The sequence below is a fragment of the Bufo gargarizans genome, chromosome 5 (genome assembly GCF_014858855.1).
Source record: "Bufo gargarizans isolate SCDJY-AF-19 chromosome 5, ASM1485885v1, whole genome shotgun sequence".
Lineage (NCBI taxonomy): Eukaryota > Metazoa > Chordata > Amphibia > Anura > Bufonidae > Bufo > Bufo gargarizans.
Genome location: NC_058084.1, coordinates 336,328,865 through 336,473,043, shown reverse-complemented (window position 1 = coordinate 336,473,043; position 144,179 = coordinate 336,328,865). Strand labels below are relative to the sequence as shown.

At 45.9% G+C, this 144,179-nt stretch overlaps 3 protein-coding genes across 11 annotated transcripts; 2 read left to right on the top strand and 1 right to left on the bottom strand.

Annotated features, from left to right (window-relative positions):
* Positions 1-42,934: 42,934 nt before the first annotated feature.
* Positions 42,935-106,898, bottom strand: KDM1B (lysine demethylase 1B). 5 transcript variants are annotated; one of them, XM_044293033.1, is made up of 21 exons: positions 106,847-106,898; positions 97,266-97,382; positions 95,636-95,760; positions 92,088-92,177; positions 91,901-92,012; positions 89,530-89,646; positions 88,973-89,011; positions 84,662-84,857; positions 84,387-84,565; positions 82,223-82,399; positions 82,068-82,142; positions 81,700-81,837; positions 80,595-80,766; positions 80,329-80,456; positions 78,937-79,068; positions 63,620-63,694; positions 62,143-62,259; positions 61,299-61,424; positions 59,837-59,959; positions 54,786-54,938; positions 42,935-43,859 (listed from the first exon to the last, which is right to left on the bottom strand). In XM_044293033.1, exons 2-21 carry the CDS (start codon positions 97,356-97,358, stop codon positions 43,776-43,778), a joined length of 2,451 nt encoding a protein of 816 aa, XP_044148968.1. In that variant the 5' UTR covers positions 97,359-97,382; positions 106,847-106,898; the 3' UTR covers positions 42,935-43,775. The 5 variants fall into 5 exon arrangements, with proteins under 5 accessions (XP_044148968.1, XP_044148966.1, XP_044148967.1 ...); XM_044293031.1 differs by lacking the exon at positions 106,847-106,898 and adding an exon at positions 102,192-102,247; XM_044293032.1 differs by lacking the exon at positions 106,847-106,898 and adding an exon at positions 101,971-102,062.
* TPMT (thiopurine S-methyltransferase) lies at positions 101,821-135,602 on the top strand. 5 transcript variants are annotated; one of them, XM_044293040.1, is made up of 9 exons: positions 101,821-101,877; positions 109,661-109,785; positions 111,090-111,182; positions 111,266-111,398; positions 127,493-127,545; positions 128,061-128,135; positions 128,350-128,435; positions 133,502-133,546; positions 135,292-135,602. In XM_044293040.1, exons 2-9 carry the CDS (start codon positions 109,670-109,672, stop codon positions 135,411-135,413), a joined length of 723 nt encoding a protein of 240 aa, XP_044148975.1. In that variant the 5' UTR covers positions 101,821-101,877; positions 109,661-109,669; the 3' UTR covers positions 135,414-135,602. The 5 variants fall into 5 exon arrangements, with proteins under 5 accessions (XP_044148975.1, XP_044148971.1, XP_044148972.1 ...); XM_044293036.1 differs by lacking the exon at positions 101,821-101,877 and adding an exon at positions 102,195-102,322; XM_044293037.1 differs by lacking the exon at positions 101,821-101,877 and adding an exon at positions 102,573-102,887.
* Positions 135,603-140,716: 5,114 nt separating this feature from the next.
* Positions 140,717-142,234, top strand: NHLRC1 (NHL repeat containing E3 ubiquitin protein ligase 1). Its single transcript, XM_044295719.1, has one exon. It carries the CDS (start codon positions 140,717-140,719, stop codon positions 141,914-141,916), a length of 1,200 nt encoding a protein of 399 aa, XP_044151654.1. The 3' UTR covers positions 141,917-142,234.
* Positions 142,235-144,179: the final 1,945 nt, after the last annotated feature.

The following is a 144,179-nucleotide window of genomic DNA, read 5'->3' as shown; positions in this document are numbered from 1 at the left end:
TAGCAATGTATTACTTTACTTCATTACAAGGTCATTAAGGAAGTCATGCCTTGTGGGAAACATTTGGTGTGTGAATGTCCCATTCATGTATTCATAATTATAAGCTATATATTTCTGTGTGGTACATTTAGATTTACAACATATCTTAACCAATGATTTATATAATCTGTTATTTATGTGTAACATTGTGTCGAGAGAGAGATATATATAATATATATTTCTCGCCCATTCCATTGGGGGACACAGACCATGGGGTATAGCTTAGGCTACCACTAGGAGGAGACACTATGCAAATAAGAAAAAACAGCTCCTCCTCCACTAGCTATACCCCCATGCTCCAACAGGAGGACCTCAGTTTTAGCTTAGTGTCGGATAAGGAGGTGACACTCCTGCTTCTGCAGGGTTGTCCCTGTAGTTTTTTCTTCTCCTGTTTGTTGTTTTTCTAATCAGAGGACGCAGGGTCACATGGTGCGGCCCTGGTCTCTCAGCGAAGCGAGCGCCGGGGTCGAATGACCGTCCCAGGCTACCTCCCTTTCCCCCCAGAAGATAAGTGGAACCGGGCTCGACCTGCAGCTCCGGTGGCCTACCAGATCCGGGGTCACTTATTCCTGCCCTCTTTCCAGTGCACTGCCACTCCTTGTGCTAGATGACTGAAGAGGTGAACCCCTGCTGGTCCGGAACAGAGGGTGAAGACTGCAGGACTCAGATAAGTACAGCGGTTCTCCTGCAAACTCCTCCCCCTGTGCTCACACTGTGACACAGCTCTTTAGGGCTTACCTGTGGATCTGGGTGGGCCTGCTGGGTGGGAGGGAGGAGGTTTCTTCTTGGGGCAGTGGCTATTTTCAGCGCCCCCTGCACGGCAGGCACCATTTTCAGAGTCGGGGTCTACCTTTTGTCATGTTTTCCCGCGTGTGAATTTTTGCGCGCGCTCTGTGATGTGGGTGGGTGGAGCCTATCGCGTCAGCTCCGGCGCTTCCGCTTTGCCTCAGCGCTTCATCCATGCTTGGCTTCTCCCCCTCACCTGGAGGTGTGTTCAGCCTCTCCCCCTCGCAGGGACTACAGGTCTGAAGGGGAAAGGTCCGGCTTAGACGAGGACACGGAACCGGAACCCTCACCTAAGCTCTCCACCATGGTGGCAGACTTGGTCACGGTGGTCCGTGATACCTTTGACATCCAGGGGAAACCTCCTTCTGCTAGTAGCCAGGAATTCCCCCTTTTCCACTCCAGAAGGGGTGGCGCACCAGAGGCAGTCACATTCCCCATTCATGGCGAGTTCACCAAGGTCCTTTCAAAGGCTTCGGGCGCCCTAATCACTGTTTTTCTGCCACAAGGCGCATGGATACTCTGTATCCTTTCCCGGCAGATAATGTGCAGCAGTGGTCTTCTCCTCCTAAGGTTGACCCGCCGGTGGCCAGATTGGCTAAGAATACGGCAATACCAGTCCTAGACGGGTCCTCCCTACAGGACTCCGTTGACAGGCATTTGGACTCTCTTTCCAAAGCCATCTTTACTCTGGCGGGCACAGGTCTGCAGCCTGCGTTTGCCTCGGCCTGGGTAGCCAGGGCGCTTTCGGTGTGGTTGCAGCGCCATCATCAGGACCTCGCGGAGCAGGATGCCTCTGCGGACACCCTAAACTTCATCCTCCAGATGTCCCAAGCGACAACATTCCTCTGTGAGGCCTCATTGGACGTCAGCACTCTTTTTGCGCGGGTTTCGGCCCTCTGTCATTCAGCGCAGGGAGGTCTGGTTGAAGGTCTGGGACGCCGACGCTTCCTCCAAGCGCTCCCTCACTAACCTCCCCTTTGTGGGCTCCAGGCTCTTCGGTGCTAAGCTGGACGAGATTATCTCTGACGCTACGGGGGGGGGGCAAGAGCACACACCTGCCCCAATCTAGATCCAAGCGCGCCTTCAGAGCTCGCCCCTTTGGCTCGAGAAACCAGTCCTTTCGGCGCTCCTCCTCCAGGTCTGCGACAGCCCCCTCCTCTGGCGGCTCTCAGGACTCCCGCAAGAAGCCTTCCTTTAAGCCTCAACCTTCCTGGTGCCCGCAGGCACAATTTCAGGCGAGTTCTGCCCGTCTCGCGGCTCCCAAGCAGTCCTCCGCCTGAAGGCGCGCCCCCACCGCCTGCGGTGGGGGGCCGTCTGCTCTCCTTTTAGGGGTCTGGAGAGCTCACGTTCATGACGCCTGGGCCCTGGAAATTGTAACTTCCGGTTACAAGATAGAATTCGCTTCCAGACCTCCGGAACGTTTCTTCCCTTCGCGGGTTCCGGAGGATCCAGCCCGAGCCTCGGCCCTTTTACAAGCAGTCCCCTACCTTCTGGTCTGGGGAGTAGTTGCCCCAGTTCCTCTGGAGGAACAGGGTACAGGGTTCTACTCAAATCTCTTTGTAGTGCCAAAGAAGGAGGGATCAGTGCGTCCGGTCCTAGACCTGAAGCTCTTAAACAAGTCCCTGCGGGTGCGGAGGTTCTGGATGGAATCCCTCTGCTCAGTTATTGCTTCTCCTCTTCCGGGGGAGTTCCTCGCGTCAGTGGACATCCGGGACACCTATCTGCATGTCCCTATCAGAGAATCTCACCACAGATTCCTGCGCTTCGTCATTGGCGGCCGTCATTATCAGTTCGTCGCCCTTCCCTTTGGGCTGGCGACAGCCCCGCGGGTATTCACAAAGATCTTGGCGCCGCTCATGGCGCTTCTTCGCACCAGGGGCATATCTCTGTTGCCCTACCTGGACGAAATACTGATAAAGGCTCCCTCTCGTCCCCAGGCCAAAGACAGCGTCAGGATCACTGTTCAGACTCTGCAACTGTTCGGCTGGCTGATCAACTTCCCAAAGTACTCTCTCCAACCTTCCCAGAGGGTGACCTTCCTGGGGATGATTCTGGACACCACTGCAGCCCGGGTATTCCTTCCGGATTGCAAGTTCTCACGGATACGGGAGTCGGTGTCTCGCCTTCTGCATTCCCCGTGTATCTCCATCAGGGAGTGCATGCAGGTTCTGGGGCTTATGGTGGCCTCCTTCGAGGCTGTCCCTTTTGCTCAGTTTCACACTCGGCCTCTGCAACAGGCGATCCTGTCCTTCTGGGACAGGACATTGAGGGGTCTGGACTCTCAGATCCGCCTACCTACTCGGGTTCGCATGGAACTCCCGTGGTGGCTGTCCCCTCAGAATCTGGCTGGAGGGAGATCCTTCCTCCCACTCTCCTGGACAGTCGTCACCACCGATGCCAGTCTCCTGGGTTGGGGTGGCGTTCTCCGGGCTTGGACGGTTCAGGGGGTGTGGTCAGAGGTGGAAGCCCGCCTTCCGATCAACATACTGGAGTTAAGAGAAATTTTCCTCTGTCTCATTGGACCCCCCTTCTAGTGGGTCTCCCGGTAAGGGTCCAGTCGGACAATGCCACAGCTGTGGCCTACATTAATCATCAGGGCGGAACGCGCAGCCGGACAGTGATGCAAGAGGTGAAAAGGATCCTCCAGTGGGCGGAAACTCATGTTCCAATATTGTCTGCAGTGTACATCCCAGGGGTCGAAGACTGGACGGCAGACTTTCTCAGCCGCAACAGGGTGGATCCGGGAGAGTGTTCTCTGCATCCGGACGTATTCGAGGACGTCTGTCGCCGTTGGGGCCGCCCGGAAGTGGACCTGATGGCGTCCAGGCTCAACAACAAGGTTCCTGGCCCGAGCTCGGGATCCGGAGGTGTACGGGGTGGACGCTCTGGTGTCTCCGTGGCAAGACTTCGCGTTCCTCTGTCTTCCCACCACTGCCTCTACTCCCAAAGGTTCTTTGCAGGGTCGTGGCGGAAGGGATCCCGACCATACTCATCGCCCCCGATTTGGCCTCGCCTGGTTCTTGGAGATCACTCGGATGCTGGCAGACGTTCTGTGGCCTCTTCCTCTCAGGGAGGACCTGCTGTCTCAAGGACCGCTCTTCCACCAGAATTTACAGCCGCTTCGTTTAACGGCGTGGCTGTTGAGACCTCCATCTTGAGGAAGAGGGGCTTCTCAGACTCTGTCGTGAGGACCATGATAAGAGCCAGGAAACCAGCTTCCTCCCGGATATACTATCGTACCTGGAAGGCCTTTCTTGCCTTTTGCGAGAAGTTAGGTGTTTTTCCCCTTCGCTTCTCTGTTCTGGTGGTCCTCTCCTTTCTCCAGTCGGGTCTCGAGATGGGAATGTCCCTGAGCTCTCTGAAGGGTCAAGTCTCTGCTCTAGCCATTTTCATTCAGCGGTCTCTAGCTCTGCTCGGTCTGGTGAGGACCTTCCTACAGGGGGTTGCGCATTTGGTCCCGATGTATGTCCCTCCCCTGCCCCCCTGAGATCTGAACCTGGTTCTGTCTTCTCTCCAGACGGCTCCTTTTGAGCCCCTGAGGGACATTTCCCTGAGTCTTCTCATCTGGAAGGTGGTCTTTTTGGTGGCCATCACCTCTATCAGGAGGGTATCGGAGCGGGCCGCCCTTTCCTCCAAGGAACCCTTTTTGGTCTTCCACAAGGATAAGGTGGTACTGCGCCCAGTCCCTTATTTATTGCCCATGGTGGTCTCTGCCTTCCACGTTATTGAGGACATAATTCTGCCTTCTTTTTGCCCCGCTCCGGCGAACCCCAAGTAGCGCACTCTCCATTCTCTGGATGTTGTCTGTGCTTTGCGGGTGTACCTGTTGGTTACTGCCCCATTTTGCCGCTCGGACTCCCTTTTTGTGATTCCCGAGGGGCCTCGTAAGGGTCTGGCGGCCTCCAAGGTCACTGTGGCTCGGTGGATTCGGTCGACTATTGCCATGGCCTAGGTATTGCAGGCTGTGGTTCCTGTTTAACCGTTGGACGTTTCTCTCTGAAGGTGTTGGTCTCCCACCCCATGGACTGCTGTAGGACGTCCCATGGTCTGTGTCCCCCACTGGAATGGGCGAGAAAAAGAGATTTTTTTTGTGAAACTTGCCTGTAAAATCTTTTTCTCATCTTTTCCATTGGGGGACACAGCTCCCATCCATTCTTGTCTGTTACAGAAGGGGTTGGTTCTATCTATTGGGCCCTTATGGTTAACAGCCTGATGGCGGTGTTACTCGGTTCTGTTTTCTTTATTAATATTTGCTTTTGGTCTCCTTCTCCTACTGCTTTTGCACGCACTGAGGTCCTCCTGTTGGAGCATGGGGGTATAGCCAGTGGAGGAGGAGCTGTTTTTTCTTATTTGCATAGTGTCTCCTCCTAGTGGTAGCCTAAGCTATACCCCATGGTCTGTGTCCCCCAATGGAAAAGACGAGAAAATGATTTTACAGGTGAGTTTCACAAAAAATCTCCTTATACAGTCCTGATCAAAAGTGTAAGACCACTTAAAAAATTGCAAAAAATCATATTTAGAATGGCTTGATGTTATCAGGGTTCCAAGTAGAGCTTCAACATGCAACAAGAAGAAATGGGAGTGAGACAAAATATTTTTTGAGCATTCAATTAAATGAAAACAACGAATAAACTGAAATGGGCTGTTTTTCAGCTGATCAAAAGTTTAGGACCACACCTCAAAAAAAAAAATATCTAAACCCCCCCAAAACAGAAATCCAACTTCCAAACATGAACTCTGTAATGAGTAGCAACGCCGTTATTGTTTATCACTTCCAAAATTTGTTTTGGCATGCTTGATGCAAGCGTTTCCATGAGGTGAGTGGGAACATTTCTCCAAGTGGTAAAGACTGCCACACGAAGGCTATCTACTCTCTGGAACTGTTGTCCATTTTTGTAAACTTCCCTTGCCATCCATCCACAAAGCTGCTCAATTGGATTTAGATCAGGGGAACACGCAGGATGGGCCAAAAGAGTGATGTTATTCTCCTGGAAGAAGTCCTTTGTCCTGCGGGCATTGTGTACTGTAGCGTTGTCCTGTTGAGAAACCCAGTCGTTACCACATGAGGAATGCTCTCTGCAACATCTGGACATAGCCAGAGGCCGTTTGACGCCCCTGCACTTCCTGAAGCTCCAATGTTCCACTGAAGGAAAAAGCACCCCAGACCATTATGGCGCCCCCTCCACTGTGGCGCGTAGAAAACATCTCAGGTAGGATCTGCTTGTCATGCCAGTAACGTTGGAAATTATCAGGACCATCAAGGTTACATTTTTTCTAATCGGAGAAAAAAAACCTTTTTCACCTTTGAATGTCCCATGTTTGGTGCTCTCTTGCAAAGTCCAAACAAGCAGTTCTGTGGCGTTCAAGGAGACTGGGTCTTTGAAGACATTTTTTGTTTTTGAAGCCCTTCAGTCTCAGATGCCATCTGATGGTTATGGGGCTGCAGTCAGCACCAGTAAGAGCCTTAATTTGGGTCGAGGATCGTCCAGTGTCTTGACGGACAGCCAATTGGATCCTCCGGATCAGTGCTGATGACATTTTTTTGGGTCTTCCACTTGACTTTTTTGTTCCATAACCCTCAGGATCATTTAAGAAATTCCAAATGACTGTCTTACTGCGTCCCACCTCAGCAGCGATGGCGCGCTGTGAGAGACCCTGCTTATGCAGTTCAAAAACCCGACCACGTTCAAAAAGGGAGTTTTTATTGCCTTTGCCATCACAACGTGTGACTACCTGACAGAAAATGACCATGAATCCACATCTTTGCAAAGATTTGGCCTTTTAAAGGCATGTGGTCCTAAAATTTGGATCAGCTAAAAAACTGCCTGTTTCAGTTTAATTGTTATTTTCAATTAATTGAATCCTCAAAAAATGTTTTGTCTCACTCTAATTTCTTCTTATTGGATGTTGAAGCTCTACTTGGAACCTTGTTAAGATCAACAATGTAAAATATGATTTTTTGCCATTTGTGGTCTTAAACTTTTGATCAAGACTGTGTATGTATATATGTATGTATATATGTGTGTGTATATATATGTATATATATATATATATATATATATATACACACACTTACACTGACCTAAAGAATTATTAGGAACACCTGTTCTATTTCTCATTAATGCGATTATCTAGTCAACCAATCACATGGCAGTTGCTTCAATGCATGTAGGGTTGTGGTCCTGGTCAAGACAATCTACTGAAATCCAAACTGAATGTCAGAATGGGAAAGAAAGGTGATTTAAGCAATTTTGAGCGTGGCATGGTTGTTGGTGCCAGACAGGCCGGTCTGAGTATTTCACAATCTGCTCAGTTACTGGGATTTTCACGCACAACCATTTCTAGGGTTTACAAAGAATGGTGTGAAAAAGGAAAAACATCCAGTATGCGGCAGTCCTGTGGGCGAAAATGCCTTGTTGATGCTAGAGGTCAGAGGAGAATGGGCCGACTGATTCAAGCTGATAGAAGAGCAATGTTGACTGAAATAACCACTTGTTACAACCGAGGTATGCAGCAAAGCATTTGTGAAGCCACAACACGCACAACCTTGAGGCGGATGGGCTACAACAGCAGAAGACCCCACCGGGTATCACTCATCTCCACTACAAATAGGAAAAAGAGGCTACAATTTGCACGAGCTCACCAAAATTGGACTGTTGAAGACTGGAAAAATGTTTCCTGGTCTGATGAGTCTCGATTTCTGTTGAGACATTCAAATGGTAGAGTCCGAATTTGGCGTAAATAGAATGAGAACATGTATCCATCATGCCTTGTTACCACTGTGCAGGCTGGTGGTGGTGGTGTAATGGTGTGGGGGATGTTTTCTTGGCACACTTTAGGCCCCTTAGTGCCATTTGGCCATCGTTTAAATGCCAGGGGCTACCTGAGCATTGTTTCTGACCATGTCCATCCCTTCATGACCACCATGTACCCATCCTCTGATGGCTACTTGCAGCAGGATAATGCACCATGTCACAAAGCTCGAATCATTTCAAATTGGTTTCTTGAACATGACAATGAGTTCACTGTACTAAAATGACCCCCACAGTCACCAGATCTCAACCCAATAGAGCATCTTTGGGATGTGGTGGAACGGGAGCTTCATGCCCTTGATGTGCATCCCTCAAATCTCCATCAACTGCAAGATGCTATCCTATCAATATGGGCCAACATTTCTAAAGAATGCTATCAGCACCTTGTTGAATCAATGCCACGTAGAAAATAAGGCAGTTCTGAAGGCAAAAGGGGGTCCAACACCGTATTAGTATGGTGTTCCTAATAATTCTTTAGGTGAGTGTATATCGTACCATGTATGTATCATTTAGAATATATATTTTATGCCGTGTATGTATCATTTAGAATATATATTTTATGCCGTGTGTATCTCAATGATTGAATATAGTTCTTTTTAAGGTCTGGAAAGTATTGAGGTTGTTTTCCTACTAATTGGATTTCATGAGGAGAGCTGAATGTTATTAATCTGCCATGTGAACAAGTTAAATATATATATCCGGATGCAAAGTAAAAAGGCCCATTGTCCCGTTCATAATCATGAATTTAAAAAGACAGTAGAAGATAGTGACTCCAACATGTCTAGATTATGGGTAATTAAAATGTCAGGAAGAAACCCTTATTACTGATGCATATTGGAGAGGTTAAGAAGGGCATGTGAACGTATTAGGTATTTAGAATTCATGTTTGAAATTGTTATGTGGTACAACAGTGCCATCTAGAGGTAGATTGATAATAGTATGTCATTTTCACCAGTATTTTGAGGGTTAAAATGACATCATTATCATCTGCATACGAATACACCCACCTTGTCTGATTGGAGATCCCTAATCTAGAAGGGGATGAGTTCTTGGATAACATGGGGTATAAAGTATGCATGTAAGAGGTTAGACAGTACTCTTTCAACTGACAGAACTTCAACTAACAACTTACTTCAACAACTAAAATACAACTACAACACACAAATATCTTGCTACAAAGAGACATTTGTCATGAGTAAGGATCGCTATTGTCTCTGATCCGAAACGCATAGACTGGACTGTAACTGGCTCTTAATCGCACTGAAAAATAAAGGTAATATTTTTAAACCAAGCTGGACCTTTTTCTTCCTATTTACAAAGAAACATTGGCACAGAGAAAATTGCCCATAAGAAGGATTCATCACAAAGAAACTTGGATTCATTTTTGTCTACTGGAAAAGTCTTTGAGAACTGATCATGCCGAAACCCTGTTCATCCTTGACCCGGTGACGTATATTTATACTTGCTGATTGTGGTAATCATAACATATTCCTCTCAGCATATAGTCAAGAGTCCCCATACTGAAGAAACATATAGTGTTAAACACCTCCCTAATTCTAGTTGTCCTCTTAGCAAAGATGCATATTGCTAATGGGAGATTAGACATTATCTGAGTAGAGGAAAAACCCTTGGGAAATTATATTTCCATAGTATGATTGCCGAGTAGTGAGGTATAATATCGTAATAATATATATATATTTTTGATTGGTCATAAGGAGACAGTGGATCAGTTATGCTTCCAGTATTAATCCGTGTTTATCCTTTTTATATTCAATTTTGTATGATATATATTTCATTGGTCTTCGGACAATTTTATGCTGGTGAGAAAGCAATAGTGGGTTACACCACCATCTAGTGTTGGGTTGTTAGTACTGTGTCAATTTCTCTATCCATTTATCTTATGTCTGTTTTTGTATTGGATTTTACTCATTTATAAATAAATTATTACATATATTTTTACATAAATATCTGTCCCTTGTTTCACTGATTGCACAAAACAAATTAAGATTTCTTATCAAAGAACTTAGAGGTGATATGTCAGCCTAGAGCAGTGATGGCGAACCTTTTAGAGACCTAGTGCCCAAACTGCAACCCAAAACCCACGTATTTATCGCAAAGTGCCGACACTGCAAGTTAACCTGAATACTACAGTCCAATATAGTATTCTGCCATGTACTTTATCATTTAGCTATAATATCTGCCTACATTCAAGCGCTGCCTGTGCTGTTCGTAGTGCACCCTGCGCTGGTGAATGGCAGGAAAAGTCTAATGCATATTGGTACGCCTTACACTTTTTACAGGGCGTGAGTGCCCCCAGAGAGGGCTTTGAGTGTCGCCTCTGGCACCCGTGCCATAGGTTCGCCACCACTGGCCTAGAGGATCCGATCATTTTTATATTTTATTTTTCTGAGATCTTCTCTTTTATATGGAGATTAATTTTAGATAGAAGATAATTTGACAAGTGGAGGCACTGCTGAGATAAGAGAATTCTTTAATTGTTTTGTGCAAATAGTGAAAAATTCTACACTTCTTCTTAGCTTGCCAGATTGTTATTGTTATCTGTATTGATTATTGATCAGAATCATGAGTGCAACAGGCAGAAACCCAGGCTATAGCAGATTGTCCATCATACCCGGAAACAGATAGTCCATAAGACTATCGAATATATATATTCATGGGTTAAATTGGATAAGGAGATGACTGAATGGACTAATGAGCTGCAGGCAAGAGCCTATGATGAACGTCAGGATATATGGAAGTTAGGTGGCATGGTTGATAGATACCTGACATACATAGATTTAACACAAAATAATACCAAGAGGGACCAACACCTATTATGCGCTTTGCCACCTGTTTTGTATGCATTATTGGCGGTCAATACTCTTTCACAAAAGAGACAAGAGTCTGTAAAGGGAATGGAGCATTATATAGCAAAGCTAGAAGCAGATCTCAAAGCCACAGGGGCCATGATCAAGGACTTAAAATACAACCTTGATCACAGCCATGATGCATACCAAAAGGCAAAAAGTGATTTAGAGGATTTACATCTCCGACATTCCAAAATTAAGCAGACAGATGGATCAGCCCATAATCTAGTCAATGCTGAAAGGGATCTATCTAAAGCCTCATGCACATGTCCGTGAAACACGGTCCATGTGATACCGGCCTGGATTTCTTCTGAGTGCAGGAGCGCACGGCGTCATTGGTTTCTACGACGCTGTGCGCTTCCTGCTGCCGCCACAGTACAGTAATACACTGGTATAGATCATACCAGTGTATCACTGTACTGCGGCGGCAGCAGGAAGCGCATGGCGTCATAGCAACGAATGACGCCGTGCGCTCCTGCAGTCAGAAGAAATCCAGGCCGGTATCACATGGACCGTGTTTCACAGACGTGTGCATGAGGCTTAACACTGTGGGATCTCCTGACCCTCCATTTCTTACTCCCCAATATCCAGACATGTCATCACATGCTCTTAAAGCAGACCCCATCAAAGACACTCAGCAACCTGAAAGTGTTGGCGTGATTACACAGGAGGCATTAACCCAATTGAGTTAAGAGCTCCAAACTGTAACCGCCTTACTAGGTGCCAGTAACACGGAGGCCCCTAGAAGTGTATCTCCTCATATTCCCCTGTATAGAGATGTTACGGTTAGGGTTAAATCACCTGGGCAATATGTGTCTCATGAAAGTGGGGAAAGCGCATGTGAGTCTGATAGTGATGTGGGAAAGCGTGTACACCCTGCCACACAGGCAGGTGTTTGCCCACAAAGAGGATCAGGTCCTAGACGACCATCATATGCTGAGGTGGTCTCTAGGAAGAAAAATTACCAATATTCATAAGTTCCTCCAGCATAATTAAGATTTCAAATGCCACTGTGTCAAAGTTCTCTAAGAAAGGTTCTTCTCAGATTGCGAATCACTTAGAACTGTATGAATCCACTATGGATTCTTTAAAATTATACTCTGATGCTGACTGGATCAGATTCCTTCCATGGGCATTTGATGATAAGTATCGTCATTACTTTACCTCACTTAGGGAGAGAGGAATTCAAGATTGGCCAAGTGTCTTGCATAAAGTTAAACTGGAATTCGGACCATACCGAACCATTACTGCTGCAAAACGGGACATATATAAGCTTACATGTAGGCCCAATTAAAGTCCCCGTGAATTCCTTTCTGTCCTTAAAAATGCCTATAGGTTAGCATATAGGTCCCCAAACTGGGAATCTGAAGAGTTTAAGCAGTTGTTCTATGATGCTATGCCAACCCAAATCAAACTTAGCCTAGCCAGAGATCTGGATATTGAAGCTTCCTTGGATAGGTTGGTGACGGCTGCCACCACTCTGTATAATATCAGTGAATGCCATGCAGCAGGTGAGAGAAGATTTAAAAAGTCCCCAGAGCAAAATATAGCTGAAGCTAAGGTAAATCCTAGCTTGGGATTTGAAACACAGCCATGTAAGTTCCCTCAGTCTACAGGACCTGTCCGACAAACCCAGCAACAACAGGTAGGACCCAAGCAAACCAAACCCCAAAATCCCAACTGGTCAGAGGGGGATAATTCTGGTGCTGGGAGGTCTAACTACCATCCATATTACAATAAGGGTCCCCAGGGATATAGGCCCTATTACAATAGGGATTCCCAGGGTTATAGGCGCTGGAATAACAGGCCCAGACAACAGAGGGAAGATAGGCAGGAACCCTCAAATTCACCTAGGAGTAGGTCACCCACCAATAATCAGGGTGCCCCACAAAACCAAAATATACGCAAACCAAACAGGTTTGATCAGCTGCCAGAACAAGTGGCCCAGTTGAGTGGCACTGTGAGAAAGTTGTCCCAGGTATCCCCAGGAAAACAGCCTGAACCTTTTTTAGGGGCAACTCCAGGTCCCAGCTCAACATCATAAAGCAGATTGGGCCAGGTCAGAACCCAGGCCACTGCAAGGCTATTAAGATGGATGTGAAAGAATGTGATGTGATTACTAATACCATTTCTCCTTGCAGTACCCCTGACCCTGAGATTGGGGCCAGGGAGGAGGTGTCTAATATGTTATTTGTCTTGCAGTCTAATTATGTCGATCCATGCATCTGTTCCAGTGTATGATCCCATCATTCCAGCCTCTAGTCATGAACCAGCTGTAAACTGATATAATCCAGTTTTCCCCAAGGGTGGGGGCTGACACTGCTCCTCCAACTTCTCCTGTGTGACACAGGAATGCAGAGGTCACAAAGCTGCAGAGAGGTCAAACCCTCCAGAGGAATCATATGAGCAAACATTTCAATTTCTTGTGTGATTTATTTCAGGTTGATGGCCGATATTTTGTGGATTCATATCTCCAAAATGAACTTATCGGACCAATCAAAAGTTTACTCGACACCGGATTACAAGCCACCATCTTATCGTATAGTTATTCCCAACAGGTTCTGGATTTGACAACAAAGAAGCCGAGATTAAGATCATTTGATGGCTCTTTGATAAGTGTACGTGGAGACGCTTTACAGGTAAAAGGTACATCATGGTTGACATTTAGAATTGGCAAAAAGATCATTAGACACCCCACACTGATTGTGGATCTTCCATATAATCGGCTGATCATAGGAATTGACCTTATGAAAAGGTTGAGTACCATAATAGACTTAATTAATGAAGCAGTTTGGACTCAGGTGAAGACACCCATTGCCTATGAATTCTCTTGCAATGCACAAACACAATGCAGTTGTCACATGATTGAAGAGAGGCCTAACTCTATTGAAGTTCATTTCAGAAACAATCAAACACCGGATGTCACGATCCTGAAGAATGGTAAGCCCGAGGAAGCTGTCAACGGTGCCACTCATATCATTACCATCCAAAGGGACAGAATCGAAAAGGTAACCTTGGATGATGATGTATTGACTATTTCTCTTGAAGGAAGAAATCACAAAGTCGCGGACCTGACCAAACATACTCAATCCATGGTACAGATTGAAAAGGTCAATGACAATTTATTGATTCCCATACAGGTGAACAATATAGCCCTGGTGAAATATGCCAAATTGGATCTGAAATCCGAAGCCAGCTACATAAGCTTAGGACTTTTAAAACAGGTCACCGATCCTAAAATGATTAAAAGTTTCTCTCCACAGGAACAGTGGGTTCATGATCTGGATGTCATAATGTGGTTGCAAGAGGTTTTTTGTCTATTTCCATAGGAAATAAAACTACAGAACACGTTTTCATTGTGATAAATGAACCACGGTACCAAATATATATAGGTAAGGACCTTCTACACAGATTTGCCGTGCAGATTGATCTGGTGAATAAGACCTTATGCTCCAGATTACCAGGAAACCCAGAGGGATTCCAGGATGTAAAGCAGGCCTTGAGAGGGGGACAACAGATGCCCTATGCCGTAAGTATTGAGGTTGCTGAAGAGGTTGAAATTCCTGAAGAATGCAAACCATTTCTTCTCCCCATTAAAGTAAAGAAGGGACAGAAACTGAAGAATGCAGATGCCTTGATCTGTTTATCCAACCGGATGCAACAACTCGGCCTGAAGGTAAAGCCTACACCCATGATAAACATCCATCAGGATCCGTTACATATGGTAATCTATAGCATGGCTCCCCATAGCATATCCCTACAAAAGGACACCGTAATTGGTCTAGCTATGGATTCAGAATACTATACCTTTGGATTCCAGAATGATGTCATTGGACTTATTCCTGATGAATACCTAACAGAAGAACAGGTAGTAGAACAAAGTTTTTCATCAACACCTGAGGGGTTATTTAATATCCATTCTTTTTATCCTTTCAGCTCTGAAGAAGGTACATGTCACATCGAAGTGTCATCATTGGTTTTCAACCATGAAATCGATGAGGAGTACGAGTCCTGCCAACAAGGAAAGGATGAGGTACGCTATGCCCAAAACGATTTAATTAGTGAGCTTGAAGAAGCTTATGAGTTAAGTCAGCCTGAAATCTTTCCGGAATTTCAGAAGCAGGTGGAAGAACAAGTCTCTATAGCTGATGCATGCTCCGATGAGTCAGAGCGTCAACAGCTAAAAGAACTCTTCACAGAATTCCAGGACATGTTCGCCAAGGATTCTTATGACTGTGGAGAAACAGACCTACATGTTGCAAGAATCCAGACAGATCCCGATGCACCCCCTGTCTTTGTCAAACAATACCGACTTCCTCTGGCGGCTTACAAGTCAGTATCGGAAATAGTTAAGAACCTGGAGAGGAGGAGCATTATCCGTCCAATACATAGCTCGTTCAACCATCCTATACTTTAAGTCCTCAAACCTAATGGTCAATTTAGTCTCTGCTCGGACCTAAGACAATTAAACAAATGTGTTACATGTCCGGATGGCCCGTGCCATATATTGACCAATGTTTGGCACAAATTCAAGGATCAAAAAACTTCACCGCCCTTGACTGTGCACAAGGATATTGGACGATTAAAGACAAGGATATTGGACGATTAAAGTTGACGAGAGGGATCAATATAAACTGGCCTTCACATTTGGAAAGCAACAATATGCATGGACCCGACTGCCCTTCAGGTACATAAATGCGGGCCATGGATTTGCTGTGTTCATGCATAAGGCAATGCCTGATGCCACTGAACGAGGTACCTTGTCCTATGTGGATGACATTCTAATCAAAAGCACAACTTTTGAGGAACATATTGCAAAGTTGAGGTATGTACTAACCCAACTGAGAAAAGCTGGTGTGAAACTTTCTTTTCAGAAGGATCAATGGTGTCGTGCCAAAGTTAATTTCCTGGGTCACGAAATCACTGCTGATGGAATCAACCCACAGAAGAAGAAGGTGGAGGCAGTGACCAATACAAAATCTCCTACAAATCTCAAGGAGTTGAGATCATTCTTGGGTATGATGAACTATTCACGTAAGTTTATAGATATTTAAGCCGAAATTACAAAGCCTCTTTTGCAGTTACTAAAGAAAGGAGTAAAATGGGAATTGAGTGAGCATCACGAGGAAGCTGTGAATGAACTCAAAGCCAAACTTATCTCCGACTTTACAATCTAGCCGGACTGTTAAGACATTGCATTGATTGGATTTTTGACACCAGCTTCTACTCCAACTATAGGTTGGAATCTCAATTGGTCAGGCCCTGGTCTTTGGGAGCAATACTTCACACTAGGTTGGCTGACATTCCCCCATTGATCAAGAGCAGTCTCACAGTTCGGGATACCCTACTGCTTGGAAAGAGGTATGCAAAACCCTTAAACTGCCCTTCTTGCTCTCCAAGCTCATGCCTATTTGGGGGCATCCAGAGTTTGTGACTGGACTCGAATCCCAACATTTCGGGGACTGGAGCGCAAGAGGGGTAGAGAGAATGCGGGATATGTGGAATGGCCAGGAAGGACGTCTTTGCTCCTTCGTGGAAATCAAGGACAAATACCTACTTACACGCCCCCAGCATTTATTTGCATATTTGCTAATTAAAAGCTTTCTAATTCGCAGAATCTAGACTCCTGCGGCAATAATGATACCTAATGCCTTGGACAGGCTGTTAGGTCAATGCAAAGCTAAAAAATCCCTTTCAGACCTTTATAGGGAAATTAAACAAAAATCATTATCAGACACCGTATTCGCATGCTGGAAAAAAGACTTCCCTCTCATAATGTCTTTAGGATATTACACAAAGCCATATATGGCTTCAACTATGCCGGGAAAGCCCCGGACCAATCTAGAATTGTTGCATGCCCGAAGTGTCATCTTAAAGGGTCGGATATGCTTCATGGGCTCTGGTCCTGCCCAGAATCCACTGGATTTTGGAAGATGGTGAAACGCCATATCAGGTCACATCTGAAAATAACAATTCCAATTATACCAGAACTTATCATTTTTCATTCATCTTTGGATCACAAGCACATTACACCAGTAGTCCATATAGCAATTATGGCAGCCAAGCGCTGCCTCCTGAGAAATTGGCTACATTCTCAGGTTCCGACAGCCTCCGAGGTATTTTTACAAATAAAGAGGTGCTTTGATGTGGAGAGATTGGAAGTGAAACAAGCTAAAGGGTTATTGATCAAACCGTTCTTTAAAAAATGGGAGACATTCATGTCCACGGTGTATTCAGACCCGGAATTAAAAATACTCATGAAACCCTTCTTGGGTTCTGAATGGTACCTAAAGCGTAAGGTAGCAGACTCCTTGGTTAGGTTATTGGTAGATTCGTTTACGAGAAGATGGGCACCTTATTGTTTTTGGGAGGGTAGGGGGAGGGTTAAAAAGAATTGAGAAATTGTTGTAACGTCTGTGAAAATTGTTGTAACTGCTACAAAATTCATGTATATGACTCGCTAGAAGATGGGTCTTTATAACCTTATACGCAAATCTTATGTATTGTTTTTGTACATGTCTTATGCAATCCTGTATACGATTCATTGGATTTGATTGTCATTGATAAAAGCATTTTGTGTGTACACAACTTATATACTTAAACGTGTAATGTTGCACATAGAGTCTCAATAAAAATTTATATAAAAAAAAAAAGCCAAACTTATCCAGGCTCCATGCCTTGCAAACCCAGAGGGTGGAAAACCTTTTTTCGTTGAAACAGGTTTGACCGACAAAAGCGCAAGTGCAGTCCTTTTCCAAAAACAGGAAAACCGGAACAAAATCATTGCCTATGCCAGCAAGTCCTTGTCACCAGTAGAGGTAAAATTCAATAGCTGTGAGAAAGACTTACTGTCAACTGTGTGGGCTTTACAATATTTCAGGAGTTTTATCCAAGGCGAAAGGATCATTGTGGAGACTGCACACCAACCACTGCAATATTTGCAAAGTGATCGGATCAAGGATGGAAACCTGACAAAGTAATAAGAACCCAGTTGCTCAAGGATTAGCTGAACTGCATGATTGTACCAATGCGGAACATAAAAGTGAGTTACGGGAGAATGATTTCCTGGAGGAACAATCATCATCTCTATATAAATCTTACGAAGAGGAGTACTGTAAATCATTACCATGTGTGTATGTAGATGGTTGTTCTTCCCATACAGATATAGGAACTGAGCGTACGCTGGTTGCAGGTGTCGCAATCGTGTGAAATATAATGTTCCCAAAATTGGTCCCAAAAGTAGCCAAGTCGCAGAACTTACCGCTGTGTAGTGTTTCCATAGTCTAAGAGCCATTGTTTTTTCAGTTTTTGGGCGATTATCTTGAGTAGGGTCTCATTTTTTGTGGGATGAGATGACTGTTTGATTGGTACTATTTTGGTGTACATGCGACTTTTTTGATCACTTTTATTACCTTTTTTTGGGAAGTAAGGTGGGCAAAATTTCAATTTTCTCATAGTTTTTTATTTTTTATTTTTATGGCGTTCACCGTGCGGGGAAAGTAACATGACCGTTTTATAGATCAGGTCGTTATGGACACGGCGATACCTAATATGTGTAGTGTATTATATTTTTTTTTATTCAGTTGTAAGTTTTTTTTTATCTTAACTTTTTTCACTTTTTTTTTACCCAGACCCACTTGGTTCTTGAAGATCCAGTGGGTCTGATGTCTGTATAATACAGTACAGTACAATATATATTGTACTGTATTTTACTTACACTTTGAACAGATCTATGCCTTTAGCATAGATCTGTTTAGCACCATGGACAGCAGGACGCCTGAGAAGGCGTCCTGTTGCCATGGGAACCTTCCCCGTCTGCTCAGTTGTAGCCACAACTGCGCAGACGGGGAAGGGTAAGCACAGGGCTGAGGGAGGCTGTCGGGGGGCTCTCTCCCTCTCCATCGGGGGGCTGCAAAGGCACAGCAGCTCCCCGATGGAGAGGGAGGGAGCTCCCTGACCGATGACAGTTAACCTTTTCCATACCGCGGTCCGTACGGACTGCGGTATGAAAAGGGTTAAACGGCTGACATCTGCACAGATGTCAGCCGTATATACCAGGGTGTCAGCAATGTGCTGACACCCTAGTATACCCACTAGAAGCCAACGAATTTTCAAGGGGAGGCGGGTGGGGAATCGTGATCCCGCCTGCCGCACCGCCCGCCTCCCGCAACGCCCCCACCTCCTGCCGGCATCAAATCGTGCAGGGGTGCAGGGAGGGGGGGGTGAAAAATCTTTATTTTAGGCACTCAAAAGTTTCTGATCCCCGCGGTCAGGGAAACTGCAAAAAGTGCAGCAAACCGCAGGTCTGAATTGACATGACCCCCCCTGTCGTTGTGCCAGGATGCCGTACTGGTACACCCTGCGTCCTTAAGGGGTTAAGTTGCTGATGTACTTCTTCCTGGGTCAGACAGGACACTTTTAATGGGGAATTTATTTTTACATTCAGCATTTCATCTGACAGTTTATTTTCCTCAGTGAATACATTGGAGAAAAAAATATTTAACAGCTTTGCTTTCTCCTCGTCGCTCTCTGCGACTCTACCCTCATTACTCTTTAAAGGGCCGACACCTTCAGATTTATACTTATTAACATTTATATAATTGAAGAACATTTTAGGGTTGGTTTTACTATCTTTGGCAATTAATCTCTCGGTCTCTAGTTTGGCCGCTTTTATTTGTTTTTTACATGTTCTATTTTTTTCCTTATAGTTTTTCAGTGCTTCTGTGCTACCCTCCTGTTTTAGGCTAGTTTCACACTAGCGGCAGGACGGATCCGACAGGCTGTTCACCATGTCGGATCCGTCCTGCGGCTATTTCGCCGTGCCCGCGGACCGCCGCTCCGTCCCCATTGACTACAATGGGGACGGGGGCGGAGCTCCGGCGCAGCACGGCGCTGCACGGAGAAAGCCGCCGGACTAAAAAGCCTGACATGCAGTAATTTTAGTCCGGCGGCCTTTCTCCGTGCAGCGCCGTGCTGCGCCGGAGCTCCGCCCCCGTCCCCATTGTAGTCAATGGGGACGGAGCGGCGGTCCGCGGGCACGGCGAAATAGCCGCAGGACGGATCCGACATGGTGAACAGCCTGTCGGATCCGTCCTGCCGCAAGTGTGAAAGTAGCCTTAGTGTTTTATATGCTTTCTTTTTGTCATTTATTGCTTTCTTTACAGTTCTGTTTATTCGCATTGGTTTCTTTTTGTTCCTTAACCTTTTATTTCCATACGGTATGTACCTCTCACAATGAGATTTTAGGATGCTTTTAAAGATATCCCATATCCCATTTTGTGCCTGTATTTTTATTTTTGAGGACTTTGTCCCAGCTAGTTAGGCCTATGGCCTCTCTTAGTTGGCTAAATTTAGCTTTTTTGAAGTTTGGTATTTTTGTTCCTCCCTGTAGAAACACTCTTTTGAATGATAATTGGAAGGTTATTACTTTATGGTCACTATTTCCCAGGTGTCCCCCAACCTGCACGTCTGTTGTTCTGTCAGGCCTATTGGTTGATACTAAGTCCAGTATGGCCGTCCCTCTAGTCAGGTCCTGAACCAGTTGGTAGAGGTAATTGTCTTTGGTTATTGCCAAGAACCTGTTTCCTTTATGAGATATACAAGTTTCAGTTTCCCAGTCTATATCTGGGTAGTTGAAGTCCCCCATAATAACCAATTATGATTTGCCACCTGGTCTATCTCATTTAGTAGTAGATTTTCTCTGGACTCTGGTATATTAGGTGGTTTATAGTAAACTCCTATTAGTAATTTATTATTGTTTTTATTCCATGTATCTCTGTCACCACCAGACATCTGAGAAGCTCTGACAGATGTCTTTCAGAACCTCCTCCTTGAGCTTCCTTTTGTTTTGCTTTCATTTTCTCATCTCGTTAGCCTCTCTCAGCTGTCATGTAGTTGCACTGATTGCATCCCTTTAAATCCCTTCCCAGACTGCTTCACTTTGCGGTTTATATTCCTTCCCTTACCCATTCCTTCCCGTCCTTGGACACATCTGTCCATGGACTTCATTACGGACCTGCCTCGTTCCTCAGGGAAGACTGTGATTCTGGTGGTGGTGGACCGTTTTAGCAAAATGGTGCATTTCATCCCTTTTCCTGGCTTGCCCAATGCTAAGACGCTGGCGCAGGCATTTATTGATCACATTGTCAAATTGCATGGTATTCCTTCAGACAGTTTGTTTCCAGATTCTGGAAGGCTTTCTGTTCTCGCTTGGGGGTTCGGTTGTCATTCTCTTCTGCTTTCCACCCGCAGTCGAATGGCCAGACAGAGCGCGTCAATCAGAATCTGGAGACATATCTGCGCTGTTTTGTGGCGGAGAATCAGGAGGATTGGTGTTGTTTTTTGTCCCTTGCTGAGTTTGCTTTAAATAACCGTCGTCAGGAGTCCTCTGATAAGTCACCATTTTTTGGTGCATATGGGTTTCATCCGCAGTTTGGGACATTCTCTGGAGAGGGGTCTTCTGGTTTACCTGATGAGGACAGATTCTCCTCGTCTTTGTCATCTAGAGCATGAGTGAGAGATATAAGCGTGTGGCGGATAAGAGACGTGTGCCTGGTCCGGACCTGAATGTTGGTGATCTGGTGTGGTTGTCTACTAAGAATATTAAATTGAAGGTCCCCTCCTGGAAGTTGGGTCCTAAGTTTATTGGGCCTTACAAAATCTTGTCCGTCATCAATCCTGTTGCCTACCGTCTTGATCTTCGTCACACTTGGAAGATCCATAATGTTTTTCATAAGTCCTTATTAAAACCTTATGTCCAACCCATTGTACCCTCGTCTTTGCCTCCTCCTCCGATTGTGGTTGATGGTAATCTTGAATTTCAGGTCTCTAGGATTGTGGATTCTCGTGTTGTCCGCAGTTCTCTCCAGTACCTCGTTCATTGGGAGGGTTATGGTCCTGAGGAGAGGATGTGGGTCCCAGTGACGGACATTAAGGCCACTTGTCTCATCAGGGCTTTCCATAGGTCCCATCCTGAGAAGGTGGGCTCTGAGTGTCCGGAGTCCACTCGTAGAAGGAGGGGTACTGTCACCACCAGACATCTGAGAAGCTCTGACAGATGTCTTTCAGAACCTCCTCCTTGAGCTTCCTTTTGTTTTGCTTTCATTTTCTCATCTCGTTAGCCTCTCTCAGCTGTCATGTAGTTGCACTGATTGCATCCCTTTAAATCCCTTCCCAGACTGCTTCACTTTGCGGTTTCTATTCCTTCCTGGAGTGTGTGCATGCTGATCCTACTTCTGAGTCTTCTACAGATAAGTTTTGTTCATTCATTTGTGTTTTTCTGTTTGCTGGATCCCAGGTGACCCTGACTCCCTCCGTATCAAGTGTAGGGAGCCGGTGGCCGTGTCCCCTCACTATTATAGGGTGTTCAGGTGTTATACCGTCGAGGTACGAGGATATGCGATCATCTACCATTGGGATTTTCGCATAGGCTGAGCAGTCAGGGAGAGAGCCAGGTCTGATGCAGGGCTCTCCCTTTTGTTCCTTAGTTTTGGATCCAGTGAGTCGGATATTCATTTTGTGTCTTCTAGTTTCCTGTACACCTTCCGTGACATTCTCTACCCACAGTGACTCCACATGTTCATGTCCCTCACTTATATATTACCGGAGTGTGGGCTTTAGACAAGACTTTACATAAAGGCAAACCCCTCCCCCTCTCCGGTTTTGGCGATCCTTTCTAAACAGATTGTAACCTTGTACATTAACTGCCCAGTCATAGCTATCATCCAGCCATGTCTCAGTTATTCCCACTATGTCATAGTCCTCCTCCTCCTGTCTCTTAAAAATTATTGTGAGTGTATCTGTTAATAATATAATGGGTCCTAAGACATGTGTCTGTGAGAGATAACCATTTAAATAGCAATGTATTATTTTACTTCATTACAAGGTCATTAAGGAAGTCATGCCTTGTGGGAAACATTTCATAAAAGAGCATCCTCCAAGACTAATCTTAGGCCTCACGGGCGTCCTCTGTGTGCTGTCCACAGCCGTGTGGCCAAGCTGCAATTTATAGAACCTGTCCTAATCTTGTCTGTTTTGCGTACAAGAATAGGTTTTTTATTTTATTTACCATAGGCACCACAAAAATTGCAGGGAGCCTTAGAGTAAACCAGAGAAGCACTTGCTGTATATCCAATAAGGTGATGATAAGAACTTAAGGGCTTCTGTCACTCCACTAAACTCATTTTTTTTTTGGTCTCCTTAAAATCCTTATGCTGCGATTTCTCAATACATAGGGCTATTACTCAGTTTGGTTCAGTAGTTATATAAAAAAACTGACTTTTATAATCTGCAAATTACCTCTCTAGCAGCAGGTAGGGAGGCTACCTGCTGCTAGCAGCCGCATCCTCCATTCATAAAGACCCCCCTTCCTCATGTTGTTTGACAAGGCCAGCGGACGCGCTCGTTCTCCGACTGGCCCTGTCTGCGTTTTAAATCTCGCACCGGTCTTCAGTTGGCACAGCCGCACTCAGTGGAGGGCGCTCGCTTGGCCGCTCCATCCTCAGTGCGCCTGCGCCGGGTGTACATGTGACGTCATCGGCGCAGGCGCACTGAGGATGGAGCAGCCGAGCAAGCGTCCTCCACTAAGTGCGCCTGCGCCAACTGAAGACCAGCACGAGATTTAAAACGCAGACAGGGCCAGTCAGAGAACGGCGGATGCGGCTGCTAGCAGCAGGTAGCCGCCCTACCTGCTGCTAGAGAGGTAATTTGCATATTATAAAAGTCAGTTTTTTAATATAACTACTGAACCAAACGGAGTAATAGCCCTATATATTGAGAAATCGCAGCATAAGGATTTTAAGGAGACAAAAAAAAATGTGTAGTGGAGTGACAGAAGCCCTTTAAGAAGTATATTGTAGAAAATTAAAGGCAAGATGTCTTTGGTTGATAATGATAAGTACTATAGGAGCCTAAAGCTGGCCATACTCAGTAGATAGAAGTTGGTTGATGATTGAACACCAGTTGGACAATCATCTGGTGAACGTTAATTTTTCTCAAACCGAGCCATGCCCCTTAGTTCATATTGGCTGTTAGTTGTCCAAATTGCCCATACATATTCAATGAAAACGGGCGATGGACGAAAGCTCTTTCTGGAACCATTCAAAGAAATATCTCAAAGATCGGAGAAAATATGGATATTAAATGTAATGCGAAAGTGTGAGGGAATAGTTGCACAAATGAGTTTAGAAAGATGGGGTCAGATTGTGGGGGATATAAGGAGAACCACAAGAAACCCTTCCCATAGAACGATGCAGTTCTTCTTGATGCATCAGCTTATAATATTCCCCAAAAATGCTTATGAGGTTTTATAAGAACAAAGATTTTAGATGCCAGAAATGTGGGGAAAAGGGGGTAGACGATATACATCTATTATGGGAATGTACCTATATACAGGCATTTTGGAATATGGTTATTTTACAGGATAGAGCGAGAGTATCAGGTTAAAATCACTAGGAATATAGAAGTATGCATTTTGGGAGAAATAGGAAGTAAGGGTGATAGAGTATCTCAGGAGATTGGGACTAAATTATTATTTCAGGCAAGGTGATCCATAATTAAACACTGGGTAAAAAAAGATCCTCCCACTTTGAGAGAATGGGAGAATCAAGTAAAATGTGTAATCAACTGTGAATTATATAGTATTAAATCCCAGAGGAAAAAAGGGGTATTTGAGAGGCAATGGGGGAAATGGTTGATTTGAAGAGGGGAGGGGAGAGCGGAGAGGGGTGTGTTTTCCTTTTCTTTTTTTTTTTTTTTTGGTCCTTCCCTTGTGCTTTTCCACGGAGATGAGAGATATGTGGAGGGGGAGGGGGAAAATGTACCCTATGATGATTTAACTGTAATGTGTAATAAGTTCAAAAAGTTAACATGATGAGAGATATGATATGTTTTGGAAAACAAAGAGAATTTATATAATAAAAAATAAAAAAAGAAAGATCGTCCAACTTTCAGGACAATATATTAAATATATTAAACACAGCCGACTTCTCAGACAATAATGATGTCATCTGTCAGCTAAAACAATTATTATTGTTACGGTAAATTTCAACAAATGAACGTTCGTTTTAGTTGAAAGCGTCCATTTTGAACAACTTGAGACTACCGGTAATTTGTATAGCCGCATCAAGTCCTGTTGTATAAATACTATGTAGTGATAGAGACCATAGAACTAGAGCTCGGTACTCAGCCCTATGTCTCAGGGAGAATATTAAAATGTACCATGTCTCAGGGGCGTACACAGAAATCACAGGGCTCTGTATCATAACTTCTTCTCCTTCTGTACCAAGCCACTTTTCACCTTAAATCCTAGGCTAATTTTTGCAAATCTAACGTGTCATTTTATGTGGTAATAACTATAGAACAGGGGTAGGCAACCTCCAGCACGCCAGCTGTTGTGAAACTACAACTCCCAGCATGCATACTTGCTTTGTTCTTCTCAAAACTCCCATAAAAATGAATAGAGCATGCTGGGAATTGTAGTTTAACAACCACTGGAGTGCCGAAGGTTGCTGACCCCTGCTCTAGAATGCTTATACTTATCCAAGCCATTCTAAGATTGCTTTCTCATGAGACATTGTACTTCATGTTAGTGATAAATTTGAGCCAATGTTTTACCTTTAGTTATAAAATAAATACAAAATTTACAGAAAATGTGGAAAAATGTACAATGTTTTGGAATTTAAATTTCTCAGCTTTTAAGGAAGATAGTGATTAGAGATGAGCGAATTTCCGGTTATGAAATACATTGACGCTTCAGTTACTGGTAAAAGGTAAATTGTGTTATGGATTTCGTTACCACGGACCATAACGCAATTTTATAACGGAATGCCTTTGGACTGCAAAAACAGATCCGTCCCATTTCCGTTATGCAGGAGAGGACTCCCCTGCATAACGGAAACAGGACTGATCCGTTTTGCAGCCCATAGACTTCTATTATAATGGAATGCCTTTAAAGGCATTCCGTTATGAATTCCATCATAGAATTGCGTTATGGTCCGTGGTAACAGAATCCATAACGCAATTCACCTTTTACCAATAAACGAAGCGTGAACAAATTTCCAAATATGAAATTCGCTCATCTCTAATAGATACCTGCTAAAGTAGTTATTTTACATTTCCCATGTCTGTTTGCATGATGTAAATTAACTTTTTTTAGGATGTTAGAAGGCTTAGAATTTTAAAAGCAATTCTTAAAAGTGTTTTAAAAATTCCCAAAGCCTACTTTTTTAAAGGACCAGTTTAGTTATGAAATCACTTTGTGGGTTTTACATAGTAGACACCACCCATAAATGACACCATTTTATAAACTCCACAAGAATTAAAAGAAAATGGAGGTGAAAAATCAACATTTCACTTTTTTATTTTTTTTGCAGATTTTCATTTTTTCTGTACCACAGCAAGGGTTAACAGCCAAACAAAAATTGGACTTTTCTACTCGCCATCAAATCAGTTTCTCGTTCAATTCATTGGGGGACACAGCACTATGGGTACCATGGGTATATGCCCAGCTACCACTAGGAGGCGACACTAGATATCAAAAAGGTTGGCTCCGCCCAGATGGGCTATACCATCTCCACAGACACTATGCTAATCAGTTTGTACCAATAGCAGTAGGAGAGAGAAACGAAAGCAGAGAACCAACATGTCCTGGACCAGGGAAAAAAGAATAGCAGCAGCCCGGTGACAGAAACAGAATGAAAACAAAGGGTGGGATCTGTGTCCCCCAATGAATTGAACAAGAAACAGATTTTACGGTGAGTACAAAAATCCAATTTTCAATGTTAATGTCATTGGGGGACACAGCACCATGGGACGTCCCAAAGCAGTCCCCGAGGGTGGGAAGGAAATCTTATGCAAAAAGTTGGACGCACAAGTGCAGGAGAACCAAGTGACCCAACAGGACCATGAGAGGCCATAGCATGAAATGATAGATAGAAAACTAAGGAAGTGAGCCTCCAGGACCAGGAAGCGTCCAAAGAAAAAAAATTATGGGAGACCGCCAGGATCCCAAGGACAAGAGCATGGTAAAAAAAAGCAATATGCAAAAAGGGTAAAACACCCAGCTCCACCCAAGGTGGAAAAATAAAAAGCTAGAGAATAGGGAGCAGGGCTAGATGTCCTGCAGCAAGAATCAAGAGTTGAACAAGTGTGCACTAGAGAGCCCGAGAAAGGATCTGGAAAAGCCAGGGCTCCCCCTGAAGAAACAGGAGAGCAGCACAACCGGAAGGTGTCTGTTTGTAATGACCTAGCGCTCTGCTATAGAAGGATGCTCCAGGAGGAGGATCTATAAGAGGACAGACCCAACAAGAAAAATTAGACTATGAGGGGACCAGGCGGGAGAGAAAATGCCTGGGAAAAGGACAGGAGCAGTTCTGAACCAGAAAAACTGTCTGGAGACAAGCTAAAGGAAGACCCAGTGGACCATCCCTCGGTAAAAAAAAAAAAAAAGGCGATACCATAAGGCCTGGAAGCAAGAGAACCCTGACCAGTAAGAGGATCTGGCAAGGAAAAAACTGCTAAATTGTCTCAGACCATGGCCTGTCCGTGGCAAACACCATGTGAAGGCCAGGGAAAGCACTGGAGGCTGAATGATTGAGAGAAAGAATAGCAAAGACTCACCATGGGGAGCAAGCAAGCCTCCTTCCACTGCAAGGCAGGTGGAAAAAGAGAAACACCCTAGGAGAAGGTGGAAACCCCATCCTGCCAGAGAAAGCAGCCAACCTCTGGGGGAGGAGGGGGTCCTCGGTAATGGCCAGGAGAAGGGAACGTAAAGACATGCGTCCGGTACAAAGGAGGCGAGAATCGAGCCTCAGAAAACCTGGAAAAAAACATCACTGTAAAATGTGAGACCAGAGAATCCCTGGCCACATGAAGCCTCAGGAAAAAAAGGAAGCAGTCGCAGGCCCTGGTGATACAAGTGGAGACACACTCGTCTGAGAGATATTGGAGTAGAAGAGAGAGGACTCCAAACAGCCTAAAGAGGAACAGTTCTCAATCGAGGGAATGCTCCATCCCAGAAGTGGTCAAAACGAATGTTAATTGCAAACCGGAGCAACAACTCCAAGGTACCCGGACCTGAACCTGGGGAGACGGGAAGAGAGATTAGAATCTCAAGAGGGAAACAAGCCTATGGGGACCCAGGAGGGAAAAGAACCAAACCGGGCCTAAAGAAGCAGCTGTCATACAAAGCATGTGCTGGTCAGAGATGCCATGAGTAGCTTCCCCAAAGGAAACCGGCTAGTGAAGGCCAGGGTAGCTAAATGGTCTAAGAACCACAGAACTGGACCACATGAAGACAATAATAGCCAGATTATCGAAGGAAAAATGAAATGTAGCAACCATAAGGAAAAAAACATCAGCCCTGCTTAACCAACCATCCCAAGTGTAGTGACTAGCATACTGTATAACACTGCCCCTGGAAGGGGAACGTACAGCACCCTGGATTTTGTAAAAAATCGCCAGACAATCATATGTCAGAAAAGGATGCAGAATTCGCCAGGTGAAGCCGGGAGAGACTACACTGACAAGTAGAAACCAGATATCAGTAGAGCACAATGAAACCCCCAAAGAAGGGGGGGGAGAAACCTGACCGGTGCAGACAACAGCAAGACCCAAGCGAACGGCACTTCTGTCATGTAGCACACTAATCAGAGAACATAAGGGAGTACCAAGAATGCCCGGACCATGGAAGAACTACGGGACCATGTGCGATACCAGAGCGAGCAGCGGAAAATTCCACCCACCAAGTAGGTGTGTGGCGATCACTAGTCCTGTCACAGCCATATCAGAGAGGACATCCAGCAATGACCCAAAAACTGCAGTAGTGGCTGGTGCTCACAATGCTGCATATCCCTACAGGATAGAACATCCAGTTGTGATCCAGATACTCTGCCAGGACTGGACCATGTAACTCTGTGAAAACAAAGCAGAGACGCAGTAACAACAACGTGAGTACTCCATCCATGAAATGGGGTAATGCGGCAGCGCAGAATACAGTAGCACTTTATAGGGTTGACAAAGAACAAACCTAGCATGATAGCCAACAACCTGCCCATGGTGGAGAGAGTGTGGTCTGGTGCATAACAGGACTGAGAAGTCTAGTTAAATAGTGCGTCAAGCAATAAGTAAAAATCCTGCCTAGTACAGGGGCAATGAGAAGCCTTGGTGCACTCAGAGGGCCTGGTTCAGGAGGTACTGCAGCGGGTGTCAGATCTGAACAGGCCAGCCATATACTAGATCTAACAATTGCAACTCTACTAGGCCGAAGAAGGGGGAACATATGGTTACCAGTTACATACTACCACCAGGGATGGTTTGTCGGATACAGCACCTTGAGATAGTACAAGTACATCGGCGAGGACGACGGTAATGGGTGCCAGATGCATACTAAAACCAGAACAGAGTGATGAATACAGCATTTGGGGATGGTACCATCACTCCACATGAAGAGAGGCCACATGATTGCCTAGCACACATTAGAGCCAGGAAAGGGCAATGCAGGAGTCCGTATGGGCCACAGATTTTACTAATAGGGCACAGCACTTGGAGATACCTACAAATACTCTGCCTGAGAATAGGATTAATCTGGCTGCATGATGCACACTATAATGGGAGTGAAGACATGGCTACAGCATCTGGAACTGGTATAGGTACTCCACTTGATAAAGGAGTTATATAACTGCGTGATGCACACTAGAACCAGACAGGTGTAATGGCTACAGCATTTGGAGATGATACAGATACTCTACCTAATAAGGGAGTAATACGGCTGTGTAGTGCAGACTAAGGCCAGACAGGTGTAATGGCTACAGCATCTGGAGATGGTACAAGTACTCCACCTCTGCATGGTGCACACTAGAACCAGACAGGTGCAATGGCTACAGCATCTGAAGATGGCATCTGTACTTCGCCTGATAAGGGAGAAATGCGGTTGCAGGGTGCACACAGGGGAGGGCTGGCAGCCTTAGTCCTGGGGAGCAAATCCAGTCAAGTGGCCCATTTTAGCCCCGCCCATTATTAAAAGCCTCCTACTTACAGTGGGATGCGAAAGTTTGGGCAACCTTGTTAATAGTCATGATTTTCCTGTACAAATCGTTGGTTGTCAGAATGTCAGTTAAATATATCATATAGGAGACACAGTGATATTTGAGAAGTGAAATGAAGTTTATTGGATTTACAGAAAGTGTGATATAATTGTTTAAACAAAATTAGGCAGGTGCATAAATTTGGGCACTGTTGTCCTTTTATTGATTCCAAAACCTTTAGAACTAATTATTGGAACTCAAATTGGCTTGGTAAGCTCAGTGACCCCTGACCTACATACACAGGTGAATCCAATTATGAGAAAGAGTATTTAAGGTCAATTGTAAGTTTCCCTCCTCTTTTAATTTTCTCTGAAGAGTAGCAACATGGGGGTCTCAAAACAACTCTCAAATGACCTGAAGACAAAGATTGTTCACCATCATGATTTAGGGGAAGGATACAGAAAGCTGTCTCAGAGATTTCAGCTGTCTGTTTCCACAGTTAGGAACATATTGAGGAAATGGAAGACCACAGGCTCAGTTCAAGTTAAGGCTCGAAGTGGCAGACCAAGAAAAATCTCGGATAGACAGAAGCGACAAATGGCGAGAACAGTCAGAGTCAACCCACAGACCAGCACCAAAGACCTACAACATCATCTTGCTGCAGATGGAGTCACTGTGCATCGTTCAACCATTCGGCACACTTTACACAAGGAGATGCTGTATGCGAGAGTGATGCAGAGGAAGCCTTTTCTCCGCCCACAGCACAAAAAGTGCCGCTTGAAGTGGGCTAAAGCACATTTGGACAAGCCAGCTTCATTTTGGAATAAGGTGCTGTGGACTGATAAAACTAAAATTGAGTTATTTGGCCATAACAAGGGGTGTTATGCATGGAGGAAAAAGAACACAGCATTCCAAGAAAAACACCTGCTACCTACAGTAAAATATGGTGGTGGTTCCATCATGCTGTGGGGCTGTGTGGCCAGTGCAGGGACTGGAAATCTTGTCAAAGTTGAGGGACGCATGGATTCCACTCAGTATCAGCAGATTCTGGAGACCAATGTCCAGGAATCAGTGACAAAGCAGAAGCTGCGCCGGGGCTGGATCTTTCAACAAGACAACGACCCTAAACACTGCTCAAAATCCACTAAGGCATTTATGCAGAGGAACGAGTACAACGTTCTGGAATGGCCATCTCAGTCCCCAGACCTGAATATAATTGAAAATCTGTGGTGTGACTTAAAGAGAGCTGTCCATGCTTGGAAGCAGTGGCGTAGCTATAGGGGTCGCAGCGGTCGCAATTGCGACCGGGCCCCTGAGTCAGGGGGGCCCACAGGGCCCCCTCACGCCAGGAGAGCGCAGCCGCAGCTGAATAACTAAAATACGATTTACAGGGGGCGGAGCGGAGGCCGAGAGGAGAGGCCCTGCGTGACACGCACTGCAGGGCAGCTGAAGTGAGCAGGGGCCGGGGGAGCGGCTTCAGTTGAGGTGCGACGCAGGACTTAGTCATGTACCTCACTGTGACCTCCTGCGTCGGATCTCGCGAGATGACGCGGCGCGGGAAGGCACAGTGAGCGAGGCATTGGTGACCGCCTGTACCAGGATGCCACAAGCTGTGAAGGAGAGAGAGGTAAGTATTAATTTTTTATTTTTTTTATGTACCCTACGTTCTACCCTTAATGCAGAGGCACTGGGGGCACGAGAGGAGGACCACTGACAGTACTCAGTGGACATCATAGTATTAATAAGAGGGGGACATTATATTAACAACGAGGGGGACAATATATTATTAATAAAGAGGGGGCCATTACATTAATAATAAAGAGGGGGCCAATACATTAATAATAAAGAGGGGGCCAATACATTATTATTAATATAATGGCCCCCTCTTTATTATTAATATAATGGCCCCCTCTTTATTATTAATATAATGGCCCCCTCTTTGTTATTAATATAATGGCCGCCTCTTTGTTATTAATATAATGGCCCCCTCTTTGTTATTAAAGAGGGGCCATTATATTAATAATAAAGAGCGGGCCATTATATTAATAATAAAGAGCGGGCCATTATATTAATAATAAAGAGCGGGCCATTATATTAATAACAAAGAGGGGGCCATTATATTAATAACAAAGAGGGGGCCATTATATTAATAATAAAGAGGGGGCCATTATATTAATAATAAAGAGGGGGCAATTATATTATACAGGGGAAATAATATTATGAGGAATGGGGGACTATCTGTCTGGCTCTAGCACAATATTGGGGGGCAGCAGGATGAGTTGTTGAGACACCAGGAAGGAGAGGTTTATAGTAAAGTGAAGAACCTAAATTTTTTTCTGTGAAACTCTGCAGAGACGAGAAGCGGCAGAAAGAAGGTATCATGGTGGTCTTATCTCTGAATGAAGACGTCGAGGAGAGTCTACATCACAGGAGACGTCACTGGATGTAACAGGTATGGTGCGGCATTCTCCTGTAATAATATTATCCATGCACATATCTGTTTCTCGGTAGGGTAAGGGGTATATAGAATTTGACCCACACTGCCTCAGCCCGGCCCCAGACTTCAGGTAACACTGTGTGTGTTCTGAATTCTGGGGCCTCACACCCATCTACAACATTATCTGTACTCAGAGAGTTATCACTGTGTTACATAGGACTTCTAGTGATCTACTACAGTATTTGTTAAAAGGGGCGTGGTAGGGGGGGGGGCACCATTTTTGGCTTGCCCCAGGTGCAGGCAACCCACGCTACGCCACTGCTCTCCTATCCTGCGAGTGTGACTGCGACTGCGAGACACACTGACTGACCTGACTGACTTACTGAGGTGAGCGTCCGACCGACCGGGGTCCTGGTCCGGTCGGTCCAGTGAGTGAGTGACTGCGACTTTGTGTCTGTCCTGAGTGAATCCGGGCTCTGACCTGCCTGGTGGGAGCGCCGGTGAGATCGTGATAATAAGCCCAGACCAGACCAGTCAATACACCCTTTAGGAAATCTCAGTATTCTCATCATGCATCATGTGACTGCAGCAGGCAGCGATCGATCAGCCAGGATTAATGTGCACAGCCTGGGAGGCCCCCCTTAGGCAAGTGACAAACTGCCCCCCCTCAGTCTTGGGCAAGTGACAAACTGCCCCCCCCCCCCCCCCCCTCAGTCTTGGGCAAGTGACAAACTGCCCCCCCCCCCCTCAATCTTAGGCAAGTGACAAACTCATCTCTGCTACATCTACAATGCACAACTACAACAAATGTAATGCCAAACAGCAGTTCCTTGTGATGCCTTGGATAGCTTCCAATGGACCCACACAGCCTGTATTAACTGACCAATAACATGGAGATCCCAGTGCCAGCTGCCTTGCTGGTGGACGATTGGCATATACTTCTGCTGTGGGGTAGGGGGGGCCCAAATTGAACTCTTGCACCAGGGCCCATGAGCCTATAGCTACGCCCCTGCTTGGAAGCCATCAAACCTGAATGAACTAAAGATGTTTTGTAAAGAGGAATGGTCCAAAATATATTCAACCAGAATCCAGACTGTAATTGGAACCTACAGGAAGCGTTTAGAGGCTGTAATTTCTGCAAAAGGAGGATCTATTAAATATTGATTTAATTTCTTTTTTGTGGTGCCCAAATTTATGCACCTGCCTAATTTTGTTTAAACAATTATAGCACACTTTCTGTAAATCCAATAAACTTCATTTCACTTCTCAAATATCACTGTGTGTGTCTCCTATATGATATATTTAACTGACATTTTTTATTGTAACAACCAACGATTTATACAGGAAAATCATGATAAACAAGGTTGCCCAAACTTACGCATCCCACTGTATAATAGGCCACTCCCAACAAACACTGTACAGCTGACATTCTATAGTTGAGGCCTGTCTCTACACATCATACGGAGAGGGGAGGCCTGTCCTGGCTGCACTGCCTGCTTCACATTATACAATAGACAGCAGGCTACAGACAGGAAGCTCCTCCCTCCCCAGATCCTGCTCAAGGCTTGTGGTTCCTCCCACCATCTGCCACCCGCCCGTGGCCTGCTGCCCCCTTTGGCCATCCTCATCCAGCTCTGAATCCTCCTTCTGCAAATGGCAGGAGGAGGAGCCGGAGTTTTTCCTCTCCTACATAGTGTCACTCTCCCCTATAGTGCCTCCATAATGTGCCAGTAAAAAATGCCCTCTTAGTGCCACCAAATGCCATAGTGTCCCCCATAATGTGCCAATACAAAAGGCCCCTTTAGAGCCCCTACTTCTCCATAGTGCCCCCAAATAATGCCCCTTTAGTAACACCAGATGCCCCATAGTACCACTCTCCCCTATAGTGCCCCCCATAATGTGCCAATAATTAAAAAAAAGCCCCTTTAGAGCCCCCAGATACCCCCATAGTGCTCCTTTCCCCCATGGTGCCCTCCCATAATGTGCCAGTAAGAAATGCCCCCATAGTGGCAGCTCCTCCCATAGTGCCAGCCCCCCCATAGTGTCAGCCCCCTTATAGTGCCAGCTCCCCCTATAGTGCAAGCCCCCCCATAGCCATAGTGCCAGCTCCCCCAATAGCCATAGTGACAGCTCCCCCCGCAAAGAAAAAAAAACTAAACACTAATACTTACCTCCATAAGCAGCGATAAAGGCCTCTTCCGGCCTGTGTCCCTGCTGTGTGCTGCCTGGCTCAGGCGGCGCGATGATAATGACGTCATCGCGCTGCCTGAGCCAGCTTCTGATAGGCTGCAGGCATTAGTGCCTGCGGCCTATCAGAAGAACAGGGGAAAGACACGCCTCTCCCTTCCCTTCCCCACAGCACAGCCATCTGTATCGCTGTCTCCTACTGACCGCCCCAATTGCATCAAGGGCCGCGCCGCCTGTGGTGATCGACGGTGCGGCCCTGAGGAATTAAAAATAAATAAAAATTGTTAAAGGGTGGCCCAGCGGCCGTTTTTTTAGGGTAGCCTGGGGGGAAATTGCGTCCCTGCCCCTCCGACCCAGCCTGCCCCTGGTTGCACACTAGAACCAGAAAGGTGTAATGGCTACTGCCTCCGGAGATGGTACAAGTACCCCACCCAATAATGGAGTAATGTGGCTACATGGTGCACGCTAGTACCAGACAAGTGAAATGGCTATAGCATCTGAAGATGGTACAGGTACTCCACCCAATAATGGAGTAATATAGTGCATGGAGTGCATTAGAACCAGACAGGTGAAATGGCTATAGCATCTAAAGATGGTACAGGTACTCCGCTTAATAAGGGAGTAATATGGTTGCGTGGTGCACACTAGCAACAGGATGGTGTATTGGCTACAGCATCTGGAGAAGTAATACGGTGGCCTGGAACTCTCCGACTAGGAGGTTGTGTTGAATATAGCCCCTGGTAATAGTGAAATTACTGCAGCTGAAAAAGATACATTGGAACCAGAGAAGTCTGCCAGATACAACATTTGGCAGTGGTACCTGGGACACCACATATGTGGGGAGGGGTGCTAAACACGGTGGTGGGTAAAGCACCACCTACTGGAGAGGCGGCAAGCTGACTTACCTGTGTGAATAATTACCCGTGCAAACAGGGGAGTGCCATCTTAAAATCCACTAAAGGGGGCACCAACCCAATAGAGGAGAGGTTCCTCAGTGGACATTTGTCTTTGACCACCCAGAGAGATTCTGTATGGTGGAAGACCACCTGATGCTCTGTTCCGAGTCAGACTCGGTGCAGAGGAGTCCCCCGATGAGGCAGGAGGTGTTTCCCTCAGTGCTAGTCTCGTCCTGGGAGGAAACCAGGATGTAGGGGGTGAGTGGGGCCTATGAAGGGAGACCCTAGGCTGCTATTGGACTCTGCCCCCTGATATGAACCGAGACAGGAAGCAACAGACTTCCTGGGGGGGGGGGGGGGCGGCCTATGCTGCCGCATGAGGGCAGGGATTTTCTGTCCTGGAAGTGACCTGAGGACACAGAGGAGATGCAGGACCTAGTTAAGACAACCCGAGGTCGATTACAGGACCTGGTGTCTGAGCATAAGAGTCCCTGGGGGGACAGAGGCGGCCACATTTGGGCAGGCAAGCGGTCCAATGACTCCACCAGAGATTGGGAGGGTAGGGCTAAATTCCCTATGGCCTGGGACAGGGAAGTGACCCATTCATGAGGGGCCTACGCAGAAAAGGGGGGCAGGGAGACAAGGCACTGTGCACAAACAGGGTCAGGCTGACCGCATGTCGACTTTTTACAGCAACAGGCGCACGAAAAATACATGGCGACCCCAAAGGTGGGCTGGAAATGGGGGACTTCTCAGCATTGCCAGCCTGGAAGCCGGAAAAAAAGAAAAATAGTCAGCCGGAGGGTGTCCTACCGGACCCCAGGTGCTGTATCCTCGAAGGGGATGATCCTTGATGTTGGCAAGATGGAGGCTCTGAAGCCGGAGTTAAGTAAAAACTCCACCCACGGGGCTAAAGCCCGCACTTGAATAAGATGGGGGGAGGAGACCCCTCCCAAAAGCCGGGAGGAGCGGGGAGAGGCTAGGAAAAAAAGCCTGGAAAGCCAGAAGGGGGAGGGAGAGGATGCGGCCTAGTCAAGGTAAAGGCCGGGGCCTCGATTAATCAAGCAGCCGGAAAAAGTGAGTCGTCAGTGGGACGGAACCGCGGGAAGCCGGGGCCCTCCGGCGAGAAAAAAACAGGCGTGGAGGGCTCCTGAGCAGGAGTGGGCAAAACTCGGCAAAAGGCGCACCTGGGACCCGAGCACAGGCCAGAGAAGATGCTGCTTAGTCCCGGCAGAAGCCGGGAACTAAGGTAGAAGGGAAGGCCGGGGAGGGGCATGGGTGGCCAGGGGGGGAACTAACCTGAGACCCCATGGGACAGGGACGCAGAGGGTAATACTTACCTTAGTCTTCACCCCTTCGGCAAACTCGCACTTACTTGGGATTACCGGCATGCCATTGTAGATGCAGTAATGGGAGACTGGGTGACCGGCGAGGTACTCAAAGTATGCGCCCACAGGGGGTGCAATTAAAGTGGATATCCACGATGGAGCCCCATCCTGCAGCAGGCAGAGACCTGAAAACAAAAAGAAAAAGGAATAAAAGAATAAAAATAATAAAGCAGCAAGACCTGCAAAAAAACAGCAGGTCATGTCTGTCTCCTACGGACACTAGACTGATTAGCCTAGTGTCTGTGGAGAGGGTATAGCCCACCTGGGCGGAGCCAAACTTTTTGATATCTAGTGTGGCCTCCTAGTGGTAGCTGGGCATATACCCATGGTGCTGTGTCCCCAATGACATTAACGAGAAGCTCAATATTTATTACCATGATTCTTCAGTTTACAAAAACACCCCATATGTGGTCATAAATTGCTGTGTGGGCACAACGCAGGGATCAGAAGGGAAAGGGCACCATATGGTTTTTGGAGGGCAGATTTCATTGGGATACTTTTAAGTTGCCATGTCAGCTTTGAAGACCCCTTGATGCACCCCTACAGTAAAAACTCCCAAAAAGTGACCCCAGAAGGTTTTATTGGTACTATTTTGTGGTACATATGTTGCCGATGGAGACCAAACGCCCTGGACCGTCCGGATGGCGAAGACCCCACCCCAGCCGTGGATGCTGGCATCGGTTGTAATGACAGTCCATGTCACTGGGAGAAAGGATTTCCCTGAAGACAGGTGCGCAGTCACGATCCACCAACTGAGTGCTCCAGAGAGTCCAGGGATTTGTCCCAGGATGACAAAATGGCCTGCTGAAAGTACATGGTGTGGAATTGGGCAAAAGGGATTGCCTCGAAGGATGCCACCATCAGGCCCAGCACTCGCATACAATTGCGGATAGACGCACTGCGGCGCTGGAGTAGCAGACGCACCGACCTCTAAATGTCCAGTCTCTTGTCCAGTGGCAGGCGTACCACGGCTGCCCCTGAATCTAACGTCATGCCCAGGAACCTGACCTGAGTGGCGGGAGACAGAAAGGACTTCCGGAGATTGACTATCCACCCAAAGCAGGATAGAGTGCTCATAGTGATCTGAAGACTCTACTTGCATTGAGATGCCGTAGGAGCCTTTATCAAGATGTCATCCAGATACGGGAGAAGAGTAATGCCTCTGGATCGCAGAAGGCCCAGAAGGGGGGCAAGCACCTTTGTGAATACTCGCAGAGCGGTCGCCAGACCGAACGGTAGGGCGACAAATTGGTAATGGGCCGAATGAATGCCAAACCGAAGAGAACATTGGTGAACGGTTGCGATGGGGATGTGGAGGTAGGCATCCCAGATGTCTATGGATGCCATAAATTCCCCTTTTACCAATGAAGCAACCACGGAACGGAGGGACTCCATCCTGAATCTCTGAATATGGAGAAAGCGGTTTAATAACTTGAGGTCTAGCACTGGGCGCATATCGCCCTCCTTTTTGGGATCACAAACAGGTTGGAATAAAAACCCATAAACCTTTCCTCTAAGGGGAACCGGCGATATCACCCCCCCGTGAGAGAAGGGATTGAACTGAACGTGAAAGAATGCCGCCGCTCGAACAGGATCCCTGGGAGGCTGAGAGAGGAAAAAACGGTTGGGGGGATAGACTTGAACTCTATCTTGTAGCCCAAGGAAACGACCTTGAGTGTCCATGCGTCCAAAATATGGGTTCACCAAATCTCCTGAAAAAGGAGTCTGTTTTCCTGGGGCGGAACGAGGTTGCTGAGCCCACGGATGCCAGGCCTGCTGGGGCTTAAAGGACTGTCCTTTCCGTCGGTCTTGAGTGGACGGTCCCACTATTGAGGTGGGAGCTGGACAGGTGCCCGAGAACCGGCGAAAGGACTGGTAACGGGAGGAGGAAACTCTAGTCTAGAATGAAAGGGACGCTTCGCCTTAGGTTGGGGCAGGTGGGTGCTTTTCCCACCCGTTGCTTCCCAAAAGGTCACGACCCAGCAAAGGGAAGCCTTAAAAGCGAGCGCTTAGAGGATGAGTCTGCCTTCCAGACCTTGAGCCATAACTCTTGGCGGATAGATATCGCAAGAGCCGTCCAGAGCAGCTTCACAGAGATACTTCCCTGCCTGGGAAATTTGGAGTGCTAAAGACTAAAGGTCAGCGGGGGGAAGGTCGGACGCTAGGTATTGGTTCAAACGGAGAGCCTACTCCGAGACCGCCTTGGCTACCCATGCAGAGGCGAAGATCGGACGTAATGCAGAACCACTAGCTACAAAGATAGACTTGGAGAGTGACTCTATGCGACGGTCTACTGGGTCCTGGAGAGAAGAGTCGTCCGCCATCGAAATGGCAGTGTTCTTAGCCAGGCGAGCGACCGGTGGATCCACCTTCGGTGGAGAGGTCCATTTTTTCACGTGATTGCCTGGAAAGGGATAGAGTAGGTCCAGTCGCTTCGGAACAATGAAGCGTAGACCTGGCTGGTCCCAAGCTTTTGCGACAACCACAGAAAAGTCGTTGTGTAATGGGAAAGACTTAGGTGCCTGTCTTGAATGCAAAAATGACACCCCTTGGTGGCTAGTGGAGGGAAGATCCTCCTGAACCTGGAAGGTGTCACGTATAGCTGATATCAGGCTATCTACCATGGATGCAATCTGAGAAGAATGCTCCAGGTCCATTTCTGCATCCAAATCCCCAATCTCCCCCTCTGACAGTGCGTCACCTAAGAGGGAGGACACCTGTGATTGGGAGCCAGGAGGAGGAGGGGATGTTGAGCCATCAGAGGAGGAATGGCGACCTGTTCTGGGACGCTTACTAGGAAGTCTGCCTCTGGTCTGTACGCTGTGCAGCGGTGTGGATTGCACCGGTGGCGATTTCTCAACCAAACGACCAAGCAAGGAAAGGGTGGAATGGGAGATTTTAGAGAGGTCTTCCACTGCCCGGGATAGGGATCTTGCCCAGTCGGGTTCCCCATAGCCAGAATGGTGCTGCGCTTCTGTGGGATGCTGAGGAATAGCGGGATGGCTCTGTGCAGGCGCATGACATGAAGAGCATAGTGGTAGTGACTGGCCACAAGAAAATTTCACTGAGCTTGAGGTGCAGGCATAGTAAGTGGTCCTGCAAGGTGCCTGAGGAAGAGTATTGGCTGGGTCAGACATTGTGGCACTGTCTCTATGCTGGAGGGGGTAGCGATCTCCTACCAGAAAATATGGTGGTCCCCGGTCCTGTGTCTCACCCTGTAGCGCTGTGGGAAAGAGGAAGCTGTGCTGCAGCTGCAGAATAAGCCCCGCCCCCTCACTCTGAGAATGAAGGCAGAGTGGCCGATTTAAGGAAGCCATGCCCCCCGCTCCGGTGCTCTCGTCAGGCAGCGCAGGCGGCCACCATTAACCGTGGCCATGTAAAAGAATGTGGCCAAATCGATTTATCACCCCAGACAGTGGCCGCAGCGGCAAGAATGGTGCCGCATGCGGCGATTTGCTCCCTACTAAAAAAGGTGCCGATGCTGCGATGTGTGGGTGCAAATGCAGCGCTCCCAGAAAGGGTGTCTTGGGGGGGCATTGAGGGAGGAGACTCTCCCCCATCGCAGAATGCATGCGATGCCGCTGGTGGTGGACGCCAGGAGGGAGGAAACCCAGGTTGCTACCCCTATAGGTCAGGAAGGGAGACAGGGAGAGGGGAAAATACTCACCTGAATTCATCTGTGGTCTTCGCACTTTAAATCTGTACCAGCAGGGCCACCACACGACCACTGGCACCAGGCAGCAGAGGTCCGGGCAGAGAAGGGCTGGAAACTAGGTGACCCTCTTGCTGGCGGGAAGCAGGGGAGCGAGGCTGCCCTGGTCCGCTTTGTCTTCTTGGGGGAGGCAGGGCGGTGGAATCGGGGACACCGGCCAGCCTCCCAGGGAGACAGAAACGCCATGCGAATCTATGCCCCATTCAGTAAACCTATAAGAAAAAAATAAATCAAAAAGTGCCTCCTACGACACTAAGCTAAAAACTGATATGCTCTTTCCAGGCTGGAGGGGGTATAGCCTGCAGGGGAGGAGCTAACAGCTTTCAGCCTAGTGGCAGCAGCAAGCTATACCCACGGTCCGGTTCTGTGTTCCCCAATGATATAAGCGAGAAATTCGAATTTTTCGAGTTTCACCAGTATATGCATAATACCACTTCCCTCTACACAGTGCAATCTGCAGGCAGTATATAGAGCAGGAGGAGCTAAGAAGACTGAGATATAGTTTTGTGAGAAAATATTCAGTAAAGCTCACCATTTATTCATTTAACCCCTTAAGGACAGAGCCCCATTTTTCAAATTTGATGTGTCACTTTATGTGATGATCACTTTGGAGTGCTTTTACTTATCCAAGTGATTCTGAGATGTGAAATTCTCAGTGAAATGTAAAGGCAAAGCCTATGGTACCGATGACCAAAACAGCCTTCATTGAACTAGTGGCGCAAAGGGTGTACTAAAGGAATTACTTATTTCCATTATAGGGGCCTCCTTGAGGATTTGTAATTGTAAGTAGTTGATGGACTTTTTTCAATCGTATTAACTATGTAACTAAGTAATAAACATTATCTGATTCAAATAAGAAATTATAAGGATCCTGTGACCTTGGTTGCTTCTGAATCAGAATAGGTTTATTTAGAAGTTCAATCTATATATGGGAAAATGGCTTACAGAACCTTTCTACCAAAATTCAGACCAATACTGGACGTAAGCTAAGGTGCCACCAGCAATGCTGAACTATAGGTTCACACACACTCTGCGGCATTAGTATAGACACTTTCATCTTCTATCCTGGACATGCTGTAAATGTGACATGTTTTTCGGTCCTGTGCAGACTGTGGTACTGGTAGGCCTTGTTCTCTAGCTGTCATGAGCTCTGAGGTTCATTTAGGCTTCAATGTTAGGCCCCATGCACACGACCGTATCCGTTTTGCGGTATGCAAACTGTGGATTTGCAAAATACATATTTATATTATATATATATTTTTTTATTTTTTTGCAGACCCATTGACTTCAACGGGTTCGTGGTCCACATTTTGCAGAACAGTAATAAGGATTCAGAAAGCACACGCATAATCCATGAGCCTTCCTCATCCGTATGTCAGTTCCGCAAAAAGATAGAATATCTTTTGCGGATCCGCATTTGTGGACTGCAAAGTACATACGGTTGTGTGCATGGAGCCTTATGGCATACTGCCTGAAACAGGGCCACAAGACCAGCATGGCCTGATGCCACTGATAGTGATATACTTGGGCAATTTTCAGTCTGGAAATAGTCACCTGTCCTGTTGAATTTTATTAATATATACAGTATTTTTTTTCCTCATATATATATATATATATATATATATATATATATATACATATATACAGTGCTGCCCTTAATTATTCATAGACCTGGCAAATTTTGACTTAAAGTTACTTTTATTCAACCAACAAGTAATTTTTTGACGGGAAATGACATAGGCGTCTCCCAAAACATAATAAGACAATGTAGAAGAGGCATTATTGTGGAAAAAAAACATTTCTCAGCTTTTATTTACATTTGAGCAAAAAGTGTCCAGTCCAAAATTATTCATACCCTTCTCAATAATCAATGGAAAAGCCTTTATTGGCTATTAAAGCAATCAAACGCTTCCTATAATTGCAGACCAGCTTTTTGCATGTCTCCACAGGTATTTCTGCCCATCATCTTGAGCAATGAGCTCCAAATCTTTCAGGTTGGAGGGTCTTCTTGCCGTCACCCTGATCTTTAGCTCCCTCCACACATTCTCAATTGGATTCAAGTCTGGACTCTGGCTGGGCCACTCCAAAATGTTAATGTTGTTGTCTGCTAAGCATTTCTTCACCACTTTTGCTGTGTGTTTTGGGTCATTGTCATGCTGAAAGGTCCACTGGTGCCCAAGGCCAAGTTTCTCTGCAGACTGCCTGATGTTGTCGTTGAGAATCCTCATGTATTGCTCTTTTTTCATGGTGCCGTTTACTGTGATTAGGTTCCCTGGTCCATTGGCCGAAAAACACACCCAAAGCATTAGGTTCCCACCACCTGTTTGACACTGGGGATGGTGTTCTTTGGGTTGAAGGCTTCTCCTTTTTTACGCTAACTGGACACTTTTTGCTCAAATGTAAATAAAAGCTGAGAAATGTTTTTTTTCCACAATAATGCCTCTTGTACATCGTCTTATTATCCTTTGGGAGACACCTATGTCATTTCTCGTCAAAAAATTACTTGCTGGTTGAATAAAAGTAATTTTAAGTCAAATTTGGGGTATGAATAATTATGGCCAGCACTGTATATATATTATAGAGATGACCGTACACTTCACATGCTTCACAGTGATACATTTGTATTAAATATTCCTCATGAAAACATTTGATTGTTATTTGCTTTTGAGCCCCACTCATTGTATTAGTAATGTGTATTTATTTCCCACCCAAATAAGATAATTTGACTGCATTTATGGATAAATCAATCCATTTCGCCTTATAACAGACTCACCAACTCTTCACCTGGTAACATTTTGTTGCGTTTATTTTGCGATATTATCCAACTTAGCATAACATTCTTCACGCTTGACCTTCTCTAGTCCAAGTTATGATTTACAAATATGTGAAGTCGCTTCTCCTCACAGTAATCAAAAAATGTATAAAACTCAAATGGATGGAACTGGTATCAAAATTGTATTTACATTAATATACATTCCTGTATAACCAAAATCTTAAACTACACATGAAACCAGTCAGCTTAAATTATACAAAAGTACAATTATGTAAAAATAAATTACACAACATTAACGGGGTATGCTGCATCCAACCACTTCAACTCACAATTTCCAAGTTGTAAAATGTAGTCTTCTTCGGATATGGTTATACCTACTTTGGTAAGTATAATGATAAAGAAGTATTTCTGCAGGGCACCTTTATTGGAGGTGTCTAGAAGATCTGCACCCTTTTCCATTTAAATAGTTTATACCGGGGTGTCCAACCTGCAGCCCTCCAGCTGTTGCAAAACTACAACTCCCACAATGCCCAGACAGCCTATAGATATTGGGGCATGTTGGGAGTTGTTGTTTCGCAACAGCTGGAGGGCCGCAGGTTGGGCATCCCTGGTTTAAACAAATGTCAGGTTATTATTTTGCGCCATTAGGTACATGTTTGACCAGTATACACTGCTATAACATTCTTTCAACTGAATTGAAAAGTGTAGACTGCTAAACAGCCTTATAACCATTATAACCACGTATAGTAAAACAAACACATAATGCACAATTGTTCTGAAATACAAAGGCTTAAGTCAGCCTTTTTTTCCCTGAAAAACAACATAAAAACGAGACAAAGAAGAAGTGAGGCATGATTTAGAAGGCTGTAATTTTGCTTGCTTCTCGCACTCCACTTAAATAGGCTCCAGTCACAGTCTGTGGAAAATGTCGATTTGTGGCCTGTAAAAAAGAGATAAACATGATATCATCATCTACAGTTGCAGACACAGAAAAATCAGTTACGTACATCTTAATTTTTTGACTTTTATTTAATAAAACGTTTTTTGTGTATTTTTCATGAAGACAATCCCTTTCTGAACAGAAGCTGGCCCTCTAAAACAGCGGTCCCCAAACCCGGGCTGGGCCCTGGAAGATTGTTTGCCGGGCAACAGAGGAGAGAGGAGCAGAGACGCCAGGCGCATGCGCGCCTGACGCACGCATCAAAGTGGTCAGAGTCAGTGGAGAAGGAGGGAGGGAATCCCTCACATGACGCAGCCACCGCAGAGCCCAATAAAATGATTGGGCTCTGATGCTGCCCGCACCCCTGCCACCAATGAAAGTGTGGCTAATATTAAAGTAGGTGGAGGGACGGGGGAGAGTTTACCGCTGTGCCGTCTCAGCTAGTGTGCTCCGCAAACGGCAGCCTCCTCCTCCTGAGCCGTGCTCTCCTGTCCCCAGCCATTAGTGCTCTGAAAAGCGCAGGTACCCACACACTGTAAGATTATTAGCCTGCCCCAAAATAAAGGCAGGCAAAAAGCATGTATCAGGCAGCCAGCAAGATTTGGGGTTAATGTGACTCATTAACCGCAATGTTGCCAATAGCCATAATTTGAGAAGATGGGGTCACCTATTATTAATCTGAGGTAAATGGTGCTATTACATTAGTACCCCCATGTACCTCACATTAAAAGTAAGTGGCCCCAAGCACCTCATCAAATAATGGGCAACATTGGGTTAGCCATTAATGTGAGGTACACATGATGAGGTTAATTACTATTAGGGCTCTTTCACACTTACGTTCTTTTCTTCCGGCATAGAGTTCCGTCGTCGGGGCTCTATGCCGGAAGAATCCTGATCAGTTTTATCCTAATGCATTCTGAATGGAGAGAAATCCGTTCAGGATGCATCAGGATGTCTTCAGTTCCGGAGCTGAACGTTTTTTGGCCGGAGAAAATACCGCAGCATGCTGCTCTTTTTGCTTCGGCCAAAAATCCTGAACACTTGCCGCAAGGCCAGATCCGGAATTAATGCCCATTGAAAGGCATTGATCCGGATCCGGCCTTAAGCTAAACGTCGTATCGGCGCATTGCCGGATCCGACGTTTAGCTTTTTCTGAATGGTTACCATGGCTGCCGGGACGCTAAAGTCCTGGCAGCCATGGTAAAGTGTAGCGGGGAGCAGCATACTTACCGTCCGTGCGGCATGGATGAGGTGATCGCATGGCACGTCATCCATGCGCATGGGGCGCTCTGACGTCATTCTGGAGCGCCCCGGGAGCCGCACGGACTGTAAGTATACCGCTCCCCCGCTCCCCACTACTACTATGGCAACCAGGACTTTAATAGCGTCCTGGCTGCCATAGTAACACTGAACGCATCCGGCGTGTAATTTCGGCAAATGGAGTACACGCCGGATCCGGACAACGCAAGTGTGAAAGAGGCCTTAATGTGAGACACATGCAGGTCCAAATTGATAAAACAATGTGCCTCATATTAACAGCAAGTTACTCCAGAATGTACCTGATGCCATTAACCCCATCATTATATATTTTAATATGCACCTTGAGTTTTGTTATGCGCGTGAATCAGTCAGCGCCGACCAGCACCCCCTAAGCTCCGCCATAGCACCCCCCCCCCCCCCCCCCAACCCAGGGGCTTATGAATAGTGGTCATCTTTATGAGACAACTCCTGTAACCTAACTTTTTTATCCTACTTGGAGACTTTGCATTAACAGGCATTATTTCGGGACCTGGCTACTGAAGTACTGAGGCTGTCAATAGGACCACAAAGAGCCAGCCTACAGCCACTAGAAGATGCAGTAATGTGAAGTCTTTATACTGGGTCAGAAGATGCCTGCATAGGGTCATAAGATTTCAAAAATAATATTTTTTTGGGTCTACATTTCAGAAAACATCTGACACCTGGAACCTCCCTTTATTCAAGTTGGTACTATAAGCTTGGAGTTTCAATTAAACCTCTTCCCTAGGGTTTGTGGCATGTGAGGCCCACTCCATAGTCAACTGCGACCATGGAACCCAAGCAGTTGGGCAGAGGAAGGGGGCTCTCTCTGTCCACTAATCTCTCTCAGATTGTTTGTGATGGCAACCTGGGGCCCAGTGAAGACTGTCAAGCCAACTCATGGTACCCCCTCCGATCAGATGTTTGAAGGAGTAGCAGCACTCATGCAACATACAGTGGATATAAAAAGTCTACACACCCCTGTTAAAATGTCAGGTTTCTGTGATTAAAAAAAAAAAAAGGAGACAAAGGTAAATCATTTCAGAACTTTTTCCACCTTTAATGTGACCAATAAACTGTACCACTCAAAAAAAAACTAACTGAAATCTTTTAGGTGGAGGGAAGAAAACAGAAAAAAAATAAAATAATGTGGTTGCAGAAGTGTGCACACCCTCTTATAATTGGGGATGTAGCTGTGTTCAGAATTAAGGAATCACATTCCAAATCATGTTATATAGGAGTCAGCATACACCTGCCATCATTTAAAGTGCCTGTGATTAACCCCAAATAAAAGTTCTGCTGCTCTAGTTGGTCTTTCCTGAAATTTTCTTAGTCACATCCCACACAAAAGCCATGGTCCACTGAGAGCTTCCAAAGGATCAGAGGGATCTCATTGTTAAAAGGTATCAGTCAGGAGAAGGGTACTAAAGAATTTCCAAGGCATTAGATATACCATGGAACACAGTGAAGACAGTCATCATCAAGTGGAGAAAATATGGCACAACAGTCCCTCCAAAATTGATGAAAAGACAAGAAGAAAACTGGTCTGGGAGGTTACCAAGACACCTACAGCAACATTAAAGGAGCTGCAGGAATATCTGGCACGTACTGGCTGTGTGGTACATGTGACAACAATCTCCCGTATTCTTCATATGTCTGGGCTATGGAGTAGAGTGGTAAGACAAAAGCCTTTTCTTACGAAGAAAAACATCTAAGCCAGGCTACATTTTGCAAAAACACATCTGAAGTCTCCCAAAAGCATGTGGGAAAAGGTGTTATGGTCTGATGAAACCAAGGTAGAACTTTTTGGCCATAATTCCGAAAGATATATTTGGCCCAAAAACAACACTGCACATCACCAAAAGAACACCATACCTACAGTGAAGCATGGTGGTGGCAGCATCATGCTTTGGGGGCTGTTTTTTCAGCTGGAACTGGGGCCTTAGTTAAGCTAGAGGGAATTATGAACAGTTCCAAATACCAGTCAATATTGGCACAAAACATTCAGGCTTCTGCTAGAAAGCTGAACATGAAGAGGAACTTCATCTTTCAGCATGACAACAACCCAAAGCCTACATCCAAATCAACAAAGGAATGGCTTCACCAGAAGAAGACTCAAGTTTTGGAATGGCCCAGCCAGAGCCCAGACCTGAATCTGATTGAAAATCTGTGGGGTGATCTGAAGAGGGCTGTGCACAGGAGATGCCCTCGCAATCTGACAGATTTGGGGTGTTTTTGCAAAGAAGAGTGGTCAAATCTTGCCAAGTCAAAATGCGCCATGCTGATACACTCATACCCAAAAAGACTGAGTGCTGTAATAAAATCAAGAGGTGCTTCAACAAAGTATTAGTTGAAGGGTGTGCACACTTATGCAACAATATTATTTTATTTTTATATTTTTTCTTCCCTCTACCTAAAAGATTTCAGTTTGTTTTTCAATTGAGTGGTACAGTTTATAGGTCACATTAAAGGTGGAAAAAGTTCTGAAATGATTTATCTTTGTCTTATTTTTTTAGGGTACTTTCACACTTGCGTTTTTCTTTTCCGGCATAGAGTTCCGTCCTAGGGGCTCTATACTGGAAAAGAACTGATCAGTTTTATCCCCATGCATTCTGAATGGAGAGTAATCCGTTCAGTTTGCATCAGGATGTCTTCAGTTCAGTCGTTTTGACTGATCAGGCAAAAGAGAAAACCGCAGCATGCTACGGTTTTATCTCCGGCGAAAAAAACTGAAGACTTGCCTGAACATTTTTTCCCATAGGGATGTATTAGTGCCGGATCCGGCGTTCAGAATACCGGAATGCCGGATCAGTCATTCCGTTATGCGCATGCGCAGACTGAAAAAAAGGTGAAAAAAATAAATGCCGGATACGTTTTGCTGGATGACACCGGAACGACGGATCCGGCATTTCAATGCATTTTTTTGACTGATCAGGCATTTTTTAGACCAGATCAGGATCCTGATCAGTCTTACTAATGCCATCAGTTAGCATACATTTTGCCTGATCCGGCAGGCAGTTTCGGCGACGGAACTGCTTGCCGGATCTCTCTGCCGCAAGTGTGAAAGTAGCCTTACATCACAGAAACCTGACATTTTAACAGGGGTGTGTAGACTTTTTATATCCACTGTACTTCCGCTTCAAAATGACCTGTGCGTTGTCTCCTTTGTAAAGGCAGCGCAGTGCAATTACAACTGCTCCTTCCATTCAAGAGAATAATAGAGTAAGGTGTAATTACACTGCACCTCTGCTACAAAGGAGACAACGCACAGGTCATTTTGAAGAGGAAGTAGCGTTCACACGAGCGCCGCTATTCCTCAAATGGCTTATCGGCAGGAGTGCCTGGTATCGGACCCCTGCAGATCTGATATTTAAGACCTATTCTGAGGATAGGTCATCAATACTAACCCACTACATAACTCCTGTAAGAAAGCAGCCATTTTGGACCTTAAAAGTGTATTTCCATCTTAGACAATGGGGGCATATCACTAAGATATGCCCCCATTGTCTGATAGGGGCGGGTCCCACCTCTGGGGTCTGCCCCTGTCTCGTAAATGGAGCCTTATAAGTCACAGATGTTGCACTGCACATGCACAGCCGCCCTCCATTCATTTCTATGGGGCCACCGAAAATAGCTGAGCACTGGCTCGGCTATTTCCGTTGGCCCTATAGAAATGAATGGGAGTGGTGGCCACGCAAGCGTGGTGCACCCTCCGTGACTTTCAAGGCTCTATTTACGAGATAGGTGCAGGTCCCAGAGGTGGGACCCACACCTATCAGACAATGGGGGTTGTCTGAGATGACACAATCCTTTAAGTATGCACTGATTTTTTTAAATTTTATTTTTTTTGCACTGTTGCATTACAAAAGCCATATTAAGATTTTGTTGATGCTGCAGTCTGAGAGCTTTTTCTTTTTGGGGTACATAAAAACGAGATTTTTGTGAACTCACCTGTAAAATCTCTTTCTCGCGTAGTTCATTGGGGGACACAGACCGTGGGTATAGCTGCTTGCTGCCACTAGGAGGCGACACTAGGCTAAGAAGTGATAACTCCTCCCCCGCAGGCTATACCCCCTCCAGCCTGGAGAGAGCATATCAGTTTGTGCCCAAGCAATAGGAGTAGGAGAAAAAAAATCAATAAGGAAAATACAGTACACAACCCACAACTGACAAACATCAGTCGGAATGCACCAGAACTGAGGACCATACTGGCCCACCAACCGCCAATATGTGCGGCAAACAGAACACTGGGTGGGAGCTGTGTCCCCCAATGAACTACGCGAGAAAGAGATTTTACAGGTGAGTTCACAAAAATCTTGTTTTCTCGCTAGTATCATTGGGGGACACAGACCGTGGGACGTCCTAAAGCAGTCCACGGGGAGGGAAAAAAATCACACGCCCCTGGAGAAAAAACGCCCTCGAGGATGCGGCATCCGCTGCCGCCTGCAAGATCTTGCTGCCTGGAGCAGCAACAGATGATGGCTAGAAAAGACCCCCGAAAAACTCGGTGAACTTGCCGGAAGACCAAGACGCTGCCCTCTAGAAGCGATGTCTGGAGTAGATGAACCCGAGAAATGACGACCGCTGGACGGCCAGGCCATCACTCCGCTAGGAAGCAACCGACAGGCAGACATCCCAGGAAAAAAAGCATCCCGTTGGAAGACGCCAGCTATGACAAGGACCTCCAAGAAAATCAGGCAGAAAAACCATACAGCGGAACGCGCCAACGCGCCAGATATGGACCAGCAACTCTCCGAGGCCAAAATAGATGGCTGATGGAGTGCCCGCCCTTAAAATACGAGGGAAAAAGAAGAGAAAAACCATGTCCGAGAAGACCCGAAAAGCGGTGACCTTCCGCCAGAAAGAAAATTCTGGCGGAGCACTGCCTGATGCAAATGACAAAGGACAAATGGACGTACAAAAAGAAGAAGAAGAAGTCCCAGAGGGGGGGCTTGTTTGTTCCTGAAACGCCCCCAGCGATCTACCGATCGCCGGGGCGAAGCCGGTTGTAGACCACAACTGTGGGAGCGGAACCAAAATCCAGGTTCGCAGGATCCTCCCCTGGTTAAAAGAAACTGGTAATGGAAAAAACCCCATAATTGACATATATTGACTTCCGGGCAGAGACCGAGATAAGAGAACACTCTCCGTGGAAAAAAAAATTAAAAATAGATCCCGGATTCCATAGCTATACAACCCATTGCCACCGGTCGAGGAGACCGAAGGGAAAAGGTGGTCAGCAGTCCAGCTAGAGGAAGGACAGGAAAGAAAAATAGGGGTGTTCCGTTCAAGGAACGAAATCCCTACCAGTGGTGACAAGGTGTGACAGTCACCCGCTCAGCCCGGCTTGGGGGGACCGTAGTCCACCCCCGGAAGGAGCAGTGAAAGGAATGACCACCATCGCTTGATGTGACACAGAAGTAACCATAACTGAAGGAAGGAATCACTGTAGTGGTAGACGAGTGCCACAGGGACTAAGTAAACATATCTGACGGACAGTATCACCGTAGTGGTAGACGAGTGCCACAGGGACTAAGCTACCCAGTCGAGCGCGCCCAAGTAAGGTGCTGATAGCTATGGCACTGACGCCAATGCAAAACCCGAGTTGACGACACAAGAACAATAGTCGTCAGAGCAACGGACAGTTAACAGTAATGAAGACCATTGAGAGGTCAGGGCAAAGCCCATTGCCATCAGGGACTGGCACTGTACAGATCTCTTGGTAATGAAATACACCCTTGAGGAGGAGCCCATACAAAGGAAGCTGCCAGAGTAACGCAAAGGCCACACTCCAGCTGAGGAGGATGCCACACCGTACAGGATACCAATCCCAGAGTCGGAAGAAACCGCCGTCTGACGAAGGAACTGTGCAATAGGAATGTTCAGTAGGAACCCTAGCATGTAGTGGAGATGCAAATACCCTTTGTACAGTAATAGTCACCGCCTACTCCTCCCAGCGTAAAACTGAGGGAGAGGCCTAAGGACACCCAGAAGTAGCATGGAACCAAGCTAACTCAGTCAACCAGAGCCATTCTGAGGCATTCCATCTAAAAAGGGGGCAAAACCAGAGCAACCGCCGAAGCAGTGTCAGGGTAGAACCCCTATCAGAGGGGGCTGACCCACTGCCATGAGTTCGATCTCCGGCCCTCGTGAGAACTACCCTTGCTTTTTTTTTTTTTTTGTCAGAAGTGGGATCTGAACCCACGCCTCCATTTGGAGACCCGAACACCCATACACGGAAGAGATTAACTCTTGAGTCTGGCACATTAGACCACACGGCCATCCTGACTTAGAGAACACGCTGTAGTAGTCAATGCAGAATGCCAGCAAAACACCCTCACCTAATGAGGAAGAGTGGTGGCCCAGAATACAGAGTCAGTGCAACCTTGGGCTCGCTGGGTCGTAATCCCAACATTTGTATAATGGCGTGCACCCCCACGCTGTAGAGGACCAAGTTCTGACCGACCTGAACAGTGGAGGCCCATAGGGATGGGAATCTAGGGCACCTGAAGAGCTGCTGAGCGACTCCCTTAAGAGAACAAGGAACGACCTATCTGCGCCAACCACCAGTACCAGAAGAGACGGGAGGATACAGTATGGGAGCAGTCCCAGTATCCATATACCTCTAGATGAAGAGTACCAGGCACCAATGGCAACGACTGTTGCCGCGGCCCACCCATGAAGGAAGCCACGGCATCTAGTGCGGAGGCTTAGTTGAATTAAAGCATGCATAGATGCTCAGTGATTTCCCGTTAGATGTAGAAGGGGGTAATGCCACGACTGTTGAATAGTATTCAGTGGTAGCGCAACCCTCCGTCAAGGAAGGAAGGTAGGGAGATAAACAGAACCGCATCCAACGGTAGTGTAATAACCCCCTCCCTGGAGGGGGTAACGCGTACTGTAAGCACTACCCTCAATGGAAGTGCAACCACTCCACCTATGAAGGGGAGAAAAATATATAGGGAGTACTGTATCCTGAGGTTAGCGCTAGTACCTAACCTATGGCAGGGGGTAATGCACCCAGTAGGAATTGACCCCTATGGCAGAGAATTACACCCCTATCGAAGAGGATAATGCATACGAAAAGTCCCGTTCCCGGTGGGTAGAGAATTCCTCCACCTAAGCAAGGTGGTAATACTTACAGCAAACCTTGCCACCCGCGATAAAGCCATAACGCCTCCTATAAGAGAGGCTAATGCATAACGCCAGTACTGTACCCAGTGGAACAGCAATCAGTCAACAACCGAAAGGGGAGACGCAAATGGCTGGCACTGACCAGTGCAAGTGCCGTCAGTCCACCTGTGGAAGGAGGGAATACAAAGGGTAAGTACTGTATCCAGTAGCAAAGCAAATGCCGCCTAAGGAAGGGGCAATGCAGACAATCAGTACTGCCATGGATGCAGTCTGGAAGGTTCATATCAGAGTCCGCAGAACTGTTCCCTGTTCCCTCAGAACCAACCCCTGTCAGAAGGGAGGGTTCTGAATATCACCCTAATGAGGAAGGATGGAGGTGCGGAGGAGACCGAGGAGGAATGTCCTGCTCGTGCGCAGCTCTACCTCTTAGCATCCAGCCATGGCAGTTGCAGGCTGTGACAGCGGTGATATAACCATCAAAACACCCAGGAGGTGGAATCGGCATCCCTACCTGACCGCTCACAGGATTGTGTGGGCGGTACTCAATCGACCCACAATCCAGGAGGGTGGATTGGAAACTGCCAGAGGTCCTCCATTGGATTGCGCATGTGGATTAACAACCAAATGACCCAAGAGGGTGGATTGGGAATCCAGCAGCTGTGCTCCCCTGGCTTGTGCAGGTGGAGCATTGTCAACCAAACGGCCTCGTAGGGCGGATTGGGAATCCTGCATCTGTGATCCCCCGGATCCGTGCAGGTGGAGCATTATCAACCAAACGGCCCCGTAGGGCGGATTGGGAATCCTTCAGATGTGCTCCCCCGGATCCGTGCAGGTGGAGTATTATCAACCAACGGCCTCAGCGGGCGGATTGGGAATCCTCAGATGTGCTCCCCTGGATTTGTGCAGGTGGAGCATTAATCAACCAAACGGCCCCGTAGGGCAGATTGGGAATCCTTCAGATGCGCTCCCCTTTATTTTTGTAGGTGGAGTATTATCAACCAAACGGCCCCAGCGGGCGGATTGGGAATCCTCCAGATGTGCTCCCCTGTATGTGTGCAGGTGGAGTGATATCAACCAAACGGCCCAGCGGGCGGATTGGGAATCCTGCAGATGTGCTCCCCTGCATTTGTGCAGGTGGAGCATTATCAACCAAACGGCCTCAGCGGGCGGATTGGGAATCCTTCAGATGTGCTCCCCTGTATTTGTGCAGGTGGAGCATTATCAACCAAACGGCCGTATGGGCCTGAGGTAATGTGGGGCCCTCACCATGAATGGCCCGCCTGAGGAAAAAGGTCCTCCATCCTATGATTAGGTGACCGGGGGGGGGGGGGAAGGGAGAAGGGAAGGGCCGAGGTACTTACCCAATACGGACTACTCACCCCATCTTCATCCTCTTCTCTTCACCCTTTCTCAGAGTACCAGCAGGGTCACCTCTTCAGCCGCTGGCACACGAAGTGGCAGGAGACTGGAATGGCGGAGGGTCTCGCCGGATTCAGGTGACCCCTTGGCTGGCGGGAAGCAGGGGAGCTGGGCTGCCCTGGTCCACTTCCGTTTCTTGGGGAGGGCGAGCGGTGAGGGGATTCCGACACCGGCCTTGCTCCCGGGGTAGACAGAGTGGCTAGGCGACTCTGTTTCCCCAACCTAAAAGAGGAAAAAGATAAAATAATAAAAGTAAGCCGCCCTGCAAAAGCAGGGAGGTCTGCCTCCTACGACACTAAGCTAAAAACTGATATGCTCTCTCCAGGCTGGAGGGGGTATAGCCTGCGGGGGAGGAGTTATCACTTCTTAGCCTAGTGTCGCCTCCTAGTGGCAGCAAGCAGCTATACCCACGGTCTGTGTCCCCCAATGATACTAGCGAGAAATAAAGTTTGTAAGGTTAAAAAAGGGACATCTGTCCATCCAAGGGGGGGGGGGATCTCTGTACTGAGCCAAGCCTCCAATCTATCCAGATCCCTCTGTAGCAGTTTACGTTCCTCTTTAAGCTTTCTACAAGATCATTAATAAGTATATTAAAGAGAATAGGGCCCAATATTGACCCGTGAGATACCCCACCACTTAGATGCTATAGTTGCTATGGACCGTGGCATCTAAGAGATGAAACATCCGGGAACAGAGATCTGATCCCAGTCGTTGCAACAGGATAACAGCTTCATATTACAGCTCCTGCGCATGTGCCATCACTATGCTGCAAATGTACAGAAATTAGTGTTTCAGCCCCAGCCTATTATGTAAATGTACAGCCCGAGGTGAGAAAGAATTAAGCATGGCAGATTATGAACAATCAATACTGACAGCGATGAACAATATTTGGATCGGTCATGACTGATCTTTTTGCTTGTTCATGCAGGCTACGGTTGTACAAATGGTTGAAACTATTCAGACCTGATACATAATGGCTTTATGTGAACGGGTCCTGCTGCCGTCTGAGTTTTAGTTTTGACCAATTTCTACAAATTACTATCAACAGAAAAATTTCAGACTACATTCATTTACAAAATGTATTTGGTTCCTTACCTCTCCCGCAAAAAATATTTTTCCTTGAACATCTTCCGCTAGTATATCATAGGCTTCCCCACTGCCACCAGTCTTTACAAAACTATAAGCCATCTGTGCCCAAGGGTCTTTAGACCAGCGAGTAACAAAGTATTTCACTGGGGATGGGACCTCCTGCATCAGTAAAGAGGTTTGATCAGTTAAACATTAGCTGGAATTTTGCTGGTTAAATAATATCAGAAAAGTGAAATTCTCGCAACCCACCACCAAGTGTTCAGATGTGCAGACTATTCTCTGCTCTATTATTTAGGCTAGGGCCAGACGGGCCAGATATTTTCTGGAGCAGACAGCGTCGCTGACCCAAAACAAAATCTGCAAGTGCTAAAAGTGGATTTTGTTGTGCATTTCCCTGACTCTATACATTGCAAAGGGTTAAATCAGCAGTGAAAATGTTCACCAAATCAGCAGCAGGACTTACCTGCTGAGGTTTTTGACAATGCACAGCATGGCCACATAGTAACAAAGGAAACTCCAATATGTTGCAAAGTTACCTGGTATTTTTATTCCACAGATGCTGGAATGGGACTTGAGGTCGCTTAGACATGAGGCTCAATTTTCTAAGCAGGAAGAGACCTCAGATAAAGACATCTCAACAGACAAATGAGACTTGACCCCTTAGTGACCAGCCTGTTTTGGGCCTTACTGACAAGGCGTTTTTCTTCCTTTTTTCATCGTCGCGTTCCAAGAGCTATAACTTTTTTTATTTTTCCGTCTATATAGCTTTATGAGGGCTTGTTTTTTGCAGGACAAGTTGTCGTTTTTAATGGCACCATTTTGGGTTACACATAAATTTCTGACTAACTTTTATTAACTCTTTCTGGGAGGGAGATGGGAAAACAGCAATACTGCCACTGCGTTCTTACGATATAGATTTAACGGAGTTCAGTGTTTGGTATAAATAACAGAATATCTTTATTCTCTGGGTCAATACGATTACAGCGATACCAAATACATATAGTTTTTTTTACATTTTACAACTTTTTTGCAATAAACCCCCCTTTTTTTTTCTTTTTAAGAAAAAAATGTTTTTGCATTGCCGCTTCCCAAGACCCATAACTTTTTTATTTTCCTTTCTATGGAGTTGTATGAGGGCTTGATTTTTGCCAGACGACTTGTATTTTTCATTGGTATCATTTTGGAGTAAATTACGCTTTTTGATCGCTTGCTATTACGTTTTTTTCGGTGGCAACTAAGAATAAATTAGCCATTCTGTGTTTTTTTTTATAGCGTTCACTGTGGGGATAATTTACATGATATTTATGTAGCACGGGTCGTTACTGCAATACCAAACATATGGCGAAGATTTTTATTTTGCAATTTTTTTCATCCTCAGGATGGTCATCAGTAGAGTTGAGTGAGGTGAGCTTCGGATGCCACATCCGAAGTTACTTTGTTCAAAACTTCAGAATAATACTGTACGGAGATTCGTCTCCATACAGTATTAGAATGTATGGGCTCCGATGAGCCAAAGTAAGTTAGTAAATGGGGGTCCGACATCCAGAATTCCAGCGGATCAGCTGTTTTGAGAAGGCACTGGCATTCCTGTGAACGCTGCTGCCTTCTCACAGCTCACCAAGCACAGCACCGTACATTGTATAGCGGCTGTGCTTGGTATCTCACTCAGCCCCATTCACTTCTGTGGGGCTGAGATGCTCCTAGGCCACATGACAAATGAACGTGTCGTCACTCAGCCTAGGAAAAGTAGAGAGAAGGCTGCGGCCCTCACAGGAGAGCCGTTGCCTTCTCAAACAGCTGCATAAAACAAAAGATGACGGCAAGATCTCCAGTGTATTTCTTTATTTGACAAGCCTTTACAGAATGTGTGCAATAAGAACCAGACAGCTAAGTTTCGGCTATGTCCTAGCCAGAGGCTTGATAAAAGCTAGGACATAGCCAAAACGTGGCTGTCTGGTTCTTATTGCACGCATTCTGTAAAGGCTTGTCAAATAAAGAAATACACTGAAGATACTGCCATCATCTTTTGTTTTATGCTACTTGATGGACCACTGAGGATCTGTGGACGTTGGTCGGCTGATGCATGCTGGTGAGGCCATGAGTGTTGTTCTACATTTGTCGTTTGCACGTTCTCAAACAGCTGATCATCAGGGATCCCGGGTGTCAGTAAGAAAATCTCGGAGAACCTTTAAAGAGAAAGGTATGATTTCAACCATCTTGTTATAACCATGCACTCCAAAACTCTAGCTTTAAAAGTCCCAAATAGGACTTTTTGCGACTTTTTAAGTTTAGTTGTGCAAAAATAAAAATGTGCATTTTTACACCATTCACTACAGTTTTCAAAAGTGGGTTGGAAAATGGGCATTGTTTGGTATGTTAACTAGTTTCTCTCCAGATTTGTCTGTGACTTAAAAAAAAAAAAAAAAAAGTCACTGCAAACTCACACTAGTAAGGGGGTGGCATAGAAAAAGTGGAGTAACGTACGACAGACAAATAGCATAAAATAGACAAGAGTGTCAGTATAGTACAAACAGCATAATACACTGTAATGCATAAGCAGTACAGTATATTATAGAAGTGATCAGAAGACCAGAAATGTACTCTGAAATGGTACCACAACTACAAGTTGTCCCATAAAACACAGCTCCGTAGAAAAATAAAAGTTATAGGTCTTGGGAAGTGGCGATGAAAAAACTATTTGTTTTAAAAAAAGGGATTTATGTTGTGCAAAAGTAGTACAATGTAAAAAAAAATATAAAAAAAAAAATACAGTAGTAGTTGACCTGTAAGTTATGTGTACCCTATAAACAAGCCCTCATATGGATACTCTGACAGAAAATAAAAACGTTACAGCTCTTGGAATGTGATGATGAAAAAAATTGCATTACAAAATTATGATGTAATTAGTTCATATTTTATTGTGAATAAAATGTCACTGTTATGGGAGCGCTGTGGATGTCACTGTTATGGGAGCGCTGTGGATGTCACTGTTATGGGAGCGCTGTGGATGTCACTGTTATGGGAGCGCTGTGGATGTCACTGTTATGGGAGCGCTGTGGATGTCACTGTTATGGGAGCGCTGTGGATGTCACTGTTATGGGAGCGCTGTGGATGTCACTGTTATGGGAGCGCTGTGGATGTCACTGTTATGGGAGCGCTGTGGATGTCACTGTTATGGGAGCGCTGTGGATGTCACTGTTATGGGAGCGCTGTGGATGTCACTGTTATGGGAGCGCTGTGGATGTCACTGTTATGGGAGCACTGTGGATGTCACTGTTATGGGCTGAATTTTCAGCTTCTGGTTTTTGATGTGACAATGTGGTAGTAGTTATATCTACTGAGCTGTGTGGGGACTCATTTTTTGCTGAACAATCTGTAGTTTTTATTGATATCATTTTGGAGTGTGTGTGACTTTTTGATCACATTTTATTACATCTTTTTAAGCAAGAGAAGCAATAAAAAAATAGCAAATTGGCCATTTTGAACCTTTTTTCCGTTACGCCATTCGCCGTATTGGAAAAATATTTAGATATTTTAATAGTACGGGTATTTTCAGTCGAGGTGATGTTTATATTTTTTTTATTATATGGAAAGGGGGTGATTTAAACTTTTATATTACTTTCATATTTTTTATATATTTTTTAAAAGTAATGATTTTGAAACTCGTAAATGAGCCTACAAAATCAATTTTTTTATTTTGAACAATCATGTATTTTTAAAATGACTTTATTACTGTCCATTGCTCATTTCTTATGTTGGCCTGCAACCTGGTGGCCAAAATAAGAATTGCAGTTTGAATGCTCTCAGGCCTCTTCAGCGAGGCTGAGCGCTTTCAAATCAATTACCGGCATCCTCACTGGCCACAGAGATGCGAACGTTCGGGTTTTTTGCGCATTTAGATGCAGTGATCTCACTTGATCACGGGATCTAAAGGCTTTAATTACCAGGATCAGCATTGTTGCCGATCGTGGTAATAAGAAAGGGTTGATCATGCTGATTAAAACAATACTTTTATGCGGTTTTATTCATATACTGATGAGCAAGTTGGAGCACCAGGAGGCAGGGCTGAATCCTTGGAGCACTGCCTTCATACCACCCCTGTGCTCTGCACACTCCTCCCTCCACCCGAGTGACAGGGCTGGACATCAGCAGTGAGGGCGGAGCTGCAGAAGTTTCTCATATCTGTAAATCTCATATCAGTTTTTAAACTTGCCTTCACACTAAGAAACAGATCTTCCACTAGATAGGAATGTGTACTAGCTTTCTAAACATAGAAGACCACTATTCTCTATGTAGTAAGACTATAACCTGGAGGTAAGTGATCTGGCTTCTATATAGACTTGTCAGGTTTGAATACCTGAGGAGACAGATTTTTTTTGTCTCCCTGATTTACCCCAAATAAAAACTTGATAGAAATTAAAAACTTTTGTGTAGGGCAAAATGCCCTGAAGTCATGCTGTACTGTAGTGAATATGAAGTCATGCTATGACACCTCTCTAAGGGTCCATTCACATGTCCGTATGAACGGTCTGGATCCGTTCAGACCTATTCATTTTCAATGTGGACGGAAAAGATGCGGACAGCACACATTGTGCTGTCCGCATCCACATTTCCTGTCCGCAGCTGCGGACAAGAATAGGCATTCTGAGTGCCGGCCCGATGTTTTGCGGACATGTGAATGGACCCCAACATGAATTTTACTTCTTACCTGATCCCTACACGTAAGGATGTCTACCCCGGTCAAGAGGGGAGGGTGGTGTGTGCAGAGCAGTGCTCCAAGGATTCAGTCCTGCCCCTGAAGGTCCAACCTACTCATTAGCATATGAATAAAAAGGCAGTAGTTCTAATCAGCATGATCAACCCTACCAGGAACTATGCCTGGTTTAATAGCGTTGTGCATGCTGACAGAGCAGAGGCCCTTTAATGGCATTTCTATTTATGAGCATTCAGCATGGAAGACCATGCTCGGCTTTATGTAACCTCCATATAAAGATCTGACTTTTCAGTATACAAGTCATTAAGTTCCACAATTACTCAAGGAACGTTACTGTGCTCACCTGTTCTTTAAACAGCTCCTTGAGAACCACCATACACTGCTTCACCACTTGCTTGTCATCCATGTCTGCAATCACCTTCACAGCATCTCCGGTAATGACCGACATGAGGACCGCATGTTTACCCTGCAGAAAACAATTTCCTATTACACTCATCAATTCCATCCTCTGAGCATTTCTATATGGGGCAGTCAAGCAATTCCCCTATATACTGGACTGCTATTAGCCTTATCAATCACGTTAGATGTGGGAGCCATCAGGGGATGGCAGGTATCTAAACGGGCCTCCAAGTGTCATTACCAAATAAAGGTTAGAGGCATTTAATAATATTCTACATTTTACAAACCAGCACCTGGATCTGAACACTTTTGTTGCTGCATGTAATTCAAATTGAGTATAGTCACTGAGCTATTCAATACAATGCATCTGTACAGTGCCACCTGCTGTTAGACCTTTTCCTGATTTCTTGTCCATCTAACTTCGGTGGTCGCACATGCTCAGTTTAAATCTTCAACTGTCACCAGTCGTATGTTCTGTTAGAATCTGTGACAGTTACAGGGAATAAGCTACAGCAGAAAAGACATGCCCAATGAGAAGGGACAATTCATCTGAGCTTTCAGCTTGAATATAAATCTGGCAGAGCAATGAATGGGGAGATCTCTGGATCCAGTGTGAGGTACAGGGCGTGTTCTAGCTTTGTTAGAAAGAGACTGTCATGTACTATGATGTATGATTTTCATTTTTTACATTAGTCATGGCATAACACCTTACCACGTTTATACACAGGATATGCCATAAATGACCAACAATTATAATAATGGGAACCACATTTATCTCAAGAAGTGGGGTACCATGACCACAGTCTCGAGGATGCTGTGAATGGAGAATTTGCTCTCTCCACTTCTATGAGAGTTTTTTTTTTTTTTTTACAGCATTAACCTGTATATACCTGATTGTATGGGTTGTTACAGGTGTGCTGATATCAGTTATGCATACTTAATAAAAGATAAGCCAACAGAAGAATTGTGTTCTTTTTTTCTTCTATACCTTATTGACCTGTTTTAATTACGGTATCTTTTTTAGCCCCATTATAGGACTTGAAAGTGCAATACTTTGATCTCTTCCTCTGTATTGCAATGGATTATATCTGTCACTGTTATGCCAACAGGCAGTCTATGAGGTCCTTATAGGCTCCCACATAGCAGGCCTGGGGGCCACGGCAACCAGTCAGCACACCCCACGACCGCCTCATGGGGCACTGATGGGCCTATAAAGCTTTGATTGTGCCATTCAAGTAGTTAAACAGCCTGCATCATCCCTGTGTCACACCACAGTGGACATGTGTGGTTCACGTATGGTGGGGATCCATGTTGGAGCTTTAGATATGGGATATTCAAGGAAATCAGAATGTCTACGGCTGGAGTAACAGAGCATTTTACCGCCATATAACCAAGACTGCAGATACCTGAGGATCCATGTCGTAAAACACTCCGAACAAACCCCGTTTACTGGAGTCGGGAGGAATGTGACCAAAGAAATCCGCTCCATTAATCTTACGGTTCCAAAACCTATGAGGAAACTGCAAAGCAATCTGAAAATTCAGATTATAAATAACCGCTCAATCATTTCACATTAGAACATCACATGCTTTTAAAGAATACTTGTCAGCGGGATCAACGCTCTAAAAACAGCCATACTGGTAGGGTTGACCCTGCTAATTAAAATGAAACCTGTCTTGTGAAAATCGGTTGTGGTGTTCCCAAGAAAAAAAATACTTTTATTCTTTAGGCAAATGAGGCCTTCAAGGCACCGAGGGGTGGGCCCTAGACTCTTGGTGCACCTCGGTGCTGGCTCCACCCCTACATGCACTGAAGAATACAAGTCGTGTTGTTTACTTCAGCAGGGTCAACCCTACCAAGAAGGTTGACCCTGCTGACAAGTGCTCTTTAAATATCAGAGCCATTTTGGAATGAGATTAGAATGCAGTAGGCTTAGACAGCAGCCTGCAAGGATTATCCATACATTTACAAATGTGCACCATCTTATGGTTCTCTTGTGATCACAGTTAATAGAGCTGTTGGAAAAAGTCGAAGGACTACATTTCCAATGCCCCTATTTAAGTCTATGGAGAGAGACAGGGCATGCCTGTCAGCCAACAGCTAATCCTTCCAACCTCTCAATATACATGCATGCTTGGCCCAACCAAAATAGGCACGGTTGGCTGGTGTTTATCTACAGTAATGTGTATGGTACCTTAAAAGCACATTGGATCTATTTGTCTTCAAAAAATAAAAATTAAAAAAACATACCTTCTCAATAATTCCAGCTCCAAGGCAATTTATGGCTTTAACTTTTTTCTCTGGTAGAGGAGGATTAAAGTGGATAATATTTTTCTGAAGTAATGCAAGGGGTACTGTAACCAGAACCTGTAGAAAGGGGTCATTTACTTCAAATTAAATGTTCATTTCAGAATATTTTCCGTACTGATAAAAACCAAACCAACAACCATTATCGATGGCATAAAACCGGTATGTGCACCACATCATATAGTTATGTGGGGGTGATGTAAGGAGTATAACGTGAGCTCAAGTGCTTAGTCCACTCCATACGTAATACAGCCAACACCGTGCCGCAATGACTGGAATCGGCGATGGTGCTGATCCCAGTCATTTAAAGCCTCAGATGCAATGATCAATAGCAACAGAGATATCTGTGGGGTTAGGCTTCTGATCAGACCAACTGTGGCAAAATTGCAGAGCTTTCGATAGGTTGCCATGACAGCCTGGGGCTTTGGAAAAGTTCCCAGGCCTGTTATGGCTAACTGCCTGAAAAGCTGTGCACTAGAATCCCATAGACTGCAATGGACCAAAAATTACAGTGAAAAAAGTAAATGGAAAAAGAAAAATGAAACAATTCAAATCACCCCGCTTCCCAATTTTACATATGAAAAAAACATAATTAGTACTGCCGTGTCTGAACTATTAAAACCTAAAAATATTTTTCCCGGCAATGTATCCTGTGACAGAAACAAAAAAAAAGGAAACATGCGAGTCCTGTTTTGGTCATCATGTAACTCCCCAAAAATGGAATAAAAATTATCAGAAAGTTGTATGTACCCCACAATTGTAGTTGTACCATTAAAAACTATTGTTCACCCTGCAAAATAAAACAAGGCATTCACACACAGCTCTGTAGACAGAACTAAAAAAAAGTTATGGCTGTCAGAAAATGGCGCATGTGCAGAGGACGTCATCCGCCACCTGGAAGAGGAGACGCTCCGCTTTGTTCACATGAAGGAAGATGTTATCGGCGCATGCTCATTAGTCATGTGTGCTGCTGGGGAAGCAGAGGCAGAAGCACTGCACAGGCGCCGATAGTGTTTACTACGGCACAGGCGTGAGATTACAAGTCCAAGCAGGATCCCTAGGCTCTTGTCAATTAAGGAGATTGAGGGAATGGTCTAAGGAGCTCTGCTTCTCTATAGGACTCGGGCCCATCCCTAGGTGCACTGAAGACCCAATTTACATATTAATGAAAAGTTATTTTTCTGAGGAATGGCGCAACAGAGGAACATAAATGAAATATTGTTTTACTCAGCAGGATCAACCCTGCCAGGCATTGTGTCTGTTTTAATAGGTTTGATCCTGCCGATAGATACTCTGTGGTGCTCAATAAATATTAGGGAAGGGTGGTAAATATTATGTTTAAGTAGTTCTACATGTGGTACATTTGCGTATTCAATGCCATTTATTGCACTAATTAGTAAGGGAAAGGAGCAAACTATACCTTTTGTGCACTGTAGATTTTTCCATCTGCTGTTTTTAAACAGATTTCTTGCCCACTGTAATCAATGTGTTTAACCTGTGTCAGAGAAGACATAAGTAAAGTCAAATACATGTGCAAATGTGTGGGTACTGCTTAAGCCAAGTTCACACTCCAGTTATTTCCATCAGTTATTGTGAGCCAAAACCAGGTGCCGGTCAAAAGCCCAGAACAGAAGCAGATCTTTCCATTATACCTTATCTCTGAGTAGGCTTCACTACTGGTTTTGGCTCACAATAAATGGAAATAACTGACAAAATAACTGAAATGTGAACTCAGCCTTAGGGCTCATGCACACGACATTATTTATTTTGTGGATCGATTCATTTCAAAAGGTCCACCCAAAAAATGGAAGTTACTCCATGTGCACTCCGTTTCCGTATGTCCGTTCTGCAAAAAAATATCCGCACTACGGTCAAGAATAGGACTGTTCCATTAGGGGCCAGCTGTTCTATTCCGCAAAATATGGAATGTTATCTGTATTTTTGAGGATCCGTGTTTTGCGGTCCGCAAAGTACATACGGTTGTGTGCATGAGCCCTTACTGTGTTCATTTACTTGACTTCAATGAGAGCAGTGCAGTGATAATGAGCTCCCTCGAGTACAAGGTTGACGGAGCTTTGTAGTTCTGGCTCCAAATTTTGTTGGCGGAGGTACACCCAAACAGCTAATTGGCAGGGTTACGGGATGTTGGATCAGGTAGTCTTGGCCAATCCTGCGTATAGGCCATCACTTAGTAAAGGCTAGAACAACCCCTTTAAAGGGGTATTCCAGTTGTGTTCATTTATACTCTATCCACAAGATAACTATAAGATTGGTGGGGTCCTACCATAACAAAAATGAATGGAGCGGCTTGTCGGGCATGCACGTGGCCACTCAGTTCATTTCTATGGGTGTTCCCAAGACAGCTGAGTACAGAGTTTTAAGGTAGGACACCCACCGATCTAACAGTTATCCCCTATCCTGTGGAAAGGAGAAAACATAACCAGAATGCTCCTTTAACCCCTTAACGCATAATCAGGTACATGTACAGCATTTGTATAGAGCAGGCTGCTGTGGTGAGCACGCTCCATAAGCGGCAGGTGCGACGGGAAAATACGATCATGTTGAAACCTGTAATATAACCCCTCAAATGCCTTGATCAACCTTGATCACAGCATCTGTGTGGTAAGGCAGAGGGTTGCATCTCCCTTTGCCTTGCGACTGGAGTCCCTGCAGTGAAATCGCAGGGCCCCGGTTGATTACCATGGCCGCCTAGACACTTCTAAACCTGCCATGGCAAGCTCCCTGCTAGGTTGTGCACAAGGCACAGCTCAGCAGGAAGAGTGTCAAAATCCAATTCACTCTAAGGCCCCTTGTAGACGAGCGTGTCCGGATGCGTTCAGTGAAAACTGCGTGATTTCGCAAGCAAGTCCATTCAGTTTTGTTTGCGATCGTGTTCAGTTGTTCCGTTTTTATCATGCGGGTGCAATGCGATTTAATGCGTTTTGCACGCGTGTGATAAAAAAAGGAATGTTTACAAACAACATCTCTTAGCAACCATCCGTGAAAAACGCATCGCATCTGAACTTGCTTGCGGATGCGATGCGATTTTCACGCAGTCCTATTCACTTCTATAGGGCCAGCGTTGCGTGAAAATCGCAGAATATACAACATGCTGGTGCGTGAAAACCAACGCTCATGTACACAGCTCCATTGAAATAAATGGGCCAGGATTCCGTGCGGGCGCAATACGTTCGCATCACACATTGCACCCGTGCAGAAAACTCGCTCGTGTGAAAGGGGCCTAATAGGATAGATTAGGGATCACCCTCTCTACTAAGGTGAATAGGAAATCAAAAGATCCCAGGTTCTAGTCCCCTTAGGTGGTTAATAGTTAATAAATAAAAAGTGAAGAAAAAAAGAATAATATCAAAAACATCAAAATAGTAAAAAGTTTAAATCACCCCCTTTCTTACTGTTACATATAAAAATATCTAAACAAAAAATAAACATATTAGGTATCGCCACGTCCAAAAATGTATAAACTATTAAAATATTTTTAAAATTCCTGTGCAGTGAACATCATAACGGAAAAAATTGAAAAACATGATTCACCATTTTGTGCCCCCCTCCACACAAAAATGGTACAAATAAAAACTACAGTTTGTTCCGCAAAAAAACAAGCCCTTATACTGAAAAATTAAAAAAGTTATGGCAAAGCATAAACAACAGAAAATTCGCTGTACTACCGTGTGTGGCACGTCGACCCTGCAGCCTACTCAACCCAACTCCATTTCGCCTAACACGCTTCTTCCGGGGAAGCCTGATAGGCAAAACGGTGTTGGGTTGAGTAGGCTGCAGGGTCGACGTGCCACACACGGTAGTATAGCGAATTTTCTGTTGTTTATGCTTTGCTCCTGCTTTTCCAGTGTTTATATTCCATGGTTTTTTACCTTGATATACTTAATGTACTGGTATTAGTAGGCGTACTCAGTTTTTTCTTTCTTTTGTTTTTTGCTGCTGCTGGTGTGGTCCGCTGACTCTGCGGCTCCCTTTTTGGGGGGGGGGGGGGGTCCCATTTGCTGCTATTTTTCATTGTTTATTAGTTTTATGTATTTCTGTCATATTGAATAAAGACATCTTACTATTTCTATACAGAGGTTTGTGTTTATTTGATATTGGTTATGGGTATTTTCAACTTTAGGGGCTGAAATACTTGTACACTGGGTACCAACCATGATTAAACAGGCTACTTATCCAGAAGACATAACTGTGGGATAGGGCATGTATGATTACAATCCATCAAAAGCAAACCCCTCCCCCCCCCACAACCCCCAGAAAAAAGGAGATTTTTGTATAACTTACCAGTTAAATCTCTTTCTCGCTCTTCCTTGGGGGACACAGACCTTGGGTATAGCTCAGCTCCCTAGGAGGCGTGACACTAAGTAAAACTGTTAAGCCCCTCCTCCATCAGCTATACCCTCAGCCTGGAGATAGAGGCTACCAGTTGCGTGTCCAAGTAGTGAAAGGATAACAACCAATAACGGAAACAACCAGCCAGCAACCCAACGGGGCGCCAGACCATAACCCTGTAACCAAACACAGAAGGGTGGGTGCTGTGTCCCCCAAGGAAGAGCGAGAAAGAGATTTAACTGGTAAGTTATACAAAAATCTCCTTTTCTCGCCCATTTTCCTTGGGGGACACAGACCTTGGGACGTTCAAGAGCAGTCCAAGAAGGGAGGGACCACAAACCCAAGGCGGAACACCACCAGAGCATCAGGAAACCGCTGCCTGCAAAACCAGGCGGCCCAAAGCAGCATCCGCTGATGCATGCGTATGCACCCTATAGAACTTTGTGAAAGTGTGCAGAGAGGACCAAGTGGCTGCTTTGCACAACTGTTCAGCCGAGGCCCGATGCCTCTGCGCCCAGGAAGCTCCGACTGCTCTGGTGGAATGAGCAGTGACGCCGAAAGGCGGAGGTCTGCCCTTGGCTCGATAAGCCTCAGACACCGCCAGCTTAATGAAACGGGCAATAGCCACCTTGGAGACCGCCAACCCTTTGCGCGAACCCTCCGGAACCACAAACAGGGAGTCCGTGCGCCGAAAGGACCCGGTGACCTCCAAGTAAATCCTCAACGCCCTGACCACATCCAGACGGTGCAGTTCCCGTTCTCTGGGGTGGGAAGGAGAGGGACAGAGCGACGGAAGGACGATGTCCTCATTGATGTGAAAGGCGGAGACCACCTTTGGCAGGAAAGTCGGGACAGGCCGAAGCACAACCTTATCCTGGTGGAAGATCAGGAAGGTTCGGAGCAAGAAAGAGCCGCTAACTCTGACACCCGTCGGAGAGACGTGATGGCCACAAGAAAGATGACCTTGCAGGACAGAAGGCGAAGGGAGACCTCCCGTAAAGGCTCGAAGGGGGCTGATTGGAGCGCCGAGAGCACCACATTCAGGTCCCAGGAAGGAACTGGAGGGCGGTACGGCGGAACAGAGTGAGCCACCCCTTGTAAGAAGGTCTTAATTGGCCCTAGAGGGGCCAGGGGACGCTGGAGAAGAATAGACAGCGCCGAAATCTGAACCTTCAGAGAACTGAGGCACAGCCCCAGGTCCAGACCCGACTGGAGGAAGGACAGGATTGTGGGAAGAGAAAACCGGAGAGGTGGGATGCTCCGGGACTCACAGAACCCCAGATAGGACCTCCAAACCCGATAGTAGATCCTAGAGGATACGGGCTTACGAGCACGGATCATGGTGCGGACTACGTCCGCGGAGAAACCCCGTCGCGTTAAGACGGCGGTCTCAATAGCCACGCCGTCAAACGTAGCGAGCCTAAATGCTCGTGGAAGATCGGTCCCTGAGAGAGAAGGTCTTCCCTGGAGGGCAGTGGCCACGGTGCGTCTGCCAACAGCAACATTAGGTCGGCGTACCAAGACCGGCGGGGCCAATCCGGGGCGATTAGAATCGCGGGGACGCCCTCTGCCGCGATCCTCCGAAGAACCCGTGGCAGGAGGGGAAAAGGAGGAAAGACGTACAGAAGGGAGAATTCGCGCCACGGAAGGACGAGCGCGTCGGCGCCGTATGCCTTCGGGTCCCGTGCCCTGGCCAGGTATAGGGGGACCTTGTGGTTGAATTTGGAGGCCATGAGGTCCACGTTGGGGCGACCCCAGCGAAGACAAAGGGCTTCGAACACCTCTGGGTGCAGGGACCATTCTCCCGGGTCGATGGTGGACCGGCTGAGGAAATCCGCCGCCCAGTTGTCCACCCCCAGGATGTAAATCGCAGATAAGGCCGGCACGTGCGTCTCCGCCCAGAGGAGAATGAGGGTCACCTCTTGCATCGCTGCGAGTGCCTCCCTGATGGTTTATGTATGCCACAGCCGTGGCATTGTCCGATTGGATCCGAACAGGGAGGCCCCTCAGCAGATGGGTCCAGTGTCTGAGGGACAGAAGAATCGCCCTCAGTTCCAGAATATTGATTGGAAGTCTGGACTCCGATAGAGACCAAACGCCCTGGACGGACCGGGGAGGGAATACCCCCCCCCACCCCCGTAAGCTGGCATCGGTGGTAATCACCAGCCAGTTCAGTGGAAGGAAGGACTTCCCCCTTAGAGGGATATGCAACCACCAGCCGAGGGAAGCCCGAGCCAGGGGAGGCAGAAGAAAGGTCCTGTCCAGACTCCTCGGTGATTTGTCCCAGGCCGACAGAATTGCCCTCTGAAAGGTGCGGGATCGGAATTGTGCGAACGGCACCGCTTCGAAACAGGCAACCATCTTTCCCAACAACCGCATGCTGGATCTGAGGGAAGGGCGGTGATGACGGAGGAGACTGCGAACCGACCCGCGAAGGGCCAGACGCTTGTCCGACGGAAGGCGGACCTCCGCCAACTCTGTATCCAGGAGCATCCCCAGGAAGATCAGCCGTCTGGAGGGGGTAAGGGAAGATTTGGGGTCGTTGATAATCCAACCGAACCGCGTCAGGGTCTCCAGAGTGAGTTCCACACTGCCGGATGTCTGAGAGAAGGAGGGTGCCTTGACCAGGATGTCGTCCAAGTATGGGAGAAGAAAAACACTTCTTGAACGTAGAAGGGCCAAGACAGGGGCCAGGACCTTGGTGAACACTCGAGGAGCCGTCGCCAGACCAAAGGGAAGGGCGACGAATTGGAAGTGATCGTCCCCCACCGCGAAGCGCAGGAAGCGGTGATGACATGGAGCAACCGGAACGTGGAGGTATGCATCCTGAATGTCGATTGAGGCCATGAAATCCCCTCTTTCCAGGGAGGCCACTGCGGACCTGAGAGACTCCATCCGGAATCTCTGCAGTCGGAGAAAACGGTTCAGGCGTTTTAGGTCCAAGATCGGACGCACTGAGCCTTCCTTCTTGGGAACCACAAAGAGGTTCGAGTAAAACCCCCTGAACCTTTCCGTCGGAGGCACGGGGGCGACGACACCCTTGTCCATTAGAGAGTGAATGGCCGCGAAGAAGGCGGCCACTCGTACGGGATCTCGCGGAGGACGGGATCGGAAGAAACGGTCTGGCGGAATGGACGCAAATTCGATTTTGTATCCGCAAGATACAATCTCGAGCGCCCATGCGTCTGAGATGTGGGCCCGCCATACGTTCCTGAATAGGAGAAGGCGGCCCCCCACCCGGGTGGGTGGGGGCGCACCTTCAGGCAGAGGGCTGCTGGCCTGTGGGAGCCCGTGCAGGCTGGGACTTGCGCCAGGTAGGTTGCGTCCGAAAAAAACGGCTTCTTGCGTCTATCCTGGGCTGGGCCAGAGGAAGAAGAACTGGCCGCGGGTCTAGACCCGGTGGGCTTGCGAAAGGACCGAAAACGGGACGAACCAGCGCGACCACGGGGGGCGCCCATTGGCCTGGACTGGGGGAGGTGAGTACTCTTCCCACCCGTGGCCTCTGATATAAGTTCGTCCAGACGGGTTCCGAACAGGCGGGAACCCGTGAATGGTAGGCCGGCCAAAGAGCGTTTGGAAGCGGCGTCCGCCGCCCAAACCTTCAGCCAGAGTTCCCTCCTGACAGAAACTGCCAGGGCAGAGGAACGGGCAATGAGGGCACCCGCATCAAGGGAGGCCTCACAGACGAATTTTCCGGCCTGAACAATTAGTTGGGCTAAGGAACGGAGGTCCTGAACAGGGACGTCCGACCCTAACTCCCGTTCCAGTTGCAAACCCCATTCAGAGACCGCTTTGCCAACCCAGGCGGAGGCAAAGACCGGTCTAAGGGCCGAACCAGAGGCAGTAAATATGGCCTTGGAGAGGGATTCCGTACGACGGTCCTCAACAGACTGGAGGGAAGATCCGTCCTGTACAGGAATAGTAGTGCTTTTGGACAGGCGAGCCACGGGAGGATCAACCTTAGGCGGGGATGTCCACGTGGTCACAGAATCCGCTGGAAAGGGATAACAAATGTCCAGCTTTTTGGGTGTAATAAAGCGGACGTTAGGCCGAGTCCAAGCCTTGGATACCACAGAAGAAAAATCAGCGTGTATGGGAAAAACCTTGGAGGCCTGTTTGGGGCGGAGAAAGGACACGCCGGCCTGTTCAGAGCTGGGGGGGTCATCGTGTAGCTGAAAGGTATCACGGATGCTAGTGACAAGATGCCCCACCGCGGACGCCAATTTGGACGGAAGCTCTGAGTCCATGTCCACGTCCGAATCCGCCAGTTCTCCCTCAGAAAGCGTATCCCTCTGAGAGGATAGACTTGACTGAGCTCGCACGCATGGCGGAGAGAGCGAAGCATCTGGAGAAGATGTGCGCTCAACCCTTGAACGTTTCTGAGTATGCCGGGCCCTGGAAGATTCGCTGGGAGGCAGGGAACCAGTGGGGGCGGCAGAAACGGTAGTCCCAGCGGGTGCGACAGGGATTGTGGCAGCCTGCGGGAGAGGCGGTCTATCCACGAGACGGCCCACTACGTGTGTAAGGCTTTCCACCGCCTGAGACAGAGACCTAGCCCAGTCAGGGGGTTCAGAGGCACCGGGGGGCGCAGCGGGAAGCGGGCCCTGCACCTGGGCCTGACATGCAAGGCAATGCGGCTCAGATTGCCCACGCGGAAAAAGTTCCTTACAGGCGGTAAAGGCATGGTACCAGGGTTTGGGGGCACCCGTGGGATCTGACATGCTGAAGTGTGGTTGTACTCTAATATAGAGACCACAAAGGGTTATAGCAGCTATGACCAGGAGGGTTAGGAGAGGGTTAACTGTCCTACCAGTGCCTCAGAAGAACGTCAGGAGATGGCCCAGATCAGCAGCAGCAGAGAAGCAGTGAACAGCAGTGAGCAGCAGAGAGCAGCAGAGAGCGCCCACAGAAGCCGAGCGATGTACACAGGAGGTTAGAGTCCCCCACCGTGTCCCAGCTTCCTGTCAGGAGTGAGGAAGCGCGGGAAACCTCAGCAGAAAGCGCGGGGAACAAGCTCCGCCCCCTCCAGCGCTTGAAATGTCTCCTGTGAAGGAGAACGTAGCTCCGCCCCCAAAATGACGCGCGCGCGTAAGCCACGCCCCATGTCCTCGTAAGCCACGCCCCTGCCGGAAACGCTAAGCCCCGCCCCCCCAGAGGGGTAGATGCTGCAGATAGGGACGGGGTATGGGCTGGAATAGCCATCTCACCGTCCGACGTCTTCACCCTCAGTCCTTTCCAGCAGGGTCGCCCCTTCAGCCACTGGCACCGCAGTGGCAGGAAGCTGGAAGAGGGGCTTGGCGTGCGGGCGACCCCCTAGCTGGCGGGATGTAGGGGAGCCATTGCTGCCCAGATCCTCCTATTGCTTCTGTGGGGGAGGCAGCAGTGCAGATAAGTTGGCACTGGCGCAGCTCAACCCCGGGAGAGCAGAGAGGTCTAATGCGTCTCTGGTATCCCTAGGAAAAAATAAAATAACAAAATTACAAGGAAAAGTAAAAATAACAAGGAGAAAACAGCCCTGCAGTAGCAGGGAGTGTCTTGCCTCCTTGGACACTAAGCTAAAACTGGTAGCCTCTATCTCCAGGCTGAGGGTATAGCTGATGGAGGAGGGGCTTAACAGTTTTACTTAGTGTCACGCCTCCTAGGGAGCTGAGCTATACCCAAGGTCTGTGTCCCCCAAGGAAAATGGGCGAGAAACTAGATTTTTGTATAACTTACCAGTAAAATCTCTTTCTCGCTCTTCCTTGGGGGACACAGGAAACCTTGGGTATAGCTCAGCTCCCTAGGAGGCGTGACACTAAGTGAAAAACTGTTAAGCCCCTCCTCCAGCAGCTATACCCTCAGCCTGGAGAGAGAGACTACCAGTTGCATGCCCAAGTAGTGAAAACAAAGGCAAGGACCAACCGTATAAAACCAAACAAGTCAACTACCCGACAGGGCCACCAAACCGTAACGGTAAGCAAAACAATGGGTGGGTGCTGTGTCCCCCAAGGAAGAGCGAGAAAGAGATTTTACTGGTAAGTTATACAAAAATCTCGTTTTCTCGCCCAATTCCTTGGGGGACACAGGAAACCTTGGGACGTTCAAAAGCAGTCCAAAAGGGGAGGGACTACAGCCCAAGATGAAAAAAACACCGGAGGCATCAAGAAACCGCCGCCTGCAAGACCAAGTGGCCCAAAGCAGCATCCGCCGATGCATAAGTGTTCACCCTGTAGAACTTGGTCAAAGTGTGCAAAGAAGACCAGGTGCCTGCCTTACACAATTGTTTAGCCGAAGCACGATTCCTCTGAGCCCAGGAGGCACCAACCGCTCTGGTAGAATGAGCGGTAACACCAAAGGGCGTCTCCTTGCCCTTGGCGCGGTAAGCCTCAGCAATAGCCATCTTGATGAAGCGGGCAATAACTACCCTGGACGTCGCCAGCCCCTTGTGCGGACACTCCGGAACCACAAATAGAGAGTCCGTGCGCCGAAAGGGTCCGGTGACTTCCAGATAGATCCTCAGGGCCCTAACAACATCCAGGCGGTGAAGCTCCTGTTCCCGAGGATGAGAAGGGGACGGACAAAAGGGAAGGAAGGACAATGTCCTCATTGAGGTGAAAAGCGGATACCACCTTCGAAAGGAAGTCAGGAACCGGGCGGAGAACTGCCTTATCCTGGTGGAAGACCAAAAGGGGTTCCGTGCAAGAAAGTGCCACCAACTCAGACACTTGCCGAAGGGACGTGATGGCTACGAGGAAAAAAACCTTGCAGGACAAAAGGCGAAGAGAAACCTTCCGCAGGGGCTCAAAGGGGGAAGACTGGAGAGCCGCAAGCACAACATTAAGGTCCCAAGGCGGAATGGGAGAGCGATACGGGGGAACAGAGTGAGCGACTCCCTGGAGAAAGTTCTTGACAGGACAGAGAGGAGCCAGAGGACGCTGGAAGAGGATCGAAAGCACCGAGATCTGACCCTTTAACGTGCTGAGACCCAGACCCAGGTCCAGACCAGACTGCAAGAAGGACAAGACCGTGGGGAGGGAAAAACGAAGAGAATGAACATCCAGGGCCTCGCAAAAACCCAGGTAGGCCCTCCAGGTTCGGTAATAAATCCTGGACGATGCCGGTTTCCACGCACAAATCATGGTACGGACCACATCAGCAGAAAACCCCCGCCGCGTTAAAACTGCGGTCTCAATAGCCATGCCATTAAACGTAGCGACCCTAAATGCTGGTGGAAGATCGGCCCTTGAGAGAGGATATCTTCTCTTAGAGGCAGGGGCCAAGGCGCGTCTGCCAGAAGCAGCATCAGGTCGGTGTACCAAGGCCGACGAGGCCAATCTGGGGCTATCAGAATCGCAGGCGTGCCCTCCGCCGCGATTTTTCGGAGAACCCGTGGCAGAAGAGGGAGAGGCGGAAAAACGTAGAGGAGAGAGAACTCTGTCCAAGGAAGAACGAGCGCGTCTGCGCTGTATGCCTTCGGGTCCTTGGCCCTGGCCAGGAAGGTGGGAAGTTTGTGATTGAATCTTGAGGCCATGAGATCCACGTCCGGGCGACCCCAACGGAGGCAAATGGACTCGAACACGTCGGGGTGCAGAGACCACTCGCCTGGGTCGATCGTCGTCCGCCGCCCAATTGTCCACCCCCGGAATGTAAATGGCCGACAGGGCCGGAACATGAATTTCCGCCCAGCGAAGGATTTGAGACACCTCCCTCATAGCCGCAACGCTGCGAGTGCCCCCCTGATGATTTATATACGCCACGGCCGTGGCGTTGTCCGACTGGACACGAACAGGGTGACCCTGAAGAAGGGAAGTCCAATGCCGGAGTGAGAGGAGAACCGCCCTCAGTTCCAGAATGTTTATCGGCAGTCTGGACTCCGACGGAGACCAAGTGCCCTGGACGGACCGGGGAGGAAACACCCCCCCCCCCCCAACCCTGCAGACCGGCATCAGTGGTAACCACCAACCAGGTCATTGGCAGAAAGGACTTCCCCTGGAGGGGGGTCTGCAACCACCAGAGGAGGGAGGACCGAACATGGGGGGGAAGGGGGAAAGGCCGATCCAGACTCTCCTGGAGTGATACTGCGCGAAGGGGATCGCCTCGAAACAGGACACCATCTGTCCTAATACCCGCATGCTGAACCGGAAGGAAGGACAGCGGTGGAGAAGAAGGCTCCGAACCGAATGATGAAGGAGCTGGCGCTTTTCCGACGGAAGCCGAACCTCCGCTGCTTCTGTATCCAGAAGCATCCCCAAAAAGACAAGCTGCCTGGACGGAACAAGTGAGGACTTGGGAAGGTTGATTATCCAACCGAACTGCTGCAAGGTTTACAGCGTGAGGTCCACACTGGCGGATGTCAGCGAAAGGGAGGGCGCCTTGATGAGCAGATCGTCCAAATATGGAAGAAGAAAAACTCCCCTGGAACGAAGCAAGGCTAGGACAGGGGCAAGGACTTTTGTGAATACGCGAGGAGCTGTTGCCAGGCCGAAGGGAAGGGCGACAAATTGGTAATGGTCGGTCCCCACTGCAAAGCGCAGGAAACACTGGTGACACCGAGCGATCGGGATGTGAAGGTAAGCGTCCTGGATGTCGATAGAGGACAGGAACTCCCCTTTTTCCAGGGAGGCCACCACCGATCTGAGGGACTCCATCCGGAACCGCTGAAGACGGAGGAAACGGTTTAACCGCTTGAGATCCAATATGGGACGCACCGAACCTTCCTTCTTGGGAACCACAAAAAGGTTCGAATAGAACTCCCTAAATCGGTCCTCTATAGGAACCGGAGCGATGACCCCTTTGTCCAGAAGGGTGCGAATGGCAGTGAAGAAATCAGCCGCACCTTGGGGATCCCCGGGAACAAAAGAACCGAACTGGGGGGAGGGACGCAAACTCGAGTTTGTACCCGGAAGACACAACCTCGATGTCCCAGGCGTCGGAGACGTGCGCCTGCCAGATGTCCCTGAACAAGAGGAGTCGTCCCCCCACCCGGGTGGGTGGGGGCGCACCTTCAGGCGGGGTTCTGCTTGGCTGAGGGAGGGCGAGCAGGTTGGGACTTACGCCAGGAGGGCTGGGTCCGAAAAAAAAGGCTTCTTACGCCTGTCCTGGGCAGGAATAGAAGATGCACCTGAAGCGGATCGAGGGGCGGGAGCCCTACGGGAGGACCTACAGCGAGAGAAGCCAGGACGTCCCCGAGTGGCGCCCTTGGTCCTGGACTGGGGAAGATGAGTACTTTTCCAGCCCAGGCGGAAGCAAAGACCGGCCTGAGGGTGGAACCGGAGGCTGCAAATATGCCCTTGGTAATAGACTCTATGTGCCGATCCTCAGCGGATTGCAAAGAGGAGCCGTCCGCCACAGGAATGGCCGTGCTTTTGGACAAGCGGGCCACAGGGGGGGTCAACCTTAGGTGGTGGCGCCCAAGTTGTAATGCAATCCGCCGGGAAAGGGTAACAGATATCCAACTTCTTAGGGGGAGTAAAACGCGCAGCAGGACGAGACCAGGCCTTAGAAACTACCAACGAGAAGTCGGCATGGAGGGGAAAAACCGCGGACGCCTGCTTGGGGCGGAAAAAAGACACACTGGCCTTGTCAGAGCTAGGAGGATCATCGTGAATTTTGAAGGTATCACGAATGCTGGCAATAAGATGGCCCACGGCCTAAGCCAGTTTGGATGGCAAGGCCGAGTCCATATCCCAATCCGAATCGACCAGTTCTCCCTCTGAGGGCATATCCTGTGAGGAGGAGGGGCCCGACTGGGATCGCACCCTTGGGGGTGACAGGGAAGCATCCGAAGATGATACGCGCTCCGCCCTGGACCGCTTCTGGGGTTGTCGGGCCCTGGAGGCGTCGCTGGGAGAGAGGGACTCAGACGGGTCGGCCAGGGTAGCGGACCCAGAGGGTACAGCAGGGGGATCATCCGGCTGCGATAAAGGCAATGCATCCGCAAGGCGGCCCACAACATCAGTGAGACTGACCACGGCCTAGAAAAGGGATTTAGCCCAGTCAGGAGGATCCAAGAGGCCAGGGAGTGACACAGCAGGTGGCGGACCCTGTAATGGGGCCTGGCATGCCGGACAATGCGGGTCAGACTGCCCCTGTGGAAAGGGCGCAGTACAGGTATGATACCAGGGTCCAGCAGGCACTGAAGGGTCGGACATGTTGGCTGGAAGTTCAGGAAAAAACAACCGTCCAGGCCAGGGGCTGCTGCACTAGAAAGGGTTAACAGTCCTACCAGGTCACAGAGCTGGAGCAGACAGCAGTTGCAGGCAGCAGGCACCGGTGTGTAAAGCGATCCATCCCAGCAAGAGCAGCAGCGAGAAGCAAGTCAGGCACGTATGAAGAAAAGGAGGCGGGACAAGCGAGGAGCGGGAAAGGAAGCTCTGCCCCCGCCGAATCGTCGCTCGCGATTAAAACATGCCGCCGAACCTCCGCTTAGAACTGCCCAGTAGCCGGACAGAAAAAAGACATGAGCGAAGGACCTGCCAGTCCGCCTCCCGTAATAAGCTGAGGCGAACGGTAATGCCAGAATGACCCAGTAATAAACGCGCCGCCGCAAGCCCAGAGCGGCAGACGCATTGTAGGCCGGAACATGAGTGCGCCGCCACTTGCCTGCCCGGACCTAGGAAGGGTGCACACGGCCGCCGCAGCTGCGGTAAAAGGCCCTCCTCCCCCGATCGTCTCCCCTGCCAGTATTCCCCCCACACAAAATGTGCCGTCAAAAGTGCCTAGGGCACACTAAAGAGGTGTGAGGAGCACCATGCAGGTAGGGAACGGAATGGGATTTAGCCCAGTCAGAGAGGGGAGAAAGAGAGGAGAAGAGGGAGAGAGAGGGAGAAGGGTGGTGGGGAGCAGGAGCAGGGCTGGAACAGCCACTCTCACCATCCTGAAGTCTTCACCCTCTGTCCATCCAGCAGGGTCGCCCCTTCAGCCACTGGCACCGAAGTGGCAGGAAGCTGGAGAGGGGCTTGCGTGTGGGCGACCCTTGCGCTGGCGGGATGCAGGGGAGCTGGGCTGCCCTGGTCCTCCTTTTCTTCGGTGGGGGAGGCAGCAGTGCGGATAGCCGGCACTGGTGCAGCTCGACCCTGGGAGAAACAAAGAGGTCCAGGCGTTTCTGTTGTCCCTGTGTAAATGGAGAAAAGAAAAAGAAAAAAAATCAAAAACCAATTTTAAAGGGAACCTGTCACCGGGATTTTGTGTATAGATCTGAGGACATGCGTTGCTAGATGGACGTTAGCACATCCGCAATACCCAGTCCCCATAGCTCTGTGTGCTTTTATTGTGTAAAAAAAACGATTTGATACATATGCAAATTAACCTGAAATGAGTCCTGTCCCTGACTCATCTCATGTACAGGACTCATCTCAGGTTAATTTGCATATGTATCAAATCGTTTTTTTTACACAATAAAAGCACACAGAGCTATGGGGACTGGGTATTGCGGATGTGCTAACGTCCATATAGCAACCCATGTCCTCAGCTCTATACACAAAATCCCGGTGACAGGTTCCCTTTAAGCAAAGACAGCTCAGAGCAGAGAGAGTGTCTTGCCTCCTTGACACTAATGCCTCATTCACACGTCAGTGTTTTGGTCAGTGATTTCCATCAGTGATTTTGAGACACAGAACAGGTGCAGATCTTTCCCTTATACCTTATGTCAGTGGAGGCTAATATCCTGGTTTTGGCTAACAATCACTGAACAAAACACTGACGTGTGAATAAGGCCTAAGGAAAAAACTGTCAGTATCTCTCTCCAGGCTGAGGGTATAGCTGCTGGAGGAGGGGCTTAACAGTTTTTTACTTAGTGTCACGCCTCCTAGGGAGCTGAGCTATACCCAAGGTTTCCTGTGTCCCCCAAGGAATTGGGCGAGAAAAAAGCAACTTTGATTTTGAGTAGAATATGAAACCACCAACTTACAAGCTTTAGCACTGATTTTGCTTTAGTGTGTAGCAAAATTAGACGGTAAACAACTGAAAGTGGTTTTCCCACTTTTCTATACTGATAGCCTATGCCCTAGCTGATCAGTTGGGGTTCAACCACCAGCAGCCCTGGCGATCAGCTGTTTGAAGTGGCTTTGACATTCCGGTGAGTGCTGCATACCAAACACAGTGCCATACATTGTATAGTGGCTGTGCTTGGTACTGCAGCCCAGGCCCATTCACTTTGAATGGGACAGAGCTGCAAATACGCCGTGTGACCAATGAACGCGATGTCACTGGACTAGGAAGAGGTTGCAGAGCTCACAGGAGCACCATGGTTTCTTTAAATACCTGATAAGTGGGGGAGCTAGGAGTCAGAAACCCCACCGAACAGATATTGGTGACCCATCCTTAGGAAATGCCACCAATCTGAACTCTTGGAAAACCCTTTTAACCGCAAATAAAGTTGTGTAGCAAGAACCACAACCTCACACTTACGGGTGACTTAAGCCGAATATCAAGTCCGCCGGCCAATCTGTCCGTGATGGCTGAATACCCGGCAGTCAACATTGTGTGATCTCCAGCAAACTGAGCAAAGAATTCGTTGTGATCCCAGGAGCGAGCGGATACCTGTAGACAGAGAATTAAATAAAAACAAAAATAAGGGAGCCACAAAGTGAAAAGCGCCTTACTCCCCTCTGCTCATTCAACTAAATGTTAAAGGGGTTGTTCAGCCAGTACCTACTGATGACCTATCCTCAGGACAGATAAACGTATACCATATACCTATCCTCAGGACAGGTCATCAATAGCTGATCACCGCCGCTCACCAGCTGTTTGAAGCGGAGGCAGAGCTCATGTGAGCGCGACATCCTCTTCAATATTACACTTTTCATCATCTAGGAAGTCTCAGCAGTACAGTGTAATTACTTGCTTGTTCCATTCACTTGTATAGGACAAGCACTTGTAATTACACTGCACTGCCGCTGCAAGTGAGACGATGCGCAGTGTAATCTTGAAGAGGAAGCAGTGCCTGCATGAGCGCCACCTCCTTTTCACAGCTGATCGGCAGGGGTGCCGGGAGTTGGGCCTCCACCAATCAGACATCGACTACCTATCCGGAGGATAGGTCATCCATATGTACTGGCTGCACAACACCATTAAACATGATTATATGCCCTATGTGTATGGGCAGATCAATGCTATGGGCACACATGCTGCCACAACTGTACCCTGTACTGGCCATCTGGAATATACTCTATCATGCTAAAACAGGTTGTCCCATGAAATAAAATGTATCTGTATAGCGCCACCTGCTGTTTGGTCTTTTCCTTATTTCTCTGTCCACCTCCGTAACATCACTCAGGTGGATGCGCATGCTCAGTACTCAGTTCCACCAGCTGAATACTGACTTCTATCTACTGTTAGAAGCTGTGAAAGATATAGGGATAAAGAAAGACCCCCTGAGCTGTAATAGGGAGAGAGCTTCAGCAGAAAGGGCACACCTCCTGAGAAAGGACACGCCCACTGAGCTGCCAGCTTAAAATAAATCTAGCAGAACAAATGGATGGGGAGATCTTTTGAATCCATGTGAGGTACAAGGCTGGTTCTAGCTTTCTTACGAAGATGTTGTCACATATTATATGATATCTGATTTTCATTTTTTACATTAATCAATGGATAAACCCTTTAATCTGAAAATGCCACAGTGCATAATAATTTCATAAAATGGAAAAAGAAGTGCATTTATAAAGTGCACCATACGTGATCGTGGTCTGGATTTCTGGCGTGAATACGCTGAGAAATATGGCTTTGGTCTAAACGCCATATTTATGAAGACCCTGATGTATGAAGGAGTCACTAGTCTCAATGAGCCCTGAAGATACTTGCATTGTGCAGATTGCTTCCACAGGCGTATTCCAGGTTGCTGAGGTGGAACTGCAAAACCTTTTCCTCCACATCTGTAAATTGGATTCCAGATTCCTGAATGAAAGTCTTGTAGATCTCCTGTATCTTATCTGTAAAAACATATAAATACATTTACATACCAGGTGTGATCGCGGACGCCATGATGCGGTGGTGGGGGTATGGGGGCAACTACAAGGAGTTCAAGGACAGGACCGTGCTCCCAGACTAGAACCATGCGATGGACCTACCTCCAAGAGGGACATCTTGATGCTGACTTTTATCTTTCCTCCATTCTGCAACAACATCCAATATGGCATTAAAATGAAAATCCATGCGTTTATCTATAGATGGATCAGTCAATCTTCCTCCTTCCTGAATCAAATCACATTTTTCTCGAAGTTTCCGCATTTTAATCCCAATCTGTTACAGAAATAAAAATGTGACTGGACTGAGAGCAGCGGCTGACAGTATAAAGATGGTACACTGTACGCTGGTAATACAGATATATTATAAAATGTCATCATTTGGGTAAAAGTTACTCAATGTGCACCCAGTGGTTACATAAAACAAATTCATTTTAAAATAAAAGTGCAATTTCGGAACCTCTCAACTTTGTAACCGACACGTATGAATATCTGGATGCAATTAAATGGTTAAATCAAAGTAATGGCTAAAAGGGTTGTACAACACTGGCAGCTCACATCCCCGCTGAACCGGAAAGTGATCATGCCGCGATGCATGCGTTACCATGACTGGCTGCAGGAGTCACGTGACCACACTCAGGGAGTCATCACTTCCTTCCTAGAGGGGATGGGTGCTGTGGCGAGCGCTCTTTCATTTTACACCATTTCAATTTTTTTTTTATTAAACAACCCCTTTAAATCAATATCATAGCTGTATGATGTCTATATCTAATATTAAAGAACTGTACGAAACTTTAAAAAACGTCAATAAAAACACTGAAACAGAAAAGTAATGCTAGAATCGGAGCTGGGAGCAGGTGACTCTGTCCACTCTTTGGTGGCCCTCCTGGGATACTGCAGCTCAACTTCTATTCACTTAAAGGGGTTCTCCGAGACTGTAAACCCCTTTTTCATATGGTTAGACAGGATGAGGAATTTAAAAAATACAATCACCTGTGACCGGTGCTCCGGTTCCATCACCAATCTCCTTTCTACTACGCTTCCAGTCGCTAATGGACCAGAAGTGCCATGTGCTGTCTACACTCTGGCCTATCAGTGGCCTCAGCGGTGGCATGTCGTGCCTGCACACATCACTGCTGAGGCCACGGACTGGCTCGCTCCTTTCCTTCACAATGCCAGTTAAATAAATGCATTCACCACAGAAACCCACTTGCTCACACATTATCGCAATGGGATTGTTGATGCAACCGTTCACAATCTGTGCTCCTTTTCCAATGGTGACTCCCTTAAATGATTTATCGTCCCAGACTCTACCACCAATCCGGTCTCTTGCTTCAAGAATCATCACCTGAAATAAAATGGAAAAGTGTAGAATTATTTCAATAATGCCTATAGAGCTACATATATAGTAGAACTCTTAAAGGGAACCTGTCACGTTCAAAATGCAGTGCAATGTGCAAGTACCATGGCATAATGCAGCTAAGCAGAGTATAGAATATATGTGTATGTGTGGATCTTAGGAGTCCAGTGGGCAGTCCTCATCTGTGACAGACAGCTTTCCTTGTATACTCCCCTTACCTGAATGCCAAAATTGTCGAGCTGCCGTGCGGCGGCTAATCCTGCTGGTCCTGCTCCAACGATAATCACAGATTTCTGTAATAGGAAATGAAGGGCGTTACAACTGTGTATAACACAGGAACACCGAAATGGAAAATCTAACGTATTTTACGTACTTTGTGGTATTCCTTTGGAAGGAGGCACTGACCAGGGGAGACAGACAAAACCCCAGTGTTAACTAGTCCTTTCCTTGTCATAAAATAGAGAATCCGTTCCATCTCCTGTACGCAGCGGATGCGGACTAATCCTCTCACCATTATATGATGAGCACAGGTCTGTGGTGTGAGCACCTCCTAGAATCCAAAACAGTTACCAATGTAATTTTGTATCGTTTACTAATATGCAAGAATATCGAAGTAAAATACAGTACCAAAATATTCTCACTTGACTTGCAGTTATAAGTTTACTGAATTGAGACAAAGCTAGGTCTTGTTTAATAGCATAAGAAAATGGAGAGAAATCTCGAGGTCCTTTTACATAGGCAGATTATCTGGCAGTAAACCGGTGCATATAAATGTACCAATTAGGGCTGAAACGATTATTCGATTGAATCAAGTAATTCGACACAAAAAAATCCTCACTGCAAATTTTGGGCTCTAGGGTGGGGGAGAGCTGACGGCACTGGGGTGGGGGAGAGCTGACGGCACTGGGGTGGGGGAGAGCTGACGGCACTGGGGGAGCGGCGCTGACGGCACTGGGGGAGCGGCGCTGACGGCACTGGGGGAGCGGCGCTGACGGCACTGGGGGAGCGGCGCTGACGGCACTGGGGGAGCGGAGCTGACGGCACTGGGGGAGAGGAGCTGACGGCACTGGGGGAGCGGAGCTGACGGCACTGGGGGAGCGGAGCTGACGGCACTGGGGGAGCGGAGCTGACGGCACTGGGGGAGCGGAGCTGACGGCACTGGGGGAGCGGAGCTGACGGCACTGGGGAAGTGGAGCTGATGGCATTGGGGTGGGGGAGAGCTGACGGCACTGGGGGAGTGGAGCTGATGGCACTGGGGAAGTGGAGCTGATGGCACTGGGGAAGTGGAGCTGATGGCATTGGGGTGGGGGAGAGCTGAAGGCACTGGGGTGGGGGAGAGCTGAAGGCACTGGGTGAACGGAGCTGATGGCACTGGGGGATGGTGGAGCCGATGGCACTGGTTTTTATAAAGGAAAACAGTCTATTAATTCATTATTTCTTATTACAATACTCGATTAATCGTACAAAATAATCGATAGAATACTCGATTACTGAAATAATCGTTTACTGCAGCCCTAGTACCAATTGTCCTAGTGTATGGGGACGAATGATCATCAGTACGATCGCTCATCCCCATTCAGTTTGCATTTCTCAGCAGCACATTCCCTACTTACATAAATAGATTTGATGCTGACAAATGAGAATCTGATCAACCTACAAAGGGTGTTCATTTGCCCAATCATCGGCCCACGTAAAAGGGCTTTTAGGCCTCCTCTTACTGAAGGATCATGTTAATTCAGCAAGGGGTTAAAGGGGATGTCCACTAAAGAGAGCCCCTGTCCATATACCCTATTAGGGCATCGCCCGAGAACACTTTTGTCTTGCAGTATCACAACTCATCAGCGGCACCACCAGAGGTGGGCTCTCACTCAGGGATACTACTTATGAAAGGATGTTGATCTGGGTGGACAATCACTTTAAACAGATATCTGTGGTCTTATGTCACTGAATAAGTGACTTCAATAACAGGAAGTTTGAACTGGAAACGTGCAACCTCGTATCATAGGAAAAGGAACCCAGAGGATGTTCCTCAGTATTCACAGCCCCAATTGTAAGGGGTGTTTCAAGATTAAAATACTGAAGACCTGACCACAGGATAGGTAATTCATATGTGATAGGTAGAAGTCCAACTCCCGATAACCCGCCAATCAGCTGTTTGAAGAGGCCACACTGAGACCTCTTCCTAGGCAATGTGAAGTCACGTTCATCGGTCACATAGCCTACGTACAGCCGTAGACTGCAATATGAAGTGCACTATACAGCTTGGTATGTTGTGAGGAGGCTGCAGGCTTGGTGCCAATGAGATATTGGTGACCTATTGTAAGACAGGTCATGAATATTGTATTCACGGAAAATCCCTTTATAGACCATTTTCTTGCAAACAAACAAATCTAAGGGTATATTCACACATGACATATATATTCCAGTAGTAGAAATTTCTCCAACCAATCTGTCACGTGTACTTTACCATAGCAGAGCAAATAACATGGTAAAGTTATCTTCGTTCTAATGCATAGGACAATACACGAGACACTTACCTTACATTTTATATGCCACAAGGCCAAAATAAGATTTCTCATGGCCAAATACATTGTGGGGTCTCTAGAGTACTCTGGAAACTCATAAAGCTCATCTAGTTCCATCACATCTGGTCTGACACAGAGAGCTTTGCCACATTCGTTGGGTTGGTAGAACGGCTGAAAATACGGATTGATCCCTACAGTAAAAAAGAAGAAAAACTGCATTAACTAGTTTAATAATGAATAAGAAGTAACTGTATTGAAAACCATGGAAGCTGAGTATACAGGCTTACCAGAATTAGAGGACACTCCTCTGCTTTGCTCTAGTTTGTGGTCTCCATGAAGACGGTTTGCGCTGGTACATGATGGGCTCATGCCTACACAGTCCGGGTAATAGGCCGCTAGCAATGGGGCGGACGGGCTGTCTTTCAGGAGCGGAGGTAGAATAAGCATTGCATACCATGGCTGAGTTGGTACCTCTGAAACCCTCTGTTGGTAATCAGAGAGACAATAGCATAACACATCTTAAGGTTTAACCTCTTAGTGACCAGCCTGTTTTGGGCCTTACTGACCCAGCGTTTTTCTTCCTTTTTTCATCGTCTCGTTCCAAGAGCTATAACTTTTTTATTTTTTCGTCTATATAGCTTTATGAGGGCTTATTGTTTGCGGGGCAAGTTGTAGTTTTAAATGGCGCCATTTTGGAGTACACATAACTTTCTGCAGAATTGGTATTACATGGGGAATGCTAGTAGTTATTAAAACAGACAGGAGGTGACAGGTCCTCTTTAACTTCTATCAATCTCAACACAGAATATTAAACAGGATTCCTGGATGTACCGCAAAAAAGAAATGTTTTTTGCCCTCTTCCAAGTTATTTCCTTATTAATGCATATTTGTCACATTTCTGATCTCTAAAGGTTATTTCTAAGAGTTTGATATTGATGGCCTAGGTCAGTGATGGCGAACCTATGGCACGGGTGCCATAGGCGGCACTCAGAGCCCTCTCTGTGGGCACCCACACTATGGTGTACCAACATGCATTAGACTTTTCCTGCCATTCAGCAGCGCAGGGCGCACTATGAACGGCACAGGCAGCACACTGAATGTAGGCAGGCTATTGTAGATAAATGATAAAGTACATGGAAGATATACTATACTGGACTGTAGTATTCAAGGTAAATTGCTGTGTTGGCACTTTGCGATAAATAAGTGGGTTTATGTTGCAGTTTGGGCACTCAGTCTGTAAAAGGTTCGCTATCACTGGCCTAGGTCATCAATATTTGATCGATGGGGGTCTAAATCCCAGATTTCCCGGCAATCATCTGTTGGAAGAGGCTGCTTTGTTCCGGTGGGCGCTGCAGCCTCCTCAGAACACACCAAGCACAGCGCCGTACACTGTATAGTGGTTGTGCTTGCTATTGCAGCCGAGCTGCAAACAGGCCATGTGACCATGACATCAGTGGCCTAGGAAGAGGTCTTGGCAATTACCGTGGCGTCAGCTCATTGGCAAGGGTTCTGGGAGTCTGACCCTCACTGATCAGGTACTGAGGACCGATGCAGAGCATAGGCCATCAACATTGAACTCCCAGAAAACCCCTTTACTTCTAGGTTCATAGAAATGTCAATATACCAACAGCACGGATTAGTCTACAGCAGGGATGGCCAACCTGCAGGTCTCCAGCTGTTGTAAAACTACAACTCCCACCATGCCCTGCCGTAGGCTGTGTGGGAATGCTGGGAGTTGTAGTTTTGCAACAGCTGGAGAACCTCAGGTTGGCCAGCCCTGGTCTACGGTGTTCTGCTCCTATTGAACTGAATAACAGATACATATATCTGAACACAGGGCTGACCCCCATGTATAAGTACCAGGCTCTGGAAGAACAGAAAAAGATCATTGCTCTTTAGTTAAGATATAGAGTACAGTCGTCTAATTAAAGGAACACTCCTTGTACCACCTCTGGGACCAGCTCCTACATTGAGAACAGAGCCCTGAAAGTGGTGGAGGGCACACTGCGCAAGAGCAGCTGCCCTCCATTCATTTCTATGGGGCTGCCGGAAATAGCCAAGCGCTGGCTCAGCTATTTCCGTCGACCCCATAGAAATGAGTGGGAGTGTGGCCGCGCAAGCACAGTGCACTCCCATTCACTTCTATGGGGCGAGCGCTTGGTGGTGGGTGGCCCGACCCAAGGAAACCCGGGGTCCTCCAGCCACCAAGCCCCCCTCTCCGTTTTCGATATAGGTGCGGGTCCCATCAGACAATGAGGGCATTTCCTAGCGATATGAAAATACCCCTTTAAATCTCTGCATACTGCATTTTCTTCCATAGTCATATGCCAAGGCAGTGATCGCCACTTGTTGCCACTGTGGACGACATGTTGTAAGGCAGTGTAGCAAGCAATGAGCAGCAGGGGATTGGAGTATTAGTAAGTACAGGAGAAAATTTATGGTTTTAGCCTACGGAAACCCCTCATTATGGGTAAATTCATGTCATAACTGTTGCATGATCCAATAATAGACCCAGAGTCTCACATCTCTAGTCAGGAATTTCAGCGTGCTTCACTTTGAATAACTACATTAATTCAGACATATAAAGAAGGTTTTAAGGGGTTGCGTCACTACAGCAAGTGGCATTTGTTATGAAGATAAAGTGAATACAAGGCTCTTACTAATGTATTCTGATTGTCCATATTGCTTCATTTTTCCATCACATTATACACTGCTCGTTTCCATGGTCACGACCACCCTGAAATCCGGCAGTGATGGCCGTTCTGGTGGCTGGTCCCATGGGAGCGCGAATAGGCCCCCACGTAGCTGAGCTGCGGTGGTGGATGTAACCCTTGGATACGAGCAGTGTATAATGTAAAAGAAAAATGAATCCAGCCAGCAAAGCAGGCAATATGGACAATACATTAGTAAGTGCCTTGTACTAACTTTCTCTACATGAGACATGCCACTTGCTGAAGTGAGACAACCCCTTTATGCCTATAATTGCTGTAAAATCACTGCTGGCGATGTCATAGAAATGTATCTCTAAATCACTCCAGTAAAGTCTAGACACTAGAGCTGGTTCTTAAGACACAGGAACCAGAGTTACTGTGATGATGTGACACTTGGTCCTGAGCACTGAAGCGCTAGCGTTACCAAATCCAATGGAAATTACTGTTACAGACAACAGCGATTCCCAGTCTTGTAGCACAATTTCTCAAAATCTGGGAAAATCCCGGCATGCAACAATTTAATAAATAAATAAATCAGATCAGCGACCAATCACTTGCACATAGCGACTGATGGTGCCTAGTCATTCCTAGAAACGGCGATTGGCACGATATCCTTGAGATCACTAGGATTGTGCAACCAAAGTGTATAGATCTACCCCCCAACCTAGCTAGCCCCAATATTGTCCCCAAAACCATCTAGCTGCATGTCCCAATTACACTTCAGCAGCGGTAAATACACCGCTAAGATGGCAATTTGCAGTAATCGAGAACCTGAGCCTGCAGTAGATAATAGAATCCTCATCTTACTGTATTTATACCGCCAAACAGATGTCAGTACGTACCCGCCTTTTTACACACCCTGCATTAAGGACTCGCGCTCTAAAAAGGCATTTATGTTACTTTCCTATACGGTAGCCCATTAGTTTATTGGTCCAATTTTTTAGCCATTATTAGTCCAGATGGATGGGCTCCAACCCGCTATGCCCCAGCCTTTTTTAAACAGACTGCGTCTGTATGCGTTCACTAGAATGGGGGGCGAGTTTTTACGGAAACTCCTGCCTAAATGGTGCATGCTGTGGTATTCTATGCATGAACCAATGTGATTTTCTATGATTTGGTCCAATGACTATAACAGGTCCATTCTACACTGAGACAGCAACTGGATGTAAGCCTTGGTTGTGTGAATGAGCCCTTATAGGGACACAAAACCTAAACATTCTTATTATCTATTTAACAGGAGATGGAGATGGGGCGGACTGGGAACTTATAGTGGCCCTGGAAAAAAAATAACTAAAAGTGGCCCCATGTTGTAGATAGGTCCAAATTGACAGAACGCAGGGCAACACATGCAGATAGGGACAACATAATTAAGCGGGGCCAGCAGAACAAAATACAACAGTGCAGCACAAAATACTGCCGCCCGTGCCACACTGTGAAACTGTATCATCGTCCTGAGGATGGCAATACAGTTGAATTCAGGAGAGCCACTGCAGGCGGTGGCCAAGTGCATAAGTGCTTGATGCTTGGGTGGCCTCCTGGGCATTAGCCCACCGGGAAGATTCCCTGTACGGTCTATGACCAGTCCACCCTTGAATGGAGATAATAAACTGTGATATGCAAGAAGCTAGAAAAAGGCTGACTGTAGAATACTTCAATGGGAGGACAGTGAAAGTACAGCCATGTCTGTCCCCACTTCTTCATCTATAGCCTTTAGAACTCTTTACATACATTTTCAAATCCAGACAATTTCACGTTTAAAAGTCCTTTAAGTCAGGACCACTTTCTGAAACCTATAGGCGAAGATTTATATCATAACCTTTCACAGATGCATATGATGAAATGGAATAATTCTAGTTCATCTCTACAGTTTCTAAAATGTGCACTTACCAGATCTTCTGGCATAGAGCAATGATCTGACCCTTCAGCCTACCAGGGGAAAAAAAAAACATAAAAATGAAAACAGCAGCTATTGACTAGAGTTTAATAAAGGATATATTAAAATAACAAATAAACTAAGTGAAATACAAATCTACAATGTAATATTCGTTGTCACCTCATCATCACTAACCACAGACTTCAAAAGTACTAAGACCCAAGGAATCCAGGTATTGTTCACACTTTATGAATGGGCAAAAAGTGTTCATTGTAATGTAAATTGAAAAAAAACAACAAGCAGTACAATATAGAAAAGTATAAATCACTTTATAGACTTCAAACTGTAATATGAAGAAAAATGATATGTTGCTATAGCTTACTCAAAGAAAAAGAGATATTGTACAAACCCAGCGCAGCAAGAAATCAAGAACCAATCAGCTTACAGCTTTCATTTTTAAAACTGCATTTGCAAAATTATAACTGTGATCTTATTGGCGGTTATGAGAAACTTCTCCACTTTTTACATGTATTCGTTTCTATAGATGCAGCCCAGTATCATCGGAAATTACCTTCAGAGCATTGTTCAGCTTCATACCACATCTGTATGTCTTCGCCATTTGCATAGTTAACTGTATCTCCTTTGTTAACTGCCGCCATTTGCCACATTCGGGTTTTGTGCATTGTACCTAGAAATCAATTGAGACAACGTATTACAATAAAAGGTACAGAAGAGCTGTCATTTTTCACAAATAGAGAACAATTAGGAAGAAACAATACATGTGAAATTGTGATTTCACTGCACAGAAAATATACCTAGTGCTGGGTCACATCACGTTTCTGGATCAGCTATAGGGCTGCACAAAGTGGATGACCGATGTGTTCTAGACCAGTGATGGCTAACCTTGGCACTCCAGCTGTGGTAAAACTACAACTCCCAAGATGCCACCCTTGCTTGGTTGCTCTCAGAACTCTATATAAATAAATGGAGCATGCTGGGAGTCGTAGTTTCACCACAGCTGGAGTGCCAAGGTTAGCCATCACTGTTCTATACGAAAACGGGTGGCACAACACAAAACTTCCACAGCAGTGTATGGGAGCCATGCAAACAGCATATGGTACTTGTGTAGCTTGCTGTAACACACAGTTTGCATAGCTCCCATTTATATGGGATTTATGGAAACATCAAAGCGCCAGCTTCTGTAACTCCAGCCACCCCAGGCCGGCGCTTACTGCGCGTTATTCCCATCTCGGCCGTGAAGGGCTAAGATGGCACAACCCTTTTTAAAGCAGATTAGTCAGCTGAATATTAGAGAAGAGAAGCATATTACTGCTACAGGTCAGTACTCCACGTTTTCCACATAGAGAGGCAGAGAGAAAACAGCTGAGGCTACTTTTACACTTGCGTTTTTGGCTGACTGGCAGGGTTCAGCAAAAACGTTTGTAATAATACTACCGGCTGCATCCGTTATGTATGTATCCGGTTGTATTTTGTCTAAAATGACCATGACAGATCTGTCACTAAAACCACTGTAAGTCAATGGGGGACGTTTTCTATGTGTCCAAGAAAACGGATCCGGAACGACACACAATGCAAGTCAATGGTGCTGATCCAGTTTTCTTGGAAACATAGAAAACGTCCCCCATTGACTTACAATGGATCAGTCATGGTCATTTTAGACATAATACAACCGGATCCATTTTGTTCTGCATCCCATGACGGAAATAAAACCCCAGCTTGATTCAGTTTTCTGTACAGTATGAAAAACGCAACCAAACGGAACGGAATGCATTTTGGAGCATTACATTCTGTCCAGTTCAGTTTTGTCCCCATTGACAATGAATGGGGACAAAACGGAAGCATTTTCTCCTGTATTGAGATCCTCTGCCGATCCCAATACCAGAAAAGTGAAACGCAAGTCTGAAAGTAGCCTCACTCAGTTTGTATCATTTGGCACACTGGAAGAATACAGCAAAAAGCTTTTTTTTTTTGTGTCTTTCTGGATCCAAGGAGTATGGATTGTATTTGTAATATGCTGCCCTTACACAGCAAAGCATATTCAGCAGATACACCCAGGGGTTTTCTAGACACTTGCAATATTAAAGGAATTGTCCAAGTTATATTTATTGATGACCTATCCTCAGGATAGATCATCAATATCAGATCGCTGGGGTCCGACACCCGCACCCCCGCCGATCAGCTGTTTGAAGAGAAGGCGTGCGCCGTGCCAGCGCTGCCTCCTCTTCACCGTTTACCTTCTCTGCCGTTGCATCTGCAGTGGTGAGCAGGTGTAATTACACCTAAGCCGTCCCATTCATTTCAATGGGACAGATCGTTCCCATACACTTGTATAGGAGCGATCCGTACCATTGAAATTAATGGGACGGCTTGGGTATAATTAGACCTTCTCACCACTGCAGATGCAACGGCAAGAAGGTAAGCAGTGAAGAGGAGGCGGCGCTGGCACGGCGCACACCTTCTCTTCAAACAGCTGATCGGCGGGGGTGCCGGGTGTCTGACCCCAGCCGATCTGATATTGATGAGGATAGGTCATCAATAAATATAACTTGGACAACCCCTTTAATGATCTACCCTCAGGATACGTCATCAATATCAGATTGGCGGGGATCCAACAAGGTCTGTAGAACCACAGTCTCCTCACACCAAGCACAGCACAGTCTATTGTATCGCGTCTGTGCTTGGTATTACAGATCAGGCCTATCCAACTGAATGGGACTGGGCTGCACCTAGGTCATGTGACCGATGAATGTGACATCAGTGGTTTAGGAATAGGTCGTGGCTCTCACCTAACAACTAATGGGCAAGGGTGCCAGGAGTCAGACCCTCGCCGATCTGGTACTGATCCATCAATATCAAAATCTTGGAGAACTCCTTTAATAAAAGTCAAATTTTAGCTAAAAAAGTTAAATCAAGCATCTCACCCAGTATGGAAGCTGCTGGTCAGCCATGAATGCTTTAAGGCTTGGTTCGCTTTTTCCATTGCTTGTCCATATACGCTTCCAAGAAGCATATATATCATAACCATCTTTGTGACTACAGAAAAAAGTTACATGTCAGTAGCTGAGCAAAACAAGTGTCCTAAAGGAAAATAATAATGTCACCACCAACCTCCTATAGTAGTGATCGAAGCATTCATTGCAGAAATGTTCCCCACAGGAAAGATGATACCATCTTGATGTGTAACCGTTCTTTGCACATCTGAAATTAAAGAATCAAGTCACATCTTCACCTATGGTTAAACCTACAATATAGGGATTCTTATATTGGGTAACAATCTGTGTGATTGGGAAAATTAAACTGTCTGTGAGCAAAACGTAATGTTAAATTACAAATCACATCCCTTAGGGCTCAATTACTGCTGTCCACAGCACGGGCCGAGTCCAGGCAGTGTGAACTCCGTGCTGTGGTGTAGACTTGAATGGGTCCGTGATCTGCGAAATACGGCAAAAGATGGACATCTATCGTCCTATCTTTTGCAGTATTTTACATACAGCGGACCCATTCAAACACTGACACGGTGACCATACTGGTCGTGTGAATGAGCCCTTAGGCTGGGACTATAGGAGAACCTTGCCACAACATATGGTCAAAGACTGCAAAGTGGTTGATTTGTGACCCACAAGTTGCCACAGGCCAACCATCTCATAAAATTCAGCAGTATATTGAAGTGAATGGGAGCAGCGCTGCATTTACCAGCTCCATTCACTGCACAATGGATGGAGCGGTGTAGTTCCCGCAACAGAGCCACTGCCAAACAGCCAATTGGCAGTGGTGTCAGACACCTACCAATGAGATATTCATGGCCTATCTTGAGGATAGATCATCACTTGTAAAGGAGCAGACAACCCCTTTAAAGGGGTATTCCCATCTTGGACATCGTGGGACCCACACCTATACTTAGAACGGAGCCCATAAAGTGCCGGTGGGTGCACTGCACATGCACGGCCGCTCTCCTTTCGTTTCTATGGGACTGCTGAAAATAGCCAAGCGCTGGTAGCTATTTTCATAAGCCCCATAGAAGTGAATGGAGTGATGACCACGCTTGTGCGGTGCGCCTTCCATTCATTTCAATGGGACTTCTGAAAATAGCCAAGCACACCAGCTATTTTGGCAGTCCCATAGAAATGAATAGAGGACGGCTGCATATGTACGGTGAGTCCCCAGAGGTGGGACCCGCACCTATCAGACATTGGGGGCATATCCTAGAGAGATGCCCCCAATGTCCAAGATGGGAGTACCCCTTTAACCACCTAACTGTTTTCCCCAAGTCCAGCTCGGGTTGTGGGAAAAGTAGCTAACTGTTCTGCCGGAGCTGGGCTCGGGCAGAAAGTGGAGGGGGGGGGGGGGGGGCTGCTTTAGATGCTGCTATCTCCTGAATAGTAGCAGCTAGAAACATGCAACTGGTCTTGTTTGAAAGCTGACATTCCAGGCTTTCATACAAAGAGTTCAAGCAACAGAGCAGAAATCACTGTTAGAAATTGAGTCTGGAATAATCAGGGGAAAAACCTGCTTTTACTTTCACTTTCAGCTGCACTCACTGCATCCCGATTTCTATCAGTGATATCTTCCCCTGTACTGAACTTACTGCTGTCATTCTGGTATTGTCTGAAAGCTTTGAATGCCAGACAATACAAAGCCCATATCTCTAGGTACGAAACGAGAGATATGAGCAGTTAAAGCCGCCGCCCCCCTCCCCGTCAGTGTGGAGGAGAACGAGGGAGCAGCTGCAGGAGGAAAGGAAAAAAGATATATAGAAATGTGACATTATCATCATTGTAGTGACCCAGATAATAAAATTATATTATTTTTACCACACAGTGAACGCCATAAAAAAATCCACAAAATAATGTAAAATTGCAGTTTTTTTAATCTTCCCCCCTACAAATAAAATAATAAGCTATTTAATACACTATATATACCCCAAAATGGTTCCTAAAAAACCTAAATCTCACAAAATAAAACATTTGTAAAATATTATTGGTTCTTAAACTGGTTGTCCGAGTTATGAAAAAGAAATATAGAGCACTGTAAATCTGATGGGCAGCAATATATAACTGAGCTAAGCAAGTTTTAGGCAAAAAAAAAAAATCTATTTCCTCATTTCCTTGGTTCTCTTCTGGCCCTTTGTTTATCTGCAATAACAACAATCTCTGCCCCTCCCCCTGCACTGCTAAGGGAGTGAATACAAGAGCTGCCCTGAGTGACATGTCTGTCTGCTGGGAGACTCAGCAGCACGTTATATGTGTAGGACTACAAGTCCCAGCTGTACAATGACACTGCTAATACACACAGGATCTTCTCCCTACCTGTTCTTGTGCAATGCTCTGCAGAACTCATCTGTCAGCTCCTGTGCCCAGCATTTGCCTCCTCACTGCCTGCAGCTACCCAGTAAGGCCCTTTTCACACAGGCGAGTATTCCGCGCGGGTGCAATGCGTGAGATGAACGCATTGCACCTGCACTGAATCCGGACCCATTCATTTCTATGGGGCTGTGCACACGAGCGGTGATTTTCACGCATCACTTGTGCGTTGCGTGAAAATCGCAGCATGCTCCTCTTTGTGTGTTTTTCACGTAACGCAGGCCCCATAGAAATGAATGGGGTTGCGTGAAAATTGCAAGCATCCACAAGCAAGTGCGGATGCGGTGCGATTTTCACGCACGGTTGCTAGGTGACGATCGGGATGGGGACCCGATCATTATTAATTTCCCTTATAACATGGTTATAAGGGAAAATAATACAATCTACAGACCACCGATCCCAAGCCTGAACTTCTGTGAAGAAGTTCGGGTTTGGGTACCAAACATGCAGATTTTTCTCACGCGCGTACAAAACGCATTACAATGTTTTGCACTCCTGCGGAAAAATCGTGCATGTTCCCGCAACGCCCGTGTGAAAGGGGCCTAAAGCCTTCAGCCCTGAGTCTGTGCAGCTGAAGGGGTTAATGTTTTTCCTCAAGAATCCAGGGAGAGAGCAATAAGCAGCAGTGCAGGGGGGCGTGGCCAGCACAGTGACGTCTCGTGTACAGGCACATATCTGCTCTCTCAGGCTTATGCACGAAATATCATTAGAACAGGTAGAGAAGCTGACATCACAGGTCATGTGACCCTCAGTGAAATCTAAGAAAGCAGCAACTGGAGATAAAGTAAGTGAATTGTAAAGTCCTTTCATTTGCCTAGTTAGAAACATGCAAAGAAGAAAAAAAAACTCAGACAACCCCTTTAAGGCTCAAATTAGGGGTTAAAATGCAATAGTGTCCCCTGAGTTGTGCGTCAACAAGATTTACTGCAGACACACATTCAAAATCTATAATTAAAAAAAGGGACATTTTTGGGAGGTTTTTTCCAATTTTAACCTGTTAGGAGATTAAGCTCACACACAATGGACTGCAATGTGATCATAGCAGGGATCAGGCGGCAGATTCGCCTTGGACTGCACCCTATAAATTAAAAGGATAATAATATCTGAGGCTTTCCTCAACTTGAGTGTGCTGCTCTGTCTGTCCTATTACAGATTGGCATGTGTACCCTATTGCAAAAAGGAACATATGCAACTCTTCCACCCAACACCAGATCTTGATTTATGTGGCATGCAACTTGCCATGTAATAATCCCAGCTACATAACAGTGGCCATTCCAGCACTCAAGGGAAGCCTACCTTTCAGCAGCACTGGCAAAGCAAACGGGACAAGTTGCTGTGCACCCGGCCTTCTCACATTTCCTGTATTTCTTCTCCAGGTAATCCTCGTCATCTTCTATTGCTTCACTTGCCTTTTTCCTCACCTAATCCAAGCCATAAGGTACAATTAAGGCTATGGACACTTTCTGAGGCATTTTTTTATATTTGCATCGTACTCATTTTCGGTGAAAAATAGCATATTTTTTTATTAGTCTTTTTTTTTCATGTTCAGCAGTTTCTGAGATAAAGGAGTTAAAAGTCAGTCTGTTTGCAAGCTATCACTTTCGGTTTTCTTTAAATCCCATCAGCTGACGGCTCATGCAGCGCTCGTATGTCTGATCTCCTGACCTCATAATCACTTATTTAAGCCATATTCTTATCAGTTTGAGTGTTTTTGAGGTCAGAAGATCAGAGATAAGAGCTACACATCAGGATCGACCGATATTGATTTTATTAGAGCCGATACCGATAATCTGTGAACTTTCAGGCCGATAATTTATACCGATATTCTGTGCATTTTCATTGATAAAACAAAAAATTCCTACACAAATCTGCTGAAAATGAACATGTTTATTGTTAACGTGTAGCTTTTGTTTTGTAAGTCTTTCTTTTTCATTTATACTTAATATTTTGGTGTTTTTTATTTATTTTTTTACTAACTTTTAGCCCCCTTAGGGGCAAGAAACCGTTTCCTATTCACCCTGATAGAGCTCTATCAGGGTGAATAGGACTTCACACTCTTCCAGCTGCCCTGTGCACACAGCAGCAGGGAGCTGACTATGGCAGCCAGGGCTTCAGTAGTGTCTTGGCGGCCATGGTAACTGATCGGAGCCCCAGGTTTATACTGCTGGGGCTCCGATCAGAAGCTGCCACTGCACCACTAATGAGGAGGGGAGACCCTGTGGCCACTGCCACCAATGATTAATACTGGGGGGCTTGGGTGGGGGGGCACACTGCACCAACAATGAAGATAACTCGCCCATTAATTCATATACAGTAGGTGGGAGCTGCCGCGGATGGCACCTACTTGTCATAGAGGTTGGGTGCGGCTATATGATTCTGCAGCCAGCTCCCGCCTCCTGTTGAATTTGAATGAATGAGTTAACATCATTGGTGGTGCAGTGACCACAGCCGCTCCCCTCCTCTTCTCCTCATTGGTGGCAGCGGCACAGGGGGGGGAGGGAGACACTGCTTCCTTCTCCCCTGTGCTGCTGAAGGAACATGGATCGCGCTGACAGCAGCGTTATTCTTGTTCCCTGATTCGTTATCTGCAAAATAGATGCCGATAACGTTGAAAATCCTGAATATCGGCCGATAATATCAGTAAAACTGATAATCAGCCGATCCCTACTACACATGTGCCGGAACATGAGAGGATTCAGAGAAAACAGCTTGCAAACAGACTGATTTTTAACCCCTGTATCTCATAAACGGCTAAAAAAATTCAATAAAGGCCAATTCAAAAAATATTTTTAGCCCAAAATGAGTAAACTGCAATCACAAAAACATTGCATCAAAGGTGTCCATAGCACTTAAGCTGCAATAATGTCTATACACAATCAGGGTTAATTTACCATGAATGAGGAAAAGGGAATGAAAAGAATGTCACCTGTCGTCCAGAAGATCGCAGAGGTAGGTTGTCAGGTGAGGGGGCAGATGGAGTGGTGGCCTTTTTCTTTGCTCTGCCTTTAGAGCCAGACATGGCGGCTGTGGATCACCAGATCACCTACAAAAAGGCATATAGACTAGATGAGGCTATAGATCTGTGCTGATGGGTGCAGGGGACGGAGGGGAACGATCATAGTCAGAAGGGAAGTGACCAGGCCAAGAGTGGTAGAGGAGCCTGCATCACCTGGCATATGTAGAGCCAGGAAGAGCAGCGGCATGATCGTATGGCCTGTGTGACAGCAGTACAGAGCAACATATATATTCTGGCCCCTGCTGCTGTCTACAGGGTGCGGGGGAGGCAGGAGTGGGACTTACTATGCTTTAAGCCTCATTCACACGTCAGACGTGTGCTGTACGTGTTCTCCACAAACAGCACACGTCCCGATTCATTTTAATGTGTGTATTCAGACATCAGTGTTTTAGCACGGTCCTTGTTTTCAGAGCGGATACATGCTCTATTTTGTCCGTGTTCACGGATCCATCATGTCCATTATAGTCTATGGGTCATTGAAAACCATGGATGCAACATGGATGCCATCCGTGTTTCACGGATCATTCGGAAGAGATGCTTTGAAAATTATTTTTCAGCTGTTCAGTGTCAGTGAAACACGGATGCAACACGGACAGCAAAAAACGGACACACAGATCCAACACGGATCCTTCATGGACAGCTTCACGGATGCATCACTGACTACCTGCTCACGGAATTGAGCACGGACAAGGACGTATGAATGAGGCTTTAAATGGCAGCTGGCTATACAGCCTATCAGCTGACGTCTAATGTACGAGTCTCTTCTCTGCCAAATCTGGATGATGTGCCCAGTCCCTCACAACTGTTCCTTGTCCGTAATGCGGACAATAATAGGACAAATTCTATTTTTTTTTTTTTTTCGTTTGCGGAACGGATACAGACATATGGAGAGGGAATGCACACAGAGTAACTTCCGTTTTTTTTTGCGGACCCTATTAAAATGAATCGTTCAGTATACGGTCCACAAAAAAACGGAACGGACACAGAAAGAATATACGTTTGTGTGCATGAGCCGTAGGCGTAAAAAAATGGTCTAAATGTAAGAAAGCTGTCTAACATTTAGACTGGCGCCGGAGCCTCTTCATAACTTTGGCCGATCCACCGCCAGATATAGGAGTTAAGTCGTAATAAATGACTCCCTATGTGTATATATGTTAGAGCGTACATTTATATGTGTGTGTTACTGTGCCATACATAAAAGGTGTATGTGTAAATGCGTGTTGCATACATATATGGAGTAAGTGTGGTATATATATGGGGTGTATGTAAAATATACATGGGGTGTGTCTACATGTGTAGCATATACAATGCATTCAAAAAGTCTTCAGACCCTTTCACTTTTTTTCCACATTTTATGTTAGATAAGATGCCTTTATTGTCATCTATCTTGTTGCAGCCTTGAGCTAGTTTTTCCTCATCAATCTGCACTCAATACTCCATAATAAAAAAATAATTCAGAAAGGTCTGCAAATTTATTATAAAACTGAAAAACTAAAATTTGGCATGGACATAAGTATTCATCTCTGGGGGCCTCCCATCTTTGAGATGTTTCTACACCTTGACTGGAGTCCACCTGAGCGGTTAGTTGATCGGACATGATTTGGAAAGATACAGCTAGAGTTGTTGCGATACCACATTTTTTTATTCAATTTCGATACCATAAAAAAATATTGCGATACTCTATACTATTTGATACCACGCAAAAAAATAAAACACCAAAAAAGCCACGTGCATTCCGCATTTTAAAAAATGGGAAATCGTGCAGTTTTTCTTTTATTTTTTTCTGTTCCGGCGTTCACTGCATAGATTTTTTTAATATTTTAATAGTTTGGACTTTTCAGATGTGGCGATATGTGATATGTTTATTTATTGTTTATATATTTTATATGTAAAATTGGGAAAGGGGGTGATTTTTAATTGGTGTGTTTTGTTTTTTACTTTTTTATTTTTTACAGTTTATTTATTAACTATCACCCTAATAGAGCTCTATCAGGGTGAATAGGACCTCACACTCTCCATGTGCTTTGTGCACACAGCAGCAGGGAGCTGACTATGGCAGCCAGGGCTTCAGTAACGTCCTGGCTGCCATGGTAACCAATTGGAGCCCCGCGATTACATTACTGGGGCTCTGATCAGAAGCTGCCACTGCCACCAATGAGGGGGAGGGGACCCTGTGGCCACTGCCACCAATGATTTTAATGCTGGGGGGTTGAGGGGGGGCGGCATACTGTGCCACCAATGATATTTAACCTTTAATACAGGAGGCGGGTACTGGCAGCAGATCAGCGGCAGTTAACCCCTCAGGTACCGCACCTTAGGTGTTAACTGCCACTGATCGCAGCTCCCTGTCAGAGGCAGGGTGCCGGCTATGCGATTCTGCTGCCGGAACCTGCCTCCTGTATTAAAAGTTAAAGAGGACCTTTCATGAGCAGGCTACATAGAGCGGCGCCCAGGGATCTCCCTGCACTTACTATTATTCCTGGGCGCCGCTCCGTTCGCCCGCTGTGGCCCAGTTACTTTCTCCTGCTCCGTATGCTAATTACTACTATCGGAGCAATGGGCAGGAGACATCAGCTTCTCTCCTGGGCGTTCCTTCTCCCTGGCTGTGACATTCTGCGCTGCGACTGGACAGCGCTACAGCAGGGAGAAGGAACACCCAGGAGAGAAGCTGATGTCTCCTGCCCATTGCTCCGATAGTAGTAATTAGCATACGGAGCAGGAGACAGTAATGGGGGCACAGCGGGAGAACAGAGCGGCGACCAGGAATAATAGTAAGTGCAGGGAGAAATTTCGATACCCGCAACAACCCTAGATACAGCCATGCAAAAATGAAGCCATGAGGAGGAAAGAAGTGCATATAGAGCTTGGAGACAGGATTATGTAGAGACACAGATCTGGAAAAGGTACAAAAAAATTCTAGGAGCACAGTGGCCGCCAATTCTTAAATAGAAGAGGTCTGGAACAACCAGGACTCTTCCTAGAGCTGGCTGCCCCACCACATTAATTGGGGGGCAGGGTTTAGGTAAGAGAGGGGACCAAGAACCCAATAGTCACTTTGGCTGAGCTCTAAATATCCTGTATGCAGAAAGGAGAAACTTCCAGAAAATCAACCATCATGGCAGCAGTCTACAAATCTGGGCTTTATGATGGAATGGTCCAGAAAGAAGTCCATCCTCAGTAAAAAATTCATATGAAAACACCTTTAGGACTCTCAGACCGTGTGAAACAAGATTCTCTGGTCTGATAAAGCAAGATTGAACTTTTTAGCCTCAATTCTAAGCGTCACGTTTGGCAGGAAACCTAGGCACTGCCGAATACCATCCCTACCTTAGTGTGTGTTGGGGTCGAGCGTCTATATGGCAACTACTGACTTCCCAGGAAGTCGCCCCAGTTACATGGCTATTCCTGCCCTTTTGTGGTGCGATACCCAATAAGACTGGAGGCTATAATCACTGTCTGAGGTGCTTCAACTAAGTACTAAGTAAAGGTTTTGAACATTTTGTTTTCACGTTCTCATTATGGGGAAAAATTTGCACTTTTTTTTATTTTAGCACAAGGCTGCAAAAAAAAAAAAAAAAGGGTCTTAAGACTTTTTGAAAGCACTGTACACGTGGTGTGTGAACTGCGCTGGCAGTGCGTGTCCAACGCTGCCTCACTCTCCCCTGTAGGCATGGACACCGCACTACTCACCCTGCCTGCCGCTGTCCCGCCGGCAGTGTTCCCAGCCACCGCCATCTTTGAATGTGTGTGTAGGCTGCAGCCTGTGCATTTTCTGTTAGGCCTCCTGGCCCACTCTACCCAAAGGATAAGTGTCTGATCGGTGGGGGTCCAAATGCTGAGGTCCCAACCGATCACAAGAATGGGGACCCATGTTCCCTCTTTTGGATTGGCAGACACATGCCAATATCTACGGGACTACTGAAGATAGCCAAGCTCACGCGCTCAACCATCTCCCTCAGTCCCATAGAGTTGAATGAAGTGACAGACATACATACATGTGTGTCTGCTGCTCAAGTCAAGTGGAGAAGCATAGGCCCCTGTTCTTTTAGTCCCAGGTATAATTCCCGTAATGGGAAAAGCCCTTTAATAACAGATGTTGGCTGGTGACTGGATGGAGTGGGCCCCGCAGTAGAAGCCTTAACGGACCTGGGCGGTGTAGAGAATATAGTCCTGTGCACAATACACAGAAGTGTAGCTACTGACTGGACAGGCGTAGGGTGAAGGGGGCTTTATCAATTTGATAGAATACAGGATCAGGGGCCCTGATCCACAGTTTGCTGTGGGGCCCACAGGAGTCGTTACACCACTGGCTGCATGTATTGGCAGCAGCATTGTCCCCCAGGCACCAGGCGATATTTACATGATTTGCTTTAGAGATATTTGCAGTAGATGTGAAAAAAAAAAAAGGGAAGAAAAAAATAAAAACTGCTGCAGAATTTCAAAGGTGAAACTCCGATTTCTGGGCTCGGTCTCATCGGACCTGCATCTCCAGCACAATCCACACTGCATTCAGTTATTCCAGGTGAAAGCCCCCATTCACATGCATTTCCGACAGGTCTGGATCTGCGGCAGAAGCCTAAAACCTGGCCTCACCGGACCGCCACCTACCCATTACCTATAGCTGTTCGGGGTCAGTGCATTTTCCGGCTTTTGCAGGCGGACGAGTGTAAATACTGACCATGTGACACTAATGACAGTGGGCGGAGCTATTGCTTAACTCTTTCAGTGCGCACCTTGGCGCCCTACCAGCTACCGCTAAGATTTTCTTCGGTTCCGCGGAATCTCAGACCCGCTGCTGCGAAGAAAAACCTATCGAAGCCACTGGAATCAGCTTACCGCTGCTCCGCCGGCCTACCGCTTGTCCCAGGGTTGTGTCTAGACTTCATGCGCCGTAAGGACCTTGTCACGTGACATACTAAAGGCACGTGGGGTTGAAGGAGCCGCGGGAAATGCGCTGCAGTATAAAGGTTAGTAATATAATATGAAAAATACTAATAAGCAAGCCTAATGGTAGTGGTTATTGAGAGGCGCATGGTCACTTTGAAATTGAAGGGTCTGCGCCCTGTGACGTCAGAAGGTCCTTAAGGCGCATGGAGTTTAGTAGAAGTGTGCGATCTACAAATGTGTTCCCCCGGAAAAAAAATTCGACACGCTTAGTTCCGGGGGAATGAGAATGATAACACCGAGAATGACAGCCGATGACGTCATAGCCGATGACTCCATGACATGAAATTGAATTCATGTCATGGAGGAATTTATTACATCTCAGCTGGAACTTTTGTAAGAGGAAAGAAAAAACAAGTTTAGTGCAACACGGGGGACGTCACTGTCCTAAGTGACTGGAGCGACAGAGACGCAGGCGTGTCTGCTGCTCCAATCATACTGGGGATGAACACAGGGACCCTATCCTTGTGATCGCCGGGGACCCCATCATGTCACGTGACCGTGTGACGCCACAAGGTCCTTACGGCGCCTGGAGTTTAGACACGGTCCGCCAAATACAGGAGCCCAGTCTGATAGATCAGCGGAGAGGTAAGCGTCCGGGCTGCTAGGGGGTCGTCTGAGACCAGTGGGCGGACTCAGAGCCCGACCTGTGTCAGGATTCTGTGGAGCTGCCCTCACACTCCGAGGAAGCTGCTGGGGCTGTATATTCTCATGGATCTAATCTAAGAAGACACTTTATAATAATAATAAATAATTAGACCAGCACACTAAAACCAAATCCCATAAAATCACTCTAAAAGCAGAATACCTGCTGAATGGATATACAGCATAGTAATCTGCCCCAATATAACGTACCGTAGATTATCCATAGCCTGGTGTAATAAGGTGACCAGTATAGCCAGTTACTGACCAATTGTAGGGTAAGCCCAGTCCTCCTCCCACCGCTCCTTATGGCGAAATTATATTCCTTATAAAATTTTGGTTACACTATTCTGGGGGCAGAGTCGTCCACTTCTAGATTAATATGCTGTATATCCATACAACGGGTATTATGCATTGGCTGCGAAGATACATGTAGTGCATGGCTTTTATAGTGATTTTATGGGATTAGGGTTTTGTGTATTGGTCCGATTATTAATAAAGATATATAGTATTATTATTAGGACCCATTCACTTCAATAGGGTCACAAAAGATGCAGACAGCACACAGAGTAGCCCCGCCAAAGGATAGGCATTGTTACAATGGATCCAGATCCGTCCATACGGACGTTATCCTTTTTTTTTTTTTTGCGGATCCGCAAAACGCATACGGTTGTGTACATGTAGCCTTATATGTGTTCTTTTGAAGTGATTTGAGATTAGATCCAGAAGAACATATAGGTGTTATAGTACGTGTTGAGTTTTTCTGGTATCATAGGGGTGTATCTGATTAAGGGCCCTTGCACACGACCATATGCAATGAGCCGTGAGCGGCCATATGTCCCGAAGCGGCATTGATCGAGTGCACAGCATCATAGATTACAATGATGCTGTGCACGTTGGGCCGCCCGCGGCTCTAAGATCTTATGAGTATCGTGATCCCATAGAAATGAATGGGATCATAGCGCCCTAGCCATATAGATGCTGATTTATAGGGGGGAAAGCAGTAAGCTGTAAAGCCCACCGGGCTTTGGCTGCAGCAGTCACTTGTGGTCAAAAACATGATGTCATTGCTTCAGTGGCGGGGAGGATTGTAGCAGCGGTCCTGGAATGGAGGGGTTTGTTTTGGTATTTTTACCCACATCCTGTTTTCACAGCAAAGCTAAAGTTTACAGAAATATATAATATATGTGTATACAGTACATACTCAAAGCAATACAAAAGTATTGTTCTGACTGATACAGTCGATTACAGGTTCAAATTCCCTAAAGGGACTCAAAATATGTAAAAGTTTTTAACAATATTAAAAAAATAAACGGTATATTAAAATAAAAAAAAAAAAGGTTTGCATGATTAAAAAGCTTATTTCCCAGCAAAACAATAAGGGTTTTCCAGGATTTACAAATAGAGGACCTGTCATCAATATCAGATCGGTTGGACCCCCGCCAATCGGCTGTACAGACAGGCCGCTCCGTGAGCCCTTAGACCTTCTAGGCCGTCACGTTTATCAGTCGCACAGCCTAGGTGCATTGAAGTGAATGGCGCTGAGCTGCAATACCAAACACATCCACTAAAATGGATGGCGCTGTGCTTGGTAAGCTACGAGGAGGCCACAGCACCCACGGGAATGGCTGATCTGCGGGGGAGCCGGGATCTCGTATTGATGACCCATCCTGAGGATAGGTCACAATATGTAAATCCCGGGAAACCCCTTTAGGGCTGTTTCACACAAGCGAGTTCATTGTGGGAATCGCGCTCCTTGTGTCAGCATGAGCCTCCGTTCTGGACTTGCAGGAGCGCATTATCATTATTAATGTGCCTGTGCTTGACCATATAGATACAGAATAGGGCTGCAAAGATTACTCGATTGAATCCAGTAATTCTACACAAAAAAATCCTCTGCACATTTTTTGCATCGAGGATTCGTTTGCGTCATGTGGCCATGGAGCACGAGTGAAGCACCGGCCCACACCACGCTGCACTGTACCCTGGCACATCATCAGGTTGTAGTGCACACAAGCGCGCACTATGACCCGACGCTGTGTGATGTCAGGACTACAGTGCACCGCGCGGAGAAGAAGATGGAGGAGCAGTGGAGTGGCGCCTACAGGAGAGGTAAGTGTTAAACTGGGACTGATGGTTAGGAGCGGAGATGGTGGCACTGGGGGAGCTGATGACATGGAGGACTGCTGGCATGGGGTGGTGACAGCACAGGGGGAGCTGATGGCACAGTGCTGATGGCATGGGGACAGCAGGCCTGCAATATATGGGAACCGGCCATGAGCACACTGTATCAGTGATGTGGACCCATTCACTTGAACGGGTCCGAAATCCGGAAGGAGCGGTGTGGAACAGAGGCACGGAAGCACTACGGAGTGCTTCCGTGGGGTTTCTCTCCGTGCCTCCGCACTGCAAAAAAATAGAACGTGTTCTATATTTTTTGTGGTGTGGACGGATCACGGACCCATTCAAGTTGAATAGGTCTGCATCCGTCTTCGGTAACCGCACGGATGGTGCCCGTGCATTGGGGACAGCAAATTGCAGTCCAAATGTACGGAACGGCTGGCACACATTCATGAGGCCTAAATCAGTATAAGGGTCCATTTAAACGTCCGCAAAATGGGTTCGCATCCGTTGCGCAATTTTGCAGAACAGGTGCAGACCCATTCATTTTCAATGGGGCATTTTCAATGGTGCTGTCCGCATCCGCACTTCCGTTCCCCCGCCCTGCAAAAAAATTGAACATGTCCTATTCTCGTCCGCAGCCACAGACAGGAAAAGGCATTTCTATCATAGTGCCGGCCATGTGTGGTCAGCAAAATGCGGAATGCACATGGCCAATATCCGTGTTTTGCAGATCCGCAAATCGGTTGCGGACGTGGGAATGGACCCTAATGCTGTGCCCTCCTGCAAGTCCAGAACAAAGGAACACACTGACACATGGACTCACTCATGTGAAACAGCCCTTAAAAGTCAGTGGTTAATAGGCAGCAATTTACCAAAGGAGACACAGAATTATGTACATATGTTTATGTTTATATAGCAAAGACACACCACTGCCATTTTTCGAGGGGGCAGGAGGTGTCTCCTCACAAGCTGCACATTTGGTTCAGCTCTTTTGGCTGTATTCACTGGTGGGGCACATCTCCTAATCCTGCCGATGGCGGTAGCTTAGACTATATACACTATGTACACTTGCAATGTGAGTTTTCATGGTGACTAGGCGATTTTCCTACATTCCTGGGGCGGGGGAGGGATCAAGTGTCCCATTTACTGTCATTGTACTTGTCTACTGAGGACTCATCCTCATGCTGTAACTCACAGGTAAGAGTCAGATACAGAGAGCTCCTATTGCGGCTTTTGTATGAGCGGATAACCCAGCTAAGTGTGTCTGTGGTAGAAAATACTGTGGGGGAGACTTGTCAAAACTGGCTTAGTTGCTCATAGCAACCAATCAGATTCCACCTTTCATATTACACAGCTCCTTTGGAAAATGAAAGGTGGAATCTGATTGGTTGCTATGGGCAACTAAGCCAGTTCTACTTTACATCAGTTTTGATAAATGACCCCCATTTTTACATGAATGAATGAGACGAGTAAATGTAAGATAGACGCACATACAGTGCAGTGGGCAACGCGTTGGTTAGCACTGGTACCGTGCAGCACTGGGTCCTGTGTTCACATCCAACGGAGTTTGTATGTTATCCCTGTGTTTGCGTGGGTTTCCTCTGGGTACTCCGGTTTCCTCCAACACCCCAACATACTGATAGGGACCTTAGATTGTGAGCCCCAGGGGCATTTTTAGGGTCTCAAAAGATCTGGGGCCAAAGCCCCAATAATTATGGCCCAGTTCTCTAAATCAACCCTCCCCCCACACTTTCCTGTACATGCTATGCAGCAGCACATACCTCTCACATCCAGAGCCTCCCAGGTGACATCTCCTCCAATGTAGATCTTCTCTGTCATCATCTTCTCAATTCGGTCCATACAACTTCTCTCAGCCGCCTCTTCTCTGCAGAGTGTGACACACAGACATCTTAGCTTCTCACATTTCTATCATCATCCCCCAACCTGGAGTCTCCACAGTGTTATCCTGCTGCTCGCTGTGCCCCCCAATACCCTCAAATACTATCCTGAAGAAAAATGAGTGCCCCCATAGTAATAGTGCTCCTCATAGTCCCACCAATAGTAATTCCCTTCTAGAATGCCCTCATTAGTAGAAGAGCCCTCCAGTATTAATAATACCCTCATACACCCCTCAGTAGTAATAAGGCCCCCCATAGTGCTCTTCGTAGAAATAAGATGGATCTATAAGTCTCTCCTATAGAGCCCCCGGTGGTCGTAATAAGAATGCCTATAGTGTCCCCTGGAATTATATACCCCTACAGTGCCCCCAGTATTTATACTGCCCCCTACTGTGTTACTGCTCAGCCTGAAGTGCCCCCAGTATTTATAATGCCCCCTGTAGTTATATTATTTCCTCCACCATACAGTCCTATGTAAATAACATCACACCATCTCTCCTGCCCCTCCAAAATACAGTCCCATGTAAATAACACTTCTTTTTTTTTGCGAGACAAGTTGTACTTTGGCACCACTTGAATAGGTGATGTATTTCGTGAGATAATCCCATTGCCGTGAAACATAGAAAATGCATAAAAACTAAGAAAAACAGCCACAGCTCGTCCTCCCTCATTTTCATGTTCTCTTCCTTATCCTATTTTGTCTTTGATTACAATTTTTAAAATTGAGAAATCTATAGAGAAATATTCTATATGCTTCAGGTGCTTTCTACATTTAGTGTTTCTTTTATGGAAATTTCACCAAAATGTGGGCTTTAACAAGTAGATGTACAGTAGTTTACAATATATTATAGGTTTAGGTTTTATTTATTTTTTTGTACTATTTTGGTTCTGTTGCACCAGAGGGTTAAAAGGAGGAAATAAATACAGTCAGTCAACAGACTAAGGGGTTGTTCAGTTTTTTTTTTTGTTCTTTAATTTCTTAATTTTCCCCTCAGTCAGCAGTAACTGAGGAAATCCATACTCCCTTGCTCTATGCCTCTCTGTTTCAGCTCCGGGGGTCTCGGACGGCTTCACTGGACTTTAGAATTTCTATACGAATGGGGTCTTGTGCGCTGCTGCAGCCAGCTCGTGATCCAATAGAGCTCAGTCATTGGCTCTAGCGGCGCACATGACGTCACTGCTGAGGGCAGGCATTGAATGCAGCAGCACACATGACCCCGTCTGTGCAGGGACGTTTACATGTAGGGACTAGAAGTTCAGTGAGCCATGTAGCCCGAACGTAGCGGTGGGGAGTTAATCTAGGTCCTGGTGGGGGAAGGGGAACTTTTAAAAAATAAAATAATTCTGGGCAAATAATATTCTAACCAGAAAGTCTATAGCCAACTAGCACTTTCATTACATCAGGCTGAGATATGTTGTAGTTGTGCCGACGTGACATAAGTTAGTGTTGTGTGGTTGGTAAGGGGTTAAGTAAACCAGTATAGCCACTGAAAAAGCAGGGCAAAGTGTAACAGGGAATAGCAGAGTATGCTCTTACTGGCAGCGAACAGACACCAGTCCTGGAAAACCTTGTAATCGTAGATGTAGGCTTCAGTGCACTCTCCACATTTTACTCTCGTTATTGCGTTTAGTTGGCACCCGGCCCCATCACTCACTGACTGGTAGGGATCCACAGGGAACCACGCTAATCGCTAAAGGTACCTTGGCGCCTTTTCTCTGCACAGGGATGCTCGTGACTATTTGCTGTGCAAAATTTATTTATTCATTTTTTTTAAAGTGGACCTTTCATGGGATTATGGGTTACTGTGCTTACCAGATAGGGCGGCCTCTACAGATACCAGCACTTTTATTTTATTTATTTTCTAAAATACCCCTCCAATCCGGCGCTGTTTCCCCCGCTGTTTTTGGCGCCTCATATGTTAATTTAGAGTATAGGCACAGGGAGGAGAAGACAGTTTTCTCAGTCTCCTCCTCCCTGTACCGATACTCTAAATTACCATATGAGGCACCAAAAACAGTGGAGGACATAGCGCTGGAACGGAGGGGTATTTTAGAAAAAAAAAGTCCTGACATCTTTAGGGTCCGCCCTATCTGTTAAACATACCAGTTTGTAACCCATAAACCCATGAAAGGTCCTAGTTCTTATCGCGACCTGCTATTGGCTGCCCCAGCGAACCCCTTCCCTTGACACCGGATGTTTTTATCCACGCGACAGGGAGATGCAGCGACAGCCGTGCCAGCGTCAGAAGCAGCGTGGGGAGCGGGGTAAGTATGACCAGTATGAGGGGCCTGGGCATTTGCATGCTCATAGATTTCTAGTGAATGTACCACTCTGCGGTCATGTCAAACATGTCTATTATGCATTGTTTACGCTATCGGTATGGACGTATACATGAGAGACAGTTTGCATTTCAAGTGAACTACGCAAAGCATAATGTGTCGCTGTTCTAAAAACCCGGAGGAGTGGCACATTCCTGCTCCTAAAGGAAATGCTACGTAAGCAACTCTGCTTTTCCACATCTGCAGATCTTTTGTGAAAGCATAGGCTATTGAAATGACCAATGTGATGTGCTACTAAGCGCCCAGAGTGATTAGTCCTCTCACCTCGTCTGATGCCAGCCGTCAGCCCACTATTCACAGATTATTGCGGTTGTATTACTTTATACTGTAACGATTCTTCTTTTTTTCCTTTAACAGCCTCGTAGCATGACCAATCCTTCCCAGTTCACTGAAATGCAACAGAACAGGGTTCTATCGGAAATGGACTGGAATCGGAAATGGGAAAACAGAGAAATTGGGTTTCACGAAAATGGTGTACACCCGTATGTATCTAAAGCTGGCGGTACACAGTGCAATGTTATATGACCTTGAATGTAATAATCCCGCTGACGATCAGGATGGCGCCATGAGACTGTCCAACATCTTGGAAAAACGTTTTGCCTTTCTGAAATTCCTCTGCTTGTTTTTACTAAAGTGGCAGATCACAGATATAGGGGTCTGAGAACAAGACCACTCACGGATCATAGGTGTCATGGATCTACTCTTAAAGGCTAACAAGAGGTTAGCCCCTATCCACTAGATAGGGTGTAACTGTTAGATTGATGGCAGTCCGACCCCCACCAGTCACGAGAACAAGGTTGTTTATTCAACAGACTTTTGGGTCCTTCAGGAGGTGGTCACACTATATTTCTATATATATATGAAGTTCAGTGGTCACTAGGACCGAAGTGTGACTTTTTCTCACCTCACTGACTAGTTTTTTTTATAAAACATACATTTTAATGGTTAATTTTAAAATATTTATTTATTTCCACTCTAAATTTAAAATTCCTCAAATATTGGAGAGATGGGAATTATGTATAGTACTGACAATGCGGACTTGTTGGGGTGCCTGATATCTTCTCAGGGCTGTCTCCCTTCTCTTCATGTATCCTACTCCTATCTGTCGTGCGGTTACCTGCACGCCATCCCCTGAAGAAGCCGTTTGTACGGCGAAACATGTAGGGATGCAGGAGTGACATTGATTTTTAGTTCAATATTGGAGAGAGGGGAACCCCAACAGGGGAGAAAGTGCATATAGTAAAATAAGAGCCGAGATATTAAATAGACTGACAGATAGGAGTAGGATACATGAAGAGAAGGGAGACAGCCCTGAGAAGATATCAGGCACCCCAACAAGTCCGCATTGTCAGTACTATACATAATTCCCATCTCTCCAATATTTGAGGAATTTTAAATTTAGAGTGGAAATAAATAAATATTTTAAAATGAACCATTAAAATGTACGAGAACAAGGTTGGTCCCCTGATTGATTGGAGCAATGCACACCAGCCCTCCATTCAAAGCCCTAGACTGCCGGAGATGCCCAAATACAGCACTTGGCTATTTCTGGGAGTCCCATAGAGTTTGAATAGAGAGGCAGCGCATGTGTTCTATTGAAACCTGAGGCACAGGACCCTCAGTCTCATGATTGGTGGGGGACACTCACTGATCTACCAATTAACTTCTATCCAGCGGATAGTGGTTAACCTCTTGTTACCGGAATACCCCTTTAATAAATGTCTTAGCAATATTGTATTGATGTATAAAATTGTCATCCTGACTTTTTTTTTTTTTTTTTATTCAGGTTACTAGCAGAATTCTTGAATGAAATGCAAGCCGGAAGGACGAAGCTGAACATCTTTTTCCCTCTCTGTGGCAAGGCGGTGGATATGAAATGGTATTTGTCTATAGTGCTGAGCTCCTATGGTAGCAAGGACTTGAATCCTATTAATAACTAGGATCTTCTGTGGTTTATCCTAGGCTGGCTGACATGGGCCATACTATTGTTGGGGTTGACGTCTGTGAAATTGGAATCAAGGAATTCTTTGCTGAACAGAACATCCCTCACACTGAAGAAGCTGTAGCTGGGATCCCTGGAGCTAAAGTATTTAAGGTTAGAGAACTGTTCCTGTGCAGGTGAGCCTATGCTCATGCTGCGTATGTGCTAGGAAAATCTCCCTGCGCAAATGATAAACCTAAGTCTCAGATCTATGCAGCTGTGTGCCATGGTATTGATGGGGGATAGTGAGCTGTGCTTTCTGATACAGTTAAAGGGATTGTGTCATCAGAAAATGACCTATTATTTAAATCAGGTTTTTATGTTAAAGGGGTTGGCCACTGTTGATCAGTGTATTTGTAAGATGACTTTATGGCACTTACTAATATAATCTCTGTTGATATTTTGCACCAATTCCTAAATTTTCAAAAGTATTCTCCCTTTTTGTGTTTTCCACATTGTCCTGTCCAGAAAAATGGCTGCTGATAGAGGGTCATGTGACCAGACAAATCACTCAGTTTCCTTTTGTTAAAATACAATAAAACTGCTCTAAACTCTCAACATTACAAGTGCAGATGGTAGATGTGGTGTATTGGTGTGGAGAAGGCTGAGTGATGTATCTGGAGTTATTTTTGCCTGGTCACATGACCCTCCATCAGTGGCCATATTATGGACAGGTGTCCGGTGTGGACAGAACAGAATATTTGCCCAACAAGGGGACATAAAGCAAACGGCAAGGAAAATCAACATTTCAACATATTAATAATTGTCATATAGTCAACTTACATGTACATTGGCCAAAGTAGCTAGAAAGTGGCCAACCCCTGTAAAGAAGCACTCTGGGCTATATTGTGCAGGATAGGCCTATATTAAAGAATAAGATAGAGGCTCTTGTGTTTGCATGTGTATACCTGTTTTATCTAATGTGTAATTTGTGGGCTGTCTGACATCTTAATTCCTTCCCCCCTCAGATGTGGGTTTCCTAATCAATAATATATTTCCCATCATACCTGGTTTGGTAGAGACAGAGGGGGGCAGAGTCTAATCTCACTGCATTGCTCTGTGTTCTCTGAGGGCAGCCATGACAGATCAGTGACAGTTGCTATACCCTCACACTGCAGGGTCTCCATGTTTTCATATGTGATACAGCTTGAGCCTGTCTCCCCTCTCTGACCTGTTATCTCTCCCCTGTCAGCTCTTACATGCAGGAGGCTGTGTAAAGCTACATTTTGTAGAACTACACTGGAGAGTCAGCACACACAGATAGTACAGACAGGCAGTGTGAGTCAGGAGGTTTATATAACTTCAACTAATCACTGTATACACTCACCTACTATATACCTACTATATATATTGTAAGGGATCGTCTCTTTTCAGGGGTGCATTTATTTTGACAGTCTTCTTATAAAGGATAGTCCAGTTATACATCACTGGGTGGGGTGAGGTTCCCGCACCGCCAACACTTAAAACACAAATAAACTCCTGCCTGTCTAGGCGCTACCTAAACACAATACGTCCCTATCTCAATCATAGAGATCAGTTCACACATGGACAACATATGCAGCTTTCCTCAGCCAACATCAATACTGCAGCCTCAAGGCTGTGGCAACTCCAGTACCTTTTTGGGGGAGTGTGGCCCAGTAGTCCTCCAGATGCTGGGGGTGCAACCCTCGTTCTCTAGGTGTCGCTAGGTCCTCCAAACCTCAGGCTATTCAAAGCCTTGTGGCCCCTCAGTCCTCCTGACTGAGACCACATACAGAGCCTCTGCTTCACAAAACAGTCTCGCTCTCCCTCCCCAGACTGACCTACTCTGAAGCGCTTTATGCCAGTCTGATTACAGCAAGCCTCACCTTGATCACCTCAGGTAGAAAGGAAAACCCGTACTGGAAGGGTGTGGATTGGGAACTCCCTCTACCAGGCCTAGCCACCAGTCCAAGTAAAATCCAGCCCAGAAAATGTATACAGAAATGTCTCAGCAAACTATGCTTTGCTGAGACTACTACCACTCTCTGGATTTTACCCGTCTCACCCATCTGAGGTACCTGAAGTGGGACAACACACCTTCCAGCACTGTTCACATTACCACAATATATATGCACTCCGGATCCTTTTGATAAGGGAGATCTTCAGGGTAGAGACTGATTCTTTTGATAAGGGAGATCTTCAGGGTAGAGACCGAGTTCCCTTTTTTTTTTTTTTTTTTTTTCTTAACTCGTTTTATTGAAGTATAGCAAACAAGCAGTGGTACATTACAGACATCAAGGTATCACAATGTGCATTTTGTCAAACATACATCTGTAAATCACATGAATAGAGCAATGCTTTACATAGATTCACCTTTAAGTAAAGGTGAGATACATGGCAAAACAATATATAGTCATAAGATGAGGAACCCCGAACAGAAGAGGCAATACTACACATAGTGCATAGCGACGCAAGGCTTAAACTGAAAAAAACTAGACACTGGGATACATATGGGCCGAAGAAACTGTCAGCTGAGACGAGCACCACGGCCCCAAAATTCTCTCCAATTTTTGAGGGCATTTCTTGTGTGTGGACATTATTTTCTCCATAGGAATAGTTTGATTTACCAGAGCCTTCCACTGACTGACCGTAGCCGGTCTCTCTGCAATCCACCGAAGAGCAACTGCCTTTCTAGCGAGGAAAAGCATTTCCCTCAGGAAAATATATACATAATGTGAGCAAAAGTCATCCTCGACTATCCCTAAAAGACAAACCTTAGGGCAAATCTCCAAACCGCCAGGAATCGTAGTGGACAGAACTGCCACTACATCCCTCCAAAATGAGTGAAGATATTCTCAGTCCCACATAATATGCCAGAAATCCGCGTTCCCTTGCGCGCATCTCTGGCATCTGGTATGGGATAACCTGCCCATTTTAAATAGTCTGGTCGGAGTAAGATAACACCTATGCAATATAAATAATTGTATCAATCTATTGTTGAGAGACGGTGAGACACCAACAGAAGCTGTTAAAGCCTCACTCCACTCTTCCGTAGTGAGGTGAGGAATGTTTCCTCTCCATCTACTCTCCACAGCCAAACGTGTTAGCAACATTTTAAGGTCAAGGAGATGTGTGTAGAGATCGGAAACCATACCCTTCGGGCCCTGGGTCTTAAGGATACCAATTAGCGGATAGGTGGATATAGATCTTTTAATAATGTGAAACTGCATTTGGAGGGCATGTCGCAGCTGCAGATATCTAAAGAAGTACGGGCGGGTAATCCCTGAGTGAACGAAAATAAGACTCCGTTCTCGTACAGGTCCCATAAAGTGAACACTCCATGGCCTTTCCATATATTTTCCTCTTCACAGTGTAGTAAATGAGGGAACATCATATTGTTCCACAAAGGAATAACATCTGGCAGATCACTATACTGCTGAAGCTTTGCAGCTCTCCAAACCTGGTGCGCAAATGTTGCTGCAAGTAATATTCAGAATTAGGAAGTGTGGTTTGTGACACCCATTGCACTAAGAATCGCAATTGACCAGCAAGGAAATAAAAATATAGGTCAGGCAAGGCCACTCCGCCTTGTTGCCAACTTCTTTGCACGGTATTCAATGCTAGTTTCGGTCTTTCTTTGCCCCAAATAAAGGTGGCCGTTATAGAGTGCAATCGGTCAAAGAAGTTACGGGGAATCGGGGTGCAAGCATGTTCTAGCAGATATAGCGCTTTAGGCAATAAAATCATTTTAATCAGGTTCAGTCTCCCAATGGTAGATATGGGGAGAGTACCCCAGGACTTGAACTTGTCTATAAAATAAGATTCAATGGGAACAATATTTAAATAGTGGGATAGGAGGGGATCTTTTGTAATGATGATGCCCAGATATTTAAACCGGTCTACAACCATTAGATTGTGATAAACAGAAGGCCACTCTGGGGACCACAATGGCATAAGAGCCGATTTGGTCCAGTTGATTCGAAGACCAGAGAAAAAACCGAATTGCTCTATGAGGTCTATCGCTCTGGGCAACTATGTCTCCACCTCATCCATATATAAAATTAGATCATCTGCATAGGGACCTAGCCTGTCTTTTCTGTTTCCCATAGATATCCCTTTAAATATTGGGCCTTGGCGGATTCTAAGCGCCAAGTGTTCAATAGCTACCTCGAACAGAAGGGGAGACAGTGGGTTCCCCTGTGTAGCTGGAAAGTTGGTGATAATGAGCCGTTAATTAGAATGTTGGCCATAGGTGTCTTATACAGAATATTAACCCACTGGATAAAAACCGGGCCAAAACCAAAACATTTTAAGGCCTGCACCAGATAGGGCCACTCAACAGAATCCAACGCAGCTAAGGCCCATTGTTTTTGTCCTGCACACCCAAGTTGTGAGATGACCTGTGCCCGCCTAATGTTGCTAGATGTAGACCAACCGGGGATAAAACCCATATGATTCTCATGTATTATGGAGGTTATCACCTTATTCAGTCTATTCGCCAATACTTTAGTTAGAATTTTGTAATCTAAATTCAACATAGATATTGGCGATAAGAACCGCACTCCAGGGAGCTCTTGTCAGGCTTTAGCAGTACAACAATAGAGGCATCATACAACGACTCAGGAAGGCGGCCCCTTTCAAAAGAAGAAATATACATATTTAGTAATTGTGGCCCTAAAACATCCACATATTTGGAATAGACTTCTAGCTGTATACCATCCGGGCCTGGGGATTTCCCTAGATTTAATCCCTTGATCGCCTCATTAATCTCTTCTAGGGTGATTGTCTCATCTAACAGTTCCCTGTCCAGAGTGGATAATTGTGGATACGACACTTCCTGAAGCTATGCCTCCAGGGTGGACGTAGAGTACTGAATTACAGATCCATATAAGTCCTGATAGAACTCCCTGAATCTGCCCAACACTCCGTCCGACTCTTCAATCAGGTCTCCCTTAACACCTGCAATACGCAGTATTGGAGGAGCCATGCTATTTCTACGTATCACCTGTGCCAGTACCTCACCCGTTTTATTACCTTGTTACTTTTTTTTCTTTCAAGTGTGTCATATATAGTCTCCCCTTCATTATCCAGTCCGTCCTGTTTTCCTCTGTAGGATCAGAGGTATATTTACGTTCAGCAATTCTACACTGAATGCCCAACTCCTCCTCTCTACGGTGGGAGAATGTCTTAATATACGAGATGGAGGATTTAAGGCATCCACGCAGGAAGGCCTTCAAGGTCTCCCACAGTAAGGGAGGGTCAACGTCAACTATATTAACTTCAAGAAAAGCATTAAGTTGATCTGGGATGCAATCATTCACATTCATCAAGGATAGCCAGAACGGGTGAATGCGCAGCTTGGGGCCACAGCTGACCTCACCAGATAAAACGGTCGTCGCTATAATAGGTGCATGGTCAAAAGGACCTTAAGCATCATACTGCACTTCTTGTATCGCTATAAAAGTATTAGCAGTGCCAATCAAATAATCTATTCTAGATAACGCTTCCTTAGAAGGAATAAAACAGGAATATTCTGTATGACGTGGGAATTTTTCCCTCCACAAATCCAACCACCGAACTCTGAAAGGAATCTCGCAAGGAAGGTATTAGACGGATTGTGAAACCTGTCCAAAGATTCGTCCAACACCATGTTAAGATCGCCCATACAGAGTAGTCTTGCACAGGGAAATTGTGCTGCAAAACCCGCCACCGCTTGTAACAGAGAGAGATTAGCAGGAGGAGGATTATATAGATTTTGTACAACATATGGAACACCATTAATATGAGCGTAAGAAAAAACATATTTCCCCTCAGGGTCAACAATCGCCTGATATAGTTCCCACCGAACCGTGCGGTGTATCAACAAAGACACCCCCTCTGGAGTAGGGGTTCCCAAATAGGCTTTCCAACCACTGTACCCAGGGTTTTTAACTCTCCCTCTTGTACCAGCTGTAAGATGGGTTTCCTTCAAACCTAGAATATGTGGGGCGTAATTACGGATATGTGTGAATACTGCCATGAGTTTTCTGGGACCTCCTAGACCTCTCACATTCCAAGACATCACTCTGATATTCGCCATGGGTACCGTTGAATATCATAGTGAGGATGAGGACCTGACAAATGATTTCTGCTATCAAAAGCGGCAAATGATAGATATACATTGCAGTACTGTACCTTGCTCTAGAAACAATGAATAACACATAACATAACCATATTACCCATAACTTTGGGTATAGAACATGAATAGGAGTAATATACACAGTGACCATTTGCACGGGGGACCTGCACAGTGTAGGAAGATGTTATACTAGTGCAGGTATAAGAACTGACTCCCCATACCAGTATGATCTCTTGCAAACCAGAATGATGATGATCAGAACTGAAGAACAGTGTCCATGGACTGACCGACATCACAGACTCAGTACATTACCAAGCTCTGGTGTATGATCGATGCATATCAAAAAGAAAGAAAAGAGTCACAACTGCAACTCCGTCAGTCCCAGCGAAAAGCAGAAATGTGGGGCCCTTCAAATCCTCAGAGGGACTCACTTGGGAGAAGAACTGTGTGGTCTCCTGGAAAGCCAGTCCTCAGCTTCACAATTCACAGTAATGGTTGAAGATAAATATGTTGTAGGAACAATTAAACTGTATCACTGATTTCTTTTCCTACTTTAAAACTTAACTTTTATCAGATAATATATATAAAATATATGTCCCACAGTAATAGTAATGATGACTGCATGGAGAAGAAAAACATACATAACTTTGCTCAGACGTAAATTCCTAGGTACTGCGTATATGCATGTAACACATTGGTTTATGCATGCACATACGTAGTCCTATCGCATAAATATAATACAATGGTTTGACCATTTATTGTGATCCCCACTCACGGTTTGTTGATTGTGCCAGATGTGATCAGGATATTCCGGCCACTTGAGTGATCAGGGGGGTCTGTGGTGGTTACCGTTGTCTGCTGAAACAAATTGGTTCCAGGTAAAGTTCAGTTGCTAAATAGCTTGAGTCAGTAGGTCAGACAGGTAGGAGGATGTCCCTAATAGACTATTTTTCTCCTGCCTAAAAGCGGAGAGGTCTCCCGCCTAAATGCGGGAGAATCGCCCCCTGCGGGGCGACCCCACTTCTCGGTGGCTGTCCCTGCTGTTCTGGCCCTGTTGCTGTCTCCTAAAGCTGGCCTGTTAGGATGTTTCTTCCAAACGTATTTTCCTTCTTTCAAAGGTATTTCCCGACGCGTTTCCTCTGCCAGATGATGCTAACAGATTCATCAGGGGTGTAGTGGATAGTTTAGATGGTATAATAACCGTCAGCTCGATCGCTTATTTGGTGGTGTCCCAGCTAGATTGCAGTTCAGAATGAGGTCTGTGACTGCCCCCTTATATATACCATTATATCAGGTCTAATTAATGTGTTTAATTGCTCACGTACCCTTTCTTATTTTCCTCGTTTCCCTTTTTGTTTCCGGCGTGCGTTCCATTTGGGTTAGAGGCGGATACGGAAATACGTCACAAAGACTAAAAAACCTTCACCAGTAGTGTCACTAATAAAACATACACCATCAGGGATTTTGCAAACTGCAAAACCACGGGGGTGGTATACTTATGCACATGTACTTGTAATCTTCAGTACGTAGGCAAGACCAAAAGAGAACTCAGGAGGAGGATTGGAGATCATTTGGGAGATATCAGACACCAACGGGACACCCCAATTGCTAGACATATTCAGATCTGTCATGATGGAGACTCCAGGGTATTAAAATTTTGTGTCATAGAGGTGATTCGTCCATCTCCCAGAGGTGGCGACCTCAACAGAAAAATATTACAGAAAGAGACTGAGTGGACTCACAGGTTAAAGACAGTTAGTCCGCTCGGCCTAAATGAGATTTTGTCCTTTGGATGTTTCATTTAGGCCCGGCGCGTCCAGAATACTCAAATCCACTTGACAAGTGTAAAGATAATAATAATAATACATATACGGAACAGGAACCATACTATATCTACCGAGATAGGTAATAGTCACAACTATCAAGAAGTAGGAGGGTTGGGAATCAATAAAGGCCCAGGATATATCATGAATTATGTTTATAATGTCTTAATTCCAGGACCGATCTCCCTCCCACTCCCATAAAAGTCCCCCATTTATGCACCAGTATACCCCTCAACATAGATATACCTGAGGCCTTGTGTGTATATGTTGCTATATGTATATACGTTGCTGTGTGTATGTGTGAGTACATGTATGTACACAGATATATGTATATATATATGGATGTATGTACAGTCATGTGAAAAAATTAGGACACCCTTTGAAAGCATGTGGTTTTTTGTAACATTTTTAATAAAAGGTTATTTCATCTCCGTTTCAACAATACAGAGAGATTAAAGTAATCCAACTAAACAAAGAAAACTGAAGAAAAGTCTTTTCAAGATCTTCTGTAAATGTCATTCTACAAAAATGCCTATTCTAACTGAGGAAAAAGATAGGACACCCTCACATGTATTCCCTCTTAAATTGGCTCAGATCTCACACAGGTATATCACACCAGGTGCACATAATTAGTAGATCGTTACTCTGCATGTTGAATGAGGCTTGCCCTATTTAAACCTCAGACATTTAGTTTGGTGTGCTCCTGACTGTTGAAGTGAGAGTGAGCACCATGGTGAGAGCAAAAGAGCTGTCAGAGGACTTCAGAAAAAAGATTGTAGCAGCCTATGAGTCTGGGAAGGGATTTAAAAAGATCTCAAAAGATTTTGAAATCAGCCATTCCACTGTCCGGAAGATAGTCTACAAGTGGAGGGCTTTCAAAACAACTGCCAACATGCCCAGGACTGGTCGCCCCAGCAAGTTCACCCCAAGAGCAGACCGCAAGATGCTAAAAGAGGTCTCCAAAAACCCTAAAGTGTCCTCTCGAGAACTACAGCAGGCTCTGGCTACTGTTGATGTAGAAGTACATGCCTCTACAATCAGAAAGAGACTGTACAAGTTTAACTTGCATGGGAGGTGTGCAAGGAGGAAACCTTTGCTTTCCAAGAGAAACATCGAGGCCAGACTGACATTTGCCAGAGATAAAGTTGACAAAGACCAGGACTTCTGGAATAATGTTCTTTGGACAGATGAGTCCAAAATTGAATTATTTGGACACAACAGCAGAGGACATGTTTGGCGTAAACCAAACACAGCATTCCAAGAAAAGAACCTCATACCAACTGTGAAGCATGGAGGTGGAAGTGTCATGGTTTGGGGCTGCTTTGCTGCAGCAGGACCTGGTCAGCTCACCATCATAGAATCCACGCTGAATTCTACTGTGTATCAGAAGGTGCTTGAAGAACATGTGAGACCATCAGTTAGAAAATTAAAGCTGAAGCGGAACTGGACCATGCAACATGACAATGACCCAAAACATACTAGTAAATCAACCAAAGATTGGCTGAAAGAGAAGAAATGGAGAGTCCTGGAATGGCCAAGTCAAAGTCCAGATTTGAATCCCATTGAGATGCTGTGGGGTGACTTGAAAAGGGCTGTACGTGCAAGAAACCCCTCAAACATCTCACAGCTGAAAAAGTTCTGCATTGAGGAGTGGGGTAAAATTTCCTCAGACCGATGTCGAAGACTGGTAGATGGCTACAAGAACCGTCTCACTGCAGTTATTTCAGCCAAAGGAGGTAACACTCGCTATTAGGGGCAAGGGTGTCCTATCTTTTTCCTCAGTTAGAATAGGCATTTTTGTAGAATGACATTTACAGAAGATCTTGAAAAGACTTTTCTTCAGTTTTCTTTGTTTAGTTGGATTACTTTAATCTCTCTGTATTGTTGAAACGGAGATGAAATAACCTTTTATTAAAAATGTTACAAAAAACCACATGCTTTCAAAGGGTGTCCTAATTTTTTCACATGACTGTATGTGTGTATACAGAAGTATATGTAAAAATAGACAACAAGAAGAAATTGAATTGGACCGGGATGTAGTAAAATTGTTTGATATGGAACCAATATGACAGACCATATCATCTATACCTGGACTTTCTCTAATACTGCACATATACACAGATATAAACAAATATGCTTTGTTCACTACCGGGCCTACTTGATGGAAGGAGTCAGATATACATCTCTCCTCTCCAATCACCTTGACGCTTTAATATGACGTCAATGCGCTCCACAGTAACATGGATCATTATCCAGCGACGCCGATGCGTTTCACACTAAACGCGTGGCGTCATAAGCATAAGTATCAGCTGACTGGACGCGACATGCACGTGATACGCGACGTGCACGTGGTGCGTTCCACGGGGCCTGGTAAAACAATGCACAATGCGCATGCGTACAGTGACGTATTTCCGTATCCGCCTCTAACCCAAATGGAACGCACGCCGGAAACAAAAAGGGAAACGAGGAAAATAAGAAAGGGTACGTGAGCAATTAAACACATTAATTAGACCTGATATAATGGTATATATAAGGGGGCAGTCACAGACCTCATTCTGGACTGCAATCTAGCTGGGACACCACCAAATAAGCGATCGAGCTGACGGTTATTATACCATCTAAACTATCCACTACACCCCTGATGAATCTGTTAGCATCATCTGGCAGAGGAAACGCGTCGGGAAATACCTTTGAAAGAAGGAAAATACGTTTGGAAGAAACATCCTAACAGGCCAGCTTTAGGAGACAGCAACAGGGCCAGAACAGCAGGGACAGCCACCGAGAAGTGGGGTCGCCCCGCAGGGGGTGATTCTCCCGCATTTAGGCGGGAGACCTCTCCGCTTTTAGGCAGGAGAAAAATAGTCTATTAGGGACATCCTCCTACCTGTCTGACCTACTGACTCAAGCTATTTAGCAACTGAACTTTACCTGGAACCAATTTGTTTCAGCAGACAACGGTAACCACCACAGACCCCCCTGATCACTCAAGTGGCCAGAATATCCTGATCACATCTGGCACAATCAACAAACCGGGAGTGGGGATCACAATAAATGGTCAAACCATTGTATTATATTTATGCGATAGGACTACGTATGTGCATGCATAAACCAATGTGTTACATGCATATACGCAGTACCTAGGAATTTACGTCTGAGCAAAGTTACGTATGTTTTTCTTCTCCATGCAGTCATCATTACTATTACTGTGGGACATATATTTTATATATATTATCTGATAAAAGTTAAGTTTTAAAGTAGGAAAAGAAATCAGTGATACAGTCCTCAGCTTCCCGGAGATTGGAGAAAAACACTGATCTCCCGCCATCAACCACTCTCAGGCGTGCCGGGTACATAGAATATTGGAGATTGAGATCCTGTAGACGTTTCTTGATGGAGACAAAAGTGGCGCACTTTTTCTGTAATTCGGCTGAGAAATCCGGATATAGGGAGATACTCGCAGAGCCGAAGGTGATGGTTTGCTTGATCCTGGCTTGAGATAAAATGAGATCTCTATCACGCCAATTAAGCAGGCAGGCTAGGGGGGGGGTCTTGGAGAAGCACCAAGAGGAGGTGTCCTGGCTGGGACACGGTGTGCCCTTTCCACGGCATATGCGGATGAAAAGGTTGCTTCGGGGAAAGTAGATCTAAACCATCCCTCCAGGAAGGCTGCCGGATCCGATCCCTCCGACCTTTCCAGCATGCCTAGAATGCGCACATTATTGCGCCGCATGCAATTTTCCAGGTCATCGCATTTTTGTTGCCATAAGTCCATCGAGCTCTCCACGGCAGCGATTCTGACAGGTAGGGGTCTGGTTGAGTCTTCCAGGTCCGAGACACATGTTTAAGTAAGTTTGACGCGTTCTCGAAGTTGCTGGACATCATGACGCAGGAGCCCTAGGTCGACTCTAACCTCCTCTATCTTCCCTGTAAGGGATGACTGACAGCCGGTGATCACTGCCATCAGCTGCATGTGAGAAGTTTGCAGCGTGAGCTCAGGTTCAGCCTGTGCTTCAGAAGGGAGCTGCTGCGCTGTTTGTCCCCTGGTTTGTGGAGCACATGTGAGAGATGAAACGGCGGCTCCATGTTGAGACTCCTACCGGGAATATTCTTTAAGGTGCTCTGCTGCCATTTGGGCTTTGCTGGGGCTCATGTCTCACCTCTGTAGCTTCTGACTTCTTGGGGACACTGTTTAGGTGCAAGTGAGGAGAATGCAGGATGGCTCAGGATAATCAACGAGAGTCGGAGCCGCTCTCAGACACGTCCGGCCATGATAGCGGTAGAACACGTGTCCTTATCTATATTTTTAAAACATCCTAAAGTCATGCAGTTTTAGCACCAGCCACTAGGCCTATAATAGTTAAAACTTTCTGTTCTTTGAGGGCATCTACATGGGCCATAGACACAGTAGACTGGGGGGACCTTATTCACTTCTATTGGATAAGGAGGAAGTACATAAGCTGCAACATCACCTGTTGCCAATGTTGGAACCTGTGTTCTTTTAGGCCTTATGCAAACAACCTTTGTTTTTGTCCGCATCCGAGATGCGTTTTTTGCGACTTGGATGCGAACCCATGCACTTCAATGTTGCTCCATTCCGCAGCCCCGCAAAAAAATATAATAAATAGTCAGATGCAGTGTGAAACTAGTCTTACTGGAATAACTAGTCTTGATTTACCGTATTTTTTGCCCTATAAGACGCACTCCCCCATCCCCCCCCCCCCCAAAAAAAAAGTGTGGGGGGAAATAGCAGTGAAGTAGGAATGACCGCTGGGACTGGTGAAGTCCCTGTATGCTAAGCACCGGCCCCGCTCACTGTTGTATAATCTTATCTAACCTGTAGGCATTGTTAAGATATAATAATCATGTGTAATCCAGCGTCACTCACTACATCACGCGCCCATGCCGCCTGCTTCATTCATAAAGTGGGCGGTGCAGGCGCATGACGTAGTGAGTGACGCGCCGCCCTCCTGGCCTGCCTCCTCCCTCCTCTCTGCTACGGAACTTACTGTTGTAGGTAATACAGCTGGATTACACATGATTATTATATTTTAACAATGCCTACAGGTTAGATAAGATTATACAACAGTGAGCGGGGCCGGTGCAATAGAAGACAGGGACTGCACCGGTCCCCGCTGTCATTCCCAATAAAGACGCGGGCCCCCAGCCCCTGTATTGGGGGTCATTCACACCGCAGAGACACTGTTATGGGGGGGATCTGTGGATGGCACATAGCATAAGATGCTATATATGTGTCATCCGCAGATGTCCCCATAGCAGTGCCAGCCGCAGATGTCCCCATAGCAGTGCCAGCCGCAGATGTCCCCATAGCAGTGCCAGCCGCAGATGTCCCCATAGCAGTGTCATCCGCAGACCACCATTAGTTCAAAACCCACCAAAAGCACACCTTTTGGTTCAAAATATTTTTTTCTTATTTTCCTCCTCAAAAACCTAGGCGCGTCTTATAGGGCGAAAAATACAATACTTAAATTTTAAATGCATATTAAAGAAGACCTTTCACCACTCATGACATGCCCATTTAATAGCATCATGCATTCCCCATGTAATAACAATTCTGGAGCATCTATTCTTATGACTCTATGTTGTGCCATTCCTTTATTATTCCTGTAAGAAGTTATAAATGAATTGCCAACATTATGCAGGAAGGGTACAGAGGGGTGGAACCAGTTGGGGTGGTGTACCTGCACAGTCTGAAAATGGCAGCACTTATTAGATAGAGTGAGTCTATTCATGTACACACCCCCAACTTGTTACCTCCCCTCTGTACCCTTACTGCAGACTGCTAGCAATTCATTCATAACTTCTAGTAGAAATAATAAAGGAACGGCACAACATAGAGCCGAAAGAATAGATGCTCCAAAATTATTACATGGGGAGTGTATGAAGCTATTAAATGGGCATGTCAGGAGTGGTGAAAGATCTTCTTTTATATGCATTTAAAATTTAAGTAAATCAGAACTAGTTATTCCAGTAAGGCTAGTTTCACATTTGCCGTGAATGTATCTATCCACAGACAGACACATTCTTGGACAGACTTCTTTGGACTGGACATATATCAAGAGTGATTTTTGTTTTTCATTTTCCATTTCACTATCTATATTTTAAGGTCTAATGCACACAACCTTACAAATTGTGGATCCTAAAAACACAGACACCAGCCGTGTGCGTTCTACATTTTGCCGAATGGAACCTCCCGCCCTAGGATAGAAATGCCTATTCTTGTCTGCAAAACGAATAGGACATGTTCTATTTATTATTATTTTTTTGCGGGGCTCCGGAATGGAGCAACATTGAAGTGCATGGGTTCGCATCCAAGTTTTTACACTGACCACTAAGCCTAAATTATGTTGATACTTCCTGTTTTGTATAGATAACTTTTCACTAGCCACTACATGTCTGGAGTCGTGAGAGGTCCTCTTTAATGATTAACAACTTTGCCACAGTAAATCTTGGGGGAGGGTTTGAATCAGTCTGTGTAATTCATTATACTGCTATCTTCCAAGGGTTTCTGATATTGTTCATAGACACCTGGGATACGACATAGCTGTATTTGTTGGGGGAAAGGCAATGTCACGGCCTTGGTGTTGTGTGCTGTGACACATTTGCCGTGCATGCCGGTTGCCTGGGGCAACGCGTTGTCGGCTTAAATGTGCTTTGCTCCCCTTCTCCTGGTTCCTCCCCTGTCTGGTGCTGGAGGGGTTAACTTCCTGGTTGGATGTGGCCACTAGGGTTTTATCACCTGTGGCTCCCTGGTTGGAGTCAGTTGGTGCTGAAGTCCTGCTCCAGTCCAGGGTTTTCTATCTGCCCAGTCCTTGAGGGCCACCTAGTGGGACATCGATGTCTTCTGATGTCACCCCTTTCTGTCTGTTTCAGTTACCCTACCTCACTTGTTGTATGTTTGGTGTGGGTTTATGTTTGGGGTTGTTGTTATGTTTGGTTTGGTGTTTCATGTCTGGCCTGTTTGGTGTTTCAGGTGAGCATGGATGCCAGACATATCCATTGTATGTCCTATACCTCCACAAGGTGGTCCCTGGAGTTCCCCGGAGGGGGAACTACAAGCAGCGCAGCCTGGTGCCGCCATGGTTCATGCCGCATGGTAATCCAGGTGAGTTCTACTAGATTTTGTGTTTGGTGTTCGTGCTGGGTCCTGCCTGGTGTGTGTGTGTGTGTGTGGGCCTATGTGCATTACCAGAATCCTGTAGCGGCGTGGACGGCTCGAGTTCCTGTTGCAGCTGTGTCAGGTAGGTGTCCATGTTGGTCCTGTTGGCAGTGGTGTTTTCTGCCACTGGACACTTACCTGTCGTGTCGTCGTCCACTGCTGGCTGCTTTCTTCCCCTTTGTTGCTAGGCATGTTGGAGACTCCGATTCCTCCAAGACACTGAGGAACCGGAGTCTCCAACAGGCCTAGCAACAAAGAGGAAGAAAGCAGCCAGCAGTGGACGACACGACAGGTAAGTGTCCAGTGGCAGAAAACACCACTGCCAACAGGACCAACATGAACACCTACCTGACACATCTGCAACAGGAACTCGAGCCGTCCACGCCGCTACCACAGAATCCTGGTAATGCGCATAGGCCCAAACACACACACCAGGCAAGACCCAGCACGAACACTAAACACAGAATCTAGTAAAAACAACCTGGACCACCATGCGGCATGAACCATGGAGGGACCACTCTGCGCTGCTTGTAGTTCCCCCTCCGAGGAACTCCAGGGACTCCCTTCCAAAGGTATAGAACATATAAAGGATATGTCTGGCATCCATGCTGACCTGAAACACCAAACAGGCCAGACATGACAACAACCCCAAACATAAACCCACACCAAACATACAACAAGTGAGGTAGGGTAACTGAAACAGACACAAAGGGGTGACATCAGAAGACATCGATGTCCCACTAGGTGGCCCTCAAGGACTGGGCAGATAGAACACCCTGGACTGGAGCAGAGCTCCAGCACCAACGACAGCTGAAGTACAACTGACTCCTGCCAGGGAGCCACAGGTGATAAAACCCTAGAGGCCACACCCAGCCAGGAAGTTAACCCCTCCAGCACCAGACAGGGGAGGAACCAGGAGAAGGGGAGCAGAGCACATTCAAGCTGACAACAACGCGTTGCCCCAGGCAACCGGCATTCACGGCAAATGTGTCACGGCGCACAACACCGAGGCCGTGACAGGCAGTTCTTGAAGAAAAGTTAGCAGGTCAAGCATCAGCATTATTTCACTGTGTGACTAGTAGGAACACCTCTATTATATCTATGTAATATTCCTACTATTTCTTTTCAGAGTGCATCTGGGAACATTTCCCTGTACTGCTGCAGTATCTATGACATATCTGAGTAAGTACTTATTCCTTGAGATTATTCACAGGACGCTGCTTTTAGCAAAACTATTCTCTTAAAAACATTGAAAATTAATTCTGTTGAGTATGTGAGATGGTAAACACAATGGGGCAGATTTAGTAATAGTGTCGCCAATCACAGTCTTAATATTAGAGAAATTTACTATTCTGGCGCATGGACCTTTTTAAATTTGGAATCATGTAAATTCTGTGCCAACTTTACGCTAGAATTCCGTTTGTGAGCCAAAATTTGTCCATGTGCAACAAAAAAACTGTCTAGTCTAAATTTTATTCTGCCGATAAGTTGTTGTAGTTTCAAAATGTTTGCGCATGGAGATGCATTTAGGCCACTCCCCTTTCCAGTGATGCCATGCTCCATTGTCAAACGAGGCCTAAGATACTTAGAAAAAAGTGTAAATGTGATACAAAGCATTTTCAGTAGTAAATCTGCCCCACAGTTCTAAAGGAGTACAAATGTGAATAGGGTTTAATGGTTCTCTGTGTTATTTGCAGCGCAGTCATTGGAAAGTTTGATGGAGTGTGGGACAGAGGAGCAATGGTAGCTGTGAACCCGAAGGACAGAGAACGGTTAGTTGCTGTATATATCCAGTCATATAATCTTTAAAAAAAAAATATATATATATATATATATATAAAGATATAATGCAAGAACCCCTTATGTATAAAAAGAGAATTACTATCGGCTTTTTTCCAGCGTGCTTATCTCTATCTGTTATGATTAATATTGTAGAGAGCGAACTCCTTGTCTCATCATGTATTCTCTCGTTTATTATTCTACCAGTTACACCAATGTCGTTCTGTCACTAATGGCTAAGGACTGTCATTACTTACTTGTAACAGTTGAATATGATCCTAAGTTGCATAAAGGTGAGTATGTAAGATAGCTCCTTTATGCCTTTTTAATACTCATTATATTTAAATGGATCCATCAAATTCCACATCATAGTTCTATTACTTTACAGAAATGTGTTTTCTATAAGATGGAGAAGGCATTTCATGCTTAATACTGCTAAGTGTAGTTATTTACTTACTTTTTACTTCTTCAGCTCTGTACTGCACCTTTGTTCTGATGCTTCCAGAGCTTTCTGTATGTGGAGTTATCATGTAAAAGGCTACAATTCCCAAGAATCCTCTGCCTCTCTTACAGACATTGCCTATATTAACAGCCGCCTGCATGCCTCTCTATCACAAGGTGTAATGTAGCGCTGTAATTACTCTTTGTCTTCACACACAACACAGATCTGTTACTGACACTATCTGTTGCCCAGCATGTGAAACATGATCCCTCCAAAGACAGGGAGGGATATGGAGAGCAGGGAGCAGTGGAGATAAGATGCATCCTATTTGTGAGGTCCCATACAGCAAATAGAGGAGATGGGGAGATAACCACATATTTAGTGTACATGCTGTCACACAAGCAGGAGACATGGTCACACAAACAGGAGCATGGTCATGTGACAGCATATGAGACTGACTTACACTGCCGTCCCAACTGGAGACAATACATTAGTAAGCGAATAATCTTCGTACATATCAATCAGTTTAAAGATTGGAAAATTGTTTTAACTTCTTAATATATACAGCCTTTTAAGCTTCAGTTTTTCTTTATACAGAGCTCCAAATACCCTATATACACATAGATTTAAAATCACACTGGCTCCCTCGCTTGGACTCCTCCAGGGGCCAGGTTTCCTTCCCTCTCTCCACCATTACCAGACTCAAGGAGCTCTTGTTTTCTCACCAACTCGCTGATGCCTGGCGTATCCTTCATCCAACATCCCGAGACTACACATTCTTTTCCCACCCCCACAACTCCTACTCCAGATTGGATTACTTCCTTCTGAACCATGCTAGACTAGACCTTCTCTCCAAAGCGGAGATTGACCCTATTACCTTCTCTGACCACGCCCTAGTCTCCATATCCCTCTCCTTCCCGACCTACCAACCCAGAGCCTGGCACTGGCAGCTAAATGACTCACTTCTCCAAGACCTTCAGGTCACTTCTGAAATCCGGAGAGACCTGGCTGAGTACTTCGTGAATAATGTGACGCCCGAGAGCGACCCCCTTACCATTTGGGAAGCCCATAAATGCTTTATCAGAGGCTCCTTTATTAAACTAGGGTCCCATTTGAAAAAGGAAAGGGCAGCAAAGATATCTACTCTTCTATCGCGCATTCACGCGATAGAACAGCAGCATGAACGGACACTGGACTTGCAGGTGGGAGCAGAACTCGCCGAGCTGAGAGATCAGGTTCGCTCTCTATGCCTTTCAAAAGCCAAGGCGACCTTAACTAAGTGCCGTAGACACTACTATGAGCATGGTAACAAACCAGGCAGAACCCTTGCACGGGCTTTACAAAAGACCAGATTGCGCTCCTTTGTCCCCCATGTGTCACTCCCCTCTGGTAGAAAGACCTCTCTCCCGAAGGAAATAACAGAAGCGTTCAGATTCTACTATCACACCCTGTACAATCTAGATTACTCTCATCAATCCATTAGCCCTGAATCCAGGCCCTTAGTGAAAACTTATCTTGAATCTGCGGGCTTACCATCTCTCTCCTCAGAAGCGGTTTCTGATTTGGAATCACCCATATCATTATCGGAGTTACAGGCAGCTATTAAAGACTCCCAGACAGGGAAGGCTCCTGGTCCGGATGGACTCACGCTTTCCTACTATAAACAGTTTAAGGACATTTTGCCTACCCATTTTATTGCTGCCTTTAACTCATTAGATAAGGCCTGTACTCTCCCAAATGACACCCTTAGAGCCCATATCACAGTAGTCCCCAAGGAAGGGAAAGATCCCTCACAATGCCAAAGCTACCGTCCCATTTCCCTGATCAACGTAGATCTAAAGTTATTTTCTAAAATTCTTGCCACTCGCCTTCTACCACACCTCCAAAAACTAATTCATCTAGACCAAACAGGTTTTTTACCCCTAAGAGAAGCCCTTGATAGTACTACGAGAGCAATTAACATGATCTACCAAGCCGTCACTTCTAAGACCCCAACTTTAATCCTATCTACTGACGCCGAAAAGGCGTTCAATAGGGTCAACTGGGAATTTATGTTCGAAACCCTACGATGCGTGGGACTGGGGGACAAAATGATGGCTCGGATTACTAATCTTTACTCCAACCCCACGGCAGTGGTTAAGGTGAATGGCCAGTTTTCTATGCCCCTGTCCGTCCGCAACGGAACAAGACAGGGCTGTCCCCTTTCCCCTTTAATATTCGTGATTTGTCTGGAGCCGCTTCTGTGTCATATAAGGGGGAACACCGATATTTCAGGGCTACGGATTCATGAGACCTCTCACAAGGTTGCAGCTTACGCTGATGATCTTCTGTTCTTCCTCACCAACCCCAGGGTTACCCTCCCAAACCTCTTTCAGGAACTAAAAAAAAAAGTATATGCTTACCTCTCGAACTTTAAGATTAATTATCAAAAATCCAAAGCTTTAAACATAACTCTTTCCCCTACCACGGTCCAATCTATTTCAGAGAATTTTCCATTTAAATGGGCTCGCTCGTCCTTAAAATACCTAGGGATATTACTGACCCCCACACTCTCGGAACTCTACCAGGTCAACTACCCGCCTCTTCTCCGAACTATAAAAGCAGACCTAGACAGGTGGCATACTGGTACGTTCTCTTGGTTTGGAAGGATATCTATCTTTAAAATGAATGTATTGCCAAAAATTCTCTTTTTCTTCCAAGCCCTGCCGATCCACATCCCCAGACTCTTTTTCCACACTCTTTTGAAAATGTTGACCCGTTTCATATGGGCCGGCAAACCGTCCAGGATAGCCAGGTCAATACTCTTTCGTCCCAAGCTGGAGGGAGGCCTAGGGTTACCTGACTTCCTCTCATATCATAGGGCATCACATCTTCTTAGGATAGTAGATTGGTGTCGTCACCAAGCCTATAAACAATGGGTCTCAATTGAGAAATCCTTCCTGATTGCTCCATTGTCAGCTATTCCTTGGTTGTCCACCCAGGTCCCATTGGAGGCGCGCCTACACCCGACCATAGGCCCCTCCATGAAAGCCTTTGCCAGCATTCAAAATCGCCCGGGTATCTCCCCATCCCCCTCTCCTATGTTCCCGATTCTGGGAAATCCTCAGTTCCCCCCAGGGTTAGAGCGCGGTCCATTCAAGGAGTTGGTAAATTGCAACAAATTCAGGGCCCACCATCTGACTGCCTCAAATCAATGGCTCACCCCTCAACAGATCTCAGAGACGACTGGAGTGTCTACTCTCAACCCGTGGCAGTCTAGACAACTTACACATTTCATGTCTACACTTCCTCCGGCGACTACATATGTTCGAGACAAGACAGACTTTGAGTCCCTCTGTGATCAGTCTGGAGTGGCTAGACGTACCCTCTCCCGCACATATAGCTTGCTAATATCTCCCCCGGACCAACCTCCCCCCAACTTTGTCTCTCAATGGGAAACTGATTTAGATATCACACTTTCCTTGGACCAACGGTTGAGACTATACACGTGCATTCACAAAACATTTATGGCCAGCAATGTTCAAGAAGCGGGTTTCAAACTCATGTCCCGTTGGTATAGGGTCCCAACTAGACTTAACTCCATTTTCCCATCTACCTCACCCCTATGCTGGCGATGTGGCTCTGAGAGGGGTACATTACTACATATATTCTGGTCTTGTCCCCTTCTTTCGGGTTTCTGGGACTCTGTATGGGGAATTACGTCTAAGTTCACTACATATACCCTCCCTAAGACACCTGCTTTTTTCCTGCTTCATCAGTGCGAGATTCCTCTGGCATCCTACAATAAGTCTGTGGTAAGGCACTTCGTAAATGCGGCAAGAGCTTGCATCCCATGCCTATGGAGGCAATTATCTGTTCCCTCCGTAACAATGTGGATCAATAGAGTTCCGGAGATTACTCTAGTTAGTTCGTGACTGCTGTCCCCTTTCCTTTTTCCTTCCCCCCCTTTTCTTCCCTTCTCTGTCCCCCCCTTTCCTTGCCTACCCCTCTTCACGACATTGTATTTGGATTCAGTTTGCTTTTTAATGTTCCACATTTTATTGTGGTTTTCCTGTGTAGGGCCATATAAGTATATGACTTGTCGATTGTCATTTATTGTACTCATGCTTTATTACTGAGTTGTATTCAATACCAGTCCCATTGCTCGCTATGCTTTGGGCTATTGAAAAATTGAAAAATCCTAAATAAAGAATTTACAAAAAAATAAAATCACACTGGCTGCTGCCAGAGGTGGTCTGGTCATAATGTATAAAGCATTGCTGTACTACCATTCTGCCCCATGTATAAACAGAGTAACATTACCTCCCATTCTCCCTCTAGTGTTGGTGGTCATTATGCTGTATTTTGAGTTATTTGCGCACCTTGTAGGTCTGATGTGTGCCAGGCGTGTATGGAGTGGGCTGATGATCTGAGCCCACACCGTACCTGGCAAGTGCTTAATGTTTTATACAGCTAACACCCACCCGATAATTTCACTGTGTAAGGGTGCCATTGATCAGCCGATGAGCGAGGAAACGCATGTCCATTGTGTGAAAGCATTTCTGGTGCTGACATCTGAATCGTCATTTCTGGGCAGCAGAGTGTGCTGTGTAAACAGCAGTCTGCTGCCCAGAAGCACTGATTCTCTATGAAGACAAGCAATAGAAGCAGCAGTCCCTTGTCCCCATAAAGTGGAGGTGATTGGATGTAAATGTGGCTCTCACCACCTCTGACGAGCAGGCAATTATCGGGAAAGAACAGATTGTTCCCGATAATTGACTGCTGTGTCGGCTCATGTAAGGGGGCCTTTAGAAAGTAAGCTTGTTTAATCATTTGCATACCATCCAGGAAATACACACACCTCGGCCCCATGAGCTGTGTCATGAGCTTTGGTTGTGCTTTGCGCCAGTGAAGCAGTGATTTGTCTCTTTTTCATAGGCCCACCATTTTACGTACCTGAATCTGAAGTAGCAAATTTACTTGGTAAGTAATTGCATGTGAAAATGTGGTGACATACATAGTTATGACAATACTCTGCTTGTAAAATGTACTGTAGTTTTCGGATAATCATAATACTCCCTAGAAATCTAGGGAAATAATAATCAATGCTCTTATCTTTGAATTCTCATTGGGTCCTATCGGCTGACCAGGTTCAGTCGCGACCACTGATGATGCATGGTCTATAATGATGTCATATCATACAAACTTACTGCTAATTGCTATGACTTAGGACCCCACAAATATGACATCTAGGAGCAGTGATGGTCAGTTCACAGTGTTCGCCAGTGAACACATGCGGGCTGCCATCTTTATTAAGGTAGACTCACCCGTCCGGCAATGCACAGGTAAGCCCCTACCTGTGCCGGGAGCCAGTCTGAAATCAAATGCAGTCACCAGGAGCAGGCAGTTCCGAGAACAGCCGCCGGGGCCTTCATCGGGCTGTTTTCGGAACTGCCTGCCCCCGGTGACTGCATTTGATTTTAGACCGGCACAGGCACAGGTAAGGGCTTACCTGTGTATCGCTGGACGGGTGAGTCTACCTTACTAAAGATGGCAGCCCGCACGTGTTTGCTGGTGAACACTGCGAACTGACCATCACTGTCTAGGAGCACTGAAGTTTACTTTAGCCGTTCACTCTTCTTCCCTTCATGGGCATAATGTTCAACCAAGCCAAGCATATGCATATTAGTAGTGTAAGCAACAGTGTTTTGGTACCTGTCAACCATCTTGTGGGATGATGTTGATTTAAAGGGAGTCTGTCACCAACCTGACCGGTTTTAAACCGGTCACATAATTCAGTGGGACACAAAGACATGACACAGATGTGACCTTTGTTTCGTTTTTCAGATCATCGAAATCGGCCAAAAAGTCATTTTTATGATATGCTAATGAGTCGTCGCAAGTGCCCAGGGGCGGAGAGTTTGCGGAAAGTGCCCAAGTTCCCCCGCCTCACTCTGCCCCTCAGTAAGCTCAGGCCAGCCCTGTGGCTCTGTGACATCATATTTCCCTATAGGCCGTTCGTGCATCGCAGAGGCACAGAGATATGCAGTGCGCATGCGCCGATTTTACGCCAGTAACTGGCGCATGCGCACTGCATATCTCTGTGCCTCTTCCCACTGTGGGCAGAACACTGCGCATGCCCGGGCCTATAGGGATATATGAAGTCACAGGGCCACAGTTTACTGAGGGGCGGAGTTAGGCGTGAATAAGGCGGTGGAACTTGGGCACTTTCAGCAAACTCTCCGCCCCTGGGCACCTGTGACGACTCATTAGCATATCATAAAAACGACTTTTTGGGCGATTTTGGATGATCTGAAAAACGAAACAAAGGTAACATCTGTGTCATGTCTTTGTGTCCCGCTGAACTATGTGATCGGTTTAAAATCGGTCAGGTTGGTGACAGACTCCCTTTAATGGGGCTGAGCTGCACATAGACTAGGCTGAGAGAAGGCATCTGCACTTTTCAAACAACTGATCAGCAGAGGTCCTGGGTGTTGATCAGATACTGAAGACCTATCCAGAGGATAGTTTATCAGTAGACAAGTCTCGGGAAAACACCTTTTAAAGGTCACTACTCTGGGGTAGAGCTGGCCGGGCAAGCATAGGCACTTTACAGGAATAAATAGAAGATACTGAAACAGCTGCACACCTAAAACAACAAGAAAAGAGTCTGAGCAATTATTTTCTGACTAGTTCTCACATTTGTCTCCGTATTTTGTCTTTTTCAGGTTCTTCATGTGCTTTTAAGATATTGAAGAAGTTTGATGCACTTGGTGACAAGCAGAAACAATGGGGACTCGATTTTTACTATGAAAACATTTACCTGGTCACTCCGAAACTGCAGTCTTGATTAACTACACCCTTATTTGTAGTCTTTTCTTTTCTTTTTGGAACACAGACCTGTTAATTTGTCGCGATGTCTACTTTTTGATTTTAGATGCTCCTTCTCTTGTTGTCACTACCTCTTTGCCCCTTTAATGAGCAGGCAGTAAATCAAAGGTATTATACTTTTATCAATAAAATATATTTTCTCAATGTTGCCTATTATTCTTGCCATCTTTATTTTGCAGTTTATGTTTTGCACTTCCTTGCGAACCTTTTTAGAAATGAAGCTGAGAGCTTATTCAGGTCTTTTGGGGATGTTTCATACATTCCTTTTTTTGAAATATGAGTAGGGGAGAACAGATTTTCCTGGCAGCATATGCACTTGCTGACAATTTTGTCTATTATATAAATTGCAAATGTTGTCATGCCCTTTTTATAGAAAGATGTAAGCAGTATCGCCTCAAGAGACCTAGACAAATGTGTATCTGCACAAGCCCCATTTACAGGGGTCAACCAGAATTTAAGAGCATTTTATAAAATGGGAGTGCTGTAAAATAAAAAGAAACTTGACTTAATCCCCGTCACCGGTCCTGCTGGCTTGTCCTGATGTTGTACTGTACATAACCATGTCGGCTGCAGCAGTTACATGAACATGTGCGGCACTTCATCACTGTAGGACAAGTCAACAAGACCAGAAGGGGCAATAGAGCAATGGGGGAATAAATGGGTGAGCAATTTTTCAGGCATTACTGCTTTTAGTTTTGGGGGATTTTGTGGTTGTTATATCTCTCCTGATATGAAATACATACCGCAATTACAGAATTAGAGTGTCTGTAGACCTAGACCCAAAAGAGAGTGGTGATTGTCCTGTTGTACAAGATTTAGTGTAGAGACTCATTTGAGTACTGTTGTCTTGGCAGCTCACACAATTTGATATGTGCTAAGAAGTTCACATTTTAAAGAATAGCAAATATTGCAGTAATACGTATATATTAGTTCCTGCATAATGAGGCTTCAGGAATGTTTCCTCTATAGTGATAGACCACCTGATATGTGGCTGTGGATGCAGTTTAAATATATACGGTATAAAGTCACTGCAATGGCAAATTTAAAGCACAAGAAAGTGGCCTTGTTCCTCAGAGCCAATCAGTTCAGCTTTAAGCCTCATGCACACGACCGTGCCATTTGTTGCAGTCCACAAACCGCGGATCCGCAAAAAATGGAAGCCGCCCGTGTGCCTTCCGCAATTTGTTGAACAGGTGGCCCATTGTAGACATGCCTATTCTTGTCCCCAAAATGGACAAGAATAGGACATGCTATATTTTTTTTCCGGGGGCTCAGAACGGGGCAACGGATGTGGACAGCACACGGAGTGCTGTCCGCATCTTTTGCGGCTCCATTGAAGTAAATGGGTCCGCATCCGAGCTGCAAAAACTGCGGCTCGGATGTGGACCATAACTACGGACGTGTGCTTGAGGCCTAAATCTGACAAACACTAAAGGAGAAACTTAAACTTTACTCGTTGGAGAAGCGTTTGATTTTTAACTCCTAGGCAATTTTCATTTTTTACTCCCTGCCTTCCAGGAGCCATAACTTGATTTTTCAGTTCACATAATCATATGGGGGCTTGGTTTTTGAAGCACAAGTTGTACTTTCTAATGGCATCATTTTATATTGCATACCAGAGGCGGATTGGCCATAGACCTTACAGGGAAATTTCCTGGTGGGTCGATGCCCATGGGGCCACCCAATGAGCTCTCAACGGTAATTAACCCTGTGAAAATCAGAAACTCATGTACCCCACCAGCGACCGCACATGCCATCTGGATTCAACTTTTGGGGCAGTATATTGTGCTGCTCTGTGGTATGTTTCTGCTGGGACAGTAATCTGCGATATGGTCTTCCTGGCCCTGCCTATTTATGTTGCCCCATCCAATTTGGACACCCCTACAACATGGGACCACTTTTAGTTTTTTTACAGGGCCACTTTAAGTTCCCAGTCCAGCTCTGATTCAGATCCTTTACTCAGTACTTAGTTGAAGCACCTTTGGCAGCTAATATGGCCGCTAGTCTTCTTGGGTATGATGCCTCAAGGTTTGCACACCAGGATTTGGAGATTTCTGTCAGGTTAGATGGGGACCGTCAGTGGAAAGCCATTTTCAGGTCTCTCCAGAGATGTTCGACTGGGTTAAAATTAGGATTCTGGCTGGACCACTCAAGCACATTCCCGAAGTTCTCCCTAAGCCACTCCCATGTTGTCTTGGCTGTGTGCCCATGGTAATTGTCTTGTTAGAAGTTGAACCTCCAGAGCACTTTGGTTCAGGTTTTCATTAAGAATAGCTTTGTACTTTGCTCCATTCAGTTTTCCCATATCCTTGACCCATTTCCCTGTCCCAACCGCAAAAAAACACAAAAACACAGCATGATGCTGCCAACACCATGCTTCACTGTACGGTTAAAATGAGCAGTGTCTGGTCTCCCCCAGACATCATGCCTAGAATTGAGGACAAAAAGTTTAATCTTGGTTTCATCAGGCCAGATAATTTAGTTTCTCAAAGTTTTGAGAGTCCTTTAGGTGCTTTCATATGTCTTTTAATGAGGCTTTCTTTTGACCACGCTGCCATGAAGCCCTGATTGCTGGAGTGCTGCAGTGATGGCTGACCTGGAAGATTCTTCCATCTGCATGCAGGATCTTTGAAGCTCAGTAAGAGTGACCATTGGGTTCTTGGTCACCTCTCTTACCAAGGCCCTTCTCCCTTAATTACTTAGTTCGGTGGGGCAGCCAGCACTAGGAAGAGTCCCGATGGTTCCAGACTTCTTCTATTTAAGAAATACAGTGACCACTGTGCTCTTGGGAACTCTAAATGCAGCAATAATTTGTTGTACCCTTTCACAGATTTGTGCCTCCACACAATTCTGAATCTGAGCTCTACAGGCAGTACTTTCCTCATGGCTGTGAGGCCTTATATTGACAGGGGTTTGTATTTCCAAATCATGTCCAGTCAACTGAATTTACCACAGGTGGACTCAAATCAAGGTGTAGAAACCTCTCAAAGATGATCAAGAGAAATGTGTAGGCCCCCAGAGCTATATTTCATGTGTTATAGCAAAGGGTATCAGTACTTATATCCATGTGAATTTTTAGATTTTCCTTTTTAATACATTTGCAAACATTTCTAAAATTCTCAGTTTTCAGCTTTTCAAGGTGAAATCTCCTCACACATGCAACGCTGTGGCCAATAACTAGCTTCAGCAGTGACATGACCTCAAGCGGCACATGACAAAGGAGACATGCTACTCCATCCCTTAAGACAGCTTGGGAGTCACTGAGCCTGAAAAAGCAACATGGCAATCCTTTCACAGATCCCGCTGGGTAAGGGGTGATAAGTAAAAAAAAAGTCTATATAACAAAATATTTAAACAAAAAATTAACAGAACACTATTAGTACAACCACATCTCAGAATGTTTAAGCTATCAAAACATAAGGTTACTTACCCCTATTTGCAAACAAAAAGCAGTGCTGTTTTCTGGTCATCTCGCCTACCCTAAAAAGTACTAAAAAGCATTAAAAAAACTGTACTTTGTCAACCGAAAATTTTATATAAAATCGTGGGTCTCTAAATATGGCAACATTTTGTTTTATTTTGTAAAAGTAGTTAAACATAACAAAAACTATACAAATATGGCATTACCATAATCATAACAGCCTGCAGCATAAAGCTAACTTTACAGCACAGTGAAGGCGGTAATAACAAAATGCAAAAAGCAATGGGTTATTTGTCTTTTTTTCCACTCACTCCACAAATACATTTTTAAAAGTCTCTCAATGCATTTGGAACATTAAATTGTGCTATTAAGCTTCTTTACTCACCCCTCTGCAGCTCTTTTCTGTTCGCTCTCTGTACGTGGGCGGCAGCTTGTCAAATGAGATAATCAAGTATTTGTATCTGCCCAGGAGTGTATTACACTGAGCTCCTCTACCTACAAAATAGTCCCTCACATACAGCCCCAGCCCTGTCACTAATAGCCCTATAGTATACTATGAACCCCCCACCACCACAAACACTATTTCATTATCGACTGTCTAGAGAGATATATAGTTATGAATGTCTATGGATTTGGAAGAAGGAAGGAAGTTGGCTGGGCCTCTTCACCTGTTTCTCCATGAGACACATACCAAGAGAAGAAAGAGAACAGGAAAGCTACTGTACACGTCTTGTCTAGTAGTGAATGTAGGAAAAGGACCAGAAATTTGGCCACAGGAGAAGCAGTAGGGGATTTTACTAGAGAAATCGTAATGAAAAGAAAATGTAATGTCCATAAAAAACCTAACAATATTTACTGTATATTGCAGATATACAGCGGTCTCGCAAGTGACAACATTAATTGGTTCTGGGACGACCATTGTATGTTGAAACCATTATAACTTGAGTCCATAAGGCTAGTTTCACACTAGCGGCAGGGGATTCCGGCAGGCTGTTCCGGCGGACTTCCCTGCCGCTAGTGTGAAAGTACCTTAAATCTATGGAAAACCAGTAATTGGTTTCAAAGTCTAAAAATGCCATCTCAGAATAATAATAATAAGCTGATAACCAAGACATAAAGCAAGTCCTTAAGTAAAACAGACAGGAATAGATGCTGGAAGCCGTAAATGTTTACTGACCAATTATGTTGTGTAACGTCAGCTGCAGTTATCATGGGAAGTTAGAGAGCTCCTTTAGATTTCAGAGGATGTTAGGAGAACCAAGTCAACGTTTAAATACCATTTACTGTGTATAGAAGCCCCTCTGAGTGAGGCAGTCCAGCAGAACATAGGGCGCTGCCATTTACTGGAGTGTCTAACAGATCAGATTGGGATAGCAATAATAATAAATCATTTAGTAGTAAAAAAAGGTTTTGCCTTTGAACATCGCAGCTTGTTGCTTTGGGGGAAATAGCATGTTTGCATATAAAATCCATATGTTTAGATGCTGGGATCATCCGTACTCTATGAAGTGGCAAAGTGCCTATAGGCAAGTATGGCTTCATTGAAATTCACAAATCTTGTCCCCATTCTTCCGAATCAAATATAGCCGTACGAATGCAGCCTCTTATCTATATCAAATATGTCATGATTTTGACGTAATGCAGGCCCTCAACAATGGGCATGAAAATCGCCTTTGATGAAACCATATGCATTTTCACTTTTGCGCCATTAGATGGCATGGTTTACCAAGGTACTGCCAGTACGCAAGGCTTTAAATAGCACTGCTGACAGGGCCGGGTCACGTGATATATTTCAATGTGATCAGCTTTGCCTTTATCGGTAAGGATTACAGCCGCATGCAATGTCATCACCGGCTCAGAAAGAAATCAGAACTATGAAGGATTTCTTGGAGGAAACTGAAATGCATTTACTTGAATGCAAGGTCTGCTTTGAAAGGTACAGACAGCAGCAGAGACGCAGGCCCAAAAACCTTCCCTGTGGCCATACTATGTGCCAAGACTGCGTCTCCTCTCTCTGCCGTCTTGGAAATGAAAGGCTAGAGTGCCCATTCTGCCGCAAAGCCTGTCGTAAGCAGGATACTAGTGTGTGTCTCCCTATTCTACACCTTTTAGAGATCTTAGGACGGGTTGTTCCCGATCAGCCTGAAGCTTCTTCTGCAGACTGCGCAAGAAGTCAAGTGACAAAACTTGAATCTGCAAGTTTCAACCTTAGCGTCTCGTTTGGTGGTTGGGGTGTACTTTTTAATCCAAGTGGCATTGCTTTCTGTACCAAAACCAAATGCTTGGTCGTGTCGCATGATGGAAAGAAAAGAATCGCCAGATTCACAATGAATGGGAAGTGCTTGCAACAAACTGGGGCGAAAGAGGATTCTGACAATGCCGTTATTTACCCAGCTGATGTAGCAGTGACCTTTGATGGTTTCATAATTGTGACAGACACAGGGGATCATTCCCTTAAGGTGTTCAGTCAATCTGGGATGTGTAAGTTGGTGGTTAAGCAGCCGTTCAGCTTGCCCTGGGGCCTGGGCATCAACTCCAAAAATGAAGTCATGGTATCTGATCCTGACAATGGAAATCTTGTTCTCTTAGCTGTAGACTTTGACAATGGAAACATCCAAAAATGTTTAGACGTTTGTTCCCATTTGACCCACCCCAGAGAGATTGCTGTGTGCCCAAGAAGCGGGGAGGTTATCGTGGTAGAGCACCTAGCCAAGAACGGCAAAAACTCTTACAGTACCTGCTTGAAACTTTTTAGTAGTCAGATGAAACTCATGAGGCAAATTGATAGTTTCAGCTTGAGCTTGCTTCTACCTTTAGCCGTCCATACTTCTGGGGTGGCATTTGACCGGTCCGGTAATATTTTGCTAGTAGACATCAATAATAGATGTGTCATTTGCCTTCACAGAATGGAAGGGTTTAATACCATAAAGCATATTGTTGCCAGTGGCCTATCGTACCCGGTGGCATTGGCTGTGTTAGAAGACGGTTCTGTTGCTGTGTTAGACAGTGGTAATCACTCCGTTCTAATTTATTCTCCATAATCATAGGGAAATCTTCACTCCAGCATGTTTTCTCTAAGTACTAAAATGTATATGTTTAATCGCAGCATATAGAAAACAAGGTAGACCTCATAATCTATTCAAAATCTATCGGTGACATTATTGTCCACAAAAACTGTTCTGGGCATGTGTAATGTCTATAATAGGGGTTAGCAACCTCCGGCACTCAAGCTGTTGTGAAACTACAACTCCCAGCCGAGAGTTCTGAGAACAGCCAAGCAGGTGTGCGTGCTGGGAGTCGTAGTTTCACCACAGCTGGAGTGCCGAAGGTTGCTGTTCTCTGGTCTATTATAAAATGGTCTAAGGGATTTGTGTTTTGCACAAAACTAGGATACTGGCCGAGTATATGCCGCCTTTTTTTTTTTTCTACTCCCGCAGAAATGTCCTATCCGTGTCCGCAAAACGGACAAGAATAGCACATGTTCTATTTTTTTGCAGGGCTGCGGAATGAACTTACGGTTGCAGACAACACACTGTGTGCTCTCCGCATCTTTTGTGGCCCCATTGAGATCAATGGGTCCGCATCCAACTCACAAAAAACACGGACTGGATGTGGGCCAAAACGGCCGTGTACATAAGCTCTTAGGCTGTGACAAAACAAGGGACAAAATAGGTATGGACAAAAAACTAGCACAAAAGTTGTAAAAAAAACAAACTTGTCTAGCATGTTGTAAATGAAACTAAATTGTGGCACATACACTTCATTGGGGTCATTTATCAAACTGGTGTAAAGTAGAACTGGCTTAGTTGCCCATAGCAACCAATCAGATTCCACCTTTCATTTTACAAAGGAGTTGTTGGAAACGAAAGGAGGAATCTGATTGGTTGCTATGGGCAACTAAGCCAGTTCTACTTTATACCAGTTTGATAAATGACCCCACATATATTTAGCGCAGCAAGCATGCAGCACAGATTCTAGCACAATTTAAGGCACAATCCAGGCACAGTGAGATTGGTATATCTGCCCCATTGTCTTAGCCATTTTTAACATTTTCAAATTGGTTATACATTTTAGTTGATTGCTGATAATCTAAAGTGTATGGGTCAACCTGTCTCTTAAAACATTTGTCCGAGTTAATTTTTTATTTATTTATTTAGTCAAAAAGGCACAGAAGGTAATAGAATAATAAGACAAATTATACACACTTTCCTGACCCCCCAACTCTCTGTTCCAGTGCCACCTCTGCAGCCATGATGTCATGTTTATGGCTGCAGCAATGATGTGCCTATGTACCACGACCGTGACCACTGCAGCTAATCTGTGGCTGCAGGGGTATATGACATGAGGCCGCTGAGGCTGGTGATTGGTTTCAGCAGTCACATGCAGTATACGGCATTCCACAGTCTGACTGCTCTAACTGTAAAGAATCCTTTCCTGTATTGATGTCTAAATAGTTTTTCCCCCACCCGCATATCATGTCCTCTGGTACTGTGTAAGTCCTTGGAATTAATAAATCCTGTGCTATTGACCACACATGTATTTATACATGTAAATAAGACCGCCTCTAAGGTGTCTTTTTCCATGCTGAACAAGTCTCATTTTTCAGGCCTCTCATCATAATAGAAACCTTCCATCCATTTAATAATCTAATTGCTGCCTTGGAATCCTTTCCATATCCCCTATATTATTAGAATGCACAGCTCATTTTTGCCGCCCATATTCAAGATGTGACCCTACAAGGGATTTATAGAGGGCAATATCTCAGATCACAGGTTTTATACCTTTTTTTTACATACCCTAAAATCTTATTTGCTTTTGCAGCTGCTGCCTGACATTGAGTACTGCTGTTTAACTTAGGGAAAGTTCACCGTTTCTTTTCCGTTCTACTGATCCGTCAAAAGAACAGAATAATAAATAAATAAATAAAAAACTGATCCTGTGCATCAGTTATACATGTTTAAGCCATTTCTGGCACCCGCGATGCTAGGGAGGCTCGTCCCCATCCCAGCCTGCTATTGGCCGCTCCCCCCATCGCCGGATGTTTTGATCGTGCAAGGATCCGGAGCGACACGGGTGCTGGGGAGCAGGTAAGTATAATCCATACAAGGGGCCCAGGCATTGAGTGGGTTCTGTGTATACTGACACAGCGGTGCCCATAAATAAAATTGGAGTAGCCTTACCACCTCTGTATGTGCGATAGGAAAAGTTTCCAGATGCTGAATAATTCTTTGCATGGGAGTGGTCTGTACCTCTATCTTGACAAAGTGCTCTGTCCCTCTATGAGACCCGGCATGAGTAGAAGAA

What these genes read in the sequence shown, in the direction of transcription:
- KDM1B (XM_044293033.1), bottom strand. Translation starts at nt 97,358, where the DNA reads ATGTCTGGCTCTAAAGGCAGAGCAAAGAAAAAGGCCACCACTCCATCT. An exon ending in TGCGATCTTCTGGACGACAG is followed by an intron (nt 95,761 to 97,265) that starts GTGACATTCTTT and finishes GGCTTGGATTAG; the next exon opens with GTGAGGAAAAAGGCAAGTGA. An exon ending in TTCGATCACTACTATAGGAG is followed by an intron (nt 92,013 to 92,087) that starts GTTGGTGGTGAC and finishes TTTTTTCTGTAG; the next exon opens with TCACAAAGATGGTTATGATA.
- TPMT (XM_044293036.1), top strand. An exon ending in CTGGAGCTAAAGTATTTAAG is followed by an intron (nt 111,399 to 127,492) that starts GTTAGAGAACTG and finishes ATTTCTTTTCAG; the next exon opens with AGTGCATCTGGGAACATTTC. An exon ending in AACCCGAAGGACAGAGAACG is followed by an intron (nt 128,136 to 128,349) that starts GTTAGTTGCTGT and finishes TTATTCTACCAG; the next exon opens with TTACACCAATGTCGTTCTGT.
- NHLRC1 (XM_044295719.1), top strand. Translation starts at nt 140,717, where the DNA reads ATGTCATCACCGGCTCAGAAAGAAATCAGAACTATGAAGGATTTCTTG.